The sequence below is a fragment of the Nyctibius grandis genome, chromosome 3, assembly GCF_013368605.1.
Source record: "Nyctibius grandis isolate bNycGra1 chromosome 3, bNycGra1.pri, whole genome shotgun sequence".
Classification (NCBI taxonomy): Eukaryota; Metazoa; Chordata; class Aves; order Nyctibiiformes; family Nyctibiidae; genus Nyctibius; species Nyctibius grandis.
In genome coordinates, this window is record NC_090660.1 from 17,829,886 (window position 1) to 17,935,287 (window position 105,402).

Genomic DNA, 105,402 nt, shown 5'->3' on the forward strand with positions numbered 1-105,402 from the left:
AGGTGCCGAGTATCTCCTGCTCCCGTTTCACTTGGCTTTACCCTGGGATGGCTCCCCATTTCAGCCGGGGCTGTCCCAGCATCACTCATCCCTGCCCTGATGCCGTTTGTCGGGGTAGCAGCAGGGCTGAGCCATCACAATTTCCCAGTGCTGTGGGTTTAACCTACTCTGAAGGTGAACTCTGCTTCTGTAGTCAAGCTCCAGATTAATCTGATCTCCAAACAGTTCGGTTCCCTCCTCTTCAATCTAAACAAAACCTTCAGGCCGGGCGCGGGGACAAAGCTGAGTCCCGTTTCTGCAAAAAGTCCTAAATTCCAGCTCCCCGCTTGTCCCACGGGCACACCTGAGAACCGACCAGGCGGCGTGTGTGGCGCAGGTGTGCGGGACCCCGCACCGCCGGGCTGCCGCCGGCGGGGCCACCCGCAGAGGCGGCCCGCGGGGCCCGGCCTGTCCCCGGCCCCGAGGGGCTCCGCGGCCGCGCAGGGGCTGCTGCCAGGGCAGACCACCCGGCCCACCCCGCCTGGAGCCCCTGCCCAACGACATCAGGCCACTTGGTTTTAAAAGGGTGATCGGGATTTTTTTCGCCTCTCCATCCCGTATTATTTATTTTTTTTAAAAATAAATCCGCGCAGCTGCAGCAGCCTCACTCCTCCCGCACGGCGCGGGGCGGCAGAGGCGCGGAGCGGGGCGCGGGGGCGCTCCTCCGCGGACGGCTGCGCTGCCTTCCCGGCCGCCGGCCTGCCACCGCCGCCCGCTTCCTCCGCGCAGGCGGAGGCGGCGGCGCGGCCCTCCCCGCCAGCACCACCCGCGGCCCGAGTGCCGCCCCTCCGCCCCGCGCCGGCCCCAGGCCCGGGCCGCGATGGAGGGCGGGCCCGGGCTGCGCGGGGCTGCTCGCCTCCCCCCGCCGCCTTTCTGGTGGTGTTGGTTTTTTTTTTAGGACCCCCCTCCCCATTTCCCCCTTTTCTTGAATGAAGCGTGAGGCGGAGCTCTAGGAAACCACCGCGCCCGGCTGCGCCGCGCGGGGCCGGGGCCGGAGCCTCCCCCTCGGGCTCCGCTCCTCCCCGCCTCTCCTCCCCGCCCCCGCCGCGCCGCTCCCCCCCGCCGCCGCCGGGAGAGCTCCCCGCCCGCGCCCGCCGCCGCCGCCGCCGCTCGGAGCCGCCGCCGCCGCCCGGAGCCGCCCGGAGCCGCCGCCGCCGCCGCCGGCAGCAGCAGTGCGGAGCGCCCGGAGGAGCCGCCCGGAGCCGGCGGGGTGCGCGGGGCTGCGCGGGCGGGCGGGCGGGCGGGCAGCGGCGCCGCGGCCGCGGTCCCCATCGGCACCAGTCACACCGCACACACGCCCCGTCCGCGCCCCTCCTCGGCAGCGCCGGGGGCTCTTCCTCCTCTGATACAAAGCTGCTCGGGAAATGGCATTTCTCCCCGGAGCCACAGTCAAAAGCAATTTTCCTTCTTCTTTATTTTTATTTTTTATTATTGTTTTTACGCTCTTCCTTGTGAAAAAGAATTAATTACCTAAATACATTTTTTTTTTTTGGTGTGTGCGTGCGTGTGTGTGGAAGCACGGGGCTCCCGCGATCGGTGTCTGAATGAAACTACGTAAATGCATATGTCTGTACGTTGCACTGGAGGGAAAAACGGAGCACTTCGGCGAGAGCTTGGATTCAAATGTGGTTCATCTGGTCTCCAGGATTTTCCGTCTCTTTGGGGTTGTTCGGCTTCCCGGGCTGCGAGGCGGGATTTTCTGAGCTTTGACACATCTTTGGAGATGTCTGTTAAACAGGAGTCTGGGAAAAAACATTTGAAATCGTAGAGATATTTTTTTTTTTGTCCCTTTCCCGTCCCCTTGGTGACTTGAAGCATCAAAGCGGCCAGAACTTAACGTTTCTGAAGACTTGTGATGTATGGGTTTTGTTGTTGCTATTTTTTTTTTAGAGGAAACTTGACAGAGGAACATATTTATAGTCCAAGTAAGTACTTTACAGAGGAAATTTAGTCTGTCTAACTTAGCAAAAAAAAAAAAAGCAGTGTTGAGGTTTCTAGCTTAAAGTGCGCTGGAATAACGTTCATCCAAGGCTGTTTAGCAAATCGTATTGAATTGCAGTTTTTACGGTGTGTGTTCGTCCGCTCCTTCGTGTCCGTGGTAGTTCAGCACCTAGGGGAAAATGCACCTGATTTCGAATCGGTATAATATTTTTTAAGATGTGTTTCAACACCGAGGAGGAAATGGTCCTAAAATAAATTTATAATAAGTAATAAATGTGCACCTGGAAGTAAAGTATATACAGCATTTTAATCCCTATTTATACCGTGCATCTCAAACCGAGGAGGAAACACTGAGAAGACAAAAGTACCTCCGAGACCCTGAGAACTCCCCCAACACCACCATGAATGAAACCGTGCCCGATACAGTAACTGGATTATAATTTTTGGTGTTATTAATTTTATTATTATTGGCTGCTTTACTTTTTTGGGTTCATCCTGCTCCTCTTCTTCCTCTCTCCCTTCCTCTTGCTGCTTCCTCTTGGGAATTATGGCTCATCCGGGGAGAAGAGGCTACGATAACCGGGAGATAGTGCTGAAGTACATCCACTATAAACTCTCGCAGAGGGGATACGACTGGGCTGCCGGCGAGGACAGGGCACCCCTGCCTCCAGGTCTTTCTCCTCCTGCTGCTGCTGCTGCTGTTGCTGCTGCTGCTGCTGGGACTTCCTCTGATCACACTGGGCTGGTGTCTCCGCACCCCGAGCCCCCCGGCTCGGCTGCTGCTAGCCACGCGCCCCCGGCCGAGGGGCTGCTCCCCGTGCCCCAAGTCGTCCACCTCACCCTGCGCCAGGCAGGGGACGAGTTCTCCCGCCGCTACCAGAGGGACTTTGCCCAAATGTCCGGCCAGCTGCACCTGACGCCCTTCACGGCCAGGGGCCGCTTCGTGGCAGTGGTGGAGGAGCTCTTCCGAGACGGAGTTAACTGGGGCAGGATCGTGGCCTTCTTCGAGTTTGGCGGTGTGATGTGCGTGGAGAGTGTCAACCGGGAGATGTCTCCGCTCGTGGACAGCATCGCCGCCTGGATGACCGAGTACCTGAACCGGCACCTGCACAACTGGATCCAGGACAACGGAGGCTGGGTATGTCCCCCGATTGCTCGTTCCCTCTCCCGGCTCTGGCCCATGGCCAGTGGGGCTCCAGGGTGGGCAGCGCCCGGGGGGTTGCACTCATGTTGCGGGGAGCAAAAGGTTTGCCTGGGGGGTGTCTGCACTGGCGTGTGCCAAAATGGAACAGGCCTTTTGCCAGCTGTCGACTTTTACCTCGTCGGGGGGGTTACGGTGGAGTGGTTTGGGATGGGGAGAGCAGCTACAACTCAGGAGCAAAAAGGATGAGCAAGGAACATTCTTCCTCAGAGGCCTCCTCTCTCCTACCCCCGTCCACCCTTGCCTGCTGGCAGCACCAGCCCTGGCCAAGGCAGGGTCTCACAGCGGGGTGGGAAGGGGCAGCAGAGGCACCCACCCAGCTGCCAGGGCAGGCACGTCACGGCAGGTCCCAGGCGCGGGGGCAGCAGGGACCGCATGTGTGCGCGTGTGCAGGCATTCCTCCCGTTAGGGGTGACGTGCCAGGCAGGCACGCGATGAACATGGGATCCCGGTGCTGCAGGTGAGCAGGTGGCCATCGGTGCCGGTGTCTATAGCTGCGGTGGCAATGGGGTTTTATGGTATAGGGTATGTCTAGTGTGAAAAATCTGTCTTTGTCTTGAGATGAAGCAAAGGTGCCAGGGATTGTGTCCGTGGGATTGTTGTGGAAAATGAGTATTTGTTGTGATCTGATGGGTGACTGTTTCTGGGGTAGAGATCACCTCTGGCTGGGGCTGGCTTCAGCGTCGTCCAGAAAGGGAAGATTTCCGCTTGTGGAAAATGGACAGCTTTTACACCGGTAGTCACTCAAAAGCCTTTCCTTCTCCCTCTCTCTTTCTGAAATAAATAACCACATTGAAATTGGAAGGGGATCTCTTTCCTTTTTTCCTGTATTAATTGATATAGTGTAACAAAATGTGGTCCCAGCTGCTCTCCTGCAAACCAAACCTGTTGTATGTGTAAAGCTTAACATACTAACAGGGTGGGGGAAGAAACAGTAAGAGTTACACCAAAGAAGAAACTTCATGTATGGGCTGAGAGCTGGTGTAAGAGATGGAGATCTGCTAGGTAGGAGACCGGCAATTTCAGGTCTGGTCCTGTGTGAAATGCAGTCAGAGAGCTGACTCAGTTACACAGCACACCTTTAAGAGGAGTGTGTAAGGAATGTAAAGTACATTATGTTTCACAGCTAACATGGTTTGCAAGCCCAGCGTTTGTGAAGCATTACCACATTAAATTCTCAGCATTGGGTCTCTTCCTAAGTCAGCATTAGGCTCAGTAACGTGCCACCCACATTGACCATCTCTGTTAAAACATGAAGATGCTCCCTTCCTGCTGCTGAACCCACCTGACTAAAGGGTGTACGTGTCCGGGCATCCAGAGGACATCTACGTGCTGCCGTAATGGAGGGAGTAAGGCTTTGGGGCCCTTTTCTCAGCGGGAATCTGGATTGCATACCTCCCAGAGGAGTGCTGCAGATCCCTGGCTACAAGTCATGTTGGAGGCAGGATTGTTCTCCGTCTCTCCCCTGCTTCCACCACCAAGAAAAAAAATTCAAGATCCATGGGGCCAGAAGGGGGAGCAAAAAATGTGTGTGTGTGCATGCGTGTGTGTGTCTGTGTATTTATATACATATATACATATGTATATACAAATACGCATTCTTATACAGACACGCAGACATGTGTGTATATATATATATACACACACACAGACATAAAATGACTGCAGTGCTTAGTGGTTGGGACCACACCTGGGAGAGGGAGACCTATCCCCTCATCCCTTGTTTCATGAATGACTACAGAGGGTTTGCCAGTGTTTTGTTTTTTTTTTTTCGACAAAACAGATAATTGGGGAGAAAATAATCTGTAAACAGTTCAGGCTTTTGGAGACCTTGGCTGGTTAAAAGACGAGCAGCTAAAGGGTTAGGGATTTTGCGATTGCACTTCTGGGCTGGGATGCCTAACTTGTGTGTAAGTCCCTCTCAGGCTGGAAGCCCGTTCACGGAGCTGGGGCCCTCGATTCACTCCAGAGCCAGTGAAGTCATTCTATTGACTCCAGTGAGCTTTGGATCCAATCCGTAAGCATGCTGGAGATATATTGTCCTGCGGGTGTATTGTGTAAAGAGAAACATAAACAATGAATAAAACCGAGAATGTGAAAAGACAGGTGTTACCAGGCGTGATTGGCCAGATGAGGTGGCGAGTGCTGGAGCTGTTTCTCGATGGTTAGAGGTACAAGAAACTCAGACTGTAAACTCTGACTGCCTTTAAAAGGAAAAGATGCTTCTTATCGATAGCCATTTAGTTGTTTATTGAAGCTACCTATAAGCAAAAGCTCCAGAGTTTGGATATATGTGATGCCATTTACTGCCACGTGTTATTAGTAATGTACACATGGAAGAAGATGCACAAAATATTACCCCAGGGTGGCTTTTGCCTGCCTGTCTGGTAAATGGCTGGTACCTTTGAGCCACGGGATTATTAAACACAGGCAAACCTTCTAGCTGGTTACAGAGAGCAAAAGACTAACATAAAGTTGCAAACACAGCTTTTAGGATCCTCTCTTCAGACAGAAGAAATCAAAGATGGCACGAGGCAGTGGGTTTTTCTTTTTTTCTTTTTCTAGCTTTCAGGATCTGTCAGTGGAAAAGCATGAAGTAATATACGCACTCAGTCTTCGCTTGGCATTTACACCGTACCCGATGTACAAACCTTATTAAAGTGGCATAAATGGCTCTGCCGAAGTACCTGATCACCTTGTAGGTGGTGATGCTTTGTAGGACCTCAGCACAGTCGTGTGCAAGAACTCCCTGTCACGGAGGTTCCTGCAACCAGCGGGAGCGCCGGCTGTTGTAGCCTTCTCCTCCTTTACGGTGTGGATCCCCGGTGTGTTGCGGAGTGGGGAGTTTCTTAGAGGCTGTGTAGCAGTAGAGAAGAGAGCACTGGAGTTAGTCACAAGCATATGTTACACAGTGAGTAAGTTGGACAGTGCGTGCTTTGAGTCTGTTGTATGGGCCTATGTCTTACACTCAGGTCTGAAGTTTGGTTGAAATGTCTTTCTTCTGTATCTGTTGCTTTTGAATCAGTTCTACAAGTTGACAATATATTTTCAGGATGTGAATTCTTTATATTGCAAGGAAAATGAAGAAGGAAAGAAGGATATTGAAGGGCAGGTTGGAAGGGGATGTAGCTGGTGGAGTATAAATTTTAGGCACTAGACGTCACTGTTAATGGTGTCTAGGGACTGTCAATACCCTTACAATACACAGCAATCACGGGTTTGTTCAAAACTGAGGAAAAGCAACAGATGGGGACTGCCTGCACGAAGGCTGTGTTATTAGCTTGTGGTTCTGGTGGCAAATAAATGCAGCTTTCAAAGATTTTCACGTAGGCCAGGATACCACAATATTGTACTTTGGCCTGATAACATCTTAATTGTGTTACAAAAGAAATGAGACGAGAACCAGCTCATCTCTGCAATTTCATGGTACTTGGTATAATGTAATATGCTTTTTCTGACTGACAACTTAATGGCTTCATTTCGTTTTTTAGAGCCTGGTGTTTGAGCTGCAGGAGGACTGGCTTGGCAGCGGGCTGTTGTGCTTGTCAACTTTTGACTTTGACATAGGGAACATTGAAGTGATGCAGCCAGTGCGAGAGATATAACTGTGTTTGTCTTGCAGTGATGGGTTCCCTCTTTGGGCACACAACCTAAAGTATGTGAGAGCTGTGCTCAGCTCTGGGTGCTTCTGGTCCAACATATGGCTTCCTCCCCAAGGTGTTCAAGAAAAAGCAAGAGCATGAGAACTGTAGAAGGAGACACAGGCACCGTCATGTATGTGTAGACAAGTACCTTGTTGATGTAAAGAATGTAAAGAAACCCAGGTGAGAGAAGCAGCATCACGTTGAAAATTCAGCCAAGAAAGCATCATTTTAAATGACAATATTTACATTTGAACCAGGAATGTGATGGTTGTGTGTTTTCATCCGATTCTGTTCTTTTATTGCGGTTCTTTATTCTGTTCGAGAGTTAAGGCCAGATATGGGGAAGGACTTAGATGTCTGAATTGGACCTTAGGTGGAACATAAGCACTTGCATCCTCTGAGTGCCTGCCTAGCCAGAACGGTGGCAGAAATCCCTGACTTCTTGCTGTTCCTCACCCAAGCCAGCCAGGAGCTGCTCCTGCCTTGAGAGAGGAGCCACTCGGCACACTGTGGAAGATGCCATTCCCAAGAAACTCCGTGTCCCAAAGCTGGCAGACATCATCTAGCCTGGCTGCTGTCATTCACGTGCCATCCTCACGTGCAAACGCAGCCGGGGAGAAGCCCTCGCTTTTCCTGAGGGCTACTTGGTTAAGGCCTCTCCCGAGGTACTGGGAGGTTTGCCTGCGAGACCTTCTCCAGCCTGGCAGGGGGGTATACACCCGCATCTCCGACATCTCAGGAGGCTTCACCTGCCAGATGGCTGCTGGTTTTGCTGAGGTGTCCTCCCCTCTGGCAACAGGGCTTCTCCTCCTCTACAGGGTTGAGACTTCATTTGGTGGAGGAGGAAGAACCGGGGTGTCTAATTCCCGCTGTTTGATGTGTTTTCTCAAGTGGCTATCTCCAGCCAAATGAATAAATGCTTCTTGGACCAGCAACTAAACCCCAGGTTTCCCTTCTCCTGGGTTGACTGCCCTAATCACTGAGCTTCCTCTTTTTTTTTTGTCTAGTAAATCATTAATTCTCTTTGCTCAGTGGCACACCTTGGAAAGGATGTATGGAGAGTCGCCGTGCCCTGCGACGGTCCATAGCCCCCTTGTGAAGGTGAGGGATGGCAGGTGCGTCTGCCTCCGGGACAGTGCTCGAGGTCGTGAATATCGGTGTGACGCAGGGGCCTTCCCGTGCTCGTGTGTGGGGCACCGACCGAAATCTCATCCCCTTTGGGCTCTGGAGCTGCTCTCCCAGCAGCTCAGCCAGGCACCCGCCTGTGCAGCATGTTGCTTCTCTTGCAAGTCCCGAGAAAAGGCCTCTCGCTCGGCTGGCGCAGGACGGTGCCTTGCTCGGAGCCGGATGCCCCATGCTGGAGCAGAGGCACTTTGAGTTTTTTTTGCCAGCGACATGCGGCCTTGTAACGACTCAATCCCCAGCGGGGCTAACCCCAAGTCACTGTTTGACTGGTAAAAGGAAACTATCTGAAATCCACTCAGTTAAATAAATGAATGGGCAGTTTCAAGTGTTACACCTTCTAGGTCCTTTGCCAGTTTTTGTGGCTTTGTGGGTTTATAAATCGAATTCTCAAAATATTATCAAAATATTTTTCTTTTTGCTGTTGCTGAAGAGCGAGAAATTAATTCTGCAGAGGATCTGTGCTGAAGCAAGGAGCAGAAGAGCTAGGGCAGAAAGAGAAAATGATTGTGGTTCTCTAGTCCCTTTCATTTATAATAGCTTCCTCCGTAACTTGCAACAAGGTTGTGTTGCATCTTTTCTCAGAAGTCTCATATTTTCTTTTTCTTTCTTTTTTTTTTTTTTTAAATATATGTATTGACCGTGACCTTTAAAATTTCAAAACCAGGGGTCTCGGTTATAGAGATGATGTCATTTGTGTTGATCTTGCAAAGGACCATAAAGTTCAAACAGCAATCCTATTAAAAAGTTTTACTTTACTTTCAATATTGAGAAAGAAGTTAGTTCTGTGCCTGCATCAACACAGGCCTCTCTCGAGCTGCTGCATTAGCTCTGCTGGGCAGTAAGTAGCTTAGTTTTTTGAGTGTGTAGATTGAAATTCGGAGTCGGTAATCCACAAAGAAAATCCAGTTGATTTTTTCCACCGAGGCACCCGCATTTCTCCGACGGCAAAGCATGGCTCTAGGAGAATCACAAGACCTATGCAGTGATGTGTGAAGTAATTGCATGTGGAGCAGAAGTGTTTTCTCAGCGGCCAGATACCAGGGCCCAGGCTTCCTCAGGCAGCACAGGAACTTTGTTCTGCATCGCCAGCAAACATGAAGCCCTTGTGCCGATCCAGGCATCCTTGACGAGAGGGTCATCGTTCAGTGGGTTGGACATGGGACAGCGGAGGGAGGTGGATGTAGGAACAGGAGCAGCACTAGGGTGTCGCTCCGAAACCTCTGCTGTGGTTTTGGTCTGGCGTTACGGTTTGTGCCTGCGCAGTGACGAGCCGGCCTCACTCTCCGCCATTGCCACCGAGGGATGTCACGGCCGGGGCCTGGGGCAGGACCATCTGAAGGGGCGGCTCTCCGCAAGCTGCTCTGCTCGCTAATGTGAGCTGCCAGCGATCTTGCTGTGTCCTTGCTTACCCCCTCTCTCTGCAGCCACCCTGCTGGGCTAGCCCATGCTCTTTTAGCACTGCAGCCCTACCCCGGGGCAGCGGGCGCTTCCTCCTGACCTGGGGTCTGGGCAGCCACAAACTGGGGCAGCAGCCTTGGCACTTGAGCAGCCGTAGCAAAAAATGGTGCAATTGGTCTGATTAAATAAGAACTCTCCTGTGGCAAAGTGAATTTTTATTTTTTGGCTATTGCATTTCCATCCCTTTTAGTGGTCAGGGTTTCGGTGAAGGGTGCGGCTGGGCAGGGGTGAGTGCCCAGCTGTGCGCACCATGGCGCACTGGCCAGGCTCGCTCCCCCTCCCGTGGCCGGCATGCTTGTATTCGGCGGGTGTCTGGTTCTTTGCCTGGTTCTTTCCGCTTCATGGAGGGCTGGTGGTCCTCAGCTTTCTGCAGGCCTTTCTGACCTTCCCTTTCCATCACCACTGCTGGCACCGGGCATTGGCCATCGGCCACGGTCCTGGCTGCTGCTGCCCAGCCATCGGCCACGGCGTGCCCGGGTCTGGCCCTTCCCACCTCCCTCCCTGGTCTGTTTTATTTTCCTTCACGCCCTTGGGAGGGTGAAGCCCAGCCCTGTTTGGTTTGTTGGGTTTTTAAAAATAATTTATTTATGAGCCCTCGTGGCTGCTCCCATACCTGCTGATTTAGTAATGATAATAATAACACTTGTTACTCGGTGGCCGCAAAATACTGATTATTTCTGAGGGCAGTACCGGCCTGTTTTATTTTCCATTTCATATATAATAATAGGATGGATGAAGGTGTGTGGTACCATAAATTATCTCTTCCCCAGCAAGATAACAGCCAGGCCTTCTTGCCAAACACGAATGCCGATGACAGATTTGAGGGATTTTTATTTTACTCTGGCTTTCAGTCTCATTAACAATCTGGTGGCTTTTTTTTTCCCCCCCTTTTTTTTTTCCCCCTTTTTCTTTGGCTCCTGGAAGACTGTGAAACTGCATAACTTTTCCAAATGCATCTAAAAGTCTGGAATTTATTTTCTGTTATTTTATCCTAATGCTAGTTTGCTGTCATAATTATTATATATCAATAGACTTTGCTAAATCCCCCTCACTGGAAAGTTCCTTGCGGGTTTCTGGATTTCACAGTTAATGAGTAAGAAAACAAATCTGATTTTAGAAAGTGTTGCCATTGACTTCAATAGGAACAGGAAGAGGCACTTAATTGGACGATTGTAGTTATGTTTACTTTGTATATGCGGCAAGAAAAATAAGATCAAATGAAAAAGCGTCAGGTTTTCAACTAACAGAGAAAAACAGCCTTTTCTGCAATGCATGATTAACCTTTCGGAGCTGTTTTTGTGGGAGAGCTGTGAGTTGAAGTACGTAGTTGCATTCAGAAAGGTTTAGGTATTCATAAGGGTAAGGAAAATATCTATACTTATGTTCGAATAAAATTGCTTGGAAGGACAGTCATACACCTTGATGAAACAGGGGGTAAATTTGACATCAGCTGCTGAAATGAGATCACCAGGTGCTGAGGGTAGACCTTTCTCCAGGGAATGCTATTTTGAGATTATCTATTGCATTGCTTCTCCCCCAGAGCACCTGGTGCTGGTGGGTGACTGAGGATACTGGGATAGATGCTCTACTGGTCTCATCCAGCCAGGGAGAACTTCATACTTCTGCATGTGTTTTTTAAAAGTAAAGGTAATTGTAAAAGTGCTTGTTGTGTTGCTAAGAGCACCCACATCACTTGAATTTACTCCCGCTCTGGCTAAAGGTCTGTTACAAATTACCACATTTAGAGTTAGTTAAAAGAAGTAGTCAGCATCATTTTATTGCTGTTTTATTTTATTGGACCATAAAAAGGATGATTCCATTTTGTGATTGAAAAGGCAACTCAGTGGGTTTCGGAGTACTTTTGTGAGTAATTTATGTACCTGTGCCAGGTACAATCAAAAAGAAAAGGCCCTGTTTTCCCACATAGTGACTGAAAGAGGCTGTCACGCAGTTGCTCGAGAAAGCAACCGAGAGTCAAAACTTAACTTCCTCTTCTTGGCTCTAGTACTCAGTACACTGTAGGATATGGGGCAAATCATTAATATCTCTCTTTTTCGGTAAACCCAGCTATGAAATGGGTATTCTTGCTAGCTCTACAGCACACCAGGTCTGGGAAATGTGTTGTTGCTCACCACGCTATTGTGAGTTAGGCTGATGGTTTTTTTGATTAGAAAAAAGTCATACAAGGTACAATATTGAAGAAAATGTCTGTCTTGGTAATTTGGAGCTTAGAGTAAAATTCAAATCTGTAGCATTACGTCATGTCGTTGTTGGAGCTCGCTAGCCTGGGAAAGAGCAAAGTGAGTCAGGTTGTGAAACTACCTGGGGGTGAGATTTGAGTGGAGAGGGGAGGTAGAAGAAAGAAAGAAAAAAAAAATTAAATAGAAGTTCAGCTCCAACTTTTTCAGCTCTACTGTTCGGATGTGTTTAGCAATCCTTGTGATGGAAACAGATTAAAAAGATCAGTTTCAGGTGTTGATTTCTAGTTTTTATTTAGGAAAAACGTGAGCAGAGTGAGAAATGGCAACTGACAGTGTTAGTGTTTTCCTTTATGTATCAGCACAGTTCATCGGGTGTTTCATGAAGGAAGTTGTCCTTCCTTTTGCATTCCCACCATATATAAAAGCTGTCTGTGGCATGTCAGGGGAAGGAACAATAAGCTCTATTACATGCATCTGTGAGAGGTATCTTCATGCACACGTATTCTTTTGCTTCTATTCACAAGCTTCATCAAGCTGTTCAGATACAGGCAGAAAAAACAATTTTAAAACATTAAAAAAAGAAGTGAGTAGTAATCAAGCCTTTGGGCTTGACCATGAGGTTGAAGTTCATTTTAACTGTCTTGCTGAACTGAGGCTTAGGAGACAAGATTCATGTTGCATGCTCTGGAGAGACTTGTGTGAGTTACTGGAAAGTCAGGATACGTCTTTGGATGGAAGGCCAGTGAAATGCCTCCCTCTGCGGTATGGGACAGTCCTGTAGCATGTCTTTGCGATGGAATAACTATTGCCAGCTTTCTCTCTAAAGGAAAGAACTCCTTTCTTAAGAAAACTCATCACATGTTCAGACAGTGTATTACAAAACGTAGGAGAGAACTCTATTTCTAATCTTTTTTTCTGAAGAAAAAAGAATTGAAAATAAGTCAAAGACAAATTCAAATACAGTAGTAAATGAGTTGGCATTTCCATTAGCAGAATAAGATGGTCAGTGTTGTAGATTAGAAAAATCTGTTGAACTTCTCAGGAATGTATGCACAGCTCAAGTAAAAAATGACATAAAAAAAACTGAAGTAAAAACTCCCCTGTTCATAATAGAAGCAAATCCTGCATCGTGCTCCAAGTGTCTGCAAATTTCAGTTCGAGTTAGACATATCCAAAGCCCCTCTCCTGAAGTCATCTGGCAGATCACAGTAAATCGCGCTGTCTAAATATCTAATCCCCAGCCTGCTGCTGGATGCAAAAGGTCCCAAATATAACGGAGGAGGAGGCGTAATGCCCATATTATTTTCAGGTTCCAGCTTGACCTGTTCCTTTCTCCGTTGCCCAGATCTGCAGTAAAGACCAGTGCTGCTGTGAAGACTGGGCGAGGGAAAGGCTTTTTTCCCTGCGGGGCTGGAGTGCGGCGATAGGGGTGCACTGGCAAGGGAGGAGATATAACTGGTCGCTTGAAATGTCAGGTGGCAATCAAGGCTGCAAGTAAAGGAGCCGGCCTGGAGCCTGTTCAGGGATCTGCAGTAGCTCACGGCCGTCTGCAAAAAATTCCTGCAGTAGAAAATTTGCGTATTTGGCTCTGGACTGAATGTGTGAAATCCTTGCCCGGTTGGAGTCAATAGCTATTTTTTTCCAGCACAGACGCTAAAACCGGTGGTATCCAGCCTCATATAGCAGTGAGCATGTGGGCAGGCCCAGAAAGGGATCTATAAAGCGTTGTACAAAGCCTTGGTTGCAGTGGATGGTTGGGCATGTCTGTGCAGTGGTGGAAAACTGAAGCGAGGCTGCCTCGGGCTTTGCCTGGAGGGTGCTCCTCAGCTTCCCTAGACGTCCTCGCTGTAAGGGGAATGTGGCACGGGATGCTTCAAACATCCCTCTGACAGTGCCTGCGTGGGCCAGGGGCCATGGTGTCCCACCGGGACCACAGAGGCTCTCTAGAAATTGGCCTTGTTCATCTTTGACCAGTAAAGCCGTGTCTCAGCCCCAGGGGTGAGCTGATGAGCCTCCCCAGTGCTTTAGGATCACGAGGGGGAGAGCTCTCCGCTCTGCTGTCCAGCCTGGGTGGTGGTGGACTTGTGCCCCACTGGCACAAGTGGTGGGGAAACCTGTGAAGGCATCTCTTCGTACCTTTTTTCATGTTTGTTGAAGTTGGTTGTTTCACAAGGGAATAGTGTATTTATTTCACAAGCAATTGGATTTTTTTTTCCTTTTTTAAAAATGATTTTATTTTACCTTCCCCAGCCCAGTGAGAAGGGTGTTTGGGACATGGTAGTACATCCTGCAGGCTGGGACCTCTGTGGCAGTTTAATGGGCTGAAGGAAGAGGCAGCAGTGGCACGCTGTTAGGCTCTGTAAATGGCTCAGGGTTTGTTTTAGAAAACTTGCTCTCTTTTTTCCCTCTGTGCTCCCTTCTGTCCCCCCCTGCAGACACAAATACATCATTCTCACAAACGAAACTGTTTAATTTTAATAACTGGCCTAGAGCTAAAACTGACAGTGGGAGAGGAGCTGTTTGGTTTGCAGTTGCTGACAGCTGGAATAAACTACCTGTTCCCTTGGAAGGGATGGACAGCCAGCTTGTTTGGTTTTGAGGACACTTTGATCCCTAAAGAAACTCCTCTCAACAACAAAAAAAGATGACTGGAACTGTGGCAGCTTGGTGTTAGACTGCTCTTTATACGTAAGGCTTTCAGTATGATGGAGAAACACTGTGTGCAGACGTCCCTGGTCTCTGTAGTTCACATCCTTCTCTTGGGGGTGACTCCTCATCGCAGAAGGTCACTATCACCAGCACCTTGGGAGAGACTCGGGGTCCTGCTAAAATAAGTTTCCTGTGATCAAGGTCCCTACCAGGCTGGTTTGACGACAGCTCTTCAGTATAGCTAAATGGCCTGGGTTCTCAAACTCCTGCCTTGAAGCGACGAAGGCTGTGATTAGTTAGAGATTGAATAATTTTGCAATGACTAGTTTTACCTCTGGCTCCGTAAGAAAGTCAGCCTTCTTATTTTGGCAGTTCTCAGAAGAAAATGGCAGCACTCCCATTTCCTCTTCTCCTCCCTCAGGGCCTGCCACCCTTTTTATTTTTTTCCTCCCAGGGCCATTAGACAACATGCAAATTATTGTTAATAGGGCCAGAACAATACTGCGTTCCCAGTGGGATCGTTAGGGTCAAAGCCATCGCGTGCCAGCCCTCAGTGTGATACTAATTTTGGCTGTGTGTGCCCCAAGGTTTGGAGGTCAGGCGGAAGGGTGCCGTGAAGCAGGGACCCAAGCAGGACTTGTCCCTGCAGCCCCTCTGCCCCACAGCAGGCTCTGACTGGCCTGTGCCTGGGGGCTCTGCTGACCCCCCTTAGCAAGGCTGGTATGCTACAAGGCACTGGCTCCTTGTTCTACCTCTCCTGCAACCTCATCAGAGGTCCCTCAGAGGAGACAAGTCCTCCCCTGGGCAGAGACCTTGCAGACCGCTTCCCTCCCTCCCTTCCCCTGCTGCTCCAGAGAGGCATCTGAGTGCTTGAGAAATAAGAAGGCATTGCGTGGCTCATTTTGATGTGAGCTCCCACTTGAAATACGAGGATGCCCAGTAGTAAAAGGGTGGCCATGGGGCTGGGCTTGCCAAAGGGCAGCTGGCAGCCCTCATCCACCCTGAGCTTTGGTGTGAAGTCTCCAGAGGACAGGGACAGGTTGAGGGAGCTGTGGAGAGGAAGCCTTACCCCCACATCTCCCTCCTCTGCCCCAGACCCTTCCTCCTGGAAACCCTGAGAGTCCTCCCGCAGAGTGACGTGAGGGCAATGGATGTTTTAGCATTAGCTCTATAAATTACATGGACTGTCTGCCACAGCTCAAGTCAAAAGGGGGATTGCCTTCAGACCTTGGCCTTGGACTAGTTTCTGTCTCCCCCTTTGTTTCAAAATCATGGGATTTTGTCGATGCAGTTGTTGGGGAGGGGGATTAGGGCATTTGCAAGTTTCCTTTTGTAATACCTTTTACAGGTAGGTGGCTGTAACTATATTTAAACATGAATATAGGGGTGGAAACAGAAATGTACCTCCGACATCACTGACTGAACTAAAAGTAGAGTGCACTGGATGTCTCTGTCAAGACTGGGGTTGTGAGTTCCCTGTTTCTCCTACAAGCTTGCTGGGGGGTGGTTACCCCTTCTACACGGCAGGAGCTGAAATCCCTGCCTTGGTTGCACTTCTGGAAATGGCAAGTCCCTGATGTCATATCTTCACCCCAGGTTTTGATGGATGAACAAAAGGAGCACTTTGGATTTTATAAAGTATTTCAAACAGTGGTTTGGATCTTTTTCTTTTTTTTCCCCCCTCTTTTTGACCTTGCCAGGGATTCTGCCAGCTGTCCAATGCTGTGAACCCAGATGTGCTTACCTTTAAGAGGTAGCAGTAGCCTCGCTGAAGTCCCTGACTTCCAGGGAAGCAGGATGAGAGAGCCGAAGCAGAAAGTGAAACTCTCTAAAAACAAAAATGCAACAGAGCAGCCTTCTTTCATTTTCCCAACTGAGCATAATGCAAAAAGTAAACAGTTGGCACAAATGACTAATGCAGGTTTGCCAGGGGGTTGATCAAAAACATGCCGAATTCAGCAGTATGTTTTTCACGAAGTTCAACGGGGTTTTGCATCAAACCCATAGCAAGGTAGGCAAGAATATTTTTTGAAAGAAAAATGTCATTTAAAAAAATGTGGAAAATTCTCCTGTTCTACCTCCTACATGTTTCTATTGTCAAACAGTCACTGATCTTATTTTAGACTTGACCTTCGTGTTCTTTCCACAGCACACAGGCTGAATGACATATTATTCAAGTTCTCAGACAATATTATGATATATCTGCTTTTATATTTAGCTGTAACTTTTATTCTTCTTATAAACAAACCCACCTAATGCAACCACCACCTATCCAGGGAAAGTATTTCCATTCCCCTCGGTTTAATTTGGACAAATTTGGCATGAAAACATTCAATAGTTCCATAATAACCTTTGCAACAGGATGCCTGCTGTGCTGACATGCAGGTCTAGAGCGACTTGTACCATGTGCCAGGAAATTGCATTCTTAAGAAAAATCTAGACATAAATTCTGAACAATCAACACTTAAATTTTGAAAAGTCTGGCAGCAAGCTGTTATCTGCCTCATGGGTTTTTGCTTTAATAGCTTTTTACTTTCTGAGCTCTACCTCTCTGTCCTTTATGCAGGCTGTACGCCTCTGGCCCACGTCAGCTGAGCTCTGTAATGTGGAGAGAGGGGGCAATTAGTTGTTTCTCTGTTGTTATTGTTGTGCGCCTGTGTGCTCCAGCGCTGGACCTTGACACAGAGGGGAGGTGATTTCTTACCAGAAGAAAGCAGAGCTTAGCTGGAAGTTACACAAACAGGCGTTTAGCTCTTGGTGGGCATGCATGCAACAGGAGCTTGCTGGGTTGCAGTGCAGTTCAGCCTTGCTTCCCAGCCTGGAGAGTTGGAAAGGGGGTGGGAAGAGATGAAGTACCACTAGACTCATCTAGATCTGTCCTAGATGAGTCTGTGCTAGATCAGCCGGGGGTGTCCTTTGCCCTGGGACAAGCCAGTTTGCTGAAATATGAGGGGACCGAAGAGCAGGCTGACTCCAGGGTGAGAAAAAGTTTTCCCTGCCTTGAGGTGTCTGAGCACTTTGATCTTGCTGCTCATCTCACTGGAATTGGAGCAAGCAAACAGCATCGTGTGGATGCCCATCTTCCAGAACTGCTGCCAGCTTGGCTGGAAGGCTTCATGACTCTCAAATGTTCCAGAAGCCTGCATTGCTCCTACTTAAGGGAGCAACAGCATGGCTGGAAGACCTTTATGCGACTCACTGCCAAGACCCTCTAGATGTGCGTCAAATATTACATCAGAAAAAAAAAAGGGTAGTTGCAGACACAACTGTGTCCGTGAGCTTTGCCACTAGGACATTGGAAGAAAAACTGACAAAACACACGTGGCTCCTTGGGAAAGAAAAAACCCACCGTTTTTGTGATGAATTCAGTAAAGCAACCAGCCAATTTAATCGGCAAAACATTAAATGGGATTCTAGGAGGAGGCAGGGATGGGGAGGGGAGGTTCCATGGATATGAACTCGAAGCAAAATGAAGGGCTGCGAAACCGTGTGAACTGGACCCCATCAGGGAAAGCTTACTAAAACTTGAGCCAGGAAAAATTATAGAGCTCTATAAATAGCTAAATTGAAAACTGAATGCATTTGTGTGTGTGTGGATGCACACATCTATCTATGAGGTCATGTATGTAAAAGAAATACAGCAGTACTTCATGTGTTGGGTTTTTTTTAAGTAGTGGAAAATGTTTTAATGATTTTATTTTATTTTTTCATAGAGACAGTACATTATGTTCTGTCCTTAGGGCCAAAAACACAAAGTGCCTATTTTCATGAGGAATCCTACAGAAGGAGGAAGGGAAAGTATTATGCAGTGTAGCAAGGGTATAGTAGCCATTCCATAGTGATTACACATCCAAGCAAAGCCTGCATTAGAAAACTCAAAAATGTATTAGAAGCGGAAAACAAAACGAGTGAAGTGTTTCCTATTCCCTCCCCACGCTTAATGACAACCAAGCAAGCAGGGAGGCGGTCATGGAGATTAAATTTAACCCTTTGTGTTTGATAAGACAACTGTATTTCAGTGACAGGCAGCAAGCATGTTATGTACACACTAGATTGAGGACTTCCTTTGCTTATTAATTTTGCTCCTTCTAAACTTTCAGTTATTTTCAGATGTTAAAATAGTCCAGACACAAACCAGAAGCAACTGGAAGCACTAAATGCTGCAGCAGGCATTCAGGAATTAAGGTAGCTGAAATGAATCCCAGCCTGAACAGCTTCTTAATTGAAGTACAAAACTGGTTTTAGTTTTATGGCAATAATTTGCAATTCAAAGTCTGACCCCCCTGTTACGTTTTAATACCTTTCAGTCATCCTGCAATGGTCAAATGATGAATGAAATCAGTCTTCTGGGAAAAACAAAAAAAGAAAAAAAAAAGGCTCTTTTTCATACAGAATTCAAATGAATTAAAGAATCTCTACAGTTGTTCAATTTGATTTAAGAGCAAGACGCAGTCTGGAGTGTAATGCCCTCGTACCACGAGGGAATCAAATTTGTATTCTAGTCTCCTTTGCCGGCTTGTTTAATCGTTGATGATAACATCAGTAGCTTGGTAAATGATGTAATGGGAGTTAAATCAGGATGACCAACATAAACATCTGTCTGTGCATGTGAACATTTGATGTATGACCCCAGGGCCCAGTGCAGCAGTCAGTATCTTGGCAAACGGTCCTTGGACGTCAGCGTCACTCGAGGTTGCAGGATCGCATGCTGGAGAGGATACATGCCGTCTGCTCTGTGCCGTTAGCCAGTAGTGGGGTTCGTGATCTGGCTGGCTGGTATCGGGTGTATCACTTGGCAGCGTGTCCCCTCCGGTTACTCACTGTGGGCAGAACTCAGCCCAGTGCCAAGGGCCAGGGCAAGGCATCGGCATCGCCATGCTTCTCCCAGTGAGTCTCCACTGGCATTAGGTGATGAGTAGGCTTGCGCTGGTCCTCCAAAGAGCAGGAGAGTTTTACAGAGGTAACTGATATCATTCTGGGTAGCCACATAGACCAAGATTCACAGTCTGATTTGTACCCAAAATATCAGCCTTAGTGTTTTGTGACCTTAATATCAGAGGAATCATTTCCTAGGCTTGGATTATACTGGTGTTGTTTTCATTCAAAATCATCTTGTCATCATGTTCTTGCATGGATTTATAATTTTCTGAAAGCAAGCTGGCTAGTATGTTCATGTTCCTCATTAATCTTTTTTTTTTTTTTTTAATGAGATACATATGGGAAGCTAATAATATTTAATATGGACAAATGTGTAAGTTGTTGAACATGTATGCCCTCCACAGAAATGGACAGAAAGGATCTGAAAAAGAAAAGTGTTGCAGAGGAAGCACAGAGCTAAGGGAACTCTGCCTGCTGTGTTTTGGATTAAATTGTTCTTTGAAGGCAAAGTCTTTGGTGCGAAGGTAGCACAGGTGATAAATGCCTCAATGAGGGGCACAAGGGGTGGATGGCTCTGGCTGCCTTGTCATCGACAGAAGCCTCAGCCTGTGCAGTGGCTGGACACGAAAACCGTGCTTGGTCCCATGTGCCTACCCACCCCGAGAGAAGCTTTGCTTTAATGCATGGAGCTACAGGAAAACTGTTCCCATTCATGCTCTATCCTTGCTGTTATAAACGTGATTGTTTTCACAAAAATAATAGGCATATTTAGCCATTTTACTCCTTTTTAATCACTTCAAGGTACTGCACGCTTATAATTGACTTCAAAACAAGTCTTTTATTGGTCTTGAATAAGTACGTGAAGCTGCAAAACATAGACATCTTATTGCTGTGACTTTTCAAAAGAGAGCTGGCAGCATCCCTCAATTTTTATTATGAATATAATCTAGAGTCTTTTTCCAACAAGAAGGAATAAGTTATATATTCCAGAGTTAGGATTTTTTGGAGATGAAATGCAAGCCGTTCAAGAATGCAACTTAAGCTCCATTACTTCAAAATAAATTTATAGAAATAAATATAAATGCAAGCTAAAATATTTTAAGTCTTTAAAGAGGCACTGCCAACTCTAAAAAAAAGAATAATTAGCTGGATATGATAAAATCAAAAGTGCCAGAGCAGCACACAGTTATTCTAAATAAGAGGGAAGACTGAAGAAATAAACCACCCCTCCTCACCCGCAGATGTCCGCACGTGCACCACACATGCACAATTTGTTTTTTACAAAGTATGCTGTCAAGTGGATACTGTCATGTTCCCTGTTTAATCAGTTTTCTCTTTTATTTGTGTGCTGTTGTATATAAAAGGAAATCTGCTTGTAAAGTCAGGCTTTTTAATAATTCATTCAAAAATGATTAGAGTTCAAGGGGAAAGTTGTTCTTTTAAATGACTGAGCCAAACAGGAAAAAAACACAGTTATCAGAGGGTGAAATTCACTTCTGCCTGCATTATGTATTGTATATTTAAATTCCATGTTCAGACTTAAAAATTAGGCTTAAAGTGGAATGTCAGTAGTTATCATCTCTATTTGGGTCCTCCTTTTCCCTCCGTTTGGGTAAATTTTGTTTGTTCTGAATCTTCAAGGGTGCTTTCTTATGCAATAAGATAAGAAAGGTGTTTTTTATTTTTTTGGTCTATATATATACCGTGTCTTCCCAAAACAGGCTGAAAAATCCTAGTTGGATTTTTTTTTTTTTCCCAGCAGTGATTTTTGTCTTCTCTTCAGGCTATGCTCTACTAAGTAGCTGGGCAACATCCCTGAGAAATGGTCATTATTTCCAGCTGGGTGCTGGGCTGGCAGGGGAAGGACCAGGTGCGGCAGGGCATTTGCTCCAGGAGAGCAGAGATGCTGATCAGCTCCCGTGCAATCGCCATTTAAACAAATGAAACGGTGCTGATCGATTTGGCGGCGTGACATTTGGAGGCTGGCGGAGGGATGGTGCGAGCGAGTTGGTGGGTGGGCAGGGCACGGGACCGGCTGGGCTTCAGCCCTTTGGGTGATTGTGCCTGTGCCTTGGGAAAGTGTTTGCAGTTTGTTTTTTATTTCATGTTTTCCCTCCTTTCTCTTGTGCAACAAAACAACTACCAAGGGCCTGGATTCAACAATGTGTTTAGACTCAAAACTTCCCTTTGAATTCCCTGTCAACGCTTTCCCAACATTCAGCTAAAGCAGTGAAACAACAGGGCATGAGGATGCTGAAGCAGAGATGAGAGCCTGGACATTGTACTGACTCCAGTCTCCAGAACTGTCCACGTGGCCCCAGAAAGCCTCCTTCTATTGATGAGAACATTTCCTTCAGCTGCTTTGCTTTCCAGGAGCAGCCTAACCAGCTGCGACCCACGTTTCCAGTGTTCGCTGGGGGCTGGTTTTGCAAGTGCTGCTCAGAGCTTGCGTGGTGAGACACAAACACCTTTCCGTTTTGGGGAGGCTCAGCTGGGGTGGTCTGCACTTCCCCCATGCAAAGCTAGCACTTTTGCGTGAACTTCGCGCGCATACCATCCTTGGGGATGCTGCCGTGCCTTGCACTTTAACTCTTGTCCTCCTGAAGTCACTCTTGAATGAGTGGAGCTTCATCATGCAAGTCACTTGAGTGTGATGATGCCACTCAGATGCAATTGAAGCCCAAAGGTGATAGAGGCATGAAGAGGAAGAAAGGTAGCACTTGTCAGATAGCACTCTGTGGTCAGCAGATCCAAGGAATTTATAGGTCAGTATTGCAGGTATGGTCAGGAGCTCCTTGGTCATGGGAATAAATCATCTTGTTTCTTGCACTGGAATAGCCTTAATCCAGGCCTCTGGTATCATATGAGCTGGTTCAAGTCTAAGCTCTACGCGCCTCAGCGTGGGAGGGAGTTTGGTAAGTCCCAGAAGTGTCATTGTGGTGTATCTGCCATGTGGGAAAGGCTGTTGTTAGTGACAGAAGGACCCTGGACCTGGTGGGGTTCATGGTTTTCGTGGAGGAATGGGCAAGTGGCAGCTGGCCGTGGCCTGTAGGCAGATAAATAGTTTGATGCTAGGCATGGTACCAGTAGATGGTGCTGAAGAATGGATAGCACAGTTCCCAGGTTTTGCAAGGACCCATTAAGGCTTCTTTTTTGGGGGCATTTTACTAGCTCCTTGCATGCAGGTCTTCCTGTGGAGGTTGTATCATCAGCTGGGTGCAGCCTGGGCCCTGAGGTCTGAGCCAAACAGGTTATTGAGTTAACTTCAGTTTCTCCTGCTAAATTGAAGATGTTTCGTTGTTCAAAATTGGGCATGTTGCTCATATAACATTCCCCCTACTAAGCGTGCTCTGAAATGGCTTACTCACTGGCAGTAAACAGCATTATTTTAGTGGCTTATCATAACACCCAACAGCTGCTCATTTTCAGCGAAAGGCCAGTGTTTATTGGCCTCCTGCTATTGCGTCTGTTCTCTTCTGTCATGTACTGCTTTTGTCTCGGAAGGTCTGCAGTCCTTGTGGGCGTGATCCCAGTCCCAGCAGACTCTCACTTGACCTTGGTACACTTTGAGTCATATCCGAAGCCGTCTTTTTTCACCTCGGGTTGTGTCTTACTTGCTACAGGTCAGAAGTGCTGGAGTTCATAACCGAGTAGGTCACTGCTATAGTGTTTTCCATTTGAGGTAGGAAACCGTCTGTACGAGAAAAAAAAAAGTAGAATTTGAGATTGTTTCATGAAAAATAAATTCTATATTTTACAAGTTCAATTATGAGTGATTTTCCATTTTTAGCTTTATATGCTTTTAATGTTGAGTCTAAATTAGGCCACAGGAAAAGGATGGTCTATCTTCAAAGAAACAATTAGGCTGATTGCGTTTTTCAGATTCGTGGAAAACAGCTGTGGGTGTAGCAGTAGCTCTCAAGCTTTCTTCCATGCTAGCATACAAGATGTGGGTGCAAGCTGGATAATTCTGCTGTGTGGGAGTTTGGAGGAGAGGCTTGGTAAAACTGGCTGGTGAAATTACCAACAGAGCTGTAGAGCTGCGATGGTAGGACCTTTTAGAGGTGCATCAGCCAGGGGAAGTGGATGGGAGGAAAGGCATCCCACATCCTGAGGCAACTAAAGCCTCACTGGATTTTCATAGACAGAGACCACATTGCACAAATGCATGAATACGTTCTTTTTCACTGCTTCCTGCCCATTAAGAAAAGTTTCTTTAAGTACATAATTATCATTCCTTTGATTGAAATGCAACCCTACGCTTATTAATGCGACCTATGGGAGGCATGTCTTGTGCATTTACTACACGTTCACAAGCCTTGTGAGATGTTTTGAAGGCAAGTGGGTATGTCACTAACTGCCGAATTAAGAAAGATCTTCAGAGAGGCAAGAGTAGAAAAAGAAAGTATTATCTTAAAATGTATGAGTTGTACTTAGCTGTTCAGTATGTTGTCTTGATATTCCATGTGCAATTACTTTTAGAATTAAATTTAGAAAACACAACACTAATTTCCATGTACTTGTTTGCATGTTAACTTACGTACACAAAGACTGAACTTATGTGCAAGATAAATTGCTTATTTTCCATGTGAGAATACCATTTTGTGTGTGAAAAGGCATGTTCATGAGGGATCACGTGTAAGCAGAGTGATAGGCCAGGAGAATTGCCAGTGGTTTGGTTGTATCCAAGCTGGAAGGCGGTACCATAGGGAGAGCTACACAGAAACCCTTTGGGAAACCCATGGTGGTTCTGCCAGCAGAGACTCCACTCTTTGATCTTTAAGGTTTTGTAGTGACCGTTCTGATTTCCTAACAGCTTTTCATACATCTCACCCAGGACAGTTAGTTAACCTCCACTGTTCATATTTGGTACCCAGTGACGTGCGTGTAGGTGGCTGACATATCTCACTAGTCCACAGCTTGACATTTTTGATGATGGAGATTTCCCAGGATTTCTCTACTCACATGTTATTCAGAAACAGGTACGGCAGAGCAGCTATTCCCGAATGAGTCCATGAACCACTAGTCTTTTTTTGGAAAGAGGCTATGTTGCTTCTGAGCAGTCTTTAGCGTATTGCAGCATGGGTTTTGGCTAAAGAGGAACAAAACACTCATTGCAGAGCAAGAGTGGCAACTCACGGCAGAATTCAGTAGCTGCTCTTCAGTAATCCCACATAAAGCCGAGCTCTATTCTTTCAGTGGTCTCTGTGGATGTGCTGCAGGGCTTGGTTTGGGGCTTCTGAAGACCTGTCTCCACAGTTTATGTTACTTAGTGGTTGTCTGAATGGTGACTTCAAAAACATTTAGCTTGGCAGGCAAACTGAAGGAGCTTTGTTTAGATAACCAAACAGGTACAGGAGGCTATTTGATGTTTGGAATTGTCAACAAATGATGTTGAATATATATTTTCAGCAAAATCTTTGTAAGTTTCCTACTGCTTCAAAGTACAAACTCAGAGATCAGGGTTGGTTTGAGAATATTAAATATACAGGGGTACAAGTGCTTGTATGTGAGGTGCTGCAGTTCAGTTTGGGCAGGCAGCTATTTGCTGGCTTGCCAATGGTAACAGAAGCAATAGCTGGGCTTTGCAAAAACATGTGTTTCTCTTCTTCTGAGAAGCTCCAGCCCTTTCAGCAAATACAAAAAAAAAATAGCAAAAATAACTTCATTGTTTTGGTGTTATGGATTTCATTGGCACCTGGAAGAGAAGTGCAGTTCATAATTTAACAACTCTCCAGTCTCCTTTCCAGCACAGGCCAGTTGGTGTTTCTGAAAGAGACTCTCTTTGTGTTTGTGTCCGAACAGGTCCTGTAGCCCATCCTCTATTTTAGAGCTGAAAAATACGAGAAGTCATTTTGAATGATATTCATTCTACCTAGTTTTCATTATACCTTCCTTCTGGCCAGGCTGTGATGCCTTTGCAGATGCCAAGGACTGCTGGGGCTATCGGAGAGCAGCTGCTGAGCCTCCCCAAAGCTGCTCGCTCTGGCCCCAGGCTGCAGCAATGGTCAGACCCTGCAGGCTGCGTTTGTGCCCAAAAAGCCGAGAGTATTTATATGACTTTTTTTTTCTTCAGCAAATGCTGATATTTCAGCATGGTACTTTGCGTTGCTCTTTGTCTCTTTGGGTTTGCAAGTTACTGAGACTTAGGAAGCTTTCTTGTTTATTGTTCCCTCTCTCACTTTCACATGACTTTTTATTGAAGGCCGAGCACTTCTTAGGCAGAGTGTTAGATTCAACATTCTTTTTAAATTAAATGTACTGGGGTGACCTAATCAGATGCTAGCTGGTTGACCACAGGAATGGGAACCATGATACTCTGTAATCTAGTTTAACGTTAATTCACTCTTTGACCTTAGGCAAACAGCTTAGCTGCTGCAAAATAGGGATGATAATTCCTTTGAAATGTTGACAGAAAATTGAATAAATGAGCAAGTTTTACTCTCTGTGGGTCAGGCAGTCTTATTTTCAAAGGGACTTCAGAGCTTCCATTCTTTCAAATGACTTTGGAGCCAAGGGATGTAGCACAGGCTTCTTGATCACCGAGGATTTACCATGTTCTCCAATACTGACCCCCATACCTCAGCTTTCTGTTACGGGGTGGGGGGGGGGCGTTCAGGATGGAGTGAGGGATTCATGCCTTGCCTTCAATGGCCATACCATTCGCCATTGTACACCTCGTGGTGTGTAGACACTAGACAGATGCACAAGGTAGATTCTACCTTGCTTCCTCTTCAGGCAGAAATGTGACACTCGATTCCGTGATATTTTTAGTTTTGAAATAGTGTGCCTTTATACTAAATAATGACATTAATGAACTCAGCTCTGTAGGGTTAAGTGCAGCAGTGGCTCCCTTTGCTGCCAGTGAGTTTGCCTCTCTGGCTTTGCCTGAAATTTCCTGTGAAGCCCAAAGCGGTCCATGTGCTGTTTAACATCCCGGTGACAAAACACCTCGTGACAGCAAAGCAACCTTTCCAGTTTTTCATTTCTCAATTGTGTTTTTTAAACTTTGAAGTGCCATTTATTTTGACACCTGGTATTTTTTAGGCCATGCTTTTATTTGGTGGGAATAGCATTAACGTGTATTAAAGGCAGAAAAGCCTGAGGAAATGGTTAGAAGTTATTCCCAGAATGTAAATAATTTCCTAAATTTTGAGCGCTACAAGTCTGATGTGTTTTAAATGGCCTTCCAGAGTGCAAAATGAAACTCAGCATGGCATTTAACCAACAGTTTACAGAGGTGCTAGTTATTCCACTTGGCTATATTTAGGAGTCCAGGAAACAACAATGACAAAAAAAATAGCGAAACATTCTTGCAAAAAAAAAATTAAAGGAACAGTTTCAGCTATAAAATTGATGTCTACAGCAAAAAACCACAGCTGCTAAATGTTACCAAATCATAATAATTGTGACAGAGTTACTTCCCGATCTCTCTTGAAGACATCTTCACCCATGTGAAGGCCTCTTGATTTAAACAGGGCTCCGCAGCAGCAGGGGCGTTTATGTTAGAGGATCCTGGTAAAACTGAACTGCTCATGTAAATCAAGGCTTATTGTTGCATTCCAAAGGGTGAAAAAGTCATATGAGGGGAGTGAGATGCAAGACGTGTGAAGAAACCTTTATACAGAGACTCTGCGCTGGTGAAGCCTCAGCTGGATGCTGTGCCCCGCTTTGAATGAGAAAGCAGTCGACCAGTCTGAGAGGGAGTCCAGAGGACTCCCCTGTGGCCTGGGGAGCATCGCCCACAAGGAAAATCAGAGCAAACACTGCTTGTTTGGTCTGTGAAAGAGTGCAGAAGGCTATGGGATGGCAGGAAAAGTCTTCAAATGAGTGAGAAGCAGCCACAGAGCCCCAGGGGGGTAGGACAAGAACAGAAGCGTCAAAAATTACACTGACATAGTTGAAGGACCACCTCTAGCTTAATGAAACCTTACTTAGTAAAGACAAAACAATACAATTAACATAGGTAAGTGGACATAATTAGTCCTTCTCCAGCAAATAAAGTAGGTGAAGTAACTTAAGCTGATGTTTTGCACTCTGCCTTATGAAGTGATGTAACTTTTACCAACCTTTAAAATACTGATCGAGAATGAGTCAGTGTTTCTCAAGGGCTTTGGTCAGCTGTTCCCGTTTACTGGTCTGGAATCTCACTTTTATCATCCAGTCTCCCTGAGCTTCCCCTCATGTGTTTAAAACTGAAGTTCCTGTCATTATACTGGGATACTGTCACAGTGTCGAGGTCGGAAATTCACTGTGACAGATGCTACTTAAATATACAGGGAGGCAGAGTCACCTGCTTTTGAAGGTCTGTGGTTGAATTGTTTTCCTGCTACGGTACGGTTCATTAGGGCTGTGATTTCTTGTCACGGTGCTTTTATAACCTTAGCATAAATGCAGTTTTATCTTCAAAAGGGTGTTTTTCGCTGCAAGAAAGTGCTAGAGAGCATATTGATGCAAGCTTCCTTCCTTAATCCCCACCCTCCCCCAGGATAAACGGCATTCGCACCACCGGAGCTCGCCTGTGCAACTAAGCTGCTGCGGTTATCCTGGTCAGCTATTCCTGGTGCCGACCTGGCCTCGGCCTGAGCTGCTGTAAACACAAGATGCATTGCAGATTAGAGGGCACCCGCTTGAATAGGAGCATCAGCGGGCCTGGGCCGGGCACAGACGCCGTATTGTTAGGGAGGGGACGGAGCTCGTCTCGCAGGGCTAGTCTCAACATCCTCCGGCCGTGCCAAAGGGAGAGCCTGGGAATGACTGTGTTAAAGGGTGGGTTGACATTTAGCTCTCGTGTTTCTCCTCTAAGAGTTTTCCCGCTACCCAACAGTGATTACTTGATGGGAGAAACACCCCCTTTGCCCTCCTCTCGGGCAGGTAGAAAGCCATTTTATAACCAAGCACCCTCTTTTGCCCATCCTCCCTCCCACCCCCGGCCCCTTGCCATGAGCAGGTCATTGGCAGTGGGCAGAGGCATCCCTAATGAGGTCCCTAGCTGCTCGCTGGCCTGATTTGGTTGTAGTTTTTAATAAGGCGAGGTTATTTTGTTAGCAGCTTTACTTTCCAAGTCTTTTCCCCCTTCCAGCACCCCTAGGTACAGCTCTACTGGATCAGTTACCATCTGCTCCAGTGTTTGCATTTAGCCTGCAGGGCCTGTGATCTCAGAAATATTTCCTGTAAATGGGATCTCTCATGCCAGGCCTGTCACACAATAGATATATAATTGGATAAAACCTAAACTGAAAACAACAAACAAAAAAGAAGAAAACTACATGTTGTGCCATACACGGCGTGTGAGGCTGTCCAAAATGGGATACGCTCCCTGTTTATGTCTGAAGCTGCTCTCGTATATCTTTTTTATTCCCCTTCGCTGTTTAACGAAATCAAATTAATGTAATAACTAAATTCCACGGTGCATTTTTTTCCCCACTTAATTTCCAACCCAAGCAGCTTGCAGTGCGCAAGCAGAGCAGCGTTAGCTCCACAACAAATGCATTTGCTGCATTGTAAGTCTTGATCCTGGTCTTGGGTACCAGGTGGAGCCCGCCTGTAGGTCACAAATCTACATGGGTTGGCCGCGCACAGCATTTCTTGTTCGACGGCAGGCAGGATGATGCATGGCCCGGGAGCAAGGCTGGGCCCCGGGGGAAACAGCAGGCAAAGCACAGACAGCCAGTCCCCTGGTCAACAAGAGCAAAGGTGAACATGGCAAATGATGCGTCCCTTATCCTTGCAAAGGAAAAAGAAATTCAACATGTCTTTAAATCCTTTAAACACAGTTTGGAGGCCTCCTGAGTGGGATACAGATTTGCATAAGACGCGTGCTGCCCTCTGGGACAACTTGCCTTTGGGACCTGCCAGCCTTTCTGCAAGGAAGTGGAGGTGACAAAAAACATCTGATGTGATGAATCCACACCTAAATGTAAAAAAAAAAAACCCAACTGACTAAATAAATCAGAAATTAGTCGCTGTGATTTTCCCCTTGCTCATACTGGGAATTTTCTTCATCATCGCTGCAAGAACAAACTGTGTGAGTCGTGTCCGTGCTGTTATTCTAGTAGTAATAAGCTTACAAATATATTTTCTGTTTTGTTGGAGGGACTGCAGATGCTATACGCTAGTCATAGCTTGCAAAAGCTGCTCAGAAGTGAACTGCAGAACATCAAAAAGGAATTGAATTCAGCTTCAGTCAAGACCAGTAATTGGTTTTTATACTTAAAAAAAAAAATCCCCAACCAAAAGCTGTTCATCTGTCTCTGGAAGATAAAAAAAAAAGCCCAGAGTTTGGATTTGAGTGCCTTCCCTTAAGGTAATAACAGTAATCCTAATAAAGGGGCTGATTTGTAAATTTTTCCCTACAGACTTTGCCACAACGTTACACTAACTTAGGCTTATTTATGATAAATGAGGTTTAAAGCACCCGAAATATAAACCTGGAATCCTTTTTAATTCCAACATAAAAGGATTACATTTTATCAATATAGCTTATCTCCTAGCAGTCTGCCTTTTTTCTTGCATCCTTTTTTATGAACCTGCAAAACATGTTTTTTCTCCTCTTTTTTTTTTTTTTTTTACCATAGGCAGCAATTTCTAAATCAAGAATAGAATCCTAGTGCCATTTTTGTCAATGGGCTATTTTATTGATTTCCACAATGCCAGCATTTAATCAATTATGGTTAAATATAGCCCGTAAATTTACCCTTCCTAAGAGAAACTGGCCTGATGTTTCGTAGCAGCTTCCATTTGCCTTTGAGTTGAACTGTAGGTTTAGAGGTTCAGAAAAAAAACCTGGGTTTGATGAGCCTTAAAGAGAAAAATAAACCAAGCCAGAAGCAATCAAAAATACATGCAAGTTCATAAAAAGTGAGCCTTGATTTCTTTGTCTAGAAGATTAACACTTCCTCAGGAGGGCTGTAATAGGATTGAGCCTTCCCCATGGTACTTCAAAGACATGTGCTCCTAAAGACTTTTGCTGAGTAACTTATGGTATTGTTGGAAGCTTTGCATTTGCTTTCCTTCCCAGTTTCTTTCAAAACTTCAAGGAAGATCTGAACTGAGGATCATGTTGCTCCTCCTCCGTATTTTTATCCCCCAAACATTTTCTCTCTTTTGTATGAAAATGTTTATCCTTAAAGAAAAAACATGTAAGTTGCATAACAGTTGGAGATTTTTAAACATAAATATCCATCTCTTTCATGTTACTACTTCAGTACTTTCACGTGCCATATTCGTCTATTCAATGCTGCATAATAAAATACATAAAATATTTTCTGAATTCAGAGAGACCCACAGCACATATTTTTGTTACGTTTGCAGCGCTGTTGTTCTTTCTCCAGGAGGACACACCATAAGCTTTGATTTCCCAGACACTTTGTACGGGGTAATGAATTTAGCTCTCAGTGTTCATGTGAGGTTTTAATGCGCCGTCTCCTTTTTTTCTATGCTTGTGTTCTCTTCTCCACTGGGGAGGACAGACCCCATTCAGATGGTTAGGCTGGTTGGTGGTTGATGATGGAAACCTTGAAAGCGTTCAGACTGAGAAAGCCACTCCCTAGGTAAGTGTTCAGTGCTGGCCTGGAGATGGCTGCTGCTATGTGTTTAGAGAAAATAAAGCAGCTGTATTACGTGGGAGAAGCTGGTCCTGTGCACGGGTTAATCATGCTCTACTGGTTTGGCTCCATAGGTCCTACCTGCTTGGGTTGGGCAGCTTTGAAAAGTAAAGTTGTGGTGACCCAGCAAGCTCCCCTGGCTCCAGGGCTACGCGGTGCTGAGCTGGGCTCTCTGGTTCTTGCTGTGGGTCTTACAGAGACCTGTGGAACCTGTGTCCTGTTTAAATGCCTGCAGTTGCCTCTTCTGGATCTGACCATGAGTTGATGTGCCCAGAGTCAGGCAGGGGGCAAAGACTCAGACCCAGATACGTGCCATCTTTGGCTGGTTGGCTGAATCAGAGGATGAAACTCCCTCTATATGCCCGTAGGAGACATGAAGGAAAGAACCAGAAACTCCCCAAGCATCTTGTTCATTTGGTTCTGTTCTTTCTATGACAAGTTTTGCTCTCGTACTGGTTGAAACAAATGGGATTAGATGGGGCACACCAGTTATGATTTAATTTTTCACTTCAAATGTGCTGTCAACCTCTGTAATTCTATTGCCAGGATTTCTCATAAAACATCTTGGTATGTTAGTTAATATATTTAAATCTACTTAAAAAGCCCCTCTCTCTGAAGCAAACGGAGCCCTGCTTACCATTCCTTATTAGCTTGCTTAGGTGGGAAAAAAAACGATTGTCCGTGCCATATTGGCTTACAGAGGGAGTTGCATTCTTACTCCGTGTACTTTGCTAATTTGTAATCTTTCGCTCTAACTAGCTTCGTTTCCATCTTTTAACGATTTGGTCGTTTTAGTATCTGCCTTGACTAATAATGCGGTGTAGCAGTGCAATTTCGATGACCACAAATAAGCAAGCAAAAGTTGCAGACTAATTCTGGTACCCGGACGTACCCAAACAGAAATTTCCCGCCCACCGCGCGTCGTTCACCTAAGCCTCAGCAAGCAGCCCCCTCTGCCCAGCGTCTGGGCCCGCTTGTCACCTAGGTGATTACCAGGAAACATTGAACAAGCTATGGAAAGTACCCTTCGCTGGCACCTCTCATGTTACTAAGTGGTGCACAAGGGCTCCAGCCGAGGGGTGAATAATCCCAAAGATTCCCAGCATGACTGATGGACTTGGTGCTGGGAGGGCGGTGAGGGCTTTTTGGAGCAGCTGGGTGGGATGGGACCCTCTTCTGGTCCTCACCCGAGGGGAAGAGGGTGGTGGGTACCTGGGGTGGCCCTGATCCAGTTGGTACCCAGGGCTTGTGGCTGGTGATATTGTCCAGGTGTGCCCCAGCGTGCAGCTATGGCCTGTGTGATGGAGGGGGAACGGGTGGTGTGTCATTGACCTCTTTCATATCGGGATTGGGCTCCTGGCTTATTGCAATCCTGTAAATTATGCCTTCGTTTGCTATAAATTAACCACCGTATTAAGTGCAAAGCCCAGAAATAAAAGGACATAAATACTTGCATTTGAAAGCTGTATCATCGTCTGTAGATGTTTAAGTGGGGATTTTATCCTTTAGATTAGAAATACCACTTATCTCATCCTTCTGGTTATTTTCACTACCCTTCTAACTTGGAGATAAATATCCCTTAATGGTTTTTTTATGTGTTTTATTTCTTTTTCCATGATGATCAGATCAGTTCTGACTGAAAACGAAGCCAATTATCAAGAACAATAAATAAAAAAGAAGTGCGCGTTGCTCCCTCTGCACTGGAAGAAAGAACAGTAGAGTTGAGACAAAACAAATTTGGTTGCCAAGTCCAAGTACCAAAAGCAGCAAGGAGAACTCGGGCCCCATCCTAATTAAAGAGATCTAAACACAATGAAAACATATTGTACTGATGTCATATGTTAAAATATTTATAATTGCACAAAAAGGAATTGCAGCCTATTGAAAACATTTACAGAGCTCGCCATTTCTGCGAGCTAAAGAGAAGAGTGACTAAAAAGGATGGGTTTTGCTGGACTCTGGAAGTTTTACTCTTCAGGGTTCTCCTGTGAGGTCCGACATTACCTTGCCACTTTGTCTCATCACTCGCTAAGATAAATGAAGAGCACTGCTGATGTTCTATCTGCAGACAGGAGATGGTATCTGTCAGGAAGTGCTGTTTCCCCCAGGCATTGCATTGTGATCAGCTCTGCTGGAATAATTTCAGCTTTTGGGAAGCCGTTTGCAACACGGGGGCCCTACGTATCAATCCAGCGTGCTGGGTCTCATATGGGGGGACCGGGGGGTCCCAAAAGGAGAGAGGGTGGCAAAGGGGAGCAAGGCAGGCTCTTTTCTCAGATATGTTCACCAGGCTCGAGATTCACTTTGGCAAAGAGAGATACTTTTGCCTGTGTGCTGCAGGGAAATAGCAGGGGGGAACCGATGCGCTGCCTAACATGGTCCCTTTCGGCAAAACCAGAGAGGCAACAGGGAGATCCACAGCCATACATATAGAGATTTTGAAAATGCTGGCACGTCAGGCTGAACCAATTTTCCAAAGCTGTGTGCAAAAGAGAAGGTGGTCAGAAGGCATGGGTGGCTCGCGATGCTCCAGAGTCCGCTGTCTAAACGTGAAGGCACCTGTGTACATTGTGTGAACAAGATCCCCAGTATATGTTCCCACAGAAGCTTATTGCAGATGTGCTCATTTAAATGCTTTCTGTAGTATAAAAATAGGTTTTTGGCTGCACATCATGTACTTATTGGAGCAGGAACATTACAAATGTGGCTTAATTTAATATCGTCCTTGATTGTGTTTATGTTTCTTGGTATGGATTTTCATGTTTTTCTTCCTCAAGTGCTGGTGAGATCCTTCTGTAAATAAGTAAAACTAATACAAGCACCTTTCTAAGTTTCTCTAATACTAAAGAGCTCTATGGCAATGTGCAGACATACTGAGGCTTCTTGTTAACACATTGAAGAAGAGCATTTATTAGTTACTTTTTAAATTAGGAATTTGTGTGGCGCCAGAAAGGTGATTGGAACTTGAAATACCTAAAGCATTGTTTCAGGGAAATAAGATTATCTCTGTTTAGCTAGATATGTCTACCTATGATATTTAGTATGAGATGACAAACCATCTCAGATCATACAACAGAGGCAAAATGGGGTTACCTCTCTGAAATTATTAATGAGCCAAGAAATGCTATTGCATTTCTGTACAGCTTTGCTATAGTTGGAAAAATTGACTGTTTTTGTCAGAAAGAGATTGATAGCTCTGCAGCGGTTCAGGAAAGAATAAAAGCAGGTTAGTGAGGGAATGCTAAGAAGATGAGGAAGGATGCCTGTAGTTTGTCTAAGTGGCTGTGGGTCGCAGTGGGGGGATGCAGACAATCCTGCCCTCACCCTACTTACCCATCAAGGGCAGCTTGAAGGTTAAGCCAGTTCCAGTCCAAAATCTATATACGTGGGTGAGCATGAGGCTGTCCCCAAGGTAATGCACTTGCTGGGAAGCTGGAGGCAGTGGCTCGAGTAAGGTGCCACACTAACGTGGCTGCATGGCTTTCCAGCAGCGTGGAGGCAGTTCAGCTCATGGATGGCGGGACTTGGTAAGCAGGACTGGTGGAATGAGGACTGACGGCAAGAGCTCAGCAGGTGCAGAATGCCACTGAAAAAGCAAAAACTTAGCTTAAGTGCCAAGGAAATCTTTTCTCCCATAGGTTAAGAGCTTTTAGGGTTTGCAGTTGTCTCCTGAGGGAAGTGAAATGTGGCAAGCTGTTTGCAGAACATGAGCAGGGATAGCTCTCCTAAAGCCAAAAGCGTTACCCAGGTGAAAAACCTTGAGAGGCAGGGGAGGGATGGATGACCGCTTTAGCCTCCAAAGCGTACCCTCTCCACCCCTCAGGTCGGTGGTTCCCCACCTGTGGCACGAACGTGGCAATGTTTCCTGAGTCTGTACCAAGCAGCGCATGACCCTCTCGTGGTCAGTAGCAGCCGTCAGATTTGGTGATACCTGCTAACTTTTGTCTTTTTCTCTTGATACCTCTGGCGGCAATGGTGCACGGCCAGAGCTCTGCAATGGCTTGTTTCTCAGTGCTTCCCGACCCAGGTTTTCTAGCTGTGCTCCTAGCAGGATGGTGCTGGTGTTTGCTTTCCAAGAGGGCAGCCCACCGCCTTTGCAGGGCTCTTTGCTAGAGCAGCGCCGCTGCTTGCCTTACCTATTGAAGCAGACATTAGCTTGCCCTTCTGCTGCAAACTCTGTTCTCTATTTACTCCTACAACAACTCAATTAGTTTGATGGAAATGAGATGTCAAAATGCCAGGCTTCAGTGCCTCACCCAATGTCACTCTGAAAGCTTTGTCAGAGCAGTGCCTGCTGAAATCTGCATGCCCTCTAGCAATGGACCATTTCTCCTCCTTACCTTCAGAGGCAGCTAGGGCGAGTGAAAGTCTGAGGCATTCAAAGGACAGTTAAAAAAAAAAAAGATTGTTTATTTGACTTTCTAACAATTTAATCAACATCCTATTATTGTTAGGAAGTTTAGATACGGCACTACTTTTTTTTTTCTTTTCCTTAATTCACCTTGACATATGCACTCCTGGGGTCAGCTCTTTTGCACAAAGCTTCAGTCTTGGCAAGATAAACCTAGACTAATAGAGGTGAAACATATTTATATGATTTGCTTAATAGAGTATGGACATATTCCTACAATGCAGTGTTTAGCAATTGAAGATTACTATGAACGTAATTTCACTATGGTGAAAAAACCCCTCACTTATCTTCAGATACTGCATATGAGACCTGCCTAGCTGGCAGATTACAGAGCAGGTTTTAAAGTGGACATGAAAAGAATGCCAAATTCAGCTTTCCTGACAGTAATTGCCATAGAAGGAAGCTGGATTAGAGCAGCTGGAATAAAAAGTCAAGCACTAAAAGAAAAATGCTAATTACTGGTTTCTCTAATCATGCAAAATGAATGTTTTATGACATTTTAATATGATGCTTTTAGCCTTTCCCACTTTGTCAGTGCCAGCATCCTCTGAGCAGCTCAGGGATGCTATAATTATGTGCTCTAAGAGATCAGTTGCATTGCGCCTTACCTGACTGATTCAAGCTGGGCTGGAGACATGATATTCTGACTCAGTACTGTGCAAACCACCACTCATTGGGAGGCAGAAATGAGAATGCCAAAACAGAACCCCCTAGCACTTACTGTAAGCTTTTGGAAGTGGGTTTCTTATGGAAAATGAGGCTTGGGATCTAGAGAAGAGCTTTGCATCTGAGGTGCCTCAGTATGGTAAGGTATCTGAATGCAGGCTCTTGATATAGCTTATTAAAAATATATGGGCTAGTCACAATGTCTGGATATAAAATTAGACCTCCACAAAGTTTAGGAGCATTTGGATCTCAGCTTTGGGGCCAACCCTAGCCCTTCAGTGAGATGAAAACTCTTTACATATTTATTAAATTAAATTTGCCTGCCATCAGCCCCTAACCATCTTTGATTTTGAGAGGGTTGGTTGTAGATTCATATTTGAAAGAGGAACACTCATCTACCTTTTCCTTTTCTTAAGGCTTAAAATTTTCCTAAGACCGACTTTAATTCTCTGTTGGTGCCTTATTTAGATGGTGAGATTGGCTTATTTACGAGCTGACTTGAGTGCACTACTATTGATATTAAATCTGCAGTTTAAGTTCCCTTTTAATGTGTTTCTTCATCAGAGAGAATCATTATTTCTTGATAAAGCTCTGTAGGAGGAGAAGGCTGCTGTTTTTATTTCAGCATTGCACCTCAGAGGTATACCGCAGGATTTGGACTTAATGCATCTCTGTGAAGTTGCTAATTTCCTATATTTATTCAGGTATATGATTTTTAAGTATATGGGAAAGTAAGGGGAAAATATTCTCATTTCAAGTGGATGGTGCAGACTGTATACAACTGTTTTCCACCCTACCCCCCATCAGGATATGAAACAGCTGGTATGTCTCTCCAGAGACTAATGTGCTGTCTCTAGCTCCATTTTGCCTTCGTAAGCCTCAGGCATTACCCTGTAAGTGCACTCCAGGAATTAAATTAATTTACAAGCTGAGGAATAGGCTGTTTCTCCTTACTTACAGGTCTCAGATAGGACTGCTACTGTATGATTGGGAGGATAACGCGCGCATTGCCGTCGAGACTAACTAGCATCTTCCCAGGGCAGTCAGCACGTTGGCCAGGGCAAAGGCAGCCTTGCAGCCCGCACCCCTGTCTGCCTGCGTCATTTCAGGTCCCAGTAATGTTAGCTCACTAGTGGGGTTATTAGGACATAGCTCAGATAGATAAGCTATGCCTCCCCTTGGCTTAACCTTTATCCTTGCCTTGCACATATTTCTTGATACGCCAGTTTGTTTCTTCTAAATCATGTCCATCTGTACTTAAAACCGAATAATTTTAAACTGTCTCCCTGGAAAATGCCTGCTTCTGGGACCTAGTTCATGTTTTCCTGCATAGAAAATGCAGCCGGTGTCTGTCTGAATCAGATCAAGCTCCAACCCCAAATACGCACTAGCTGGCCTTAACGAGCTAATGAGAGCAATCCAAAACGGCCCATGTTTTTTTGTTCATGTCAGTCATAGCCATGTCAGTTGTAGTCACTGCAGGAGCCCAGTGGTTCCTCCTTTCTCCCACTTTGCTCAAGCGCCCCCGTACCAGGGTGTATGTTTAGGTGTGCTGCTGCAGTGCTTCATCCTTGACGGCCCTGGCATCCTCGTCTGCCTTCCCGCATTGAGGTTCATCAACATAGGCGTTTAGTGCCCACCCTCGTTAGCACTGAAATAAACCAGAACTTTGCTCCTGCCTTCAGCCGGAGTGGGATTCGTCTTTGCAGTGAGACCACGATAAGATCTGGTCTTGACAGCCTCACTGAGGCTCTGTGCATAGGCATAATTGGGAAGTAGGGAAGTATCTCGCCTCGTGCTGTATTACTTTATTAAAATAAGATTTTTGACACAATTGGGACCTTATCTTTCAATGTTCTGGGTACCTTTAATCCCACTGACATCCTCCGTCGGTGGAGTTGGCCCCGTTCAGGGCTGTCCTCCTACTGCTTTCCATCACGCAGCCAGCCCAGCAGCTTGTGTAATCAATTGAACCCGGCGCATCCAAAGTTTATTTTTCTGTTTCTACATTTGTTGCTAGGGAGATTCGCTATACCTTGCCTTACGTCCCTTCCAATGAAACGCCACTCACAGACGGGTTGTGCGTTATAAACAAAAGCTGTGCACCTACACGGAGAGGAAGGGCACCGGCCCTGCTGCACGCCGCTGTTAGAAACCCAGCAGTCAAATGGCAGCGTTCGAATTAGAAAAGCAATTTTTAAACAGCTTCAAAGCATAATAATTCATGTCACGGTGCAGGAATGCCGAAGGCTTTTTGATCTTTGTCGTCATGGTCCTAAAGGTGAAGGGCTTTTTTTTTTTTTTTGTGTAGTTTCTTAAATCCCCCGAGAAAAGGTAACTATAACAATAAGGGAGCAGATGTGTGGGAGTAAATGCAGCTGTAACTGAATCCAGACGCTCTTCTGTATGTAGGGACATGAAGGGAATGTTCCAATAAAATTCACGTAATAAAACTCTGAGCGTTTTTTTTTTCTTGCTTAAACTTGGATTCACATGTGTAGAATTCCTGTGGACTTTGATGTGGATTGACATTAGCACTGTACAAAACCGGGCTGGGAGAAAGATTTTTAACAGGCGTGGGTACTGGAAGGTAAATGATCTATGGAGACCTGCAAATTTCAATAGAAAAACACTTGCCCAATTAAAGAGTTTAGCAAACCAGATATTTAAGTGATACAATCACCCTAGTAGGATGAACTAGCTGGTCTAGTAAAGAGTTTCTCCGACTTTCTGAAAGTGGGACTCCCTTTTGAGTCACCTGTTTCCATGCCACCCTGAAAGCCATGCACAAGCAGCTCGGCTCCTGGGGGAGAGGACAGCTGAGGGGGGCTGAGCTGTAGTCACTGGCTGGGGGTGCCCACACCTCCCCTCAGCCCGGAGAACGGAGCCGCTGCCGGTGACTAACGGAGGTGAGTGGTGCCCTGCCAAAGGTAAAGGCTCCCCATTTGTAGCTGCTCCCTGTTCACTCTCCTCTGCTCTGAAAAATAAGTTTCTTGTGGTTGTTGCTGCCCTCTGACACTTGCTGTCCCCTCACCTTCCTTTGAGCTCCCTGCGTTCATGGCCAACAGTGTGAGCAGCTCTCTTTCTTCTAGGAGAAAGGAAAGAGCAGAGCAGCGGGGTAAGCCATCCTTGTTTTCCTGTAGTTCAGATAGCTCTGTGCTGAATTAATGTTTTACCAGACAACTTACATTGCACAGTAGTGTATTTTGTTCTTGCCCCACGCGTGCTTCCGAACGCAGGCAGTACCAGACATTTCAGAGCGGCCAAAAGCGCCTTCCATCTGCCTCACAGCAGCTGAAGTCCTCTTTGTATACAAAAACAATTTCGTTGAATGCACACAAACCCCGTTTGCGCTCGTGCTTGTGTTCCTCTTTGCCAGGATGTAGCGGGAACACTGCAGCATTGTCCTGGCAGGACATCTGTAGTGCTTCCCTTCTCCCTTCACATGATGTCTTTCCCCATGTCCCCCAAACCCATCTCCTTCCCGCACCAGGCAGGACAGCAGCCTTTGGCCATGAAACATCGCTGGCTGTTTCTCATCTGCCCAGCTGGTCGTTACTCGCGAAGTGTGGGCTCGTTAGGGCACCAGCGATCACGAATTGTCTGCAGGGCACAGCATCAGTTGAGCAAGCAGAACTCGGTGCAATTGCTGAGATGCGGGGTACCCGTATAAGGCTCTTGTATGAGTCTGTCTCTGACATAAGACTATGTAATTAGTCCAAACTCCATCAAGCATCAGTTTGCATAACAATTTATCAGAGGAGTGTTTGGTACATGAAAAAATGGTGAGCTCTCTAAAGCACTGGCCTTGTCTTTTTGTAGATTTTCCAAGGGAGGTATACATATTTCCACTCCATATAACTGTTTATTTATTTTTTTTATTGTTATGTTCAATTTTAGGGAATAATTTTGGGCTTACTCGGGCCCTGTTTTACAGCTGTCCTTAGTGGGTGATACCAGGAACTGAGAGAAATGTGGTTGTTACTGACTTGTTTGCAGTTGTTTGGGCTTCTAACCATTTAAATATTTAGTTGTTATGCTACTTGCAGAGGAAAATTCCAGTTCTTGTCCAAACGTACTTTGGAAGTATACATACATAGATTATCTCCCTGGTGTCTTAACTGTAAATATGTAGCTATATGTATCTCACTGTAGCTGGAAAAATTTTGCTGAAAGACCTTTTCACGTAGCACACTGCAAGTTATTTTCTTCCTTTCTTTGGAAGGTGTGCACTGGAATTGCTGCTGCGTTGTAAGGCTCCTCCACTTCTGTTTTGCCGTGTCACGTACACTCAGTGCCACTCACTACTCTGTGACAGGGAGATACGTATGCCTGGTGGAAACAAGACACAGTGAAGACTATTTTGCGTGGAGCTGCTACATTCAAAACCATCCGCCTGCCCGTCACGTCCCCCCCAAGCACTCCTGGGTGATGTCCTGCAGCGCTGAGCATCCTTTGCACCCACTGCGGTGCCTTTCCTTAGGCGCTGGGTGCTGCAGCTGAGGATGCTCTAAAACTCGACATTCATGGATGGTCTGAAAGTTTTGCCCTCTCTGCTCTTTGCCCAGGCTGGGAAATACAGGTTTTGATTGTAGCCTTTCCTGCTTTTAGGAAATTTGGACTCATTTATTTTACTACGTACAGCCCGATTATGCCATTGAAAATTTACTCAGTGTGCTTGGTAGAAATGTCGACGCTTCATTAGGCAGACAATGCCAGCTCTTACCCGGCGGGGGCTGGCACATGGCCACAGCCAGGCTCCGTTTCCCTTGCGCCCAGCACACAAAGGCTGCGATTCAGCCGCCTCCTGAAGCGTGGACGCAGATTTTAAGTACCTAAGGGATGGCCCAGGAACCGAGAATGATTCAGATCCCATAGTTCAGTGTCTGGCTGGCAAGGGGTTAAGTTGTTTTACATGCACTTTGCACAGATGGAAATGAGGATGGAAGCAGTAGGAGAGTGCCAAGGGGGAAGCAGTACACGCAGTATGTACATCTCTTTTCTTCTATCTTGCCGACCTTAGTGTGGCTACAGCTTTACGCAGGGGGCAAATGGAGAGGAGATGTTAGGACCTGCTCTTTCAAGCCTAGGATTGAAAAAAATCCTCTCCACCCACAGCTCCCCCTAAGGTCTGGGTTATTTAGGTCTGGATTATTTGCCGAATACCCCAGGGAAACGTGGTAACCCCATCTCTGACTGCGTCCTGGGGTCGGGACATCACTGCCCTCCTGTCAAGTGCAGCAGCACATTGCTGGCAGCCAAGCTGTAGCTCCCGCTCCCCCCGTGGGTACAGGGAGGCAGAGGGATGCAGTCCATCATCTCAAGGACCTTCAGGAAGCAGCCGCCTATCTCAGTGACCAGTGTCCCACCAGAGGGGACAGTGCCGATGGGGCACGGGAGGGTGAGCCGCCTCACTGATGTACCCCACAAGAACCCTACGCTGCCGAGGTGGCCTCGTGGGGTGCCTGAGCAGTGCAAAAAAAAAAGTTAGGATGGCCAGAGATCAGCTGTAGATGTTCTTGTGCCCTCCGTGTGCTGTACCGAAAAAAGGAAGTGTTTTTTTTTTAAAAAAAAAGAAACAAAAGGGGAAGATTAGATATTGAAATCTAATCTGTGCAGAAATTATTTAGTAATAATGATATCATTCATTATGGTTTTATAGCCTTAGTGAGTAATGAAGGGTGACAGGAAAGCATCACGATTGCGTCAGGATTTCCTTGCTAACCGACCTTGCTCTACCTGAGACAGAAAGAAACTAAATGCTGAGGGGGAGAGAAGGAGGAGGAGAAAAGGAAAGAGGGGAAAAAGTAGAAAGTAAAGGGAAGATAAAGCATGAGATAAAGAAACTGAGAAAGAGACAAGATTAGTACCATGGTCTGTACCAACAAAACTTTAGCAGTGTTTCCACAGCTGTGTGTTTTAGCAATATAAAGCCAGACAGTTTAGTTTTTTGGTTTAGTGTTTGTAGCCACAAAAATGTGTATTATTTCCTTCTTACCCACAGTGTACTCAGAGTCATCCATCCAATACAGAAGTTAATCCCAAATAATCTTGTCACCCAGAATAGGGAAAGTGCCGTCAGTTTTACCACCCTTTATTTGCTTTTTACTTACATGCATATCTTAGCAGAACTTGTGTTACAATATTTTGGAGTTCATAACCCTCCCCTTGCTGTTTTTTTTTTTTTTTAGATAAATAACTTCCTTAGCAGTAAGTTATGCTTACTGCCAGTTTTTCTAACTGTCGTGGCATAGTTCACAAACCTGGCATTGGAATGGATGTACTGAGAAGGAATTAGTTCACTGTAAAGTAAAATGTAATATAGTGTCTTTCCTAGATTTCAGTGCTTGAGTAGAGGAAGATTCAAGAGCCTCTGTATTTTTGTCAGCTATTTATATAGAGAAGATATTATAAGCCTAGAGGTTGGTGGAAAGAAATACAGCTATATTCAGGCTCACCCATAACCACTGTCTCTGTCCTTACACCTGGGGAAGGAGTTGTTCCGTCAATATTATCAGCAAGGCAATAATTTGATGCTGTTATCATTTAAGTTGTCCATATAGCTCAACAGGAGCAGTTCCCAGAGCTTTGATCTTTTTCTGCTGGTATGCTGGTAGGCTCAGGAATATTAGCGTCACATCAGGTCACATTCAGCGTCTTTGCTTTGCAACCGAACAATGTAAGAGCTGACTGCTTAAAGCAGGGAAGCTGCACTTTGGGACTAGGGAAGAAGTCCTTCTGTGATTTCTGTGCATCCACTAAGTCCATTGCTGCTGAGAGGTTTTAAAAGATATTTTTTTAGAGAAACAGATTTAAGGAAAAAAAACCCACCTCTGTTCCTTCTGCCTTTGAAATCAAAGAACTAATGGTGCAGTAGTGGGAACGTGCTAAATACCTGCAACTTTATGGGCAAGAGGTCATAATTTCCCAGTCGCTAACCCTAAAACCCTGAAATTTTCTATGACAAAGCAGTAACATATGGTGCAGAATGCCCAGGCTTTCAGTTTTAGTCACTGTGTTTTTCATCATGTAGGCCTTAAAACACTTGAAGAAAAATCCCCAAGCTATACAGAACCTCCCTAAAACCTGATGGTAGCAGTTTGGCATGAAACAGGGAGAAATTTTTACCCTGGGGATTACCCATAAGAGTTAAATCAGTCACAAAACAGAGACTCATGAGTTTGAATTTGAGGCAGTCTATCTGTTGACTTGCTGTTGTGAGTGCCTTTTGGTATCTCTAAGGCACTTGTCACTGTGGGAGCGGAGATGCGTTTTGTCTGTCTGTAGCTCTGCCCCGATGGGCCTCTTGGGTTTCGGAGGCCTTTTGGGCTGCCATGTACATTGGCAGCATTGCCAAGTCTTAACGGGGCTAAGTCTTGCCCTGATTGATGTTCTTAAGGCCTCCGCTTCTGGAGCTGGTTGCAGAGAAGTCCCCTGAAAACTCAGCACCAGTGCAGCCTTAAAGGGTCAAAAACAGAGGCTGCACAAACCCCTCAGAATTACATTTTTTCCAAAACCCAACGTGTTATTTTTAAGCTGATGGCTTGGAAGGGGTTTGGCTCTCACATGGGAATTCACTGGGGAGTTTTCCCAAGAGGGGAAACTCTCTGTCATCTCTGTCATCCTAAAGCAATTAATTCTTACAGCTAGCTCTGTACTGAGCTCCACCATCTTCTTTGGGACTGCACGCCAAAAGCAGAATGAGCAACAGGCACGGGTTTATACAGGCAGCAGAGATTTGTGTCCAGCTGTGGCATCGAAGTGGGGTTGACCCAGGAGCTCTTTGTTGTTTCAGGCAAAATTGGGTCTCACAACAGCACATATTCAAGAAGGAACCCCTCTGACAGATGATTGGAGAGAAAACACAAATGTAAATTCAGCCCCTCCTAAAACATATGTAAAAAGCCAGAACTACAGAAAAAGGAGTGTTTGCTGCAAGGTTTCATAGAACCATAGAATGGTTTGGGTTGGAAGGGCCCTTAAAAATCATCTAGTTCCAACTCCCCTGCCACAGGTGGGGACACCTTCCACTAGAGTTTGATTATGTGTTTGTATTCTCTTCCTCACCATCTTGACTGAGAGACTTTATTTCAGTTGTGTAGTGTGCCTGATGAAGTAATAGTTTCTTCAAGCATTTTCTGTTGAGACATAGTAGCTCTTTTGTGTTTTCTGTTAGGAGAAATTGTTGAGATTATGAAAATTAAGAATTTGGTATTTTTGTAATTGTCGTCAAAGAATACTAGCTAAAACACTTACGTTACTAGCCTTAGATAGATTCGTTATAGAGTTTATTAACTATTTAGTAGTTAGAGATGATTGCGCTTGCCTGCATAGGATGGATTTGAGATATCTGAAAATTAGGCATCCAGCAGACAGATGCTTTCAGAAGGTGATTCATCTTGTCCTAAAATAGGTAAAGCGAAGCGAGATGATTCATGCAAGGCAAAAATCTACGTGATTAGCTTAGTCTAGACTTGCAGTTTTAAGACAACTCAAGCTAGGTAAAACACATCCCACTCTACATTTCTTGACTTCTCTGAGCAACCTGACAGTGCGAGCAGGGAACTGACAGCGAGGGCTCAGCCGGCAGTCGTGCCTTGTCACCGACGCAGCAGTGTTTATCCCCGCCTGCAAAAGGGGCCCAATGCTATTTCCATACCCAGCAGATGACGGATGAGTGACAGAATTCACAAGCGCTTAAAAAAAATCTTTAGATCCTCGGGCTAAATAGATGATATAAAGAGCCAAGAAGGACCCGGAAGACTACCCATCTATCTAAAGGCAATAAAAATTATAATGATGGCATTTTTCATCTCTTTCTCCATTGTGGGAGAAAAGGGCTGTAAGATTTTCCTATTTCTCATTCCACTGCTATATTTTAGAATAAATAAAGCCATTCTGGCTAAGGGTGATATAATGCATATATTCAGAAGCAAGCTTTCAGTTTAATTTTTCCAGCTGGTGGGCTTGTTAGCCTATTTATTTGACTAATCTTCACACGTTGACTGAAACAGGTAATTGCTCTGTTCCCCCTGAGATTTTGCTTCCATTTTTTTCAGGCACGAAAGATATTAGGCTGTGTATATTTTAAATTCAAATACACTGTAGGATAGATTTATTCCCTTAAACGCTATGCAGATCTAGCTATAATTCATTTCATATAGAACTGGAAAATGGATTAAAACAAGAGTGCTAGCAAGAAAATCCAGAGTCTTATCTGATGAGGCTGGAGTCTTTTAATCCTCACTTCTTGAAGTGACAGCAGTATCTCCCCTCATTTTATGTTCATTTCACAATTTTATCTTAATGGGAATGCGGGGTCGATTTGTTTGTTTGGTTTTAAAATTTTGGTGTTTTCTTTAACATATTGATGCGGGATCGTGGATAAGATACCGCAGGGGTGTAAATCAGGACGGCGCTGCTGAACCTGGTGGGGTTGTGTCAGACCTCGCACGTCCAGCCATGGGCCTTGCGGAGTGGGTGGTGCAGACCCTCACCTCGAAATGAACAGGCAACAAATAGTTTTCATAGTCAAAGGCTGTGGACTGGCTATATTCAGAGCTGGACCCGTGCCAGCAAAACATTGCTAGAGGAAAGAAGCAGCGAGAGTTTTAAGGTCCAATAGCTCATAAATCACCAGGGATAGAAACACATGCCGTATCCCACGGGAACGCTGGGATTATACTGTTGCAACAGTATCCAAACAATGTTCTAGCTCTATACTATCTGAGGATACTAACCTTATATAAATAAAAGTCTTTATTCATGTATATATAGATAATACTTGTCATCTTAATTCAAATTTCAACATGCTTTTGCTGTCCATTGTGTCAGGAACTATTAGACATAACAACCCCATTCTTCATACAGTCCAGAAACTCAGCATTCAGATGGTACAAAGCAGGGGTTGCTAGTGCAAGGAAATTTTAGCTAGAGGGCTGCTAAAATCATTTTGGATTTAAACAGCAGGCAGGAGATGGGAGGATAGGATTCAAGGTGCTATTTAATATCAAATGTGACTGAAGTACACCATTTATTCAGATAAAACTCCTGCTTCCAGGATGCGTTCGGTTTCCTGAAATACAATTGAAGAAAGGGAGTGATGTGGCAAGAATTTCTGAATCGATATGCAGACAGTTGCTAGGTTTATTTGGTTTTCACCAGGTGTTCTTGGATTGCTAGTGTTGTATTTTTCGGGTCCTAACAAAAGAGAATGGCATTTTCAGGTAGGAGGAAATCTGAATGCCCAGGCATTGTGTGGTGTATAATTTATATATGTTTATTTTCCCTAAGGCAAGTTTAATGTCTTCTCCATTTTTGACAAGCTGCAAACCCCATGAATTCTCTCTCAGTTTATTCTGGTGGAGCATAGTTTTCTGGGTAATAAAATAGCGTTGTACTTACATTAAGTCCTTTGTTACAGATTATTTGTCTCGAACTTTGGAAATGATTGAACTAAACCTAAGTTTTCGTGGTACCTTTAAACGTGTGGGTGTTGCTCAGAAGCCTGTTTCTTATTATTACTGCTTAGGTATTTTGCCCTATTATTAGCAAAAATGCAATCCAGAAGGATGGTATGTCATTTCTTTCAAAAGTACCTTAAAATTGCTTGATATTTTGTAGCTCTTTGAGAAACTGGGTTAGAGTTTTCTTACCTGTTTGCAGCTGCAGAAACCCCATTTTGGCTTCTTGCTGTTTGGGAAAACATTCCAGTATGTCACCATCTGTGAAAAGCATGAAATGCTGGCGGAGGCCTGGAACCCATTGATTTCATAGATATCTTATCCTCCAAATATTTTTCCCATAAACATGAAGTTGCATCACACTTTCTGGTTTTTTCCTCCTCCTCCACCCCCCTCCCACCCAAACACTTGCAACTGGGCAATGGAAAGCAAAAATTAATTAAAACCCCTTCTCCCGCATACTCTTTGTTTTGATTGCACAGTTTGACCGGAGTATTTTCTTAAAAGATTAAGGCCACTATTATCATTGATAATGAGTAGATAAAATAGATATGAGAAATTATGAACTACATCTTTTCCAGTGCACTTAATAGTATAGGTTGTCTTAATCCCATACCCTTCTGGGGTAAGACTTTAGAACTTAATACCAAGAGAAATCATAATCCACAATTTAATATGGCTATTATCTGGTTTTATCTGTCTGTGAAGAAGATTAAATTCCAGATGGTAGAAGTTATAATCCAAGCCTGTTATGATCACCAAAATGAACCAAATAACCAAATGGAAAATGGTCTCACCAGAATTGTTTGTTCAGGAGCGTATCTGCTGTAGCTGCCGTAAGAAATGCAAAATATCAGAAGTATGTTGGAAAGGATTTGGACAATGGTGCCCCCCAGCAAACTGAGAGCTGCTGTCAGGCAACATACTGGATGTGATGAAAGCCCGTTTCCTAGGTCATCACTTCAGACCAGCTTTTCGGTCACCTTGTTACTGTCTATGAGCTGTATATTCCCTCCTCATGTACATTACTCTTTGGAGAGGAGGAGGGAGGGAGCGGTGAGAGCAGTACGGGAGAGGATGGGAGATAAATGCCTGTGCAGAAGTGCCCTGCGGTGATGCTTGCCTGGTCATACTTCACGGACATGGTCAGGCTCTGCCGGAGGCACCCACAAAAACACCAGAAGCGGGGTGAGCTCTACGGCAGTGCTTCTAGCCCTGGTGAGATACGGGGTCATCTGACTGCATCTCCCTGAGGCCAGAGAAGGGGTCATCAAAATGCCGTCCATGCCCATCGGCGGTCTTGGTCTGTCCCAAAGGCCTCACAGTCTGACAGAGATTTGGCAGATGTGCTCTCAACTTGTGCTAAGATTTAAGGTTTAACGAAAGCTGCCATCTAATCAGTGGTTCATGCACTGCTTCCCTAGAAACTAGGGCTGTGACATCCCTCTGAAATGACATAGGTCAATTGTGAAAAGTACGTAAGAGGAGCAGTTTGTATTTTAATGGGCACTACCAGCAGAATTCACGCTGATTTTATTCATTCGGTAATGGCGCATGAAATGGGCAGTGCAACACACTTCTTTGCAGTCATTCATGGGAAGATTTCCTATAACACAGCTCAGAAGCTGCATTTCAGAGAGGTGTTAAAAACGATGCAGCACAAATACTCACGTCTGTGTCAAATATGTGATAATTCCTCCCATTAACAGTGGCTTCCCTGCCTAGAAAAAAGCATCGCGTGTCTGCCTGTAGATAAGCAGTCCTATTTCCATTTTTATTGAGGAAGAAATTGAGTTGCACGGTGGCAGAGTGACTTATCTATGGTCACCCTTAATGGGAGCTGGACAGGGCACAGAAACAGGTTCCCCTCTTCCCAGCTTATCTTCTACGTGTCCCAGTTTCTCCAGTCATTCCAAAACATTGACTCCCAGTCAGCTGCAGAAATTTCCCAGTAAACAAAGTTACTTCATGTAGTCACATGCAGCATCCCTAAAGGATTTATTTTTTTAAAGGCTATGATTTATAGTAGACTCTTTTCAAGGACTAGCCGTGCTTAGGTGAGGTTAAACCAGCGATTATTCCGAAGTCCTGTTTTCAGTGCAGGCTCTCCGGATGGTTGCTGATTTTGTTCCATTTAAAGCATTTTGTGGCATGAACTCACTTTGTTTCTGCCCACATCACTGCATTCCTGGGATGTTTTTCACAGGCCTTAGCAAGATCATCTGACAGCAACTAGTGAGGTCAATGAACTTTATACACAATTAAACACTTGAAGCTAGGAGAATTAATTGTTATTTTTTTCCCCTGCAAAGTTAGGGAAGGATACACGGTACGTTATAGTCTGTAACGGAGTCAATGTTATGTGTGGTAATCAGGCTAGTTTCACATGATTTAATGCTGAACAGAGTCAGAAAACGATTGCATCCTTTACATGGGCCTCACAGAGCAGTCACCACCCACACTGTTTATTCAGACTCGGAGCTCTGCCATTCACTGTTTAAGCCAGAGGAGGAAAAAAATCCCTTCGTGAATGCTCTTGAAGCCATGTATTCTCAGCGCAAAGTGGAGCTGGGGGGAGGAATCCAAATAAGGTCCTTTCGATTGCCGCAGTTGCAAGGAGGTGCGATTTTCTTCGAACCTCCAGCAGCATAGTAAAGGAAGGATTATTTGGAGCTGGGGATATTGAGGGGGAATCAAACCAAACGTTTGTTGATGCCACTAAAATTTCCGGAGACAGCTGTGTAGCTTTTCTCTTCTCAGCCTTCCCATCTGTTAGTACCTGAACAAAGAGGTAAAATTACCTCCTTCGCTCTGTGCAAAACTGGTATGGTTTACTGAAAAGGCACGTGGTGGTGCGGATTTTGTTCAACTCTCATCTTTCAAGAGTGAAAAGTTTTTCTGCTCTCTTATGCCTTAACTTTTTTGGTAATAGAAGTGTTTGGGAGCCAGTTCTTTGCTCCCTCATGCCTACCTGTCTGTTACAAAGGAAGCTCTAACCAGAAAAGGTTGCGACCGAGGATGCAAGACATCTATGACAGCCTAGTAAAATTTTATATGCATCCAGTGATAGTGGTTTTACTCCCTCTATAGCTAAACTGATCTCAGCAGGAAGGCTTTCGCTACACTTCCATTGATATTTTCCCTTTTACAGTTCTTCATGTTGCTTCTGCCTAATCCCTTTCCTTTTAAAAAGGGATTCCTCACTTTCCCAGGCACTTACAGTTTAAAGTTGCTGCAGATCTAAGCCACTCTTTTAAATTTATATCTGCAAGTTTCTGAGGTTATAGAAGTGCCAAGAGTATATCATCAGCTAGTCTAGAGACATAAACTAGATACCCCCCCCCTTAATTTTATGCAGCAATTAAACTTTTGATCTTAGGTGCTGGATAATCTGAGTGGCAAGCACAAACTGGTTGGTCCTTCATCTGAGTCTGCTCCCATGCCATGCTCTATCCAACACATAATTTTGGGTCAATGAGTGGGAGATTTTTTGTCCTCTCCCCACCTCGTAATTGCTGCTCTGTTTGGTGGGTTTTTTCCCTTCTAATTTGTTGTGAAGAAATTAAACAAAGATTCCCTTGCTCAGTAAACTCACAAAAAAGAAGAGTTTTTTCCTTCTTACAATAGTAATTGTGTAATATATAGTGATGTAGTTGTACCTTCGTGTTATCTTACTGCCCTGAAACATTTCAAGACCCACTCAGTTTGCATATTCCCTTGACTGGAACAGTTTTGTTCCGAGCTCAGGTATCTCATCCGTTTTTCCATTTAAGAACTGATCATGAGATATGCAATAGCTGCGGCCACATGCTTTTGTTCTTCTCGCCAGGGTCTTGCTTCATAAATGAGAGCTCAGCCATGGTAAACCCAGGGATCTGGAGTGTCCTCCATGTTGCCATCTAAAAATACAAAGGGTATTTTTCCAGTCACCCAATATCTAATATGACAGATTTATTTCATGCTCATTGTAGTAAAACATTATGGATGAAATTCTTCTTGGAGAAGCATAAATGGGTCTCTTACTGACTTCAGTGGGAGTTGCGTGTGTGGATCAGGGAATAAAACTTGTCCAAAGTGTCTCCCATTAGGAGGTTATGGGGCACGTGAGCTTACAGAGCACAATTACTACTTCAGTCATTGTTTTCCTTCTTATTCAAAGCACTTACATAAGGCAGTGCCTGGAGGAAAAGTAAGTTAATTATCCCCAAACAGAAACCCCTTTAGATATAGTAAGGGTTATTGAAGCAGTATTTATATTTCCAGCATAATGCTGCTTTCCCACTTGCTTTTGAGATGTGACAGAAATGTTCCTCTCCTCCCGCCAGTGAATATGTTGTTAATACAGAATTCATTGGTACCAGAATTATATTTGTATTTCCACTCTGGGTCATTTGAGTACTTTTAACCCACATTTGCCTCTTTCCTCAGCAGCCTGGAAGTTGCAGTACATAGTGTTTTGGCTTGGTCAACCTTGGTCGAACAACCAGTTGTACTTTCAGCCCAGCCCCACGTGTTCTGACTCTCCTTGATAACAGGTGCCCTGCCAAATCAGCTGGCTTAAGAGGAGGAAAATTAGTATTTGCATTGTGAAGTGAGTGAACATGATGTAGGAGTCTCTGTGGGATTAAATATCTTTACAGATCAAAATAATCATATTTGATATGGAAAAGTGAGTCACTCAATGCTTTTGATTTTTTCCTAGGCATCTCTGGAGTCTTTCCACTTTCCTCCCAGACCTGTTAGCCTTATGGGGTCAGAGGGGGGTGCGTGAAATCTTTGCCCAACTCAAGCCAATGAGGGTAGTAGTTAGTAACTGCTCAGTTCTGTGGTGCCCAGAGGCTATTTAGATTATGACACAAACTACTGCAGAGCTCCTCAGGGCTGTGCCTTGAGCCAGCTCTGCCCATGGGCCATGGGCAGGCGCTGCCAGGCTGAGCTGGCACATCCCGGTTTTACACGGCCCCTGTCCTGCCTATAACTTCATTTTAATTTATGTCCTCTGTGATCACGGCTCTGTTAGCTCTCTTGAGGGCTCAGGGAGCTGGGAAACTGATTTTTCTGTTACTCATGGCTTTTCACAGGCCCTGCTCCACTGATATTTGGATGTCCTGCATTACTCTGTACCAATACGATGCAGGCAGGTGTCATTTTACAGCAAACACTGCCCAAAATTGTGAATACATTCAGGGAAAATGTCAGCAATTGCTCTGAGGCTTTGGTACAACCAGCGGCCACATTACCCTGTGAAGAGCATCTCGGTTTTTACTGTTGAAGTATTGAGACAGCGTTTGATTCTGCTGGATTTATTCCTGAATCCTGACACTCACCTAACAGTGAAGGCCAGAAACTGTCTCACTGTGGTCACCAGGAGCCTCTTCTGCCAGACAGGTCTTGTTAGACTTCCCTTTGTCAGCTGGAGAACAAAGTCCTTGCAAGCTTGGATTGAGACTGGGGCTTGTTCATGGTAACATGCAGCTCCTTGACTCCTGAGGAGCCCTGCCAATAAATGCTTCTTTGAAAGGTGCTCTTTGCCTTCGGCCACCTTTCCTACATGACAGCAGGATTAAACCTAGACTGAACAGAAGGCTTTCAGGTCACCTAGAAAGCTCTGCGTTGCTCTTAAAATGCTATAATATGCTAACATAGGCTAAGGTGAGTCTCTCTACCTTCTGACTCCCACCTTCAAGTGGATGCTTCAGCGATGGCTGACGGCTGTGCTGGGCCAAGACCTGTATGCCCTTTTCCTCCTCCTCCTGGTCTCCTTGGGAAGGGGCCAAGCATGTGTGAGCCTGGAGGAGTGCAGGATGTGCCCCACAAGCCTCATTCTCCTGAGGACGGTCTGTGTCTCTGGAGCTCAGATTTGGGTTGCACTGTGCAGGTGCAGCACTATTAATTCCTATTTCTCCTAGCCTATCTCAAATAGTGAAAAAAAGCCCGCAAAAGTAATGTTACTGGCAGTTTGTCGCATTAGGCATAGGAAAACATCTCCATGGGTTGTTTTGCTGTCCCATTCCACGAGCCTTGCCCTCCTCTCCCCTCAGGACAGAAGCTGCTTTGCCAAATACTTTTTGTAACCACGCAGCTCACATAGACCCAACTTTGGATACCAGCACATTCTAAAGGCTGTTCATGCTTCTCCGCTGGAAAAATCAAGTGAACCTGAGGTGGCCCTGCCAACCCAGCAGCGCTGGTGACAGCTCGGGCTGAGACTGGGCCATAGAACTTAGCCCAGGCGAGCAGGAGCTTGTGGAGTTTGCTGGTCCCACTGGTCTCCGTGAAGGGTTAAGTGTGGGCATTTTTAAAGTGTGTTTCTGAATCGGGATGCTTGCTTGTTTTGGAGAGTGATTTATTTCCTCCTGTACGTGTTTGGGATCAGAGCACTTGCTTCCTCTGACTCCTGGTGTCTCTGTGGTCTCTGGACTGTAGCTCTGCGAGGGAGGGACTCTTACTTTGCTACGAAGCTGGCACAGTAGGGCCTCTCGGCACCACTGTAACCCAGAAGATCAATAATAATAAGCGGTGGAGACGTTTCAGATGCCTTAGGTTAAACAGTCATACAGAAAAAGAGCTTGTACTCCCCGTGGCTGTAACGTGGATGCCTAAGAGGGTGGGTCAGGAGGTTGTGTTGGGAGTCAAAATGCTAGATGTGCATCTGAAAATCCTTGCTTTTGGATGGCAGAAGCTGAGGGGTGGGGGTGGAGGTAGGATTTAAGACCCTTAAATCTATATAAATATAGCTTTGTGCTTTAATGTGCACAGCAGTAGCTCTGTGGTTTATCATTTACTGAGAACTATGCTTTTCTAAGAAAATGCTCTCTTCCTGGTGCATATCTAAGCCAAGGCCTCCGCTTGCATTTTGGTAACCGTAAGGATTACTCTTTAAAATAACTGTTTGGTAGTAATAAGGCCAAACAATTGCCCGATTCACGGTGCAGGTGAGTTTAACAGAAATCATGTTGACTAAAGCTACCCTGAGCAAGACATCAATGTTGCATTTGAGTATTTGCCAAGAAAAACCTGAAAGTTCCTAAAATTGGCTACAAGGACAAGGGATTAGCCTGTCCTTCCAAGTCTGTAAATAAGGTCCTCAGACACTTTTTCCACTTGGGAACACGAACACTGACTGTTTATGTTTTTTAAAGAAAAAAAAAAAATCCTGTGATTTTGTAGATTGCAAAGAGTCAGCTTTGCAGTTGCTCAGCTACCAGCATGTGGGTCATTTGATGTTCTTTTCTAATCAGGAATGCATTGTGAAACTGCTGTTCCTTGCAGTGAAAGGTCACTGTTTTTTTAATTTCTATTCGCCATTTGTATTTTTCTAAAAAATCACACCCTCTGATAAACAGAATGACTGAAACCACGGAGCAAATGAACCTTCGAAACAAAACCTTTCCTTTGGCACACGTATGGATCCTTGAGTTTGCCTGAATTTCCAAACAAGGTACCTTTTCAATGAAGTAGTTGGTTATTGTGAGGCAGGCTAGATTAAGAAAATAAAGGGTGTACACTCTGTATAGCTGTGTGACTTTGGGCTGCCAGAATATTTTGGTTTGTTTGTAAGCACAGATGTTTATTTTCACAATTAGTATAGGGGACGAGTAGTTGACAACCCAAGCTGTTATGACTACATTCACAATGCAGAAATATATCCGAGTGCAAGTTCCAGAAAAATATAGCTTGGTATTCGTGATGCTGATAAAAAGCATCTTCTGCTGTATCTGCTCAGGAAAGACCAAAACCATAGCTTTGTTGCTGGGTTTTATGCAATGCGACTCCTGTGAAATGCCTCTATATAATGGATTATCGGAGGAGTCCTTTATTCTCTTCTCTTTCCTCTTCCCCTTCCTTAAAAAGAAAAAAAATCTGACTTTTATAGCTAAGGGCTTGCTTGTTTGCAAATAATGGGAGTTGAACTGGTGTAAAACTGGAACAAGGCGCTATTGAATCAGACTCTCCACTGGGACCCGCGCTAGGACAGAGCTTGGGTGCAGGAGGGACTGCAGCCAGGCTAGAGCTCCCTGGCTCGGAGCTGCTTGGCTTCGCCTCTCCATGTCACTCCCCTGCAGCTGAAGAAAATATTTCCGTTTGTTCTCTCCAGGTACTTTATGGCAGCGCGATGTGGCCAGAGAATGCAGTCCTCCCTCCGCAAGAGGGACAGGACATGTCCTTTATTTCAATCACCCACTGCTTCTGGTGTTGAGCAGGCAGTCTCAGTTCTGGCATCTCCGACCTTTTGAGTACTTGCCTTTGCAAATTTAGGGTTCTTTTGCTTGGAGGGGGTTTTTTGGATGTCCTGTCGCTATAACTTAGGGGTACTTTTTTCCTGTAATGAAAAGAGGAGGAAAAGAGAAGATGTACGCTTTGTTTTGCAGATTCAACTGAGACACAACTGGTGTGTTGTTCTGGCCCTCCCAGCACACCAGTAAATTTTTTATATTGGCAAAAAGGACCTGGACCTCAGAAGTCCTGAACGCTTTTGGTTTCCCATGCAAGAGCTGGGGCCTGCAGTGTGAGCCAGCACAAAGTCTGGGAGCCGTGTCTGGCAGAGAGAGCGAGAGCCGACAGCCTGCGGGACAGAGCATTTCCCGGGGTGGCAGGGGAGCTTCCCAGCATCGCTCCCCCACTCGGCTGAACGCTGCTGCCTGTTAGGTGTTGGATAGAGCTCTGTAGGAAATACCTGAGGCTCTTCAAGTGCCATTCGCAGGCATCTGTCTTTCCCTGCAGTACCCTGTGTACCCACGGCAAGACGCCCAGTTCACCTCACGTGCTGCCGCGTTAGGCATGGCGCTGCCGAGGTCTGGCCCTAAAGCTGTCAGGAAGGTGTTCGGCCCTGATTTAGTGTCCTAAACCCCACGTACATTTCACAAGTGAGTCTGGAACAGCAAGGAGTCTCCGTGAGCCAGTGGGAAAACTGCCTTGGGGCTGGGAATCCCAGCAGCTCTGGGGGGTCCCAGCAGCTCTGGGGGGTCCCAGCGGCTGAGCGCAGCCATGCTTAGGGCAGCAGGGGTTGAGCACCTTCACAGCACCGACCCTCAGCTAATAAGGCCTAAGAGAGGAGAATCGGACAAAGGCGGACCAAACACCATGTTCGTTTTCTCCTTGCACTTGTTTTCTGGCAGCCAAAATGATTCCCCGAAGCAAGAGATGTCCTTTAAAAGAGCAGTGGCGAGCGCACTCATGCATCACTTTGGTTCAGAGGCAGCCTCCTACATCTGATGGGCAGAAGAGATTGTGACTCCGACTCAGTCACACAAAGGAAGCGCCCCGTCCTCGCTCGGAGGGTTTGCTTCCTTGCTGGGGAAGCATCGGTTTAAGCTGCTGCCTTGCTCTTTGCCTGTTCTTCAAGGTTTCAGAGGGAAGAAAACCTTTCCGCAGAAGACACTCAGCAGAGCTCGCTAGTGTTTAACCCTGTGTGTCAGCCAGGTATTGCGAGAGAAGAGCAAAGGATACACTTCCTCTGGTTTCGTACACCGCACACTTGTTCAGAGGAACGACTCGCTTTTTAGTTTTCCGTGGAACCGGCCCTCTTACCGTGAAGCGCTTTGCCTGCATCCTCCCTCCCTCCGGCGTACACCCCTGCGTGCCCAGGATTAGGGCTTTGGCTGCAGCGGCGGGATGCCACAGGCTTGCCCAGGGACGTGTCCTCTCTCTGCTTTCTGCAGGTGCCTCCGTGAGGACAGCATCGCTTATGCCTCCCATGGGGAACGCCAGCAGGGTCATTGGCAGCTAGCAAGTCTGGTGGACCTGGAGGGGTCCCTGCTCCCTGGGAAACCATGATTCCTGGTCCCTACCCACCACCCCAGGAGGGATGGAGCAGGCAGGGCGCTTCTGGTCCCTGTCTCAGCAGTGGGCAAAGCGTGAGCCCAATTGTAGGTGTCTCCATCGAGGCACGGGGTGCCGCTGGGAGCCCGGTGAGGGCTGGGGCGGAGGTAACCGTAGATGGCTCTGATTCATTCGGCTTCCTGTCTCTCTCTAAGAAAAGGATGTAAATAGCCAAAAGCTGGGGATTCCAGTGAAAAGAGCAGGCGGGTGCCGTGCCGTGCCGGCTGCGGTGCCTGGCCTCGCAGAAGGCCGGTAGTGGTGAGAGCTGGGGTTCTCAGAAGCGGGGGAGGCGCAGGCTGGCGTCATGCAGCATCGCCCCATCACATCGGAGAGGCTTCCTGCGGACAGAGGAGAGTGTGGAAGGAAAAACCTCTGCAGCGACGGTGACCTTGCCCCTGACTGCAGAAGGGGTGTACCCTCGCCTCTGCACCCCGAGCAGCGGTGCTGCGGCCGGTGCCCTGGGAGCCAGACAGGCACCCCTGTGCTATGGCCAGCCTGCAGAGCGGGGAAGGTCCCAAAGGGCTGACAGCTGGAGCTGCTGTGACATTTTTTGATGGGAGCTTCGTGGCTTGAGGCCACTGTCAGGGTGATGTGGGCAAGCTTTGTGTCCATACTGGATGCTCATACTCACGCCCATGGGTGTTGAGTAACTCCCTCCTTATAGAAATACAGCCTCTCATCGCCAGTGTTTTCCACGTTGCCAATGCAACAGCAAATTACAGTGATCATACAGAGGCTCAGACACCAGTGTCCTCCTACTGTAAGAGGGCCAGTGTCACTCTGGCCTCCCCCTCTCTCAAAGGCATTGGCTGGGTGGTCTCCTGAAACCAGCTGTGCTGGAGACACTTGGCAGCGAGGTGGTGAGCTCCATCCCCCAGCTCGTCTCATGCATCACCTTCACAGTCGTCAGCCAGCTAGACATGCCACCAGTAGTGCCTTAATCTGGCTGTCTCCAAGGTCCTTCTGCCTCTTGCTGTCCCCTTATGCTCAAAAGGAGAGCACTGAGGAGGCAATCCAAGTAAAGATGGCATTAGCCTGCTGTGAATCTGTGGTGGGGATCTCTGTATACATCTAACACGCTGGTACCTTTTTCATGAGGAAGCAGGGAGGATGGCTCACAACGCGGTGCTGGAATCGCCAATTTGGTGTCCAGCTCCACACTCCGGTGGCAGGAAAGCAACACATGCTCCTTGCATGCTTGCCCGAATTGTCTTTAAGGCTGTTACATACCTAAAAAATGCAGAGCTGGGGGCAGAACTGAGGTGTGATGTATTAATCTGGAGCAGAGTTTGGGATCTTTTTTGGAGCGCAGCTTTCTGAGACAAGGTCGCAGTGATGGAGTCTGTGGCACATTTGGAACCAGCGCATGACACTGTTCATTTGGGACAAGCTCGTTTGAGGGCAGCACAGCTCTGCTTATTTAGAAGTAGCTGCATATTTAAGTGGAGCTCAAAGAACTCGTTGCTTTTGTATTTTCAGTACTACAGGCCTAACAATTTACTTCATCAATGGCTAAGTTGCAGGCAGCAAAAGGTGGGAAATGCAATGCTTTTTACAGGGAGCACTAACCTAATACAAAATGCGTTCAAGGCTCTGAAAAAAACAGGTGCGTGTGAGGATTAGTTAGCTGTATCTTCTAAGTGAGGGCTGTAGGAATGCTTCCAGGTTACAGATAAAGCTGTTCACCCATGAAGAAATTCTCAATGCAACAGATAGTAGCAAGACCCCACAAAATTTCACATAGAGACTGGTTTAATATTTAGGACTATATTTGCTGGTAGAAGACAAAGTTAGTCTACCGGGTATCACTCTGGAAGAGGCTAGAATCACTGTTACGGACTTTAATGGAAAGGTGATCTGCTTTCCCCACCATCTTCTCTTCATTTCCCTGCCAATACACTCTTTTCCCTTTCAGGCTGCTCAAAATGGTTTCTGCTGTCTTCCCATAAAAAATTCAAGCTCCACCTGTGTTTAATTAGATATTGGATAACCTGGGTTGTTGTATTACGAACACCTAGGGCAAGAGTCTAGGAAAACTAATCAGTCCGAGGTTGAAGAGCGATAGTTCCAATTTTGAGCCAAGTGAAGTGATGGGTGGTATAGAGCACAAGACCTAACAAATCCAGAACAATTGTTAAAAAAAATGATTCAGTGACCCCTGTTGTTCCTATCTGCTGGCTCATAATGTGTTTGTGATTGCATAAAGAAACAAACATATAAAATGAGCTTTCTCAAAGACACATGAAAATTATTAATTTTTACAAGAGGTTTTCATACCCTTTAGTTCCTTTACATTCCTCTCTCACTTCACAGCTTTAGGAATCGGGACTTACGTTTGTTCTACAGGAAATTCTAGGTACACAAGGTAATTCCTACTTCCAAAAGCAAAGGATAAAGGAATTATTTTCCTTTAAATGCTCATGCTGGCTTTCGAAGAAAGGAAGGAAAGCACTGTGTGCATGCCTCTAAAGGAACTGCTCCAGTGATATACAGCATTTCTATGGCCTCAGGTACCATGCAGGGAGTGCAGGGATCTGCAGTTTGCTGCCTACCCCGGTGAACACTAATGCTAGAGGGAGAGTGTTTGTAAGGAGAGGCAGTATCTTTGTGACGTTGCTGGTCTAATAGGTGGCAGTGGGGAACAGATACACTTTTCGGCACACAGTCCTTCTGTGGTGCCGTACATGCTGGATCTCATGGTTGTTCCTTGGTGAGGGCATCTGCTGCTGGATCATAGGGCTTGTTTCTCCCTCTGTCCTAATAAATTAGCTGTTAGCTGTGGAAACCCTACAGCTGGAGGGGCTTGCTGCATTTTCACCTCAGGATGACCCACAATATTGGATTTGGAAAGAAGTGAAATAGGCTGCAATCCCTTCGGGCTGGGAGAGGAATGATCCTAGGTCTTCCCGTATCCCTGCAGAATGGTGTGAGCCCAGACCCCCTGGGTTAGATCAGAGAAGTAATTTTGGAAGGAAGAGGAATGTACAGCCCTCTGGGTTATTTTTTTCTTTGAAGGAAAGTAAGTGCTTCCAAATGTAAGTGTCTAAACTCTGCGAGGATGGAGGCATTGCTCTGCAATCCTGAGTTAACCCCACACTTTGCCCTTGGGGTGAGGGCATGGTTTGTCTCCCACATTTTCTCTGGGAGAGTTCTTTGCTCAGCCAGCTGATTTCCACTAAGTCCTTTCTTTCAATGTTTAAAACTCCCTCTGCTCTGAGCAGGGAAGCCCCGGCACCATGTGTGAGGTTGGCTGGACTTGGTCCTAATGGCGAGGTACTTGCAAGGCTTGGGGCTGTCATGAGCAAGCCCCTCCCAGGGCAAGGTGGGTAGGCATTTGTACTGCCAGTGAAAACTTTGTAAAGATCTCAGTTTTTCTAGCTGCAGGCCCAGTGCAACCGGTGCCATCTCTAGAGCTGATGAACCTTCAAGTTCATTGCAAAACCTTTCAACCTTCAGATGCTAAAATATATGACTCTTTCCCCCTCCCCACCCCAAAATTTCAGCAGTACCCTTCCTCCTACAGCATCCACCAGGCTCTCCCTTCTGACTCCTGCTGGTCAATGGCCAAACTTTCTTGCCTTAATTTGTTTTCCTGTGGGTGAAAAGGGGCTCAGCTCTAATGACAAAAGCTCTGATGGTTATAAACATCCTCATCTGCTCTCCCAAGAGCTTCCCTGCCACGCATATGCTTTGCCTTAAGAGCTTGTGGTCTCCTTTCACTGCAAAGGCTCTGTGAGTCAGCAAAGCTCCTTGGAGCACTCACGTACCTTCACACAGAGCTTTGTAAATACTGGACTTTGTTTTTGCAAAGCAACCAAGTAGAACTTATCTGTTTATGATACGATACCTGCAGATGTATCTAATACCTTCCAGCCTTCATTTGTTAGGCACAGCTCCTCTGCCACCAGACTGACACAGTGCTTCTTTGCATGCCTTCTGCCTTGGGATGAAGGGCAGGTCTTATATTGCACCTCAAACTGGCTGGAAGGGAGCTAGTTGGAGGGTAGTTAAACGTGTTTCTGATCCGTGGTAAAGAGTCAGAGTCATCTTAGATTTGTAGAGGTTAGGGGCATAGTCGCTGTTAACTCATCTAGCCTACTTGCCCATGTGTCATGCATAGTTTCACCCGCATGTTCATTTGCTAAGCCTGAAACTTTTTATATTGCAGTGTTTTGGGCCACAAAGAGAAGGGAAAATGAAGTGTCACCAAGCGGTCCCAGAAATATAGGTTAGATGAGCACAGCAGTTAGATGGATCACAGTGGTAGGCTTGTCTCCCAGCCCTGGATCATTTTTGTGATTCTCTCTTGAGTTTTCCTATGTCTCTCTGAGTTGTGGGACCTTTCCAAACCATGCTGTGCCACTACTGTGTGGGGGAGCGATGTGCAGGCTCCAGGCTAGCTATGGGTCCAGAAACATGAGAGCAAATCAGGACAGAGTCAAACTAGTTGAGCCAGAGTTGCACTGCTCCTGGTCCTGGAGAGTGGCACCATCACCAGCATGGCGTTGCACCATGCCATGTTGCCCCCAACAGTCTCCTGCGTGGCTCCCAAATGTGGTGCTTCCCCCCCCGGATAAGACTCATCCTCCTTTCACTGGGTTTCACTGGGTTTCACTGGGTTTCACGGAAACAGGCAGTAGGCTTTTCACACCAGTCTCCTATTCTGATTTTTAAATCCTTTACTAACTCAATTTATGTCTTTTGGGGTTTCCCACTGTCTTTTCTACTTGCATGTTTTATCACTGCTTCTGTATCTCCTTCTTTGGTAGAAATGTCCTTCTATCTAGGCTAATAGTTTTAGGCTTTTTTTTTGTTTGAACTTGCCTGTGGAATTGTGGATATCTTTTTATAAAACCATGTTTTTGTCAATTCTTTCTATTCCTAATTTTTGTTATGCTAATTCGTCAAGTTTGGGAATACTGGCATATATTTAAATTTCTGTCATACATTTCCTTGGTTGATGCTTTATTCTACTTGGTCCTAATATGGTCATCGCTATGCACAGCCACCTGCTAATTCTTCAATCTGTAAACTTTTTTTTTTTTTTTTTTGGTCTATTTGAATGAGGTCAGTACTCATCTCAAGTATGCTGGACACATGACCGTCTAAGGTATTTTTTTGAATGACCACATGAGATCTCCAGCAAATATCTCTGAGGCTGAAGTCACCAGCGATAATTCCTCTTTCTACACATTACAAACAGATGGTTGAGGAGATGCTCCATTCACTGCTAAAATTTGTTCTGTAACAGATGCCTGCCAGCTGCCATTCCCTGCCCTGCTGCGTGATTTTATAGAGCTAACGAGATTAAGAAACTGTCAAAATTGATTTTTGCTTCTAAATACAGCAGATCTGATTCTGAAAATGCAGGGAGGGCTCTGTCTCAGGTGGTGCAAGCTGGCACACCTCCAGTGAAAAGTCAGCGGAGCTGAACCACTTCACATCAGCCTTGACGTGCTGTGGTGCCCTGAAGAGCAGCTCTCTTAAATGAAAGCGTTGGCATTAAGAAATCAACAACAAAAAGAAGTTTCCAGAGCAGAACAGTGATGCAAAAGTGGGAAGAGGGGAGAGTTTGGCACAGTTTAAAAAACCACCCTTCACTCATACCAGCAGTTCAAAACTGCTGATACTTCTTGAAAAATGCCTTTCGTTGGAAACTCTGGTACATCAGATAGATAGCTTATTGCTCAGCCTTGGTGCCATGGCAGAAGGTTGTTTCACAGTCTTCGAACTTGCTCGCTAATGAATCAACACTTCCTACCTGTAGCCACTGGGGCTGAAGCCACAAAACCTCCCAGGCTGAAATCCTTCTGCTGATAAAAATCTAGAATGAACTGGGCATGAAGCTGTGGAAAAATGCAAATGTATATTTTGAGAATCCATGGTCCGGCTTTGAACAATCAGATGAGTATTAAGAGAAAAAAAATGCGGTAGTTTAAAAATAACAGATCTACTGCATGGCAGCCATAAAAGGAGATTTTAAGGAAAGGAACAGAAAATCATGCCAGATGAATGCATTAGGAACAGCAGTTGATATGGCATGTACAAATGACAACATATATATCCCCTTTCTCTCCAAAATACACGTGAGAACGTTACAGGAGCAGCCACATCCCACTGTTGAAATTCTGCTAGTACAGATAATAGAGTTCGCCACATCTTTTAATCACAGTAGACTTTTGCTGAATGCTACTGCTGTTGCTTATGTCTCCAGACAAAATTTAAACTCAGATCAAAGCTTTATCAATGCTTAATTGAACAAACCAACTTAAAGCATTACGGGCTCTTTGAAAGCATCGGTGACCCAATAGATTTGAATAGTGAAAAACATGACATTCAGCATGACCTTTCCTTCCCTACTGCTCTCACAGCTCCTTTCTTGTCAGCAGGTGTTTGAATCTCTACCGTCTTCCTAGTCTCAGTGCCTGCTACTCTTAGTTCGCTGCATCCGTCCCACCAGGATCGCTAGTTGCAGGGTCATTTGTTCCCTCTCCTCTGTTTTGTAAAGGGACAAGAAGGCAGCACCGGGTCTCGGCAGCATCCCCCAGCTAGCCAGACACTGTCACGGGCTTCCCAAACACCCTCGTCCCCAGAGAGCAGGACTCCAAGGTCTGTCGTGGTTTGATCTAATCGGCAAAAGTGTTTGGGCCTGCCACAAATGTCCCCTGCCATCACCACCCCGCAAGCCCAGCCCAACTTAAATCACTGTTTGCCTACTGCCTACATGAAAAGTCCTTTGTGAAGAGCACAGTTGCTCCTCTGTAAGTCATCTACATGGAGCAGGTCATCAGCTGCTTATGAGCTTTCCTTTTTTTGTTTTTCAGTTTTTTTCTTTAAAAAAAATTATATGAAGTCATGTTAGAAATAAATAGTCATGTACTTCTTCCCTAATTATAGAAAGAAGAGCCATGTTAGGCTACGTGTGATTTTCAGTGTCAGCTCCTCACCTGGGAGGATGAGTGGGTTTCCATACCGCAGAATAGGTGTCTCTACAAGTTACAGCAATCATTGGATTTGGTAAAAACCTGAAATAAAACACTTTATTTTCTGCAAGTCCAAAGGATGATCTTTGAATTACCGAGCCTTTCCTCAAGGTGACTTTCAAAGCCATCTCCCCCACCCTAGCAACGAGATCTCTGTGCGTGGCATACAGCTGTGACGGTCCCTGGAGAGTTTTGTCCAAGCCAAGAAATGAAGAGCCCCATCTAACGGGGTCACCGGCTGCTAATGAAGTTGCGTGTTCATAAACTACAGCTACAGCCCTCAAGGGAAACTCCCCGTCGTCCCTTCTTCGGGAGGCGCAGTTTGTCTGTGTCGTAGCAGCGCGTAGGACCTGGGAGAGCTGCTGGAGGCAATCTGCTGTGTGGGCTTTGTTTTTTACACCACACACCCCCCCGATCAGATTCTTCTTTCCTTCCCAAATTGAATTGAGCAGAGTTTTAATTTCGGTGCCCATGTCAATTTGTCGGCGGTAGCCAAATGAGACAGGAGTTATTCCGCTTTTTCCTGCTGTGGAGGATCAAACAACAAATCTGTATAAGGAATTCCTGATGGAGAAGCCTAAAAGGAAGATTATGAATTTTCAAAGCTGTTGCCCTGTAAACCAAGCGTCTCTGCAGAGTTCAGGGAACGAGCTCATTAGGAATAATCATCTAAAACCTGACTGAAATCTCTGTAGCTTTTCTGACTTACACCAGATGAAGATCTGATCCATTCACCTAGTTTTAAGTCCAGACACACACTCTTGCGGTGTAGACATAATTTCCTCTGCATGCTGTAACCATTGCTTTGCACTGTGACAAGCAAATATTTATTGGGCTTTGTATGGCTCAGCATGAGCTTATAACACATTTCTTTATGGCATTTATTTTGCTATACATGATGTATATTTTGGTGGTTTTGCTGGTACTTTATTTGACGCTCAAAATCACTCATTTCTGAAGCACAAGTGTGACATCTTGGGAAAAATAACTTCCACTCACTCAGTACTAATCTATCATGTTGACTTTATTTCCATCGCAGCATACCGAGAGCAAACAATTTCCTACTACTCCGTGCTTTTCACCTAAATGCCTTTTCCAAAAGGCTAGGGAAATGCTTTTGTCATGGAAAAAACAGAATCCAGCTACACAGAAAATAAAGCAAGAGGTGCAGTGGATCGGGCTTAATTGAGCACTTAACAGGTTCAGACTAGCCTGAGCTTATGTTAACTGAACCACTGAACCCATCCAAGCTGAACAGACATAGAACATTTTGGATATGCAGTTAAAATATGCGTTAGCATGGTGTTCTTTATCTGCAAGTAATAACACATAACCACCTGGGCAGCCACGCTGAAAATATTACTCTGCAGCGTGGGCAGGAGAGAGGGGCTGCTGAGGCAAGTTTGCATCTGCACAAGGCAAGCTGCTCTCGGGGTCTCTGAGTAGGATATGCGCCTCTCCCTCTGAAGGTGCAGCTAAGGATGCTCACAGGTTCTTGTTCTTTTATTTTCTCAAGTATTTGTCCTAGGAAACAGGTGTTGGGGGATATTCTCAGGATTTCAGGTGGCTCGGAGGCAGAGGGGCTAGTGGATGACTTTGTCCTCTCTGCAAGAGCTTTGCTCTTGTGTGCCTCTGACGTCTCGCTACGGTGATGCTACTTTTTCCTTTCTAAGGAGCCAGAATCTCAAAGTCAGTGTGGGGATTGCCCCAGAAATCTCCACCTGACTGGAAATAGTGCTTCTAAAGCTGAGCGTTAGTCTTTGCTAACTAGACGGTGTTGCTACCACCCCTGTCACAGCTGTTGGTCGTTCTACGGTACTTTCTGCTAGAGAACAGTCTTTCTTTTTGACCTGGGAAAAAAAAAAAAATGTGCACACTGTTACACTCAGACAGGTGATAATGTGCCTGTCCTAGGTGATCACAAGACAGTTTGTATCATTATTATGTCTGCAGTTAATTTAGAATTCTTTAAAGCAAATGTTCAGGGGAAAAATGTGTGGGATTAGTTTAAGGTCATGGTTATTACAGCATCCCTGGCTCTAGCAGGCAAATGAGGAACACTGTAGCTCAGCATTTTCCGGATTGTAGGGTTCTATCTGTTGGCTTAGGCTTTGCTAAAATGTAAGTGGTATTTACAATTGCACTTGGCCATGAGCTGCTTCTTTTTGATACGAGTCCAAATGCTAGGGTTATAATTACTGTGAATATTGCATCCTGCAATCTGGAAGCATAATCTCAACATGCATTGGGTTGGTCTTCACAAAGAACTTGCTGAGGGCTGCAGTGGCCATCCCTGAGGAATCTTCCCATGGCCCTGAGTTATGTAGCAACCCCTCATCTATGTCATCTCCTCTCGATGCTGTTTCATTTTGCCTACAATAATTGTGTTAGACACCATTGCAAACTGACTCTGCAGCCTGATGCTGGCCCAGGTGTAAGATGTGGGATTCATCTTCTTCCAGTGGCAAATTTTAAATTCTTAAAACAAAATGGAAAAGCCTTAATAGGGGAGAGACCCACTTAAAAAGGGATACTCTCTTATAGAGTAGTCTTGTAGGTCATCTTGTAGCCCTTGTAGTGAGCAAGGGAAGGAACAAACTTCGATTCTCTCAAAAAGGTGAGTAGTAGCACGAGGATAATGCAAGTCCTTTCTTTGTAAGGCCTGATCCTGACAGTGATCTGTGTAGGTGCATGCCAGATCAAGCCAGAGCAAAGACAGATAGGCAGCCAACATCTAGAGACCTGGGAAAATATTACTGGTGCAAAATTAGGACATCAGTGCTTGCAGCGACTGATAGGGGTTGCCTAAATTTGGGACTGGCATGCCTAAAATGACAGCGAAAAGTATGAATCATTTTGTGGGCCTGCCTGTATGCTGTTGGGTGTTGAAGGGTTCAGTGTTGCCAGCTGCCAAGTGGTAGGCCTTCCTAAGGCACGGACGATCAACACCTCTCAGGCCAAAACAACACTTGAAATCTACTGGACTCAGTGGATGAAAGCTGAAGCTAAACCGCAGTTGAAAGTTTGGGACAGGCTATAAATAAAGTACCTACGTAAACTGAGGAGAAATTGTTTTTAAAAGAACCAAGCAGAGGGAGGCACCTGTCCACACGCCTTGCACTTCAGTGTTGGGATGCAGCTTTTTTGTCTGGTGGGTCATACAGTGTGTGCTTACAACAAATACATTTGGACAAAGACAGATGCTACATGATGTTGGTGTGGGTTTTTTTCCCCATAAACAATTTGATAAGTTTTTCTGTAAAATTTGATTAGCGACAGGCTTTTTATAATGTGTAACTGGTGAATTTCCTATACCAAACACTTTGTCTTACAAACTTATAGTCAAAGAAGGGTAAGAGATTCTTACACAAGACACAGGACAGGTAAGCTCATAGTCTTAATTTTATCTATAAGGAAAAAAATCCCCTGAAAACTAAACAGGTCTCAAAATACTCTTTTCTAGATTTTAGTTTTGCACTGTATTCTGAATTTGACACAGCAGAAAAATTTTCAGCTAAAGATAGAGGGGATTTTATACAGGCAGACTTGCTCTTTCTGTCCTGTATGTGTCTATGTATATTTTTTTTATATATGTATATATATAGTTTAGAGAAGAAAAAGATGAAATATGCCTTCTTTAGCTTTGTAATAAACTCAAACTTAAGTGAAGCCAGAGGAAGACTTTGGCTGTGTACTAAGCCTCTGCAGGTAAAGTCTCATTTCCAATTTGTTCCATAAACAGACTCTTTTCTTCCATTATTTACAGCTGCTCAGCTGCTTCTTTGCAAGAAAACAGCAATGGCAATTGAATACAGCCTTGGTCACATAAGTGGCTCTTGTCTCAAAAGCTAGTTCGTATTCGATGCTGTCCTAGTTTTTCTTTTCTCAATCCCATAAAGGTCCTTTTCAGAGTGCTGGAATTGGTGTGTGAGCAAAAAAAGTACAGTATATAGCATACTGGTATAAAATTACATATAAATATTTACATACCCTGAATTGTCATCTCATGTTCAGTTAAGCTTGTTGGGGTTTTTTTTTTTGCAGCTTTTCTCTAGTCTTCATTTGGCCATTTCAAGCATGACTAATATATTTTGAATTATTTTTAAACTTCCAACATATTCTCTGTAAAAACAGCGTATGTGAAGGTGCAGGTGGCTGAGCTGAGTTCAAAGGATTAATTTGCCGAGGAGACCTAGGACTTTCCGACTGTATTTCTGTGCTTGAGTTTCTTAATAAAGCCACCACGTTATCCTGAACTTAGGCTAACTCCATGGTTACGGTAGTGTCGATTAACCATAGCGTCAAAGAGAAGAATTGAGCCTGAAGCAGCCAATAGAGGGATTTTTATTTTCCTCTCCTCTTTACCAAGCACAGACAAAGAGGCAGGTTGCTACGTATTCTTGTTACACCTTATCTAAATATATTGATCAGTTCCTGCAGACTCTTATCTGTTTGCTGGGCAGTGGCTCTGGTTCATTCATACCAGGATTGCAGGGGAGCTGTATGGAGATGGCTGTGTGAAAGGTACCGGTGAGCTGGTTCAAGCTGGGTGACACTGTGCCTAGCTTCTCTTTTGTTTCTCCTGGCTGGCTGTTTGACATCCGCGAGCATCTCTGTTCATTAAGTCGGCATGATGAATAGAAGGCAACAAGGGTAATACAGGCAGTTAGGGCCACCTGGTCGATACATATGATAAACATCCACTACTGCATCTCTTTCAGCACCATGTGCGTCAGTGAAGTGCAAACTGGAAAATGTGTGATAGTGAATGGAAATCTTAAATCGATGTGAAGATATTAGCAGTTTCCAGAGTCACACTTGCTTCCTTTGCCCCGCAGCCGCTTTAAGCCCAATAAAAGAACATTTTCAAAGGTGAGGTTTCTCCAGTAACAGAGAGATTACATTCATGTACTGCTGTTTTTCATGCAGAAGACATCCGGTTCTGCTAGTTTTTACACTGGGATAACTTTATTGGAGTGGATCCTGTGCTGCCCCAAGGGTAGGTGTACCCAGCCACGCGGGATCAGGCTGGCGCACGCAGTCAGCACAGCAGTTTCTGTGCCATCCACACGCCACGTGTGCGGCACAGGCGATGTGCTGGGGGAGGCAGGAGAAGGGGTCTCTTGCACCACCAGTAGTCTTCGTGCGGAGTGGGGGAGGAAGTTCAACCCTCAAGAGCCCCAACACCAGCTGATTTTAAACACCAGCTTTGCACTTAACACTCACAGCCTGTGCCTTTGCCTGAGCTGAGCTCTGCCAGTCCCAACTTCAGCAGTGTTACCTTGGGCAGGGACGTGGCGTGGGCTCAAGTCAGAACCAGGGACGCACCGTTTGTGCACATGGCTTGATAATATTGATTCGTGGATGCAACCCTAGACTCGACGCTGATCAGTGAAGGCAAAGCTTACGGCGTGTGGGAACAGCCTTGCGTTGGCCAGTGAGTGTAATGTCTTTAGCAGACTTTACATCATGAAGCAGTTAATGAATTCTTTTGTACAGAAGGGCTGGATTCAATAAAAAGTTTCTGGGGCAAGTTACCATGCTGCCATACTGCAGTGCGTCAGGCAGACCCCCTTTTTTTTTTCCTTTTCATTTATTTTTTTCTTCCCCTTTTAATTTTAAATTGAGTGCAGCTGACTGCCTCCAATGCTGTTAACAATGGCACTTCTTTCCCTGGGACAATGTAACATTTAAAACAGATAAAAGCCCATGTGGGGCTAATAAAAGTTTGCCCCCATCCTCATTCCTGTAGGGCAAGTTTCCCCATCGTTAACATTTTAAGTAGCATGCAACTATGAATATGAATGTAATTGACTTTTACACACTTACTCATCAGCGGGTAACTCTGAACAGGAGTCACTGGAAGGCTGTGCTGAATCTCAAAGAAGCTGCCTGGCCCAGCAGTGGGGGAGCAACATGGAGCTGCATGAGCTGCAGCCTCAGTGGGGTCTGAGGAGTCAACTGTGGGGACCAGAGAGCTAGGCATGGCAGCCCAGCTGCCCCAGTCCAACAAAACTAGGAAAACAGGAATGATCTGCAAATGACAGCCAGCGTTTTGCCCCAGTAGGACTGCCATGTGGTCTGTCTCATGGCTAATGGAGAGAGGGAGCAAGCCAGAGGGTTCCTGTTCCAAAATTTCTATCTGAATTGGTTGCGCAGCTTGGGTTGGGGGTCTAAATGAAATCCTCTGAGCGCTGTGTCCATATCAAGGAAAAGGCATATGACTTGCATACCTTCCTGAATGGAGAGTATTCATTGAATCCTTACAAACAACATTATGATTTCCAGGGCACTATAAAAGCGTTAGGTTTTATAAATGCACTTTGAGGTGACTTCTCTCCTGAGCAGTTTCTGCATGATATATATGTGCTTTTACATGATGCAGTCTAAATTCTCCTTCAGTCAGCAAGCCGACTAGTATTAAAATAGTGCATGTGTGGCAGGGACATGTGTTTTGACTATCCTCCCTGCAGAGCTCAGTCCAGAACATCCATGACTGGAGTCTTCCTTTGCTTTCGGTCATTTTTGGATTAGTCTCCATGTTGCTTTATGTATCCATGCATCTCTGTGAGGGGGATTTGTTTGTTTGTTTCAAAAATGCTTTGAAGGCCTCTATCAGCATTATGATGGGAAGGTGCCTCTGTTCCTTTCTTCCACCTCCTCCCAGACTCCCTGTTGCTGGACAGCTCTTGGTTCCTCTGTAGCTACCACAATTGCCTGGCTGCCTGGGCTGAGTCCCCGCCCTTCCCACCAAAAACTCACATTAGTAACAGGAGCAAAGAGTCAGCACTGTAGGGACTGTTTTTATTTACAAATCTAGAAATACCATTGCTCCCCGACGGTGTTTACCAACTATACATTCCAGCCAAAGCACAAATGAGTCATTTGTACATTGCTCATAGAAAATAAAAAAAAAGGTTTAAACACCCACAAAATTTGCTTACTCTTCAGGTGTAGCCCCCGGAAGGGTGAGGACAGCTTCCGCCATATTCTGGTTGGAAATATCACTCACATGACAATTGGAAAGTCGAACAGTCCCTACCAGTGATAGGTGATGTGCAAAAAATAAGGAAAAGGCCATGAGGACAAATCCTGAGGACAGTTTTAAAAAAAAAAAGGCTGGAATGCAAAAAGTGTACTTGACTTTGTAAGGCCTTTTCGTGACATGTAGCCCAACGGTGCTACATGGTGTTTGTAGAATTAAGCAGGTCTTTATCCACACAAATATGAAGTTAGATCTTGCGATGCACTAGTGGCTGTCTGCAAACTGATATAGACGGTCATTTTGTTTGGAACAACATGCACAAAATTATCCCAGAGGTGAATCTCAAAACACCCGCATTGCTCTAGTGTGCCGCTCCCTCCCTTTCCATTAATGTGAAATGACTCACAGGCTTGAAAGACAAACATTGATCAAAGACCGAAGAGTGATTTACTGGTGCGGGATGGGACGAGATGTTGTTTTAGCGCAACAACCCGTAACTGCGTTTAGAGATGCGTATTGCCAAGGGAGCCCAAGGCGGTGCTTGCTTACTAAATTGGGGAGAATGCAGGGATTTCACCAAATGCAAATGACAATGAACAATATGTATGACTCAATATATCCGCTATGCTTTCAATGTGCAGTCAGAGGGTGGTATAGCTGACCTTTTAAAGTGATGCTTTTCAAACCACATTGTTATGATTATCAAAGTGTTCATTTTAGAGTACAATATCTGGACCCACTCCCGTTAATATTCTCGTGTATCGTTTGAAGGCTGTTTTCCCCACTGTTTATAAGAAAACACTTCCAGGCAGCCCCTAGGGTGTCATGCTTTTATTTCTACATCTAACCAGGGAACGAAATTTGCCGTCAGTTCTCCGAGGCTTGACACACACCTCTGGAATACTTCGAGTCACGTATGGAATTAGCTAAAATAAGTGTGATGGTGATTTTGTGAGTCCTTCCTGTGTGCCAGAAATAGTCTGCGAGAACAATGCAGGGCGAGAAATATTCTCTGCTCTTTAGCCTCAGTTTCCTTCTATCTAAAAGCCTTCAGTGGCATCATTGGCAGTGCAGAGCAGGTCCCAGCACGGCTGCAGAGTGACTCCAGTTTTGCAGTGCTGTAAGGGAAAGAAAAAAATCTGGCATCAAATTTGGAAATTTAAGTGTAGAAAAGTCAAAAAAGAATTTAAAATCATCACAGTACAGGGCCTCTAACATGGTCAGCCCAAGGCCAGCAAGCAGACTGGAACGAGGCCCCCACAAGTCCGAAGAGAGGCGGTTTTGCTGGGATGCATTTCCTCCCCGTCCTCCATCGGCCAAGCCAAAAACTTAACAGGAAAAAAAATAAAAAGGAAGCCGTACAGAGCAATTTGGCCTCACAACGGTACTCATTACAAATAAATAGCCTGGGCCCAGCTCCTCCATGGTGCAGGCACTCAGCTGGGTGCTCAGGGGCCAGGTGAGACGCTGCCGCTGAGTGCCTGTGGCACTCAGGGTAGTGGTCACCACTGGTCCCCGCAGCACTGCTCGCCCCCGAGCAGTCACCCCTCTGGCCTGCGAGGGGTCTGGCACAGGCTGGGCCGGCCACCGCTAAAGAGCAGCTTTCCTGAAGCACAAGCTGCGCCGGTCAGATACCCAGACGGGTGAAGAGTTAAGTACTAAAAAAACAGCAGAATCTTTATCGAGGATGCCTTATTTTGATCATGGAGGTCAGACACAGACGTGGGAATTCCCCCAAGTTGGTTTATTTGCAGATTTGTTCAGACAGTTTCTTTTTTTTTTTTTTTGACAAATCAGCCTTTTTTTATAATAATCTCATCTTGAAACTTGAGAGGAAGGGAATGTATGGGTGAGCAGCTAATATCAGTGAGTTCTGGAAACTCCCTTTTTATGATCTCTCTCGTTTAGCAGCTGTACTGTTTTGATGCTTTCATTGCATTAAAAAGTTATTTGACAGTACTGCCAATAAAGTAAAATTAGCTTCAGCTCACAGTAAGTTTGAGAAAAGCACTACTAAATAATATTAATATACAGACAACAGGGCTTTGGTGTAATATATCATAAAGAAGAACAACATCAGAGGTGTTAGGATCAGAGAAGGCAAAGCTATTTTCCTTTTTCTTTACTGATGATACTCCTGGTTCAAATATTATTTTACACGTGTATACATAGCATCTAGTGACTAGTAGATGTAAACATTGGTTTAAAATTAATTTAAAAATATTTCTTGATACAAAGCAATATATTTACTGATTTAAATCATACCCATCTGGACACGTTTATCAAAATCAGTCCTTGTCTACTATAAGCCATTTGCTGCCATTGCCACCCACTGGCCAGGGACAAATAACCATCCCGTTACTGACCCAGATCAACAAATACCCTGATTAAACAGAAGCATCTTGCTGCACATCCAGTTGCTTCCTATACAGCATCTTGCCTTTAATACAAAATCTGGCCAGCTTTGTACAAAATTCATTTACTGATTTTATCTTAAAAACGAAAGTCATAGTCCAGGAGAGGGGCAGGAGGAAGGGAACACATGTTGCAGACCATGAACTCTGATCTGGTAGTTTCATCCTTCTGTCATCTCTTTAAATGTGCTATTTAAAAACCAAAGGATCTTGTCCTTTTATGTTTCTGTAATACAAGACACAGTTTTGGCAATATATACTTAAATAATGAAACTGAATTACAGACTGTAGGGAGCCATTTTTCTCACATACGCGTCAGCACAGATGGTAATACTTTGGATTAAGGATGAAATTACTACAGGACCATAATAACTAACCTTATTAATCTCTCCTCATTTTCTTAAGAGTATCACAAAAAGCAATATTACAGCAATCACAGCTTAATGTTGGAACCCTTCTCTACTTTAATCACAGTCCTTTACGTACTGTGATTTTGTGTGTTACTTTGTACTAATCATACAAACAATTTTATTAAATCTTATCTGTTGTTGCTGGTTTACCGCGTCCCTTCACATATTATTTTAGGGCCCAATATTTGGGCCTTTGACACAAATTTGAAAAACTGATATAAAAATTATTTTTCTTAGAGGAACTGCTCTTCACTGAGATAGATACCCATAAACAAAAGGTAAACCAGGCCCTTGCATTTCTCTTTCCTGTGCCTTTCGGTACCATACCAGGTGCATACCACAAATGCTGAGATAGCCTTCTCTACAAATGGTTAATCAGAGGCAAAGAAAGGCGATAATGTTTTGTTCTCTGCATCATTAGTAAGGGGGAAGGAGGAGAAGGACTTAGCAGAACAACTGCATCTTTTGTTTTTAAGTTCTTCAGAACAATTCTGCCAGGCAGTGCATTTTCCCTCTGTTTCATTTGTCTTTGTTATTTTCCTATCTAATTAAAATTCTGCAATGCTGTCATGGAATTGTTGTCCATTTAAGGTCACAAACAGCTTCTGTCCTAATGAAATATGAATTGCATTAGTTAATTGAATTGTGAACTCATTGTGTGTTGTGAATGGACTGAGCGCACTTACATTCTTAATATATACTGCGCATCTTATCAATTTAGGGAATGTGTGGACATAGAAAATGCTGCTGTCATTCTTTGCTTCACAATGGGGAGATTTAATTGGCAATAGATGGGTCTAAGAAGTATTTGTGAAGGACAAGAACTGTAAGATCTCACACAGGCATCTGCTAGCTGGGATGAGATCGGCTCTTCAGTGGTCTGGGGTCAGGTCACAGTCCCGGGCGGAAAGCTCGAATAAACCCGTATTATGCACGGTGTCTCTGTGATGTCTGCAAAGATAGGAAGAATCAAGGAAGAGTAACAAAACATCTGTGGCCTTCTGCAGCAGCAGGCTTTTTGGGTTAAGTGAACCTCGTAATTGAAACCCTCAGCGCATGGTCCAGACTGTTCTCTTCCAGGATCTGTCTGGTCTCTGTGCCGATATTACCCTCATACCCCTGGCAGCACAACGAGCTTAGATCTGGAGTCCTTTTCACAGGTGGGAGATTTTTCTCTGAACTGTGTGAAAGTTCAGTTTAGCACATCTCGAGAACCTGACCAAAGTTAAATGAAAACAGAGGAATTCTTTCTGCTGACCTCAAGGCTGTGGATGAAGCAGGTGCTTAAGGAAAGTGCAGACTCAAGCACTCAGCCTTTATTATGTCCAAGATAGATATATTGCCTCTGTAACCACTCAATGGTGGACTCCTACTAATGAACCAGACTATTTTAGAGGATGGTCATTAGCTGGGAAAACAGTAGAGGAACACTAAATTTAATTTCTTTACATGAGTCTTGATTTTTCACTTAGTTGTTCAAACTATTCAGCATTACACATACATACACATGTATTGATGTATATATCCACATATATATAATATATATGCAGTATATGTATGTGTATGATATACATATGTATATACATATCTCCAATGTTTAGCCTTTAGATTTATTTACAGAGAAAAGTATGTTTGGATTCTGTATAATACTTATGTAAGATAGTAGATCCCAATATAGCACCTTCCGGTCACTCTTTAACTTGACAGGTGTGGAGAGATATCTATTGTTCTGTCAAATAGTGCCTCCCTTAGCTTGAAACGGTATTTCATTCAACAGTAGGCTGAAAGAAAAGATAAGCAGTGTTCAGTAGTTGAGAAATTTCTTCTCGTTATCATTTTCCACTCAAAAACTGAGGAAGTATGCAAATGCAAATGGCAGTCTTTCTTTTACTACAGCAAACTAATGCAGGAATATAAAACACTTAAGATAAACACAGCTAAAATTGACTTGCTGTGATACACAATTCCCAAATGGAAATACCGTGACCCTTTCTACAAGAGTCACAGAGAGAAGAGTATTTACCCTTGATCTGAGGAGGCATGGACAACCTCTTTGTGGGGGACTTCCCAGCCCTGTGCACAACACAGACACTCGCAATTTCCCGCTGCAGGAGATCCTACCACTCACCTTCCAGGAACACTCCTCCACATGCCCCCATCAAGCACTTCATTACCACCATCCACAGATGATGCAGTGAGATACAGAGATAGATTAAACAAGGCATTCTCACTTGAGTATGTAGGCAAGGACTTTCCCTAGACACTCAACAGAGAGGGAGAGAGGTTTCTCCAGAGGGCAACTTGGGGATAACCATGTGAAACTGCTGCTTCTCTGAAACACCTTCTGGAAGAGTTTCTCTCTCAATCATTGTATTTACTGAACCTAAGGGGACCCGCCTCTGGGTGTAGTTGTTGCGTTGCAGAAGTGCTTCAAGCAGATGAGTTTGCTGCCCTCCCCAATCCCTCTGAGACAGTCATACCTGCTAGATCTTCTGACTGAGGAATTTCCCACCTAGTGCCCGTATCACTCAGTTATCTCCTCTCTCTCTTGCTTTGAATTTTCTGCATTTACCACAGTACCGACGGCTCTAGCTGAGATACTGTTGAAAATCCCTGCCCGCATGAAAGGGTTCAGGAGGTGAGTAAGAAGGGGTGGGCGTCTGCGATGGTTTGGTGAGGTGCATCCTGAGAGAGTCACGGCAGTGGGCAAATGACTGAGAGCGAAAGTGGTGGGGTGGGTCGTGAAGGGTGATTGACGGTGGTTGGTTAGTGGTCTGAAAAGAGGTGAGTGAAAGTACTCGGGTGGGTGGGAGGGGAGTCTGGGAAGCACGGCTGACTGTGAGAAAGACACCACTACGTTCCCCGTGGTACACTACAGGCGTATATGCTGTATTCTCTTCCGTGAGTGCAATTTTAAAAGACTTGATGCATTAAAAATATTCACGTACTTCTATCTAAAAATATATAATACAGTGATGTATAATTAAGGAGTGGAGGAAATGAAGGAGATTCAAGGAAGGTTGAAAAATAAAAATAAACTGAGGAGTCCTCTGAGGAGAGTAGAGAAGAAGCAAAGGCTGATACAGCCTTGCAGCCTTTAACGTGGCTTTGTTGTCTTCTGCAGTGCCATCATGTGCAGGCAGGCAGTCTGGGGCCCTGCTCCTACCGTTGGCCTTCCATGAGGACACCTGCACTCGGGCTGCCCCCCTGCCCCTGGCTCCAGCCACAGGGTCCATTTGCCCATCTGAGGCTTGGTGGAGCCTTCTCTGCCCCAGCGCCATCAGCTGCACCTCTTGTGGCCTCTCTCTGCCAGCAGCCACCCCCAGCCCTGCGCGATGCAGGGATGTCTCTGCGGGTGGCAAAGAATGGTCCTCAGAGTAGCCTGGGAGAGCCTGCTCCCCTGCTGTAATTTATTCAATTAAAAACCCACAACTAACTGTCACAGTTGTCTATAGCTGGCAAAGGAGTGAAGGCAGCCATATGTGAACAGTAGCATTTTATACCCTGGCACAGGTTTAAATCTGGCACAGGTTTAAATTCAGTATCATTAGCAGGTTGTTTAGCTTTATTTTCAGTTAAATAAGGAACATGGCTATCTCTTTTTTTCAACAGAGCCTCTTTCCTTTATGTTGCTGTCATTATATGTTTAATTACTATTCCTTCCATTTGGATAAAGCACATGGACAAAACCAAATTTTTATTCTGTTGACTTTTTAGTTTTCATAATATATGTTATGAAAATGTTCCTTACAAGATTAAAGAACTTGCCTATTTTAAAAATCTGTCTTGAACTTCTTTTCTTAACCTTTTATTATGACTAGCATTTAACTTCCAGCAATTTTTTTGAATACTAAATAGTCACGTTAGTTTTCCAGATAAAAAGAGATATTATCTTTTTTTTCTTAAGTTAAAGGTACTATGTTGCTCATTTCTTTAAATTTCTATACAAATCTTATTTTAGGGATCCATGGGTTTTACCTCAATCAAAGTCTTTTTTAGTTAGATGAATACTAAAAAGTTAGAAAAAATCTTTGTAAAACACTGAAGGACACAAAACTCCCATGCTCAGCTAATACAGAAGTACTAAAAATTGCCCTTCTTCACCAAAATCATGATCCATCCAGCACAGACTGTGCCTGTGCTCAGCACCACCTGCTTCAGAGGAAGGTGAAGAAATGCCACAGGAGGTGGAATTAGGATAATCTCTGCTGTCTCCCATCCTTCCCCCTGTCCTGCATAGTACCCATGAAGACCTCACACTAATCCCAAGAATTCAGAGATTGATTCAATCTTTCAAGCATAAGGCTTCTGTTGTTGTTGTTTTTGTTGTTGTTGTTGTTATTACTCCTACTACTACTACTACTGTTACCACCATTATTATTATTGCCACCACTACTACTACTATTACTGTTATTTGGGAATAACTGTTAACAGCTTTTGTTTACTACAGAAATATTTAATTATCCTTTGACGCTTGCTAAACTCACTTCTCAGCATCCTGTAGCAATCATCTAATTTAAATAACTGAAATAATAAAATGATCTAATTGTGGATCCTATGCAAAAGCACATCCTCTTACCAGCTGTGAATTTCCTGTCATTCCTCATGTAATTGAAATCCCTCTGTTACTTGCATGGTGAGGACCAGGAGTGCTGACTCTCCATACCTACATTCTCTCTCCCTGTCAGTCATTCTTCAGTGGACTCCCTTGTTCAGTTGGTTGGTTACTGACTATTATGGCTAGTTCCAGTGCCCTCCCTATTGAAAAGTTTTTTCTGTGCGTATAGTCTCATTGTTCCACTCTGATCCCTGTCAAATAAATAGTGCAGAAAATTCAAACACAGTTTTCAGAAAAGATTTTTTAAATCCCAACAATTTTAGTTACATTATTATCAATGCAATGATAACTAATGCGTAATATTAAAATTTTAGAAAAGGGATCAGGAATTTAACTTCCCCTGTCCCCATTCAAACTGTCGCTTTGTAATGTATTACTTGGCCTCCCACGACTTTCAATGCTTGGCATCTGCCTACCTTCAGACAACCAAGGCAGGAGGTCCCTGCTGTGAAACTCAGTCTATTAATTTAGATGCCTACTCATGTGTTCAGGAATCTAACTTGAAAGCATTTCTTTTTTAAAGATTCAGGGAAATGGGATACATGATAGTGAGAATGAGAAAGAACTCCCTTGGGCAATACAGTACGGACAGTTATTTACCCAACCAAAACCCCACCATTTTATTAAAACTTAAGCAAGTAGATAAAAAGATAGTAACTCTTATTTTGACTAGGGAACTGGTTGAAATATCTTACCTTCCATTAAGGACCCTTGATCTTACAAAGCTTCTGCTTCTTTACTTTCAAATGTTCTGAAATCCCACAAATGTATGTGAGAAATTGAGGAAGCTCAAAAGCTGAAAGGTCATCTGGGAGGGGAAAGGTGGCTCCTAGGCACAGCCTGGCCAATGCTTTGTTTTAAGAAGCCAGCCTCCTGATGGAAGAGAAGCTCAGCTACAGAGCGGAGGGTCAGATCACCCTTCTCTGGCAGAAAATGTGATTCTTTGCAACTGAAGATGGCTTTTGCCACCAGTCAGATTAAGCCTGGCAAGACAAATGCCCCCAGTTGTTCCCAGGAATGCAGTTGTGAGGAACATGAGCTCAGCAAGCTGCTTAATTTTAGCCAAAATAATGGCTATCATGAGACACTGGATGAGCTTTTCTCACCAGTAAGTAAGAGAGACTGCCTGGGAACGAACATCATTTGGCTAGATAGAAAACTCTGGGTCCAAGACAAGGTTAATGCCTTTGACTCAGTTGTTTCCAGTTTCATATGCAAGCCTGATGAGGCAGAGAACTATGCCAGTTCTGAGCGTGGCCAGAAAAGACTGGGCAAGAAGGTGTTTTAGTTTGTTAGATAGAGAGTGAGGAAACCTTCTGGGGAAAGGAGAGCCTAGAAAATGGAGAAGGTCAGAACAGAAGTAGATCCTGCAAATAAGCCAGAAGTTATGAGGATCTGGGGAACATATTAGTCAGATATGTCTATTGAAGACATCTGTATATATGGCAGCATCTTGTGAATTCAGAGAACATGATGCCAATTACGACCATCGGAGAGTCGTAATTTTGGTAAATGCATAAAAGGGAATTCAGTAAAACTGGGAAGGTATCAGAACAAGGAGTTGAATAAGCATAAGCATTTAGACAAATGCTTAAAAGCAAAAGAACAATCAGAGTATTTTGCTGTGGAGGATGATTTCAGTAATAACGGGCAGTAGGGAAATGTAGTGGGACAACATCATTATCTACCTACAAACTGTTCAGGAAAGAAGGACTGGGCCACAGAGGCAGAGTAGATGCTGCTGAATAGAAGGATAACATGAACATTATTTAGCTGAACTTTAAGTGTGAAGAACTAATGCAACTGAATCTCTGAAGACAAATAAATAAATGCTAAATGAGAAATCCCAAAGCATTTTAACAACTTCTGGAAAGTAAAGACATTAGCAAGTCTTTGTTGCTAATATCTAGCTTAAGAAAAGGAAACGGAGTGAGCAATGTTGAACTCAAATGAACTGCTAACAAAATTGTGGTAATAGGGACTTTGGCTACTCCCCTATGCTTGGCCAAATAGATCAGGAGGCACATAGATTAGAAGAGAGATTTTTTGACACCTGACATGACAGCATCTTGGAAAAGCGACACACAAAAGGAAGAAACTAGTCTTAACTCGGGTATTAATCCCAAACTGATTGTAGCTGACTCACTAAGTCTTAACGTCTAGGTGGACCGCAAGGCTAATTCAGTATAGTAGCTCCTATGTTCACGCATCATACCTTTCATCACTTTGAGGTAACGCTGTTTTGTTTTCTTTAAAAACTGTGAAATAAGTACATATACTAGTATCTAAGAAATTCAATAAAGAGCAACTTTGTCTTTCTCCTCCTAAATCTAATCTTAAAAATTGGCCAGAGGAGAAGTACTAAACACAGCTTTATGAGCTGCTCCTCCTCCCGGGACCCTGAAAGCCTTCAGAGAGCTTCTTGTATGGCTCAGCAGCTACCAGCTTTTTGATAAAACACACAGATGCGCTGAGCCTTCCACATACTAGGATTCACTGAACAGTGCTGAACTACAGCTGTTCAGTGCCCAGGTATTCCTGCTTTCTGAGCACGGTTTTATGTTGGCTTCGCAGCAAACCAGACACAACTGGTGTTTGTACCAAGCCTTGTTTCAAACACTCCTACCCAACGCTGCTTGCTTCTAGAGGAACACCACCTCAACTTATGTTTAATTAAGCCACAAAATGGCTATTGGAGTCTCACTGAGTACTAGGCAGTGCTAGTCTTCACTTCAAGCTACCACTTTGTCACAACACAACCTTGAAGGATCCCCTTGGCACAATGCCCACGGTGACTTGGCAATTACATTCACCTAGGCTGCACTTAGCATTGTGGCAGCCAGCTGCAGTTAAAACCTGCTGGGACCACAGCTCAAGCACGATTAGCTGGCACGATGACAACCATGTATTTGTCTCTGCTGACTTCAACTCTATAAGACAGGAATAAGCAATATGCTGGCAAGGAAAGGCGTAACTTGTATACGCACAAATGCTGTGTGGAACTGTGCAAGGTAGTACTGGAGGCATGAAAGTGAATAGTGAAAACAGAGGTAATGAATGAAAGAAGGTTACACAGCCATAGAAAGAAGGAATCACACAAGGAATAGCTGAAGAAACACACATGAGAAGGAAAGTGAGTATGTGAACAAAGCATGCAAAAAAAATCCCAATGAATGAAAGGGCTGAAAGTTAAGAAGTACAATGTGGGAGTGGACAAAGATGACAAAATTAGACTAAAACCAATATACAGGGTCAGGCAGGCATGACAAGAGACTCACTAACCCTCCCATGGTTGTTACATACATAGGAAGGCCATTTGGATGGGACAGAAAACGTTAGGCACAAAGGATGCAAAGGAGCAACGTATTTTTTCCAATCAAAAGCCATCTGTAACTTATGCTGAAAATGTCTTTTTTCTGCACTTCAAGCATATTAATAGTTTAATATATAATAGTATCATTGGAGACACTGAGAACATTGGGCTTTAATGAATCAATAGATTTGTTTTATCTTTAACTAATTTGAACCTTTAATCCTCTTGCTTGTGTAAAATTTTGTTCCTTCAGGTCAAAGTATTAAATAGGCTCAAGAAGTAAATAAGGAAATAAATACCAGAAACCCTGTGGGGAACATTTAAATTAAAGTTTTCTAATAGTCAAATCAACTTAATGCTGTGATCACAGGCTCAGTTCAGCTTCTTCCCCTCCCCCCCCACCAACTCTATGGCTAAAGCTGTGGGAACAAATACCCAAAAAAAGAAAGGGGCTTTGGTTTTCTTTTAGTTTCTTGGTGCTTGTGTTGTTCTAGATTTTTTTTTTAACTGCTGTCATTATAGACAAACAGGAACTTTTAAACACAAATTTGTAAAAATCAAAAACACATAGCCTAAAACATTGGCCTGCAAATTTTCCCCCATGTTTCATGCCTGGTTTGCACTCTACTGTACATCGATGTTGGTTACACATCTGACTTTTTTTTTATGGATATAAATTATACTGGTGCAAACCCTTATGTAGACAAAATCTTGCTGATATAACTGTCTTCCACCAGCACAACATATTTCAGTTCATGAGTCAGAATACACTTTGATATCAGTATAAATGGTTCCTCCTGGGGGGAGGATTGCTTCTTTACTGTTAAAGCATAGATAAGTTTTGAACTTTTCTCTTCCCTTATGTAGGCTTAAATCAGTCAAATCCATATCTAGTATTTCTCATCCAGAAATAATACAGCTTCTTTTCATCACCTTGTTGACTGTCGATCCCTTTCTGTGTTCTTGCTTCGATTGTACGGCCATCAGAAAAGGGTATATCTAAAATCCTCTTGAAAGCAGGAGTTCTGTTTCAAGCAACAGCAACTGCAGGATCAAACGCCTCCAATCTTAAAAGAAAAAGAAAGAAAACCCACTCAACAGTTTGAAGCTAGCAAATGGTTTGTAGTTGGTCGAGACACTTGTATTTAATATTGAGGAAGCAATGACTTTCTGGCCTCCAGTGGAGCATCTCCTAGACAGACAGAGAGGCACACAACAAAATGAAGCCTTAATGCCGTGAGCTTCTTGAGCGCGCTACAATAACATTCTGGCAGACTGGGCTCCCTTGGCTCCTGTACTCACTGCAATTTGAACGTCTCTTTCGGTTTAGTGTGATGCTTGGCAAGTTTCCCAACCTTACATTATCTGGGAAGGGAAGACAAGAGAAGCTGGTACATTCAGGAAGCCTTTGAAGAAGCTTCTTCACAGTTTGCTCATAGCAAAACAGTTGGCTGCGTGTAGGAGAAGTGTCAGGACTGCAGCTTAGACTTCTAGCTTTAAAAGGGTTTAACTGAATTGCATCCAGGCACCAAGATGCTCAGATACCACAGCAATGTGTGGTATAAGAACCTAGATAGAAGAAGATTAGATAGCAAATCAGACAGAATTTTGCATGTGATTTCCTGAGTTTGTCTGAACTTATAGCAGCAACTGTTAATTATCGGAGGTTCTGAAGGCAGCTCCTGGGTGGGTTATATCACTTATACATTAGATTCTAGCTATAAATTGTCAGCTAAGAGTTATCTCTGTGGCAGGAAGCGCCTACTGATGCAAAGCTGATGGAAACCATCCTTGTGCCTGCTCACTCAGGGGTGAAAGCAGCAGATACCAGTGATGGAAGATCTGGGGGAGAAGCAGTGGGTTAACAGCAATGGCAGAACTCCAATGAAAAGAGCATCAAGATGGGCACAGGCCATCACCCGAAGACATACGCAGGAGGTGGTTGCACACAGGAGTTATTTGTGGTCATCCTCGAGATGACTGCTGTACCTACTTCCAGATCTAGTCCCTCTCCTTCTACCGCACATGAATCCCTCAGCTCTTGTAATCACTTCCTCTGGCTCTTAAGCAAGGGCAGCTCTTTAATTGCAGATTAATGCTTTAATGAAATTCTTGAGGCTACTTTGAAGTGACTGGGCAAGAGAGACTGGCCTTTCAGCAGCAGCTGCTGGCACAAGAGTCGCTGTGCATGTTGTATAGGGAAGGCGGTGCCGTAAGACTCTCTACGCAGCAGGTTCCATCATTTTTTCTCTGGTAGTGCCTCAGGGCACGTCTACACAGCACAGCACGACACAGCACAGTGATACTTGAGCTGCCTTTACGCAGTGGTTGCACTAGTTTCACAGCAGAAATAATTAGCCCACTGGGAGTACTATTCTAATATACCTATAGCACTTGCACCCCTATACCTGCCCCCCAAGTTGGGTTGGTCAGGGCAAGGTCAGCACTCTCTTCCTCTCCACAGAACTTCACTCTGCCACGTGGACCCACCTGCGCTTAGAAGTATTAAAAAAAAGTAAATGGCTAGGTTTAGGACCTTATAGTAATTTTGATCTGCAGTTTCTGATCTGTGGGGTCTTATTTATTTTAGAAAGTGGGAAAGCTTTCAAGCACTGATTTTATAGGTAATGAATTTATATTTTCTTGGCTGATATTCTCAATTTTGTTTTTTATTCTTTCCTTTGAGTATCTGAAATTTTGCGTGAAATTTCTACTCACTTGGAAACATCAACACTTGAAGTAATTACCAATCTTTCCTGCCTAAGTTAATGGCCTTGTCCTTCCTTGTGCTGTTAGTTCAAGGTCACAATGATAGATTTAAATCCTTCATGAATTTTCATCTGACTTGCTGTCCACAGAAATTGTTCATTAAAAGATCCAATTTCCATTGGCATTCTCCCTTTCAAAAGATGTCAACAGGAAATATAAATGCTCAACCCTTTGTGAATGATCTGCAAGGACATGCAGGCTTATGAAAAAAGAAGCAGCAGTTAACCAAATCCTTTAGTTTCGGTTTTGAATGACTGGCCATAGGAATGCAGGCTAAGCTGTATTTCAGCTGTTCCCAAGGATGTGTATGTATAACTTGTTGATAGTGGTAGGTACTTCAGGCTCCAGTGACAGTTATGTGACCACTCTGATGATCATTGTCCTGTAGCAGAACCAGCCCCTGCCTCCTCTCAGGAACACCAGGCACGAAAGAAAACAAAGAGGGATTTGTTGTTTCAAAGGACTGGCACTCGTACCTCCTGCTCTTTACCGAAAAAGAGAGATCTTAGGTCACCTCAGCTCTCACCCTACACTCCCAGCAACCATTAGGTTGTAAGGAACTGCATGACTTGCTCCAGCAATTGATGTGAATGTCTGATAGATGGGAGAGCTGAGCCTTCTGCCTTACAGGACCTGTAGAGGATCTGATTGATAGGAGCAAAACTCAATACTCAGAACACCAGTTTACTTCATTGGGAACTACACATCACTACCGAAGGGAAAGATAAGCCCACCATAAAGTTTCAGCGTTATGTTTCTAAAATCTTACCGATGTCCAAGGTATATGTCTTTCACAGTAAAAATTACTTGGAGTGCACTGTGAATGCACAGACACAGATCAGTGCCGAACATCTGGTTAAAATAAATTACAGTCTTATTTTGCAAATAAAAGTTCCTAGGGTCTACATGACAAAGTCTGGCCAGCACAACTATCTCATGGGGAAAAAATCACATCCCTAGCCTACAAAGATAACTATTTTGGCGTGATTCCCTTCCCCACTATGAAGACTTACGTAGACTTACACCAAACAGGAGTCCTTTTGCCAGTATAACTCACACTGTTTGTGAGGTACTTCAACCATGCTGGCAGACTACTTCAACTGGTATAAACCATGTCTCCATCAAGGGATGTGGCCAGAACAGTGACACCAGCAAAGCCCCTGAAGTACAGAATAACCCTTTTTCTCCTGCTACTAGGCTCTAGCATTTTTTTCAGTTTTAAAGCTTCCTGCTGAAAGGAAACACACAGAATTTGTGCCCTTTCTTGTATCAGCAAGACATTATTTCTTTTTACGGAGGAATTAATTAAAGTATACATATGGGTAGGAGGTGTGTTGCTGTCAAACATCCCAGTGGTACTTGCTTTTGGATGGGAGGAGGATCCCACTTCTCCTGTAGGATGCCTGTTGTTTGTTTTGGTGTTGGTTTTGGAGATGGAAGGGCAGAGGTGGTTTGCATTTTATTAAGTCTTCATATTTGGGTTTTGCATGGTGGCATTTGAATAAATCTAATGGTCATAGTTAATGGATTACAACTGTTTATGCAAATGAATTTAAGAGCTGTTTTGAATAACAAAACAAAGTCCTTCAGTCTGTTTTTGAATTGTATATACTCTGAAAAAACTCTTGTTTTTTCATATGGTCCCTCTTAGCTCTTACCTGATAACACTTGCCAAAAGACTTTCTGTGTGAACCCAAAAATTCAAGATTTACCAGCCAACTCTAACTATGAGCCCGCCTCCCCGCCCCCCCCCCCCAACAGGGCAAGGCAACTCATAAATCTATCTTGGCTTAAAAGTAGGATTCAGCTCATTGTGGCCATGGGCAATTTTCACCTGTCCTATTTAGAGAGTTGATTTTGTCTAAATTCCTACTTGCCTCAGTCTACGCAGACTCTCCTCGTTTCTTTCCCTGCTCCTTCATCCTAAATTTGTTTCCCAGGGCTTGTGCTTTTACACACATGGTGAACAGGACAGAAAGAACAAGAAGGAGGAGTGGAGGGGAGGCACCCAGACCAAAAAAAATCTCCTCCAAGCAGATACAAGCCAGGAACTTCCCCTTATTTTAATTTCCCATTATCACTTAGCTGTGAAATGATGGAAACATGGAGCAAGTCACTGAGAGGACTCCACTCTTACGTGCACCATGTTGGAAGTGGGGGACTTGCAGCTTGCTCCATCAGGCTGCCTGACAGCCGGGACATGTCTGCCTACAGCTAACACTGACACACAGTACTTGGTGGAGTACAGCACCCAAGGGCTGACTTAGGAAATGGCAAGAGAAGGCAATGACCAAAAAATGCTGCCTCTTCTCTGCCTCAAATAAGGCTTTTACAGGTGAGCAGAAATGGTTTGGGCTGCTAATGAGGTGTAGGCTGCCAAAGAAAACACATGTGCAAATTCATATTTTCCAGGTGGCTGCTGGTAGAAGTGCAACTGCCCATTGAAGTCTACAGCATAAGCCTTTTTTGTGCTTATTCATTAAATTGCAGATTTATCGTGAGGTTACGTTATCATAAGGTTAGCTGTGTTGTCTCATTTTCCCTGTAAATCAGTTGATTGTCACAAGACTTAGAAAAAATGAGAGCCTGCTTCAGGTCACGTGAGGAAAGGGTGGCAATTCTGCAGAAGGTGCCGGTGGCTCTGCACAACCTGTTGCCACAGGAGCACCAAGGCTGCCGGTCCAGCTCTGCGTTACTCTTGCTCAAGGCCGAGCAGGAGTCAGTCAAGCCAAAAGGATTCTTGGGGTCAGAACTGAATGTTGAGATAACAAACAGGGAATAGAGTGTTTCCCTGGGGGATGTTAAAACAAGAAGCAGAATAATGCATGACTGGTGCCTTGTGGTTCAGCCAATGGGACAACCTGCTCAGACCGGTTCGATTTCACCCTTCTCGTTCACACGCGCACTCTGCCTTTTCTGGCCAAGGCCGCCCCGTGCCAGGCCCTCCTCACCAGGCTGACAGCCCTGATGTCTTGCTTTGCCCACTCTACCTCCGCTAATACCTGTGCCTTGAGCCCGGCACAGCTGGACGTGCTTGTTAAATAAAACCCTCCATGGTCTTAATGACAAATTCAGTGCCACAGCACTTCAAGCATTTCTACAAGCAGCTACTTTCAGTTCCCATTTCTCAGGCAGTTACGTGATTTAACTCTTTTGCGGCGGCCCGAGAGCGGCATGGGCAGCTGGAGCAGGCAGGGAACATAACGAGGGATGTGTTCACGTTCCCCTCTACTACCAACATACCCGCTGCAGCCAAATCTTCAGATTTGGGCTTTTAAATTAGGTAGGGTATTTCCAGCGTAAGGGCACTCATATTGAAAGTAAGTTGCGAGCAAGATGGAGAATTTAGACAAGATTTTGAGAGAAACTGGCCTGTGTTGTCATTCAGACCCATTTTGTCGTTATTTTCATTTTAAAGTCATTCTGAAGATTTAACAGGTCCAAATGCATCTAGCTTCTTTTCAGATAATGAAGGTGTAAGAGCGATGTTAGGGGATGAGACGAGTCCCCCCAGCAACTCTGTGACACTTGTTCTCTCCTCCAAGTGATCCACAAATCCATAAATGAGTGTTTGCTAAGTTTACGGTTGTATGTGAGTGTAAACTCTCTAGAACAGGTTTCATAAATTTGAGTAGAAGGAGAAGAAGGTGGCCTAAAACTGAACAGTTCTCGATGCAACTGAAATTCATGAAAATATGTGCAGGGACATATTTGTTTTCTAGGTACGAGTTACACACAGCTTCCAGCACTCTACCTAAGTAGGGTACCTTTGGAAAATAAAACTAAGACTGCTAAATGTTGATGCAAACAAATAGCAAAATCAACCCACAAAAGATCTGAAAAGAAAATTGTGAAGGATGGAGCAGAGCAGCTTTGACCATGTTGTTTGAACATCGAGGATTTTGTCCAGAAGGCCTTCTCGCCTTCTTTCTCTCATTAATGCTAATATTGCTCCCTCAGAAGTGGCACCCATTAAATACCACCAGCTAGCTGCTGTAGTGACATTACAGCTGTTACGCTGGTGCCAGAAATACCTCATTTTAGTGTGGGCCTTTCCAGGAATAAGAAAACAAGGCAGCCTCCACTAGGTCTGGGCTTTTGCATATTGCAGAGCCACGTCTAACTGAATTAAGCGGAGACGCCAAGACTAAATTACTGAAACATTTCTCATGCTGACTTGGTTTAACAAGAATGCAGCCCAGTCTGAACACGGAATGGATTTCCATGCAAGCTGAATGATCAACACCTTATGAATTCTGTGTTTAAAGCAATGGCTTGACCATTCTTTAAAGCCTGGGTTTGTCCTTCATCTCACAGAGGTCTGGAAGAGGTCTGCCTGCCAGCAGGATCACTCTCCGGGAGTGCAGACAGGAGGAATAGTCATCCCTGTTCTTATAACCACTCACATTTATATATTTCTAAGCATATGCATCGAGTTTTCATGAACAAACCTAACCACAATTAGTCCCTGCTCCTTAGATGTCTCCATCTGAGTGCCATGTTTAGTCAGCCTTATGCAAATAATATTTCCACCGATTTCAGTTCACACAGACTTCAGTGAGAGTCTGGCAAGCCTAGGACCTGCAAGATATGTCCTCAAGATCACAGGCTCACCAATGCAAGAACTTATACAAATAGATAGCAAGGACAAGAAACAAAGAAGTTAGGCAAGACCCCTGTGATGAGAACCAGTTTTGTCCAAAGTCAGAAAACTCAGATATCACTGGAGGAATAAAAGGGTTATGGAGCCAGCAACTAAAACATCAGCTGCAGATCTAAGACTATATTGGGCATTGTGGAAACAGAACATTCAGAACAGACCCAAGGGTGAGCAGGGGGAATCTAGATGGGGATTTGATCAGACTGCACGTGCCGAAGCCACTCCTCAGGCAGGTTCCCCGCCTGTGGTCAGCAGGGCTTGTGTGGTGACACTTTCTTTTCCTTCCCATTATAATTTGATAATGTGCACCTGGCTGGACTGCCAGCATGTTGGCACTCCCAGGTGTAAAAAGGTATCTGCGGCCTCTCTAAAGATACCGACCTCATGAAACACCACACCTCGGCACAACACAGTCAAGGACTGAGCTGTCCTTATTTGCATGTACTCACGACCTAGGCTTGCGTAAAAGCCCCATAAACTCTTTGGGAAAAGAACAGCTACAGTTTTGTCTATTTTTTGTGTTCCAAGAACTTTTCTCGTTAGCTTCAAGATGACATTTTAATGAGGTTTCACTGCATAGAAAACATGGGATGACTTAACCAGCTCTCTCCGCTCCCTCCCTCCTTCCCTACCCAAACTCTTTCTGAAATGAGTTACCATTTGAGAACGAAAGCTTTTATGAGAATTTATGTCATTTGTATGGAGGCAGGCGTGAGGGAAAAGCCATTCAACTGCTAAACCTTGGCATTGGAACTTACGCCATTCCCTCTCCTGCCCCATACTGGGTGGCAAAGCCACCTCATTCAGACCTGTGCAGGTTTCTTCAAAAGCCGGGAGCTAGTGTGTGTTTGTTTGTTTGTTTTGGAGTCATGGAGAGGGCAGCGTAAAATAGCCGCAAGGCAATTCCCGTTCAGTAAAATGGAAGTCTCACTGGCTCTTCATTCAGTACAATGTGGCTCAAGAGGATATCCTGTCAACCCAATGATAACGAGGGAAATAAAGTCACTTCCTCACCAGCTGTTTGATTCAGGTAGAAAAAGGAAGCCTTTACTTCCTCGTGTTTGCTCTCCCCACCGCCCCCTCAGTCAGAAATGCCAGGCTGAAACTGCCTTCTCCCTCCGTATTTTCAGTAAGGAGCCGTCAGATCCATAACGCTTCGCTGGGCTCAGCCTATGGGAAGTATGTACTTCCCTGCGGCCGACACGCTATGCCTTGCCTCTCAAGCAGGGGTGAAGGCTGCATTGCAAAAGGACTGAGACTGAACAAACTCGGCTCGATGCGCAAGCAAAGAATGCCTGTGTAATTAAAGATGACATTTGTTTCTTGGATCAGAGCTGACGAATTTGGGCCAGTGGAAGAGCGGGATAGTGTGATCTGGATGCTTTGTTTTGTGACTACCCTCACTCAATGCACTATTAACACCTCCTAATCCTCCGAGGGCGACAAACTCCACTTTTGCCCTGGGCTCCCTGCAAATCCCACGAACTCCCGGCTAAGAACACACTGTGTCCTCCCTGCATATAGTTCAACAGGCAAGAGGGCAGCAAGGGGTGCCCTCGGGGCAATCTTCCTGGTCTGCCAATCAAGCCCAGGTAGGTTAGGCAGGCATCTCTGGTGCTTTGGTGCTAAGAGGAGCTTAGGCAGAGCATCCTTCCCTTCCCCACTGCCACCTTTCTTGCTTCACAGAAATAGTCAACATAAAGTTGCATAGTAAACCAGCAATGGACTGATTTGACTTAATAAAAGCTTCTTAAGAAATTACTTTTTAAAAACTTACAGAGCTGAATGAAGAGTTCTTTTCCATATAATTTTTAACTGCCCTGATATAATTTTACATCCAGGATAGAACTTTCCATTAAATTTTGAATAGGTAGGTCTTAAAAGCAAGGCCTGCAACCATTTTCTTTCCAGTTGTGTAAGACTTCCAGAAAGGTTGACCAAGCCAGAACTTGCCTCAGTCTGTTTGCCAAGGGGACCCTTGCTTTCATTATAAAGAGTGCTTTTCAGAGGACATCAAGTGTTTCAAGCAATTTTCCTAATCTTATTTGTTTTAGCAGAGATTCTTTTATTTTAAACAGACCCGTTTAGGCGACAAAAATCCAGTGACAAATACATGGGTTTACAGAATGAGACAAACCTTAAGAAACAGTTGAGATTCTGTTTAGGGTTCTCTTTGTGCTAAAATAGTTTTCAGCAATGGGTCATGCTTCCCTCCCCCCCTCTCCTTGTTTTAGTACATAAAATGGACATGTGTTTATTTAAAACAGGTTTGAAACTTAAACAAATAGTGACAGGCTGTTCAAACAAGCTTCGGAAATAGGCCTAATCAGGATGTTTGAGAAGGGGAGGGGGAACGATCATAAAGAGCTACTTGTAATATATAGTGCAGACACCATTAGGTTGGGTTCATGTTATTGTTGTAGTAATCTCGGACGAAAAAGTACTGCATGCTGCACATTTTTTGTTAACATTCCTCTTTTGAGCCATAGGTTATGCCATACTTTTGCCTTGTCTTCAAGTTTTACTGTAACACTCCGTCCATCTTCATACCCAATACCAGGAGCCCTACCGAATCATTAGAAGTGGTCTCCCAGACAAACTGGGAGGAATGTTCCTAAACTGGGATATAAGGGAGGCACAAAATATGCTCATTTTGATATTGATACTGTGTATGCATCGGCTGTCATGAATATACAGAAGTGAGACCTTCCCCACACAAAGAAACCATGGAAATCTTTAACATTAAAATGTTTTCACATGACTTGCATTTCCATGGGTTTTTTTTTCATTTCCTCCCATAATAATATCACCAAGTGTTGAACTTTACCTTTCTTGTATTTTTGTAAGGCCTGATCTTGAACTCCCTATACAGACAAAGCTCCCATGGAAGTCAGTGAGTCTGCACTGGCGACAACAGGATTTAGCCCAGTCTGTAACATTTTAGGATATTGTGTTACTTCATAGCCTTAAGGAGAAATAAAAGCAGCTTTCCAAAGAGCTGCACAGCAAACTGAATGTGCTTTTCCAGCTCTGCAACAGTACAGCAGAATATTAAGGCCAGAGTTTGCAAATGTCTATTTCAAAAACCAGGCAGCTAAGCAAAAGTTGCCAAATTTTCTCAGGAATGAAGAGTTTGCATTAAAACATTCCCCCCAAAGGTTAAGATGCTTTCACTTAATATACTTTTGGAAACCCAAGTTTGAAAATGATTGCCTGGAGGAACAAGCATTGAGAAATATCAGGAGGCAGATGTATTTTCAGGTCAATCTGTTGGCCAAAGCCTGTAGCTATTCTGTTACCAACTGATACCCACTCTTACCTACAACATGCACCAATATTACTTAATGTAATAACATATTTTGGAAGCAAATACCTATTATTTATTTGAATCTCAGTGTCTAGTGAACAGGAGTCAAAATGGCAAAATACTAAAAAACCTTACACGCCCTCTCGTGGTAAAACCACAAATGCTCTTACTCTGACAATAACTAGAGATGGCTAATGATGGAGACTAATTTAACTACACTATTTATGGAAAATTAACTTGGCTGGAAGGTTTATATTAATAATGGAGACCTTTCTCTCCTTAATTCCTGCTGTAAACCATAATATATATGCATTTTTAGAAGGCAGGCTACTTCCTAGCATAGTAATGTTACAAAACAGCTAAAGGCACTATAACAGAGAATGTTAACTTCTACCAAAAACTGGAAGTCTAGAGTAATAAAGGTAAAGATGGAAACCCCACATTAGATAGCTATTTCATGGGTTTATCTCAGTAGTTTGGGAGCAGACCTTGACTGGCTGCACAATAGAACAGTTGCCCTAAATGATGCTATCAGTTGTGTCACATTTTTAAAGTCATTCAGCTTCGCTATTTACTGCTTTCATGCCATACAGTATGATTTATCTATCTCTTAGGAATGCTCTGAAGCTTCATACTTGTTAGGAATTGCAACCTGAAAGAAAGGCATTACATGCAGAGTATCACCAATCTGATCACCAGCCCAGTCAAATTCCGTTGTATTTATGAGTCACAAAAACTTTATCATTGCTACTTAAACAGCCTTTCCATTCGGTGCCTTCACGCACCTCCAGACTTTCCCAGAGCAGCTTTACAAAACAGCTCTCCATACATGGAGGACTGCAGCTCAGAGGAGGAACCCAGGGTGGTATGGGCTGGGCTGAAGGAGAGGACTCCCCCTACACCTCAGGCCAGGTGACCTGTGGGTGGCCATGAGAAGTGGCATCACTGTATGCTTCCCCTCCTCTTCCTCTAGCTGAATGTCATGGCTGTAGGCTGAAGGGCAAGTCAGACTGACAAGACGATCCCATGGCAAGACAGCTCTTTTTTAGGCAGGACTGTCAGATCAGCTGGTTGGCCCAACAGACCCTACAGCCAGACCACTGCCACATCCAAGGCATGGTTAGCAGGAGCACAGGACCAAGGTGTCACCCCTTTTGGTGACAGTTGTGAAAGACCGTCAAAGGTGTAACACAACCCTAACAGCTTCAGTTCATACGGAAGAAACATCTGTAGTTGCTACATGTAGTCTTCTGAACGCGTCCCAAGGGAATCAAATAAATACTGCCTTATTTTCAGTGAAGCCGACCAGCAATATACAGAATCACAGAATCACAGAATCACAGAATGTTAGGGATTGGAAGGGACCTCGAAAGATCATCTAGTCCAATCCGCCTGCCGGAGCAGGATTACCTAGACCATATCACACAGGAATGCGTCCAGGCGGGTTTTGAATGTCTCCAGAGAAGGAGACTCCACAACCTCTCTGGGCAGCCTGTTCCAGTGTTCGGTCACCCTCACCGTAAAGAAGTTTTTCCTCATATTTATGTGGAACCTCCTGTGTTCCAGCATGCACCAATTGCCCCTTGTCCTGTCAAGGGATGTCACTGAGAAGAGCCTGGCTCCATCCTCATGACGCTTGCCCTTTACATATTTATAAACATTAATGAAGTCACCCCTCAGTCTCCTCTTCTCTAAGCTAAAGAGACACAGCTCCCTCAGCCTCTCCTCATAAGGGAGATGTTCCACCCCCTTAATCATCTTCGTGGCTCTGCGCTGGACTCTCTCTAGCAGTTCCCTGTCCTTCTTGAACTGAGGGGCCCAGAACTGGACACAATACTCCAGATGCGGCCTCACCAGGGCAGAGTAGAGGGGGAGGAGAACCTCTCTCGACCTGCTAACCACACCCCTTCTAATACACCCCAGGATGCCATTGGCCTTCTTGGCCACAAGGGCACACTGCTGGCTCATGGTCATTCTGCTGTCCACTAGGACCCCCAGGTCCCTTTCCCCTACGCTGCTCTCCAACAGGTCTGTCCCCAACTTGTACTCATACATGGGGTTGTTCTTGCCCAGATGCAGGACTCTACACTTGCCCTTGTTATATTGCATTAAATTTCTCCCCGCCCAACTCTCCAGCCTGTCCAGGTCTCTCTGAATGGCTGCGCAGCCTTCCGGTGTGTCAGCCACTCCTCCCAGTTTTGTGTCATCAGCGAACTTGCTGACAGTGCACTCTATTCCCTCATCCAAATCATTAATGAATATATTGAATAGAACTGGTCCCAGTACTGACCCTTGAGGGACTCTGCTAGACACAGGCCTCCAACTGGACTCTGTCCCATTGACCACCACTCTCTGGCTTCTTTCCTTCAGCCAGTTCACAATCCACATCACTACCCGATCATCCAGACCACACTTCCTCAGTTTAGCTGCGAGGATGCTGTGGGAGACCGTGTCAAACGCTTTACTGAAATCGAGATAGACCACATCCACAGCTTTACCATCATCTATCCCCCAGGTTATGTCCTCATAAAAGGCTATCAAGTTGGTTAAGCATGACTTCCCCTTTGTGAAGCCATGTTGAGTGCCCCTAATGATCCTCTTATACTTGATGTGCCTAGAGACAGCACCAAGGACAGGTTGTTCCATCACCTTTCCGGGGATGGAGGTGAGGCTGACCGGTCTATAGTTACCCGGGTCCTCCTTCTTGCCCTTTTTGAAGACCTGAGTGACATTCGCTTTCCTCCAGTCCTCAGGCACCTCTCCCGTTGCCCACGACTTTGCAAAGATGATGGAGAGTGGCCTAGCAATGACCTCCGCCAGCTCCCTCAGCACCCGCGGGTGCATCCCATCAGGGCCCATGGATTTATGGATGTCCAGATTGCTTAATTGGTCCCTGACTCAGCCCTCATCAACCAAGACAGATTCCTCCTCTATCCTGACTTCTTCTGGGGCCTCAGGGGTCCGGGGCTCCTCAGGACAGCCTCCAGCAGTATAGACAGAGGCAAAGAAGGCATTCAGTAACTCCGCCTTCTTTTTATCCTCTGTCTCCAGGGCCCCCACCTCATTCATCAGTGGGCCTACATTGCCTCTGGTGTTGGTTTTACCTGCAGTGTATTTGAAGAAGCCCTTTCTGTTGTCCTTGACCTCTCTTGCAAGGTTTAATTCCAAGGAGGCCTTAGCTTTCCTAGTTGCCTCCCTACATCCTCTGACAACAGACTTATATTCCTCCCAAGTGGCCAGTCCCTCCTTCCATGATCTGTACACCCTCTTCTTCCACTTGAGTTTGCCCAGCAGTTCCCTGTTTAACCATGCAGGTCTCCTGGTACCCTTCCTTGACTTCCTACCTGCTGGGATGCTCTGATCTTGAGCTCGGAAGAAGCAGTCCTTGAATGCTAACCAACTATCTTGAGCCCCCTTACCTTCTAGTACCCTGTCCCATGGGATTTCCCCTAGCAATTGCTTGAAAAGGCCAAAGTTGGCCCTCCTGAAGTCCAGGGTTGTGATTCTGCTAGCTATTCTGTTCCTGCCACATGAGATCCTGAACTCTACCATCTCATGGTCACTACAACCAAGGCTGCCCTCAACCTTCACCTCTTCAACCAGACCCTCCTAGTTAGTGAGGATCAGATCCAGCAGCGCTCCTCTCCTAGTTGGCTCATCCACCATTTGCATCAGAAAGTTATCATCAATGCACTGGAGGAACCTCCTGGACTGAGGATGGCTGGCTGAGTAGGCCTCCCAGCAAATATCAGGGTAGTTGAAATCCCCCACAACAACCAGGCCCTGTAATTGAGAGACTGCTCTCAGCTGCCTGTAGAAGGCCTCATCACCCTCCTCATCCTGATCCGGTGGCCTGTAATAGACACCCACAACAGTATCACCCCTGCCAGCCTGCCCCTTAATTCGCACCCACAAACTCTCAACTCGCTCCTGATCCGCCCCTGGACAGAACTCAATACATTCTAGCTGCTCACTCACATAAAGAGCAACTCCACCACCTCTCCTTAGTGGCCTGTCTTTCCTGAACCAAGACATAGCCATCCATGACCACATTCCAGTCATGCGAGGCGTCCCACCAAGTCTCTGTAATTGCCACTAGATCATAGCCCCCCGACCGAACACGGATTTCTAACTCCTCCTGTTTATTCCCCATGCTGCGTGCATTGGTGTACAGGCATTTCAGATGCATTATAGATGCCCTGTGTCCAGTGGAAATGAAAGATTTGGAGAATGAAGGCCCGTTTACCTCCTTTGTGTATGTTTGTATATACAACAGTCAGGAGCCAAAATGGTGGTACACATATTTAAAGATGCTGCTCCTATATTTTCTGTTAGACTGGGCATGCCTGAAGCGGAAGTCACAACCATAAGTAATTACAGAAATATTTGTAAAGAAATAGGCAGGAAAACTTTGTGTTAAGGACTGCACAAAAACATAGCTCCCAAACCACTATTTTAACAGGTTGGTGTGGGTTTTTTGTGCCAGTGTGATTGCTGGATGACCATTGAGCATGAAGAAGTTGCCCTCCCTCTCTCAAAAAGTTACAGCAATTCTGATATTCTGTTATTTCCTATTCTAGGATGCCTTCGTGGAGCTGTATGGCAACAATATGAGGCCTTTGTTCGATTTCTCCTGGATCTCTCTGAAGACTATCCTGAGTCTGGTTCTGGTGGGAGCTTGCATCACTCTTGGCGCTTATCTCGGACATAAGTAGAGTCACCCAGTTTATCATGGATTACAAAAGTCTTTCAAAACAACAAAATAATATTTTTTTTCTGTAGCACAATGATATTTTATGAGCAAAACAACTTCCCAGCTAAAGATTAAATCAGCTATTACTGCCAAAGGAAATATCATTTATTTTTACATTGCAGGAAAATTATTTATTAAAAGATATTTACATTTTAACCTGCTATTTTCAGAAACTCTGCAAGTTGTCACATCATGTTGTTATTCTTAACTTTAATGAGCCCCCAAAGTATTTTAGGTTCTTTTTTTAATGAATGCAGCTGGCTGGATTATTTTATCTCTGAAGAGCAAACATACTGACAAAGACCTACCTGCTTACACTTACGAGGGCAGTTACTTGAGCTGCTAAAGGATGCGTAATTGTGTTGATTTTCCTTGCATTTTTCTGGATGGATGGGGGGATCTGAAAGGCAAGGTCAGCGTGAACAAAGTTCTCACCCTGTCCTGCTGGCAAGAACTGATGGAGTAAACAATTCAACATGGTACATACGTGGAGTCAAGATGGCAACTTCTTGAAGGACACCTGGCTATCCCTACAGGAGAACAGTTGGAAATATGATTGCCTATGCCTTGTAAACATGCATTTTCCAGTTACCAGTTGTGCCATCACGTCATAATCACAATACCCTAATACATGTCAACTCAAATACTCTTTTTAATAGAAGTGTGAAGTTAAATCTTTGGGGCTTGCAGGAAGTTACCATTCCAATGATTTTTCTCAGCAGCAAAACATTTTTTTGCAGCTACTGACACAGAAACATCAGGAGACCTTAAGTGCCTGCTTTGACAGAGCAGAGCTGGAGTCTGAAGACCTGACCTGTGTCCCACTTTAGTGGGCTCATATCTACAACTAATCCTGTTTACTTACTGAGTTCCTCCAGGGGTTTGAAACCAATTAGATATGGTCTCTAAATCCCTGAAAGTTGAAAAAGATCTTAATTTTATTTGGCAAGAAGCAGACCTCAGCGGAGTTACAGATTAGCTCTGACTATCCTTGTTTATCAAACTGGACACCAAAATCAAGTTCATTTTCGTAACAGGAAAAGAAAGCGAGCTTTATCCTCCTGCCCCTTGCCCTCAAAATTATTTCACGCTAATAATTTCCTAAGACTGTCTACAGAAGAAAAGATGATGAAGAAACTCCAAATCCTCTCTCTGGACAGAGACTCTTTGACACCCGCGCAGGTGCCTACTGTTGTTTCAAGTGAAAATAGGTGGAGGAAAAGGGGGAGGAGGGTGAAGGCATCTGCTCATGTTACAAAATGCAACTCAAGTAAAATTAACGCAGAGTACTCAGTATACAGTTGTATAAACAGACCTGTGTTCTGAAACCAGATGTGTCAATGCATTTTAAAGCGGGGCTTTCTGTGTGCTTGGAGGAGGTCAGGAGACCCAACGAAGCCGAAGAGTCTGAAGCGTGTCCCACGGGCCTCTCCAAGGCATGGAAATGTCCAGCTTCAAATGTCTAAGTCAAGCGCTCCTATTTTTTCTATGAACCTTTTGAAATCTGGGATTTGTGGGTAAATGGACGTCCAGACATAAAAAGAAAAGGTTGCAAAGCTCTGGATAAAAAGTACCATACAATACATAAGTGCTCTAAGGGTGAAAAAAATACAGTGAATAAACTGTAGATTCAACCTCAAGATTTCAGTCGAATAACTTTGTGGCATTATATGCAAAATATCTCCATTAACTTGGGAATGTAATATGTTCAATGTTAAGGCTGTAGTTGATGTTGTATCTTCAAAGCTGCTTTTTTGTTTGTTTGGGTTTTTTAAGAGTTGTACATCTCAGCATTTTTACTGCTATTTAGTCAAGGCACCTACACTTTGTATAAGCAAAGATGGAGCAAGCTTACATTTCAAATTTGAAATTACTTTTAATTTCATAGAGACATAGAAAGAAAATGTTTCTAAGAACACAAAAATGTGAACTATGCTTGATTAAAGAAAATTGAAAAATCCCACCGTCAAATAAAAAGCACCTGCAATGCTTTCAGAGTGCTTCTGCCAGAAGTGGGCATGCTCGTGTAGGATTTGTATGAAAAATATTTGAAATGGGAGCAACCGAATACTGTGGATTGAGTGTGGGCTTTGTTGTTTTTTTCAGCTTCCAAGTTGAATTTGTCTGCAGCCAATTTCACAATTGGAATTGGCTGGTACCGAGCTAATGTTTCATTTCACAATCTAGTCTTCGTTTCGATTTGTGCCCATACGCCCATTAAAGTTCATGAACCATTAGACCTCAAATTGTTTCAATATTGTTTATTTTGTTAAAGGTTTACATTGTCAAAAGTAGAAAAAGATTAACTATCAATTCCAGTGCTGCTATACTACCAAGATAATTTGAATGGGTTTTATTTTTTAATACCTTCCAATGACTAAAGTTTGTTAAAGCTGCTTTAGAAATAATATGAAGAAGACACATGATACACATTTAAATAAATACTGAGGATTTTGTGTTCTGTTGTGTCTACTCACTGGACTTCCCAGTGTATTAGTTAATAGCAGGCAAAAAGAAGAGTCATGATGACTGTTGATGATTTTATTTTATTAAAGAGCTAATGGAGTTTTTTCCCATCCTGACTGCAGAATAGTACAGTATTGTGGCTGCATTAGGTATCATGATAGTTGATAATACATTTATTAAGAAACATATTAGAAACATTGAATGTATATAAAAGCTTGAACTTCTTTAATAAAATCCTCTCCTCTCACTCATGCATTTCTTTTGCAATAATTCCTGTCTTTCCTGTTCTTCATTACACTTTCACATAAGATTTTTTTTCCCACAAAATGCCTTATAGACATCCATGCTCCAAGACATACATGCTTCAGTGAAAATCCATCCTCTGTCACTATGTATGCACACACAGTTGACCACTCCCAGCATATCCAAGCTGTAAAAGCAAAAAATAAAAAAGAAAGGGGGACACTTTTGCAGTTGGTTAGGTGTGGAAGATCAGAAGACGAGGAAGGAAGAGGTCAAGAAGTGGAGGGAAACAAAGAGATCACTGAAATATCTCCTTGGGTAAAGATGACTATTACTTGGAATTTGTTCATCTCTCATCCTTTCCCTTGAAAAAAGATGATATAAGGGCAGAGTAAAAGATTACAGAGACTCCACAATTATTCTTCACTATAAAACTTTGTTAATTCTGAAAGGCAGTCTTGCAAAACAGGAGATCTTAGGAATTTAAGAGAAATACTTGACTTTGCTGTATTCAATTTATTTGACATTAATTCTTTTTCAGTCCATTTATTAAGAAAATAACAAAGAAAATATTTTGCTTCTGAAAAAAAAAATCTGTTAAGATCACCTAAGATCTGGTATAGATTAGTAACTTAGGAACAGATGGAAAAACAAGAAGAAAATTGTGCAAGTTAAGTATTCTGAAATCAGAGCTGATACAGAGGATATTTCTTAATAGAACAAGCAGTGGATCCACCAAGGAGTAATGGGGCTGTCGAGGTAACAGAGAATATACAGATAAGGAAGGGGGCTGGAAGATATGGAGAATGACATTGGTATGTAAGAAAATCTCGAGTTTCATATGATGCAGAAGTTCACCCAAGATGGTCTGAAAATAGCTTCTAACTAAAACAAGCTACAAATGTGTGCACTACATGACTACAATTACTAAAAATTTTCAATTACAAAATTATTTGTAAATTATTATAAAATTGTCCAATCACTATAAAAGTTCATCAATTTGCTGTTGTGATTGGGGATTACGCAGCCTGAGTAGGGTTGCACTAATAAGGAACAACTATGAAAACAAAATGTTTCTCTGAAACCAGATGTGCAAAGGAAACACGAAGGTGATGTAGTTCAAAGAACACAGACCCCATATCCCCAATCCCTGCATGCACGCAGCCTCCCCAGCTGAGGCAGCGGGAGTCAGCTATACGTAAGGACTGCAAGCTTTGACCCTGAAGTGTGACACTGTGCTTAGCTGTGCACCTGCACTCCACAAACCTAGAAGTCCTATTGATTAGAAGTATGGTGAAGTAGCATGTTTAAAGCCTATCTTTTTTTTTTTCCTCTCTCTGTCTTTAAGCAAGGTAGCAAAATGATTCATTTGTATTATGAGTTTATGGCTCAGTACTATATAAAAAATTAAACTTCTTTTGATTTATGAGTATAAAAATTCTTTCTCATTGCAAAAGCCTATCTTTGTTTTTCATTCCTGTCTCTCTTTCAAAAAAGGCTAAACACAAGGAAGGCAAAAGCGCTAATTTAATCTGTATTTGGTTTAAATCACACTCCTATACTAAGTTAATGCAGCTTCATCACACAATGAAATATTTTTCAAAAAGTTATACAGCATTAAAATTCCACCCAAAAACTATATATTTTTATAATTTAAATAGCATATTTTTTTCTTTTTCTTCTGAATATTTGAATTTTAATTATCACCAGCATAAATGTACATAAGCAGATATTGTTTATCCAGTACCTTTGGATGATGTATGTATGGTAATGTAGTTTGTCAGTTTATCATCATTTAGTATGATTATGTTGTTCTTTGTCTTTAAAATGTTGTAAGAACATGCTGCCATTAAACTTTCCATGTCTGTCTAGTTAATATTGTGAAAAAATAATAAAGCACACTGTGAGTTACCTGTTTTGCATTTGCATTGTTTAGGATTTGTGGATAAAAAACTACTCAAACATTTTGAGTGTAATCCCGTAAATGAAACGTAGCGTTTCCTTCCTGACAGTTCTATTGATGTGTTCTGCTCAAAACTGGCCAATATTCGCCAGCCTTCCTCAAAGGCCTCTGTGCATCGAGATGCAATAAAACAGGTTTGATAAGTTGCTGCTCTGTGACATACAGTCCACAGGTGTACCATATGCTTTGGGACCCAAGGCCAGTGTCATCCATTCTGCTGTGCCATACATCTGATGTCTCGTGGAAAGTGCAGCAAGACTCTTCTATTTATTTGCTAAAACTACCTTTCGTCCTTGTAGAAAGGAGCTGGAAAAGCATATTAGCAAGTTTCAACAGGAGGAAAAAAAAGTGGTTTTGTCACTGCTAAAGGTTTGTTACAGTTATGATTGGTTCCCAGCAGGTATTTAGGTATTTTTCTTCTTAAAGGCTTATATTAACTGGCCCTCAAATGGGAGTTGTTGCCATGTACCTTCTGTGGCTGTAGAACATAGCTAAATGAGCTCAGATAATGAACATTTAACTGCCCCAAGAATTTACCCCAGCTTCTTGAGTGGGTTTTGCAGCCCAGCGTGTGCACTGTGCTGTCGTGGATGCACTTCTTGTAAGTGCCTGAAGTTAATAGTTTAATGCCTTTCAAGGACAATTCAGACACGTGTGCAAAACATCCACCCCTCTGTCTCTGTCCCTGAAGGCAGAGAAGGTGGAGGAAGTCAGCCTGAAACTGAAAGAAGCAGCAACAGCAGGAGAACACAACTAATAGACTCTGTCCTCTGGGCTCTGGGATTAAACATCCAGCAGAGAGCAAGGTTACTAAAGCCTTTGCAAGGCAGAAGGTAATCAAATCTGCAGTTCTGCAAGTACTGCCATTTTCCCCCCATTATTCTGTGAGGCCGAAAAAACAAGAAAAGGACTTTGAGGAAAGTAGCCTCAGCACTGTCTTTTTTCTAGCTAAAACCCAACAAAGGAAGATGGGATTAAGTTTCCCTAGGGAGGCAAACAGTGTTCAGCAAGAACAGGTAAATTAGTTCAGTGATTCTCCTCTTTTTGCCCAGTCAGATGACTCCAGTTTTTCTCAAAAGCTAACAAACAGATTAGCACCCATGATTAAATGCCTACCTTACCACTGCGACCAAGCACAGTGAACAGGTGGGGAGAACAGAAGAGGTCTGGATAAAGACAAAATGAATGTTAGACCTGATAACTAAGGTGGGTTTCAGCTATCTGAAAATTAGGTAGGAGCACCTTTAAAACACATTTTGCTGGGCCAAAAACAGAAAGCTCCTTCTCAAAATATACTTGAATAGTTCAAGCACTGTAAGCCTCCACAGAAGCTGCACTGCCGGCAGTGCGCTGCAGTCCCTCTGCGGTGGCAGGCTCTCAGTCCCGTAGTACCTATAGCTCCTGCTTTTGTCCCCCTAGCTTATTAAATACTTAATGGGAGACTGCAAATGATACAAAATGAAATTTATTCCAGTATGAATGGCCAGATAACAACTGCAAGCCATTTAAGTTTCACATAACACCCGACCCTAAGAGGAGTTAGCCTTCTGCTTGTAACTTTTTGGTATCAAGAACTGCCTCTGAGGACATTTTACTCAGGGCAAAAGACCAAGTAGTCAAGATTTGTGCACAGCAAGAAACTGACTTGCATAGATGGACAAACAACAAAGCAGCTCTTGAAGCATCCCATTGTGGTCTGTAGTTTACTGCACCCCACTACAATTGAGAGTGAGCACTGAAAAAGTTCAAAATGGCTCTCTAAAGCCTCAAAGAGATAAACACGCAAGTCAGTAAAAACCATCAGTATCTATTTTTTTCAGGACTTCTCAAGGTGCAGGCACACTCCTTTCTATCCTGCCATATACTGAAAAGTGTTTCGGGATTAGTTCAACCAGAAGATACCTCTTCCTCTCTGATGAGGATACCTATTCTGATAGCGACCTGTGCAACTCATTTTAAATGTACTGAGTTGCCTCTTGGATATCCTGGAGAAATGAATTAGCGTGCCCTCTTCTGCATGTGTCCTCCAGAACTTCCATTACAAGCATGACCACAACGGTGGGAATGCGATGCCTTGATTATAGTGAGCAGCTCTGAAATCTGCACTCAAACTCAAACAAGGTCCTGGTCATGTGGATAAAAATGTGCATCTGGAGCAGACAGTACTGGAGCAATGCTTTATAAAGCCACAGGTGACAGAAATAAAAGCCAGCCAATCTATTTATTTGGAAATGAAACAGAAAAGGAACCTCCTTCCCTTTCTTTGTCCACCTGATAAGCTGCAGAGACTTACCTGCCTACATGGTCAGAGATGCTGTCCAATGCCCTAGTTAGTAATTTTCTTGAGGTCACCTGGAGTTTCACGCAGGTTTAAATGTCCCCCCACCATGTACATTCCCACTCTAAAAAGATTACTGATCTTCAATATATCCAGTAAATAAAGTTTTCCCTTTCCCACCTGTGTCTTCTAGAATATTACTGTTCTCACCTCTCTGGGAACACAAAAGACCCTTTGGCAGATAAGGTGTAATATATGTGGATGATACTATTAGTGGATTATTAACAATAATGTCCAATGTGCATATGTTGGGCTATGCTACTATGATCATAAGCACTGTGGTGGTGTCTGCATTGCTAGACCACCGAGCTGAGACAGTTTCATGCAGATTATGAAGAAACACCTGATGCCATTTCTGTCAAAGCAGCCACAGCCCATGCTAAGGTGTTTACTCAGGCTGTGGGGGGATGAATGACACCTGATCCAGCATCATCTAGGTAGAATGGCACAAACAGGCTTTATCCTGTTCACCATAAAGCCCTGTGGCAGAAAGTTAACTTACAGTAGAGGAAAAAAAATTTGGTGAACTTGACCCAGCAGGGGTTCCATTGGAGCAGCATTTTGCGTAATGCATTTGTGTAAATGCATACCATGCAACTACTTCATATTCCTGAAAAAACTGCTCTTTCAGTCAAGTATCACGAATCCCAAAATTGGATTTATTGTGACAGTGAAGCACAATAAGCTTCGTGTTTCATACACATGAACTGACAAACGTATCTCATGCAAACACATAAAAGGTCAATGCATGCAGTCTGTTACTGACCACTGACTGAGGCCACAAAGTTACTCATTCACACTGCAGTGGCAGCAGCTTTGATAGATCCTAAATCTTTGTCTTTTTTGGGGCCACTACATCAGAAATTGTGAAAGGAGAATATGAGGCATTCAGCACTGAAATGGATAAAAAACTAGACTGTACATTATTGCTGCAGTGGAAATAATCATCCCTGATTTACTAAAAGCTTACTCAAAAAAACACTGAAAACAACTCACTTGTCAAAAAAACCTCTTGCTCTCTTCTAGGGTTCAACCCTCCAAGACACTTGTGTGACAGCACACACCTCTGGTAGGCTGAGCGTGCTTAGCAACATTCAAACTGCGCAGCATTTCATAGAGAATGGTTTGGGTTGGGAGGGACCTTCAAAGATCATCTAGTCCACCCCCTCTGACATAGACAGGGACATCTTCCACTAGATCAGGTTGTACAAAGCTCCTTCCAACCTGACCTTGAACATTTCCAATGATGGGGCATCCACAACTTCTCTGGGCAACCTGTTCCAGTGTCTCACCACCCTTGTCATAAAAATTTCTTCCCTATGTCCAATCTAAACCTACCCTCTTTCAGTTTGAACCATTGCCCCTTGTCCTGTCACAATCTTATACATCTCAAATCTTAACAGCACTTCAGAACTATTAAAAAAAAAAAAATGACACTGTGACTCCTGGATAGTTTGGAGAGAAAACAGCAAGAGATTGGAAAGTGAACCCATGAGCCACATGAGAAACTCTAACAGGAGATGAGGCAGTTTGGAAATGCGCTTCCTTCAAGACAGGATCACTGAAAAAGGTGAGAAGCATCATGGCCCCATACCTGTTACTGTGTGATCCCACAGCACTGCAAATGGCAAATCAAAGTGACCTTGGCTAAGCAGCCCCTCTTCCTGACCTGTGCCGCATCCACTGCCCCCCTCCCACCAAACAACCGAGGAACCCGCTGGTAGGACCCAGCAATGCAAAACACGTCAACCAACCTCAAACGCGAGTTGTGGCAAGCCCGCTTCCGTAGCGTAAGGATGCCAGCACCCTGTAACACACCCAGCAGGTGGAGGAGAGGCCGCAGCGACGCAGTTATAATTAATGTCCCTTTTCAGCAGGGAGCCGGGGCTCAGGCACGCTCTGTAACGCCTTCGGCAGAGCCCAGTCAGCAGCCTGTGCCGCCGGCTCCACCGCCCAGACGGCGTGGCCTGGAAGGGACCGCTGCCTGCACTGCTCTGTCCTCCGGTAATTCCACTT

At 44.5% G+C, this 105,402-nt stretch overlaps 1 protein-coding gene across 1 annotated transcript; it reads left to right on the plus strand.

Moving 5' to 3' along the window:
• Nucleotides 1-1,335: 1,335 nt before the first annotated feature.
• BCL2 (BCL2 apoptosis regulator) lies at nt 1,336-100,996 on the plus strand. Its single transcript, XM_068397061.1, has 2 exons — nt 1,336-3,118; nt 96,204-100,996. Exons 1-2 carry the CDS (start codon nt 2,528-2,530, stop codon nt 96,336-96,338), a joined length of 726 nt encoding a protein of 241 aa, XP_068253162.1. The 5' UTR covers nt 1,336-2,527; the 3' UTR covers nt 96,339-100,996.
• The last annotated feature ends 4,406 nt before the right edge of the window (nt 100,997-105,402 follow it).

Bases quoted from the DNA above. Each gene is read 5' to 3' on its own strand.
- BCL2 (XM_068397061.1), top strand. From the start codon at position 2,528: ATGGCTCATCCGGGGAGAAGAGGCTACGATAACCGGGAGATAGTGCTG. The intron at 3,119-96,203 runs GTATGTCCCCCG...TTCCTATTCTAG, and splicing joins TCCAGGACAACGGAGGCTGG to GATGCCTTCGTGGAGCTGTA.